At 48.3% G+C, this 119,726-nt stretch overlaps 1 protein-coding gene and 1 pseudogene across 3 annotated transcripts; both read left to right on the top strand.

Annotated features, from left to right (window-relative positions):
• The first annotated feature begins 42,474 nt into the window (after positions 1-42,474).
• On the top strand, positions 42,475-119,520 carry LOC141148139 (uncharacterized). 3 transcript variants are annotated; one of them, XM_073635323.1, is made up of 10 exons: positions 42,475-42,630; positions 87,211-89,173; positions 90,422-90,521; positions 97,439-97,516; positions 97,781-97,852; positions 98,338-98,479; positions 100,297-100,408; positions 104,299-104,414; positions 116,498-116,581; positions 119,241-119,520. In XM_073635323.1, exons 1-10 carry the CDS (start codon positions 42,552-42,554, stop codon positions 119,354-119,356), a joined length of 2,862 nt encoding a protein of 953 aa, XP_073491424.1. In that variant the 5' UTR covers positions 42,475-42,551; the 3' UTR covers positions 119,357-119,520. The 3 variants fall into 3 exon arrangements, with proteins under 3 accessions (XP_073491424.1, XP_073491425.1, XP_073491426.1); XM_073635324.1 differs by lacking the exon at positions 42,475-42,630 and adding an exon at positions 65,957-66,389 and having other exon boundaries at positions 119,241-119,519; XM_073635325.1 differs by lacking the exon at positions 42,475-42,630 and adding an exon at positions 66,783-67,015 and having other exon boundaries at positions 119,241-119,519.
• Positions 51,783-52,930, top strand: LOC141147472 (taste receptor type 2 member 9-like; annotated as a pseudogene).
• Positions 119,521-119,726: the final 206 nt, after the last annotated feature.

Genomic DNA, 119,726 nt, shown 5'->3' with positions numbered 1-119,726 from the left:
TTCTTCTTTTCTTCTCTTCTTCTCTTCTTCATTTTCTTCTCCGGGCCGCTCCGCAATCCATGCTGGCATGGAGGGAGGCTCCCGCTGTGTGACGGCGCTCCTCGTCTGACAGTTCTTAATAACGGGGGTCGGGGCCACCCGGTGACCCCGCCCCACTCTGACGCACGGTGACTTGACGGGACTTCCCTGTGACGTCACGGGGAATGCCACAGGGAAGTCCCGCCATGTCCCGTGCGTCAGAGGGGGACGGGGTCACCGAGTGGCCCCGCCCCCGTTATTTAAGAACTGTCAGACGAGGAGCGCCGTCACACAGCGGGAGCCTCCCTCCATGCCAGCATGGATTGCGGAGCGGCCCGAAGAAGAAAATGAAGAAGAGAAGAAGAGAAGAAAAGAAGAAGAGAAGAGCGGGAGCCTCCCCCCCATGCCATGGGTGCGGAGCGGCCTGAGGAGAAGAAGATAGAAGACGCCGCGGAGGAGATGCTGGACGAGAACGCCGGAGGAAGAACCAGAAGAGCCAGAAGAACCAGAAGATGAAGGAAGATAGAAGAAAGAAGAAGCATTTAAATAAAGGAATTGTCAAAAACTGTCTCTTGTCATTTTTAACATTTTTGACACTTTTTTCGTGAAATGGTAGGGGTACTTATGTACTCCCTTACCATTTCACACAGGGGGGGGGCCGGGATCTGGGGGTCACCTTGTTAAAGGGGGCTTCCAGATTCCGATAAGCCCCCCGCCCGCAGACCCCCACAACCACCGGCCAGGGTTGTGGGGATGAGGCCCTTGTCCTCATCAACATGGGGACAAGGTGTTTTGGGGGGCTACCCCAAAGCACCCTCCCAATGTTGAGGGCATGTGGCCTGGTATGGTTCAGGAGGGAGGGGGGGCCGCACTCTCATCCCCCCCTCTTTTCCTGCGGCCTGCCAGGTTGCGTGCTCAGATAAGGGTCTGGTATGGATTTTTGGGGGGACCCCACGCCGTTTTTTTTTTTTTTTTTTGGCGCGGGGTTCCCCTTAAAATCCATACCAGACCTGAAGGGTCTGGTATGGAATTTAGGGGGAACCCCACGTCTTTTTTTTTTTTAATTTTGGCCAGGGTTCCCCTTAATATTCATATCAGACCTGAAGGGCCTGGTATGGAATTTAGGGGGACTCCCACATCATTTTTTTTTTTAAATTTTGGTTCGGGGTTCCCCTTTGGGGAATTCCCATGCCGTTTTTATCAATGAACTTCTATGTGTATTGTCAGCAATGTAATAGCCGCGGTAGTTTTAAATGAGTTTTTTCCTTCAAAATGTCATTTTGCTGTCAGACTGTTCTAAACACAGGAAACATGCGCCCCTTTACAGGCATACTATAGACACCCCCCAGGTACGAAATTTAAAGGGATATTACACTTTTATTGATTGACTTTAAGCATTATTAAAATCACTGCTCCTGAAAAAACGGCCGTTTTTAAAACTTTTTTTTGCATTGATCCATGTCCCCTGGGGCAGGACCCAGGTCCCCAAACACTTTTTATGACAATAACTTGCATATTAGCCTTTAAAATTAGCACTTTTGATTTCTCCCATAGACTTTTAAAGGGTGTTCCGCGGCATTCGAATTTGCCGCGAACACCCCAAATTGTTCGCTGTTCGGCGAACTTGCGAACAGCCAATGTTCGAGTCGAACATGAGTTCGACTCGAACTCGAAGCTCATCCCTACTCACCGGACACACCGCCTACACACCGGTCACACAGCCTACTCACCGGACACACCGCCTACTCACCGGTCACACAGTCTACTCACCGGTCACATAGCCTACTCACCGGTCACATTGCCTAATCACTGGACACACCGCCTACTCACCGGTCACACAGCCTACTCACCGGTCACACATCCTACTCACCGGTCACACAGCCTACTCACCGGTCACACAGCCTACTCACCGGTCACACATCCTACTCACCGGTCACACAGCCTACTCACCGGACACACAGCCTACTCACCGGTCACACAGCCTACTCACCGGACACACCGCCTACTCACCGGTCACACAGCCTACTCACCGGACACAATGCCTACTCACCGGTCACACAGCCTACTCACCAGTCACATAGCCTACTCACCGGTCACACTGCCTACTCACTGGACACACCGCCTACTCACCGGTCACACAGCCTACTCACCGGACACACCGCCTACTCACCGGTCACACAGCCTACTCACCGGACACACAGCCTACTCACCGGTCACACATCCTACTCACCGGTCACACAGCCTACTCACCGGTCACACAGCCTACTCACCGGACACACCGCCTACTCACCGGTCACACAGCCTACTCATCGGTCACACCGCTTACTTACCGGTCACACAGCCTACTCACCGGTCACACAGCCTACTCACCGGACACACAGCCTACTCACCGGACACACCGCCTACTCACCGGTCACACAGCCTACTCACCGGACACACCGCCTACCCCCCGGTCACACAGCCTACTCACCGGTCACACAGCCTACTCACCGGTCACACAGCCTACTCACCGGTCACACAGCCTACTCACCGGACACACAGCCTACTCACTGGACACACCGCCTACTCACCGGTCACACAGCCTACTCACCAGACACACCGCCTACTCACCGGACACACCGCCTACTCAAAGCCAGCGATGGGGGGGGGTTTCTTCCAGCTGAGAGCTGGAAAAAAACAAAAGCAGCCCCACCAAAGTATGTCCTGCTGTTGTGGGAATAAATTGCTCTATCAGACCCAGAATACATATCGCCATTGATCGTTACAGTGGGATATATGTTATTTCGAATATAAAAGCTAGTATTTCTTCCCAATACCTTACAGTAGCTGGACAAGTCCAGAATATATGGGTAAAGTCTCCAGGGATCTCCCCGCATCGCCAACAACCAGGGGCAGAGTCCGAATTAATTTTATTTAATATATGGGGGGATGTAGTATGCCCTGTGGACTATCTTAAACTGAATGAGTCGGTCTCTCAAGGAGACAAGAGAATTGAAGGGAGAATCCCATATATCATCCCAGTCGTCCTCGTCAAGTTCGGGGATATCCTTAGATCATTTAAGTCTTAATTTCTCTAAATCAGGGAGAGAAGCAGTTGTTTCGTGAAAATACAATTTAGAGGCGGCATTCTTTGTACAGTCCAACCTAAGAAGCCTCTCTAGGGCAGATTGAACTAGTTGTGGAGGAGAGCCAGAGAACTGGCAACTGAAGGCATGGGAGAGTTGAAGGAAACGGAAAGAATACGACTGAGGAATATTAAAGTCGCAGATTAGTTCGGAAAAAGAAATCAAGGATTTATCCGAGATGATCTGTGTCACTGTTTTTATCTTGAAATTAGTCCACGCGTAGGGATCGGGCAGTGGATTGAAATGCTCCAGAGGGGGATTTAACCAGAGGGAAGCATTGGGTGATATTGCCTGTAGGTAATATCGTTCAATTTTGAGGCCCTCTCCCCATACACGTAGCATGGTAAGCATAGATGGTGTCAATGAATATGGAGCACAAGGGCCCCGAAAAATCTAAAATTTCAACGCCTTTAAGGATCCCAACACTGCTGCTTCTACCTGAGTAGCGCAATTTGAGGTATCTAAGTTAAGCCACCAGGCCGTAGTTACTAGCAGAGAGGCCAAGTAATATTTATGGAAATCTGGACATGACAGGCCACCTTGGGAGGTCGGGCGTACCAATGTCGCCCAGCTATACCTAGGAGGCTTTGATCTCCATATGAATGCTGAGAGAATACGATGCAGCCGCGCAAAGAAAGATTTAGGGATCCTCTGGGGAGAGTGTCGAAATAAATATGTGAATTTAGGTAATACATTCATTTTTATTAAATGTATGCGTCCTAACAATGAATGGGGTAATGACTCCCATGCCTTCAGCCGTTGTTGAGTCTCCTGGATCACAGGTGTTAGATTTAGGGATATATAGTCTAAAACCTGTCTGGAAACCACCACCCCTAGATATTTAAAATGCTCCACCCATCTTAGGGGGGTATCCGTATCGGCAGTGGCACGAGCCGCAGAGTCTATAGGAAATAGAAGTGACTTTTTCCAATTTACTTTAAGACCTGTGACTGAGGAGAAAGAATTGAGGACCTGTAGGGCCCCCTTAAGTGATGGTCCTGCGTCATTAAGAAAGAGGAGTAGATTGCCCGCATACAGGGCGACCCTTTCCTCCAGCCAGCCAACACGCAATCCCTTAACGTGAAGGGAAGTACGGAGAGCCTCCGTCAGCGGTTCCATCGCTATGGCGAAAAGGGCTGGAGAGAGAGAGGGCAGCCCTGTCGAGTACCCCTTGACAGAGAAAAAGACTGTGATAGGCTACCTCCCAACTTGATAGCTGAGGTGGGGTTTTGATAAAGTATCTGTATCCATTTAATAAAGGTCAGGGGGAACCCCATCCTTCTAAGGACCTCCCAAAGAAAAGGCCATTCGATAGTATCGAAGGCCTTTTCAATATCTAAGGAAGCCACCACCCTAGTACCTTCATTCAAATGCTTTGCATGTATATTGGCGAACAAACGTTTCAAATTTACATCGGTTGACCTGTTGGCCATGAAGCCAGTCAATATCTACAACAGATGGTAATAGTGGCTGTAGTCTGATGGTGAGTAGTTTAGTCAGAACTTTAAAATCTGTATTAAGTAGGGCAATTGGCCTATAGGAAGCGCACAAGGTAGGATCTTTTAGAGCTTTATGAATTAGTATAACATGGGCATGGCTCATAGACGTTGGGAGGGCTCCATCTGTCAGGCATTGAGAATAGAGTTGTGCTAGCTTGGGGGCTGAAAGTCGGAGGGCAACACAGAGGTATAAAGGGAGCTATAATATTGACGGAAGGCCTCTAGTATATCTGGTAATAGAGAAACTGATGCACCTGAGGCAGACACCACATTAGGGATCACTGTTGGAGGATAGTCAGACTGTGGCAATATCACCAGAAGACGACCATTACGGTCCCCCTGTTTGAAGAACATTTGTTTATTCCAATGTAGATCTAATCTGGTGATCTCTGTGAGATGGAGATGTAGCTTACGTTTTGCGGCATTCAGGAGGTCAAAATGAGTGTCAGTAGGGTGTGTAGTATAAATATCAGACTGACGTTGCACAGCTAGCTGTCGCATCGGCTGCCTGTTCCCTGCGAAGCCCAGCAATAGAAGAGATATATTGTCCCCTGGAGAAGGCCTTGAAGGCATCCCATATCATTGCAACAGAGGAGGGTCCCTCATTAAACTCCCAATATTCCGCCAATCGTGGTGAGATATTGGTCATCAGGTTTACATGAGAAAGCCAGTGGGTCCCCAAGCACCATAAAGCTGCGGGTTCTATAGGATGGGGAGCGAATCTTGAGAAGTAACGGCAAGTGGTCTGAGAGTCCGTTGGGTAGATATGATGCATCTAGTACATCAGACAACATAGTCGGATTAGCAAAGGCGAGGTCGATACGAGAAGAGGTTTTGTATGTGGAAGAAAAACAAGAGTAGTCTCTAGTCTCAGGATGTTTCCACCTCCAGACCTCGGTTACGCCCATTACCTGAGCCCAGGTAAGTAAATCTGTAGAGAATTGTTTCGGGGGAACAGGTCTGTCCAGGTCAGGGGCCATAATGGCATTAAAATCATCCATCAACAACAGCTTTGCCGGATAATAGGAGATTACTTTCTCCAAGATTGAGTATAGCGTGGACGAAGAAAAAGGAGGGGGGAATATACACCCCTACTACTATATATCACGTACCCCACACCGTAAATACTATTATTACATATTTGCCCTGAGGATCAGTATGGACCTGTTCCATTATACATGGCAGAGATTTACTGATTTATATCGATACTCCTCTCGCATATGTAGAATAAGAAGAGTGAGAGGCTTGCTGAATCCATGGCTTTTTTAGTGCCAAACACTTGCTACCCCTGAGATGCGTCTCTCTTGTAGAAGCACCATATGTGGAGAATGTCATTTGAGGTATCTAAAAAGTATCGCCCTCTTAAATTTAGAATGAATTCCCCGAACATTCCAGGATAATATCCTGAAAGCGGAAACATCCGCATCACGTGCTGTCATTATACATCGAATTATAAATGAGAGAAGGAGAAATAAAATACGAATTTAACTTAGGTTGTACATCCTAATGTATATCTCAGGAGCAGCACCGATCCAAGGAACCTATACCTAGTAGAAGCATAACCAATGTATGATCAATCATTCCAAAAAAAAAAAACCATATACACATACAACACCAATAAACAATACCCAAGATGACAGAAGGGTATCTATCCTGCCCTCATCTGGTGGCATCTTCCAAACTTTGGAGAGTAGCCAGATCGGGCTTTTCCCCAAAAAAAAAAATGGGAACCCTGAAAAATTGAGTTAGCATCAGTTTATTAATAACTGCTTGGTGCTTTAGTCCAACACCTAGGTAGGAGAAATCCGGTTAAAAAATCTGAGAAAAAAAAGGAAAAAAATCGAAAAACTAGCTCCGAGCATCAATTGATGCAGCTTCCCCAATATCTATAGGGTACAAAAGGTGGTTGCTTGTCGGCCCTAAAAAGGGTCTAGGGAGGGGAGGGAGGGAGAGAGGAAAAGGAGGGAGGGGAATTTTTTATTACCTATTGCCATTAATTTCAGCTAGTCCCCAAAAAAAAAAAGAAAAAAGTGGAGGGGGGCTTCTACACTGAGACCGACAACAAGCCGGCTTAGAATGCAATATAATATAATATAATAATAGTAGTAGAATTTGGTACAAATTTAATACAAAAAACCAGCAACATTACCCAAAAAAAAAAAAAAGAAAAAAGAGAAAAAAGTCTTAGGTGGGCCCATCCGCTCGCACGATTTTGCGGCCAAGCAGTCACAATATATTCCAAAAGTCCGGCAAACGGCGTTGTCTGGCAGGCTCTCCCAGATCGTACTAGGCAGTGGCTGCCGCAAGTGCACCCCGCGAACCCGGAGCCATCAGATGGAAGCAAATGAAAGGGATGAGAGGGATGAATCGGAAGATCTCACCGCACGGTCTAAGCTATAGCCAGCCAGCTCACTCACACCAGCAAGATAACAGCAACTGCAGACTGGACGTCCCCCCCCCCACCACCACCACGGCTCCTCGGATAGCTGTGGCACCGTCTCCGCTCCGCTGTCTCGGCTCGAGGTCAGCCCAGGACTCAGAACTGAGGACTCAGCAGACGAGAGAGGAAGGTAGATCAGTTGCTGGCAAAAAGTTGTGTTCGGGATACGCTCAGGATATTCTCAGCCTCCCTCCGGTCTCCTCTCCTCTCGAGCGCACCCGCTGCTACTCACCTCCGGACACGCCTCCCCCCCCCCCCCCGAATTAAATGGGTTTTCGTTAATTCGGATATTTCCAAATTAATGAATTGGTTTGGATTCATGAATTTATGGACTACTTTCACCATTCATGTATTTAATGTTATGGGTGCAGCTCTCTCCCAAGAAACAAACAATAGGTGACTCAATTAACAATGGAAATCCACACCTAGGAGCCACACAATGGGGAAATTATACAATTGGAGAAAGATACCTTAGTACAGCCCTCAAAAAATCCATTCGCCTGCTCGCATTTTGCGAGTGGATTTTGAGGGCTGGCGAGGAAGGGCTGCCTGGGAGCGGGGGGGGGGGGGCGAGCTGTCAGCCTGTGTGGAATGGGAGTCCTCCTCCTAGCGATCACGGAGGGGAAGAGAGAGAGAGAGAGAGAGACGTCCAGGTGTTCAGAGCGCAGCGCGGGGAACACAGCGATAACAGCTTTCATTTCAATAGCCGTGTTCCCCGCCGCTCGCTGTCAGATACAGCCCCTCCTCCTGGTCCCAGGACTTTGATAGACAGATCACCCGTCCAATCCCAGTGACCGGTGATCTGTCAATCAAAGTTCCCCGGCCAGGGGGCGGGGCTGTATATGACGCTGCGCGGCGGGAACACGGCAATTGAAATGAAAGCTGTTGTCGATGTGTTCCCCGTGCTGCGCTCTGATCACCTGGGCGGTTCTCCTGTTCCTCTCCTCCCCTGCACAGGTAGGCTGAATGGTGGACACAAGACTGTATTGGTGGGCACAAGACTGCATTGGTGGGCACAAGACTGCATGGTGGGCAAAAGGATGCATAGTGGACACAGGCTGAATGGTGGGCACACGGCTACATTGGTGGGCACAAGGTTGCATTGGTGGGCACAAGGCTGCATTGGTGGGCACTGGGCACAAGGCTGTATTGGTGGGCACAAGGCTGCATTGGTGGGCACAAGGCTGCATTGGTGGGCACAAGGCTGCATGGTGGACAGAAAGCTGCATTGGTTGGCACAAGGCTGCATGGTGGGCACTGGGCACAAGGCTGCATTGGCGGGCACAAAGCTGCATGGTGGACACACGCAGCCTGTATTGGTGGGCACGGATACAGTTGTTGGTAATATTTATTTTTATAACTTAATTCTGCATTATACATTTAAGTGTCATTTCATGAGATAATTTATGAGGGAGGGGCAGAATTAGGGGTGGGGCAGGCTGGGTGGGGTAACTGGTGGCGAGTAACCATTGAGGCCTGGCTAGTAGCTCAGGACTTGAAATTTTGAGCCCCGCCTTAGTAAACAGATTGTAGCAGGAGACCCTAGCATCAGGTTTTTGAGCTGATTATGTTAACTTCTCTGAGGCTCTGAGTCTAGTGGGGGGGGGGGTTGAAGCAGTCAATGCTGGTTTGGGCATAGAGGCCCCAAATCTGTATCCAGGTCCTAGGTTCCCAGAGTCCCAGAGTCTGTGTGTTTCGGGGGGACATGGACCCAAATCTGAAGCAAAACCACGCCAAAGGTCCCCCAGGCACACACCTCCCAAGAATAGAGAAACCTCAAAAGCCAGGGACCATAGTCAGTAGGCAAGAGGCTACCCTGCAATCCCCTCCAAAAGCCCCTGTCCTGGTTGGGTCTATCACAATGCCCTAACCTGGAAGATGACCAAACATGTTGGCCTTCTGCCATGCTAATAGTAACCTCTTTTTTTTTTCTTTATGGGAGAGGAAAAAAAAGGAGACACTAATCCAAAAGTTCTCAGACCCACCATTAATGGTGACTAGGCTCTTCTACGCCTACACATAGTAATAGTAAATAGTACCGACCTCCAGGTGGAGGAAAGTGGTTGCTACCAACTGCTCCATGAAAGATGCACTCAACGTGTATTCAACAAAATAATTACAGTTCCAGGTAAAATAATTAAACCACCGGGAAAAAAAATATATAGCCCCCACTCTGTGTGTTCAATTAATAAAATTCAGCTTCTCAGACTGTCCCCTTAATACCTTCCTGTGGTCTCATATTCAATTTATCTCACTATACAAACACAGGTAGCCATGAAATAGAATATGAAGGAGATTTGCATGTCTCGTCTCTTCATCTCTCTCTGTACTAGATCTGTGTAATCATTTATTTCATCCATTGACGCTGATCTGCACAGCCTGACAACCTAACCTCTCTGACAACCAATGCAGCAAGAATTTGGCTAGTAGCAGATATAATTAGACTTGTCTCCATTTTCTTCAACTTGGTGTCAGGACTGACTCTGAATTCCTACATAGTCGCTGTGTATTTCTGGGAATGGAGGAAGAAAAAAGGATTCAATGTGTCTGACAGAATTGTCCTCCTATTGGCCCTCTTTGGGATTATCTTCCAATGTTCTTGCATCGTTGAACCACTGAAATTATTTTTTGAGTCTCACTCATCACATGGCAGAGGGCCTACTATATATGGCTTAGTTTCTTGTCTCTTTTTGATGAATGGGAACCTCTGGAACACGGCTTGGCTTTCCATCTATTACTGCCTGAAACTGGTCAAGTTTTCCCACCGCATTTTCCTTCAGTTACAGAGAAGATTGTCCTCTTCTATCACACAGCTTCTCATAGTCTCCTTGGTGGGATTATTCTTCATAACTCTTCCACTTCATTGGACTTTACGCTTTCATCATGAAAACATGACATCTGGAATTCGTCATTACATTGAAATGGATGCCCGATATATGTTCCAGTCTACATGGTTTTTGGTTCTCTTCTCCCCTTCCTTCTGAGCTTCATCTGCATTGGGCTCAGTGTGAGGTCTCTCCTGAGTCATGTCCACCAGATCCGTCACAATTCATCTCAGTCCAGCTCATCTCCACAACTAGAGGGTCACCTCCGAGCAGTCAGGACCATGATCCTCCAGGTCTGCCTTTGCTTGGTTCAGTATCTGGCCGGCATAAACATGTTTCTGTTCTCCCCATACTTAGGATTGATTGAAAGACGTATTCTTTTCATAATCGTTATAAGCTACCCATCTGTTCAAGCTGTGGTCTCAATCCAGGGGAACCCAAAGTTAAGAAATAGACCCCGACCTGTGATACTTAAGTAAATAGTATATCTGTCTACCTGTAGATAGATCCTACATTCACTGCATGTCTCTTTTACTGATTGTCTTTATTATTGCTTTTCATCACACCTTAGCATATTCCCTTTGGAGAGAACTTCTTCTCCACTCCTCAACCTTCTGTTTTATATCAGAATATCTTCACCTTGATTACACATGAGGGGGAGGGGAATACCTGGGTCAGTTTTATTAACTTGAAATGATCATTTCCTTTACAAAAGAATGCAAAATCTTGATTTTTGACTATTATAAACCCACACCATGGTATCAGGCTAAACCAAAGACATGACAAATTTACAATATATTAGATACGTCAAAAGCCAACTCCAGCTAAACAGCCAAATATGGAATTGAATGTGATTGTCCCATCCCTCCCTGCCAATTTGGGTGGTACTATATGGAGGCGAGCCCCTTACCAGTTCCCTCCTCCCATGTTCCCTTGAGGAACACAGGTCCCATGCCCAGCAGGTTCTCCCATCACTAGTCAGGACATATTTTAGATCTTTAGTAGCATAGCATGTGGTTGACATATCATCCACTTCTGTATTCAATATATTACATAAATAAAATGAGCAGGAAATACTTTACTTTTTAGAGCAGAACCTGAGATTAAAATGCAATATTAGATACAAGGCCTTGATATCTCTTTCCATATTCCCCCTGTCCCTTAGTAAAGAGGACCTCCCTTGGACCCCAATGATCAGAACTGGTTGGGTTTATGGCAAACACTGACTGACGGAAAACCTCCCAACCCAGCCCAATATCCCTTCAGGTCATTTTATCTCTTCATCAATCATGATGTCTCCTGCTCAAACAGAGGGAGTTTGGGGGGGATATTATGGGAGCTCATTGAGTTTATTCTGGTTTAGGTTTCATATACAACCTACCTAAAGGACATTTTGTTTTATTGACTAACCAGATGATTGTGAATTTCTGGACAGACCCACGTTTGGACTGTCCAAAGATAAATGAGAAATATAAAGATCAGTGTATCTATCTCCCTGGATTTTATTGTCTGGGGATCAGGAAATGGATTCAAATGGAACCAAATTCCATCCAAGTTCCTCTGTTCCGAGGAAGACGGATTGAAGAGGAAAAGATTTCCCTCATCTCTACAACTCTTTGGGGTGTTGTGTCATATTCTGGTGATGTTTTTGCATAAAGTGTGCGGTTTTTATTATTACCATTATCTATGACAGTGGTCTCCAAACTGCGGCCCAGGGGCCAGATGTGGCCCTTTCCTTGCCTCTATCAATGGGACACCATTCCTTCCACTGACACCAATGGCGGGGTACTATTTCCTCCCCTGATATCAACGATTGGCACTATTATACCTCCTAATACATGGGGACTATTCCTCAGACTGACACCAACAACGGAGCACCATTCCTTCCACTGACACCAACAATGGAGCACCATTTCTCCCACTGACACCAACAATGGAGCACCATTCCTTCCACTGACACCAACAATGGAACACCATTCCCTCCACTGACACCAACAATGGAGCACCATTTCTCCCACTGACACCAACAATGGAGCACCATTCCTTCCACTGACACCAACAATGGAGCACCATTTCTCCCACTGACTCCAACAATAGAGCACCATTTCTCCCACTGACACCAACAATGGAGCACCATTCTTTCCACTGACACCAACAATGGAGCACCATTGCTTCCACTGACACCAACAATGGAGCACCATTTCTCCCACTGACACCAACAATGGAGCACCATTCCTTCCACTGACACCAACAATGGAGCACCATTCCTTCCACTGACACCAACAATGGAGCACCATTTCTCCCACTGACTCCAACAATAGAGCACCATTTCTCCCACTGACACCAACAATGGAGCACCATTCTTTCCACTGACACCAACAATGGAGCACCATTGCTTCCACTGACACCAACAATGGAGCACCATTTCTCCCACTGACACCAATAATGGAGCACCATTTCTCCCACTGACACCAACAATAGAGCACCATTCCTTCCACTGACACCAACAATGGAGCACCATTCCTTCCACTGACACCAACAATGGAGCACCATTCCTTCCACTGACACCAACAATAGAGCACCATTCCTTCCACTGACACCAACAATGGAGCACCATTCCTTCCACTGACACCAACAATGGAGCACCATTCCTTCCACTGACACCAACAATAGAGCACCATTTCTCCCACTGACAGCAACAAAGGAGCACCATTTCTCCCACTGACACCAACAATGGAGCACCATTCCTTCCACTGACACCAACAATAGAGCACCATTTCTCCCACTGACAGCAACAAAGGAGCACCATTCCTTCCACTGACAGCAACAAAGGAGCACCATTCCTTCCACTGACACCAACAATGGAGCACCATTCCCTCCACTGACACCAACAATGCAGCACCATTTCTCCCACTGATACCAACAATGGAGCACCATTTCTCCCACTGACACCAATGATGGGGCACTTTTCCTTCCCTTGATACCAACATTTGACACTATTCCACCCACTAAGACCAACAATGAAGCATTGGATACTCCCATTGACACCAAAGCATTGAATACTCCCAGTGGCCACATTCCGGCCCCCAAGAGAGTCTGGCCCTTTGTTTAGAAAGTTTGGAGACCCCTGATCTATGACGTGTGTATGCTGGGTGTGTTTTTTTCTTCTTCTTGCTTAATGTTGACTGTGTGCAGCTTTCCCTCTCCAAAATATTTATTGGGGTTGAATTACCAAATGCAAGTAGACTGAGCACTTTGCAAGTACAGTTGCATTCATTTGTTATGGATGTGGCTAGAGCTTCACTTTGTAAAAAAAAAAAATACCCAATCAGATGCAAGGAAAAAGAAAAAAAAAAGAAGAATTTTAGCTTGGACATGATTGGGTGTTGGAGATCAGCAGAGCTTCACTACATTCACTAAGCTGTAAGGAAAATGTGTGCCATGGCACTTGCAAGGTTCACAGGCTACTTGCCTTTCGCAAATCAACCCCATTGTGTGTTATTTCCCTTTATAAGCGACTATAATAAAAATAACGATGACCATGTAACATTTAGGTGTAGTTGTGTCTCTTTATCTGGTTTAACGTCAAAAACTTTGATTCTATTATGTCACATACAGTGAGCGTCCACAGCAGTCTGAGGTTGTGTGTTGAGGGCACGCTCTCCTAGAACACGAACGAGCTTTCACCAACAGTTATCGGTCACGGCTTCTGATCGTAACCAGCGGGAATTCAGCTAATCTTTCCTCTAGCGGCGCTCCTCCGTGCCTCCTAAACATTGAGTTGCCCCTCTTCTGCACTTTTCTCTGTTATCCTTTTTTGTGAACTGAAACCCAAAACTGAACGGAATATTCCAGATGAGACCTTACTAATGCTAAGGTGTGAGGTAAGTTCTTTCCTCTTGGGGTGACTATAGGTTACATGGACCTGCCGGTTTCCGATCGTTTTGGTCACAGTGAGTTCCAAACATGACTTGACGCAGCCAGGGTGCATTGCAGGGCCGGGACAAGGGGTGGGCAGGAGGGGCGGCTGCTCTGGGCACAATGGTTTATTGCAGGGATGGGGGGGGCGCTCTGTGCCAGTTTCTTCTGTTGCAAGGCTGACAGGAGTAGTGACAGCGACATCAATGTTAACCCTAAGGGAAGGGGGGGAGGGTGCAGTTTGGCACCTTTGCCCTGGGCGCTGGATGACCTTGTCCCGGCACTACTTAGATGGTTCCGTACAGCCAGGATATCCCATTCTAAATCTGCATGCAGCTTCATAAAGCATAACTCTCACCCCCTGTCACTAATACTTTGGATCTTGGAAAGATTACAAATATTCCTATGTACCCCTTACTCCTTCACATGAGAAAAGGCCGTATCCGAGAGCCCTTTATTGTTAAAAGGGACTTCCAGATTCCGGTAAGCCCCCCACCTGCAGACCCCCCCCCAGCCCCCAGGCCAGGGTTGTGGGGAAGAGGCCCTTGAAGACCAGGCCTTTTCTGGCACTTTTTGTTTACATGTAACAATCAGTATTTTTTGGTAGAAAATTTCGTAGAACCCCCAAACATTATATATTTTTTGAAGCAGAGGCCCTAGGGAACAACTTGGTTGGTGTTGTCATTTTTTATGTCAAGCGATATTTGCGTAGCGGTTTTTCAAACGCAATTTAAAAAAAATAAAATACACTTTTTTTTTAATTCTAATAAAAACACAATATATAACCACATTTTTTGGTAAAATATAAAAGATGATGCCGAGTAAATAGATAACAAAGGTGTCACGCTGTCAAATTGTTCACGCCTGTGCAATGGTGATACATGATGTAAATTTTACTATACTTTTAAGCCTTTACAGGTTACCACTTTAGATGTACAGAGGAGGTCTGGTGCTAAAATTGCTGCCCATGATCTGACGTTTGCAGTGATACCTCACATGTGTGGTAAGATCGATGTTTGCGTGCGCGCGGGACTGATGCGTGCGTTCGCCTTTGCGCATGAGCACGGGAGGACGGGGGCACTTTATTTTTTTTTTCATCAGTTTCATTGCTGTCATAAGGAATGTAAACATCACTTGTGGCAGCAATAGGCATGTGACAGGTTCTCTTTATGGAGAGATCTGGGGTCTATTAGATCCCTCCTCAGCCCTTAAAAGCATTTTCACAAAGACCAGGGAGGGGAGCAACTCCATATTAATGGCCATGAAGACAAGCAACTCCATATTAATGACCATGGAGACAAGCAACTCCATATTAATGACCATGGAAGGGAAGCAACTCCATATTAATGACCATGGAAGGGAAGCAACTCCATATTAATGACCATGGAAGGGAAGCAACTCCATATTAATGACCATGGAAGGGAAGCAACTCCATATTAACGGCCATGAAGACAAGCAACTCCATATTAATGACCATGGAAGGGAAGCAACTCCATATTAACGGCCATGAAGACAAGCAACTCCATATTAATGACCATGGAAGGGAAGCAACTCCATATTAATGGCCATGAAGACAAGCAACTCCATATTAATGACCGTGAAAAGGAAGCAACTCCATATTAAAGGGCCATGAAGACAAGCAACTCCATATTAATGACCATGGAAGGGAAGCAACTCCATATTAATGACAATGCAGGGGAGCAACTCCATATTAATGGCCAAGGAGGGGAGCAACTCCATATTAATGGCCATGGAAGGGAAGCAACTCCATATTATTGACCGTGGAAGACAAGCAACTCCCTATTAATGGCCATAAAGGGGAGCAACTCCATATTAATGGCCAAGGAGGGGAGCAACTCCATATTAATGGCCATGAAAGAGAATCAACTCCGTATTAATGGCCAAGGAGGGGAGCAACTCCGTATTAATGACCATGGAAGACAAGCAACTCCATATTATTGACCATGAAGACAAGCAACTCCATATTATTGACCATGAAGACAAGCAACTCCATATTATTGACCATGGAAGGGAAGCAACTCCATATTCATGACCATGGAGGGGAGCATCTCCATATTAATGACCATGGAGGGGAGCATCTCCATATTATTGACCATGGAAGGGAAGCAACTCCATATTAATGACCATGGAAGACAAGCAACTCCATATTAATGGCCAAGGAGGGGAGCAACTCCATATTAATGACCATGGAAGACAAGCAACTCCATATTATTGACCATGGAAGGGAAGCAACTCCATATTAATGGCCATGGAGGGGAGCATCTCCATATTATTGACCATGGAGGGGAGCAGCTCCTTATTAATGGCCATAGAGAGTAGGGATGGTCCCAATGTTCGAGTCGAACGTAAGTTCAACTTGAACATCGGTTGTTCGTCTGTTCGTAGAACAAATGAACATATGGGGCACTCGGAGCTTATATATATATATATATACACTGTATATGAGCTCCAATGATAACAGCTTTTAAATGAGGTGACAGCACGGAGTAATTCACAGTGCAACATCCTTGATTGTCCACTAGATGGCGCCCAATACCTTTCATTTGTGAAAAGAAAAAAAAACTATAACTGCAGGAAAGAGCTCCTCCGCTAAACGGTGCGTACACCACACTATTATTATATAGAAAAACTAAAAATTATAAAGTGAAGCGCTCTAATAAATGAATTAAAAATTCCACAATGCATCAATATATATATATATATATATATATATACATACACTATATTGTCAAAAGTATTGGGACGCCTGCCTTTACACACACATGAACTTTAATGACCCCCCAGTCTTAGTCCGGAGGGTTCAATGAGTTGGCTCCGCCCTTTGCAGCTATAACAGCTTCAACTCTTCTGGGAAGGCCGTCCACAAGGTTTAGGAGGGTGTCTATGGGAATGTTTGACCATTCTTCCAGAAGAGCATTTGTGAGGTCAGGCACTGATGTTGGACGAGAAGGCCTGGCTGTCAGTCTCCGCTCTTATTCGTCCCAAAGGTTTTCTATGGGGTTGAGGTCAGGATTCTGTGCAGGCCAGTCATGTTCCTCCACCACAAACTCACTCATCCATGTCTTTATGGACCTTGTTTTGTGTGCTGGTCCAAATCATTTGGTGGAGGGGGGATTATGGTAGGGGGAGGGGGGATTATGGTGTGGGGGTTGTTTTTCAGGGGTTGGGCTTGGCCCCTTAGTTCCAGTGAACGGAAATTCTAAGGCGTCAGCATACAAAGACATTTTGGACAATTTCATGCTCCCAACTTTGTGGGAGGAGTTTGGGGACGGCCCCTTCCTGTTCCAACATGACTGCCCACCAGTGCACAAAGCAAGGTCCATAAAGACATGGATGAGCGAGTTTGGGGTGGAGAAACTTACTTTTAATTGACGTCTGGGAAAAGCCCAATACCTTGTATTGTCCACTAGATGGAGCTGAATGTCTTTCCTTGTCCTATAGATCAGACCTGGGCAAACTGCGGCCCCAGGGTCATATCCGGCACTTTGGCTGTCCCTATCTGGCTCTCTAAGCCATTCAACTTCCTTACTGGGGAAGCTCAGAAGCTCAGAGGGTCTCGCTGATAGATGTCAGTGTGGAGAGCTGGAAGAACTGGAAGGAGAGAGCCTGAGGAGCTGATCGGTACAGCAGGGAGGCTTGGTTCTGGTAGGAGAGTGTTGCCTAGGAGACATCCCAATGCTCTCCTGCCACGCTGCTACCTGGCCAAGTTCCTTCTGTGTCAGGAAGGGAAGATTCACACTCGCAGCATGTGAACAGCCCCATCTGGCTGATATTTTACAGATTAGTGGGTGGTAACATTGCGGCTCACTTTTTTCTTTTTCTTTTTTACCACCCACAACTGCCTGTCTGAAATAGAGCTATTTCATGAGCAGGGGTACCCATCATTCCCAGCGCCAGGTGTTTGTTTTCCATATGTTTATGTACTTACGGACCTTCCTGTGTCCAAAATGAATACTGAGCAGAATTACGTTTGGCCCTCCACCATAGTACCAATTTCTCCTGTGGTCCCTTGGGAAAATTAATTGCCCACCCATGTTATAGATAGAACCCAATATAAATCCCCATGGAATATCTTCCATCGTCCACTAGATGGAGCCCAATACCTTTAACTGACTTTTAGATCAATCCCAATACCATCATTGTTCACTAGATGGAGCTCAATATCATTTATTGTCCACTAGATGGAGACCAGTACCATTCACTGCCCACTAGATGGAGACCAGTACCATTCACTGCCCACTAGATGGAGACCAATACCATTCATTGCCCACTAGATGGAGCTCAAAACCATTCATTTCCAACTAGATGGAGACCAATATCATTCATTGCCCACTAGATGGAGACCAGTACCATTCATTGCCCACCAGATGGAGACCAATACCTTTAACTGACTTTTAGATCAATCCCAATACCATCATTGTCCACTAGATGGAGCTCAATATCATTCATTGCCCACTAGATGGAGCTCAAAACCATTCATTTCCAACTAGATGGAGACCAATACCATTCATTGCCCACTAGATGGAACCCAATATCATTCATTGTCCACTAGATGGAGACCAGTACCATTTATTGCCCACTAGATGGAGACCAGTACCATTCATTGTCCACTAGATGGAGACCAATACCATTCATTGTCCACTAGATGGAGACCAATACCATTCATTGTCTACTAGATGGAGACCAGTACCTTTCATTGTCCACTAGATGGAGACCAATACCATTCATTGTCCACTAGATGGAGACCAATACCATTCATTGTCCACTAGATGGAGACCAATACCATTCATTGTCCACTAGATGGAGACCAATACCATTCATTGTCCACTAGATGGAGACCAATACCATTCATTGTCCACTAGATGGAGACCAATACCATTCATTGTCCACTAGATGGAGACCAGTACCATTTATTGCCCACTAGATGGAGACCAATACCATTCATTGTCCACTAGATGGAGACCAATACCATTCATTGTCCACTAGATGGAGACCAATACCATTCATTGTCTACTAGATGGAGACCAGTACCTTTCATTGTCCACTAGATGGAGACCAATACCATTCATTGTCCACTAGATGGAGACCAATACCATTCATTGTCCACTAGATGGAGACCAATACCATTCATTGTCCACTAGATGGAGACCAATACCTCTCATTTTCAATATGTAGCTTGTTTCCAGCAGAGTCACCCTACTGCACCGTGAAGAGAACTTCTAGAATTTCCTTTTCTTTTTCTATAAAAGTAAAAGGAGAAAAGATCAAGTTCTCCAATATGAGTGAGAATAAAACAAGATCAATATCCTGAAATATGGAGAAGATTGGGAATAAATTAGAAGCTGTAATTCTGTAAATGTCTCATAAGGAATCACCAGACCTCAGAGGCTCCTGCACTGGTGGACATGGATCATTAACCCAAGGCCCCTTTTCTCATAGATCAGTCTTGCTGCATAATGCAATGCACAATGAAGAAGTTGGTCAGTGGATGCAATAATAACCCCCAGCATTGGTGTCAGTGGATGCAATAATAGCCCCCAGCATTGGTGTCAGTGGATGCAATAATAGCCCCCAGCATTGGTGTCAGTGGATGCAATAATAACCCCCAGCATTGGTGTCAGTGGATGCAATAATAACCCCCAGCATTGGTGTCAGTGGATGCAATAATAGCCCCCAGCATTGGTGTCAGTGGATGCAATAATAGCCCCCAGCATTGGTGTCAGTGGATGCAATAATATCCCCCAGCATTGGTGTCAGTGGCAGTGAAATTTAACCCCCATAATCTGTACATTTTCACTCTGAAATACAACACCTCATCCTCCCGCTGGAGGGCGGCCTGTGTCAGGGTGACGTTATTGGGGATTTTATTGCAGATTATGGAGGAATTAGAGATGGAGACAAACAATCGTCTGACATCACCCAACACTTCAGGAACGACCTCACACAGCTATTACACATAATGCGATTGCTACAAGAGACCCCACCCGGCTCCACCCACAGCTACAAATCTTTATCCTCTATATTCCTATCATAAAGAAACGACCGATACTCTGCAGACTCCTCACTGATAACACCAGAAGAGCCGGGGGAACTGCTGAAACACTGCGTGGTGTTTGTGAGCGTTGCGTCAAATCCTTCCCCTTCTCTTCATCAAAAACCACACCCTTCAACCAGAGTCATCTGTACAACACCACATTATATGTCAGAGCTATATAAATGTATAATAATAATAATAATAGTGTGTGACTGTGGGGGGAGGGGACATTAGAGTGAACATTTTTTTTTATTAAAAATCTTAAAAACCTTAAAAAAACATATTTACATATATACAAAATAAATAAAAATATATATAAACAAAAATAGCTTACATCAGCATAGAAATAGAAAATGGCTTTTTTTTTTGCCAGAAAAAAACATAAAGAAAACTAAATATACCGACCAAGATACATTTTAATATTAATATTTTTTTTTAACTTGTCAGTTTTATTGAAATATAAAAGTTTACAAGTGGCAAAAAAATCATCCATATAACGCAGTAAGAGCAGAGGGCCCTATGAGAGAACAAAACGGGACAGGCGGTATCCTCAAAATGTAAGGTGGGCAAGTTGGGCAACTAGTACTATAGAGCCAGGGGTCGTCAACCCCCGGGCCGCGTCCCACTACCGGGATCGAGAAATGTCTCACTGCCTGTGACTAGCGCTGCAGAGTGTCAGCTTCCTGGCGGGCGGGGGAACATGGAGTTGCGAACACACCTGAGCTCATCCTTACTGAGGGATAGTTGAGTTAGTGTAAGTGTAGTGACCGTTTCACACACTGTATTTCTTTGCGGTTACTGCAAGTTTAACGCCATATAATTCTGTGCGTTACTGCAAGTTTAATGCCATATAAATCTGTGCGTTACTGCAAGATTAACGCCATATAGTTCTGTGCGTTACTGCAAGTTTAACGCCATCTAGTTCTGTGCGTTACTGCAAGATTAATGCCATATAGTTCTGTGCGTTACTGCAAGTTTAACTCCATATAGTTCTGTACATTACTGCAAGATTAACGCCATATAGTTCTGTGCGTTAGTGCAAGTTTAACTCCATATAGTTCTGTGCGTTACTGCAAGATTAACGCCATATAGTTCTGTGCGTTAGTGCAAGTTTAACTCCATATAGTTCTGTACGTTACTGCAAGATTAACGCCATATAGTTCTGTGCGTTAGTGCAAGTTTAACTCCATATAGTTCTGTGCGTTAGTGCAAGTTTAACTCCATATAGTTCTGTGCGTTAGTGCAAGTTTAACTCCATATAGTTCTGTGCGTTAGTGCAAGTTTAACTCCATATAGTTCTGTGCGTTAGTGCAAGTTTAACTCCATATAGTTCTGTGCGTTAGTGCAAGTTTAACTCCATATAGTTCTGTGCGTTAGTGCAAGTTTAACTCCATATAGTTCTGTGCGTTAGTGCAAGTTTAACTCCATATAGTTCTGTGCATTACTGCAAGTTTAACGCCGTATAGTTCTGTGCATTGCTGTAAGCTTAATGTCGTATATTTCATTGCATTACTGCAAGTTTAACGCCATATAGTTCTGTGCGTTAGTGCAAGTTTAACTCCATATAGTTCTGTGCGTTAGTGCAAGTTTAACTCCATATAGTTCTGTGCGTTAGTGCAAGTTTAACTCCATATAGTTCTGTGCGTTAGTGCAAGTTTAACTCCATATAGTTCTGTGCATTACTGCAAGTTTAATGCCATATAGTTCTGTGCGTTACTGCAAGTTTAACGCCGTATAGTTCTGTGCATTGCTGTAAGCTTAATGTCGTATATTTCATTGCGTTACTGCAAGTTTTAAGCCATATAGTTCTGTGCGTTAGTGCAAGTTTAACTCCATATAGTTCTGTGCGTTAGTGCAAGTTTAACGCCGTATAGTTCTGTGCATTGCTGTAAGCTTAACCCTTTCATGACTAAGCCTATTTTTGAAATTTGGTGTTTACAAGTTAAAATCCGTATTTTTTGCTAGAAAATTACTTAGAACCCCCAAACATTATATATATTTTTTTAGCAGAGAATCTAGAGAATAAAATGGCGATTGTTGCAATATTTTTTATCACACGGTATTTGTGCAGCGGTGTTTTAAACGCAAATTTTTGGAAAAGTGACACTTTCATGAATTTTAAAAAATCCAAACAGTAAAGTTACCCCAATTTTTTTCTATAATGTGAAAGATGATGTTACGCCGAGTAAATAGATACCAAACATGTCACCCTTTATAATTGCACGCACTCGTGGAATGGCGACGAACTACGGTACCTTTGAATTTCCATAGGCGACGCTTTAAAAATTTTTTACGGTTACCAGGTTTGAGCTACAGAGGAGGTCTAGGGCTAGAATTATTGCTCTCGCTCTGACGATCACGGCGATACCTCACATGTGTGGTTTGAACACCGTTTACATATGCTGGCGCGACTTCCATATGCGTTTTCTTCGCTGCGCGAGCTCGCGGGGACAGGGGCACTTTAAAAAATTTTTTTTTATTATTTATTTTATTTATTTTTGTACTTTATAAATTGTGTTTAAAATTTTTTTTTTTTACTTTTATTGCTGTCACAAGCAATGTAAACATCCCTTGTAACAGTAATAGGCGGTGACAGGTACTCTTTATGGAGGGATCGGGGGTCTAAAAGACCCCCGATCCCTCCTTTACACTTCAAAGTATTCAGATCGCTGAAAACGGCGATTCTGAATACTGTGTACTTTTTTAAATTCGGCACCATTGGCAGCCGAGTAAACGGGAAGTGACGTCATGACGTCGCTTCCGCGTTTACAACAAGAAGGCTGGAACGAAGCCACTCGCAGCTTCGTTCCAGCCCGCCCCCAGCCGCCGAAGGCAGCCGAACGGACACCGGGCCTCCCGATAGCACGGGAGGCCCGGTAACAGCGGCGGGAGGCGGCAGGAGGGGGGGGGTGTCCCCTCCCGCTCCTCCGGTATAACAGCCGAGCGGCTTTTAGCCACATCGGTTGTTATACACGGGTAGCCGATCGCCCGCTGTAAACAACGGTACCGGGATGATGCCTGCAGCTGCGGGCATCATCCCGGTATAACCCCGGAAAGCCGAGTACGTATATCTGCGTACGGTCGGCGGGAAGGGGTTAATGTTGTATATTTCATTGCGTTACTGCAAGTTTAACGCCATATTGTTCTGTGCGGTACTGCAGTATTATAGTGTATCCGTGGAGTGTGTTTGTGTCGTGAATACTCAAATTAAAGTGCACCAAACACCACTTTCTATTAATTAAAGTGTATCCACGTACACATTTACACATCTTTATTACATTTTGTTAATAAGCACCAGCCACTCCCCCATCATGTCTGGGAGGACAACAAGGAGAGGCAGACTTTCCCATGGCACTGTGAGGGGACCAGCAGTGTATGTGTCCACAGGCAAAGGTGGACGAGGTCAGTCCTCAGGCAGGGCATCATTTCCTCTGTTTAGTTATGTTGTCCATGCTATCCAGCCACAGCAAGCAGAGGAGGTGGTGGACTGGCTTACTAAACCTTCCTCATCCTCCTCATCCTCTGTCACCCAAGCAGAGATTAGTGCACAGTCCCCTGCAGCTGCCAGAGTGGCAAAACCTGCCATCTGTCCACAGCTATTCCTGCCATAGCCCCAACATCAGCCATTGAGGAGTCAGCTGAATTATTTGAACACAGCGTCAGCCACTTGCTCCTTGACGATGCCCAGCCATTACTGGATTCAGATGTTCGTTATGACTCTGAGGTTGAGGAAAGCAGGAACATGAGCCTACAGAGAGGGGAGAACACTGGTACGCAAATTGGCAGTCATGTTCCCCCAGCTGCAGCTTATTGCCAAGTTGGTTGCCAGTGGTAATGAGGATGGAGGAGATGATGATGATGATGAGGTCACTGACTCCCTTCTAACACTTGTATTGTGATGGGTAACCTGGACATCATCAGAAAGAAAGGGAAGTTGAGTCCCACCGATGTGATCTTTCTGGCTAAGGGAATTGTGAATATTCTCCTCCAGGGTGTGATGAGTCTACAGGGAATGATCTATGTCTTGTCTCCAGAACATTTGCCCGTTTGACCGTTCGCTGAATACCATACAATGCACTGAGCACTGCGCAGTGCATTCTGTCGTCTGATTGGGAAAAGCTTTGCCCAATCAGAGCGCAGTGTAATCTGGTTGTTAAAGGGCGGGGCTTAAAAAAAAGTGTCTGTCCCCCCTCCCACCCAATCTATACCAGACTCAAATGGCCTGGTTTTGATTTTAAGGGGAACCCTGTGCCAAAGTTAAAAAAAATGGCATGGGGTCCCCCCAAAATCCATACCAGACCCTTATCCGGGCATGCAGCCTGGCAGGTCAGGAAAGGGGGATGAGTGAGCGCCGATTCTCCCCCCCATGAACCATACCAGGTCACATGCCCTCAACATAGGGGGTGGTTTTGAGCATGTTGAAGGGTCTCTTGCCGACAACCCTGGGCTGTAGTTGGGGTCTGCGGGCAGGGGTCTTATTGGAATCTGGAAGCCCCCATGTGAATGGATAGAAGTACATTTTACCCCTATCCATTCACCAAAAAGAAGTGTACAAAAAAATAAAAACATGAGACAAGTTTTTGACAAATCCTTTATTAAAAAACAACAAAACAGTGTCCCTGATTGTAAACCCATCGTCATAAACTTGTCTCTTGTTTTTATTTGTTTTTTGTGCCCTATGTTGAGGGCATGTGGCCTGGTATGGTTCAGGAGGTGGGGGGGGGGGTGCTTGCTCATACCCCACCCTTTCCTGACCAGCAAGATAAGACCCAGATAAGGGTCTGGTATGGATTTTCGGGGGGGGGGGGGGGGACCCAACAAAGTTTTTTTTTTTAAACTTTGGTGTGGGGTTACCCCCCTTCAATGACCAGGCCATTTTTGGCGATACGGCACTGCGTCACTTTAACTGACAATTGCGCAGTCGTGCGACACTGTACCCAAACAAAATTTACGTCTTTTTTGTTTCCACAAATAGAGCTTTTTATTGGTGGTATTTGATCACCTCTGCGGTTTTTATTTTTTGTGCTATAAACAAAAAAATACAGAAAATGAATATATATATATATTTGTTACTTTTTGCTATAATAAATATAAAAAAAAAATAGATACAAAAAAGCACATTTCTTCTCTTCAGTTTAGGCTGATACGTATTCTTCTACATATTTTTGGTAAAAAAAAAATCGCAATAAGCGTTTATTGATTGGTTTGTGCAAAAGTTATAGCGTCTACAAAATAGGGGAAAAATGTATGGCATTTTTGTAATTTTTTTTTTGTTTTTACTAGTAATGGCGGCAATCTACGATTTTTAGCTGTACTGCGACATTGCGGCGGACACATCGGACACTTTTGACACATTTTTGGGACCAGTGACATTTATACAGCGATCAGAGCTATAAAAATGCACCAGATTACTGTATAAAGGTCACTGGCAGGGAAGGGGTTAACACTAGGGGGGCGATCAAGGGGTTAAATGTTTTTTTCCCTGTGTGTGTTTCTAACTGTAGGGGGGAGGGGACTGATTGGAGGAGGAGAGAGATCGCTGTTCCTGATCCCTAGGAACACACAATCTCTTTCTACTCCCCTGACAGAACGGGGATCTGTTTGTTTACATTGACAGATCCCTGTTCTGCCTCTCTGTGGAGCGATCGCAGGCCACGCGCACCAGTTCCCCCCCGCTGTGCAGCGCACGCGCCTGCTATACCTGTTTATAGGTGCTGATGTACAGCTACGGTGATTTGTGGGATTGTGCCGGCCTGCCGCGGTATAATGATGGCAGCTGGTAAGCAAGTGGATGAAATCCATACAAGACCCAAAAGACTTGAAAAACCTTTGAAATGAGCACTTTTTGTTTTTCCTGTTCGGCTCCCATAGACTTCAATGGGGTTCACTGTTCAGGTTAGAACTTTTCCCCCTGTTCGGGAGTTCTGCTACAGGGGTTCTGCTGTGAAAGTTCTGCTGCAGGGGTTGTGCTGTGGAAGTTCCGCTGCGGGGATTCTGCTGCGGGAGTTCTGCTGTGGGGATTCTGCTGCGGGAGTTCTGCTGTGGGAGTTCTGCTGCAGGGGTTCTGCTGTGGGGATTCTGCTGCGGGAGTTCTGCTGCGGGGATTCTGCTGTGGAAGTTCTGCTGCGGGGGTTCTGCTGCAGGAGTTCTGCTGTGGGAGTTCTGCTGTGGGAGTTCTGCTGCGGGGGTTCTGCTGTGGAAGTTCTGCTGCGGGAGTTCTGCTGCGGGGATTCTGCTGCGGGAGTTCTGCTGCGGGGATTCTGCTGTGGAAGTTCTGCTGCGGGAGTTCTGCTGCGGGGATTCTGCTGCGGGAGTTCTGCTGCGGGGATTCTGCTGTGGAAGTTCTGCTGCGGGGGTTCTGCTGCGAGAGTTCTGCTGCAGGGGTTCTGCTGTGGGAGTTCTGCTGTGGGAGTTCTGCTGCGGGGGTTCTGCTGTGGAAGTTCTGCTGCGGGAGTTCTGCTGAGGAGATTCTGCTGCGGGAGTTCTGCTGCGGGGATTCTGCTGTGGAAGTTCTGCTGCGGGGGTTCTGCTGCGGGAGTTCTGCTGTGGGAGTTCTGCTGCAGGGGTTCTGCTGCGGGAATTCTGCTGTGGGAGTTCTGCTGCGGGGGTTCTGCTGCGGGGGTTCTGCTGTGAAAGTTCTGCTGCGGGGGTTCTGCTGCGGGAGTTCTGCTGCGAGAGTTCTGCTGCGGGAGTTCTGCTGCGGGGATTCTGCTGTGGGAGTTCTGCTGCAGGGGTTCTGCTGTGGGAGTTCTGCTGCGGGGGTTCTGCTGCGGCGGTCCTGCTGTGAAAGTTCTGCTGCGGGGGTTCTGCTGCGGGAGTTCTGCTGCAGGGGTTCTGCTGCGGGGGTTCTGCTGCGGGAGTTCTGCTGCGGGGGTTCTGCTGTGGAAGTTCTGCTGTGGAAGTTCTGCTGCGGGAGTTCTGCTGTGGGAGTTCTGCTGTGGGAGTTCTGCTGTGGGAGTTCTGCTGTGGGAGTTCTGTTGCGGGGGTTCTGCTGCGGGGGTTCTGCTGCGGGGGTTCTGCTGCGGGAGTTCTGCTGCGGGGGTTCTGCTGTGGGAGTTCTGCTGTGGGTGTTCTGCTGCGGGAGTTCTGCTGTGGGGGTTCTGCTTCGGGAGTTCTGCTGCGGGAGTTCTGCTGCGGGGGTTCTGCTGCAGGAGTTCTGCTGCAGGGGTTCTGCTCCGGGGTTCTGCTGCGGAAGTTCTGCTGTGGAAGTTCTGCTGCGGGGGTTCTGCTGCGGGGGTTCTGCTGTGGGGGTTCTGCTGCAGGGGTTCTGCTGCGGGGGTTGTTCGACTCATGACTACTATAAAACATATCCAATAAAAAAAATGTAAATCTAATTTCTTCATAAACTTAGGCCAGTATGTATTCTGTTACACATTTTTGGTGAAAAAAAAACCCCAAGTGTAGATTGATTGGTTTGCGCAATAGTTATCGTGTCTAAAAACGATTTATGGAAGATTTATTTCTTTTTCACTTGTAATGATGGTGATCAGTGACTAATAGCAGGACTGCGATATTGCGGTGGACAAATCGGACACTAACTGACACTTTTTGGGAACCAGTGACACCAATACAGTGATCAGTGCTAAAAATACGCACTGTCACTGTACTAATGACACTGGCTGGGAAGGGGGTAACAGGGGCGATCAAAGGGTTAACTGTGTGCCTAGCCAGTGTTTTTGCGCATTGTATATGCTGCTTTTACTAGAAGAGATGGAATCAATTCCCCACAAATTCCATCCCTTCCCTCCTGTCAGAACAGGGATCTACCTTGTGGTGTTCAGGATGCCGGTTTTAGCTGGCTATCAGGTTACGCTGGTTCTGGTGACAATGATGGCACTGAGGTGGCAGTACTGGTTTTACTGGTTCTGCTGATACTGACACTGGTGTAACTAGCAATAACAATAGTGTTTAACTGGCTCTGTTGACACTGGCACTGGTGAGGTGGTGATCAGTGATACTGGCCCTGGTGTGGTGGTGATCAGGACACTGGCGCTGGTGTGGTGGTGATCCGGACACTGGTGTGGTGGTAATCAGGACACTGACCCTGGTGAGGTGGTGAACAGGACACTGGCGCTGGTGTGGTGGTGATCCGGACACTGGTGTGGTGGTAATCAGGACACTGACCCTGGTGTGGTGGTGATCAGGACACTGGCACTGGTGAGGTGGTGATCAGGACACTGGCACTGGTGAGGTGGTGATCAGGACACTGGCACTGGTAAGGTGGTGATCAATGATACTGGCCCTGGTGTGGTGGTGATCAGGACACTGGCGCTGGTGTGGTGGTGATCAGGACACTGGTGTGGTGGTGATCAGGACACTGGTGTGGTGGTGATCAGGACACTGACCCTGGTGTGGTGGTGATCAGGACACTGGTGTGGTGGTGATAAGGACACTGGCACTGGTGAGGTGGTGATCAGGACACTGGTGTCATGTGATCAGGACACTGGTGTGGTGGTGATCAATGATACTGGCCCTGGTGTGGTGGTGATCAGGACACTGGTGTGGTGGTGATCAATGATACTGGCCCTGGTGTGGTGGTGATCAGGACACTGGTGTGGTGGTGATCAGGACACTGGTGTGGTGGTGATCAGGACACTGGCGCTGGTGTGGTGGTGATCAGGACACTGGCGCTGGTGTGGTGGTGATCAGGACACTGGTGTGGTGGTGATCAGGACACTGGTGTGGTGGTGATCAGGACACTGGTGTGGTGGTGATCAGGACACTGGTGTGGTGGTGATCAGGACACTGGCGCTGGTGGTGATCAGGACACTGGCGCTGGTGTGGTGGTGATCAGGACACTGGCGCTGGTGTGGTGGTGATCAGGACACTGGTGTGGTGGTGATCAGGACACTGGTGTGGTGGTGATCAGGACACTGGCGCTGGTGTGGTGGTGATCAGGACACTGGCGCTGGTGTGGTGGTGATCAGGACACTGGCGCTGGTGTGGTGGTGATCAGGACACTGGCCCTGGTGTGGTGGTGATCAGGATATGACCTCACAGGATATGAATGTCAACACAGGAAATCCTTCCAACAGGATGAGTTTTTCACAAAATAATGGCTAGGGGAGTCTTATGGGCGTGTCTGGGAAGGGACAGTGTGTATGTTTTACCTGGAAGCCATGCAGCTTCCTTTGTTTAGTTGAAGAGCATGGCTTCCAGGTAAGAGTGCCTCTTACATCAGGTTCCCCAGCAGAGTGCCTCTTACATCAGGTGTGCCTCTTACATCAGGTGTCCCCAGCAGAGTGCCTCTTACATCAGGTGTGCCTCTTACATCAGGTTCCCCAGCAGAGTGCCTCTTACATCAGGTGTGCCTCTTACATCAGGTGTCCCCAGCAGAGTGCCTCTTACATCAGGTGTCCCCAGCAGAGTGCCTCTTACATCAGGTGTCCCCAGCGGAGTGCCTCTTACATCAGGTGTCCCCAGCAGAGTGCCTCTTACATCAGGTGTGCCTCTTACATCAGGTGTCCCCAGCAGAGTGCCTCTTACATCAGGTGTCCCCAGCAGAGTGCCTCTTATATCAGGTGTCCCCAGCGGAGTGCCTCTTACATCAGGTGTCCCCAGCAGAGTGCCTCTTACATCAGGTGTCCCCAGCAGAGTGCCTCTTACATCAGGTGTGCCTCTTACATCAGGTGTCCCCAGCAGAGTGCCTCTTACATCAGGTGTCCCCAGCAGAGTGCCTCTTACATCAGGTGTCCCCAGCGGAGTGCCTCTTACATTAGGTGTCCCCAGCAGAGTGCCTCTTACATCAGGTGTCCCCAGCAGAGTGCCTCTTACATCAGGTGTGCCTCTTACATCAGGTTCCCCAGCAGAGTGCCTCTTACATCAGGTGTGCCTCTTACATCAGGTGTCCCCAGCAGAGTGCCTCTTACATCAGGTGTCCCCAGCAGAGTGCCTCTTACATCAGGTGTGCCTCTTACATCAGGTGTCCCCAGCAGAGTGCCTCTTACATCAGGTGTCCCCAGCAGAGTGCCTCTTACATCAGGTGTCCCCAGCGGAGTGCCTCTTACATCAGGTGTCCCCAGCAGAGTGCCTCTTACATCAGGTGTCCCCAGCAGAGTGCCTCTTACATCAGGTGTGCCTCTTACATCAGGTGTCCCCAGCAGAGTGCCTCTTACATCAGGTGTCCCCAGCAGAGTGCCTCTTACATCAGGTGTCCCCAGCAGAGTGCCTCTTACATCAGGTGTCCCCAGCAGAGTGCCTCTTACATCAGGTGTGCCTCTTACATCAGGTGTCCCCAGCAGAGTGCCTCTTACATCAGGTGTCCCCAGCAGAGTGCCTCTTACATCAGGTGTCCCCAGGTGAGTGCCTCTTACATCAGGTGTCCCCAGCAGAGTGCCTCTTACATCAGGTGTGCCTCTTACATCAGGTGTCCCCAGCAGAGTGCCTCTTACATCAGGTGTCCCCAGCAGAGTGCCTCTTACATCAGGTGTCCCCAGCGGAGTGCCTCTTACATCAGGTGTCCCCAGCGGAGTGCCTCTTACATCAGGTGTCCCCAGCGGAGTGCCTCTTACATCAGGTGTCCCCAGCGGAGTGCCTCTTACATCAGGTGTCCCCAGTGGAGTGCCTCTTACATCAGGTGTCCCCAGTGGAGTGCCTCTTACATCAGGTGTCCCCAGCAGAGTGCCTCTTACATCAGTGCCCCCAGCGGAGTGCCTCTTACATCAGGTGTCCCCAGCAGAGTGCCTCTTACATCAGGTGTCCCCAGGTGAGTGCCTCTTACATCAGGTGTCCCCAGGTGAGTGCCTCTTACATCAGGTGTCCCCAGGTGAGTGCCTCTTACATCAGGTGTCCCCAGCAGAGTGCCTCTTACATCAGGTGTCCCCAGCAGAGTGCCTCTTACATCAGGTGTCCCCAGCAGAGTGCCTCTTACATCAGTGCCCCCAGTGGAGTGCCTCTTACATCAGGTGTCCTCAGCAGAGTGCCTCTTACATCAGGTGTCCCCAGGTGAGTGCCTCTTACATCAGGTGTCCCCAGGTGAGTGCCTCTTACATCAGGTGTCCCCAGCAGAGTGCCTCTTACATCAGGTGTCCCCAGCGGAGTGCCTCTTACATCAGGTGTCCCCAGCAGAGTGCCTCTTACAGCAGTGCCCCCAGTGGAGTGCCTCTGTCATAGTCCCTACCATGCCATGCAGACGACCAGGCATGGTTCCGCCCCAAGTGGCTCAAAGAGGTATTGAACCTATGACTGCCTGTTTAGTGCTCCTGTTATTGCGGCTTCCTTTGTTTAGTTGAAGAGCATGGCTTCCAGGCAAAACATACACACTGTCCCTGCCCAGACACGCCCATAAGACTCCCCTAGCTATTATTTTCTATAAACTCATCCTGTTGGAAGGATTTCCTGTGTTGACATTCATATCCTGTGAGGTCATATCCTGTGAGGTCATATCCTGTGGAGGAAGCGATTGGCTGTTGGGGCGACCGCTTCCTGTTTGTCATTGCTTTTGTTGTTTTTGAATAAAAGAGCCGGTGTGGTGCTCGTGGGGGGGGGGGGGGGGCGCAGTCGTGCTGAGATGAGGACGTCAGCTATAGTCATGTCTGTCCATGTTGGGGAAATGCGGGAGACATGGGTTAGGATCCCAGAGGCATTATACTGAAAAGGCGCGTATTAGCGCAGGTGAGATTGAATACGTATAGCAAAATCTCCATGTCAGATGGCGGGTCAGGACCTTATGGAGCAAACAGAACCTCCTTTACACCGGCAAGAGGGGGGGGGGGGAACGGATCCCAGTCCAGTACATCAAACTTTGTTGTCCTGAGACAAAGGGGTACGTTTTCTCTGTCCGATGCGTTAGGGAGGTTCTGCTTTGCAAAAGAACAAATTTTTAATCTTTTGGTATAATGCCGGTGTCTTGCCGAAAAAGTTCCCCCGGCGGATAAGGACCCCCCTGTACTGCGCATGCGCAGCGCTTGCCAAAAAAGTTCCCCCCGCAACGCTTGCGCAGTACGAAGCTTGCCGAAAAAGTTCCCCCGGCGGAGAGCCGCCGAAAATAGCCGAACATACACAGCTGAGAGTCAGCTTTACACCGCGCCTGAGCAATGAACACCACATTCTAACAGACGCCCCCGATGCTTCCATACAATGCCGCACGCTCCCGATGCTCGTGAAAACAGCCCTGCCCTTTTGTTTTTCAATATTCGACCTCTTCTGTAGCATCCGCCCCTTACCACGATACGACGGTAATACACCCGCCCCTTGCAGAGTAGCACGAGCATTGGGAGCGTGCGGCAGCGTCGGGCACAATGTCCTGCTCATTGCGCATGCGCCGTCTACAGCTGACTCACAGCTATTCAGCTTCGGAGATTTTCAGAGGTTCCCTTGTTGTTCGTACTGCGCAAGCGCTGCGCCTGCGCAGTACAGGGGGGTCATTATCCGCCAAGGGGAACTTTCTCGGCGGATTTTAATTGCATGTTTGTCATGTGTAAGTAACGACAGCTAAATACCAATTAGTTATATATATCTTATTAAAAGGAAGTCTTTAGGTAATAATGCAAATAGCTCAGCAACTGTATTGCATGAAATGGGGATCCCGTTTAGAAAAATCCAGTTAAAAGAAGGGTCATGGCTGTGAAATCCGGTTGAGAAAAATGTCCTCCTAAAAATTGTGTTGAAATAGCCAATAGACACATACATGGATTAAACTAGTCCCAGTGACCCACATTGAGTGGATCCATTTAGCTGAAGGAAGTCTATCCAATATAAATCAGGATCCTGTGTGTGTCAGATTTCTAATAGAGCAACAGACTTCCATTGAATCATAGATGGATAATATACCAGAGGAGCCCACATCCACAGAGCCTCGTGTAGGAGATATGGACAGATCCAAGTAATTCAGGGAAATTCCCTTTACATACCATTTCCAGATGTCCCGGGTAGATAGATCACCATGTGAAGGGCTGGTCAGTTTAAACACTCTCCACTGCAGAGCTTGAACCTTAGTAGATGATCTCCCTTCAACTGTGTAGTTTCTCCAGAATATACACCAGATTCCGGGTATCCTGGATAGGTAATCCTCAGTACGGGGGGGGTGATTCGATATAAGCAATCCCTGAGAACTTCACCTGATTCCGGGTATCCTGGATAGGTAATCCTCAGTGCGGGGGGGGGGGTGATTCGATATAAGCAATCCCTGAGAACTTCACCTGATTCCGGGTATCCTGGATAGGTAATCCTCAGTGCGGGGGGGGGGGGTGATTCGATATAAGCAATCCCTGAGAACTTCACCAGATTCCGGGTATCCTGGATATGTAATCCTCAGTGCGGGGGGGTGATTCGATATAAGCAATCCCTGAGAACTTCACCAGATTCCGGGTATCCTGGATATGTAATCCTCAGTACGGGGGGGGTGATTCGATATAAGCAATCCCTGAGAACTTCACCAGATTCCGGGTATCCTGGATATGTAATCCTCAGTGCGGGGGGGGGGTGATTCGATATAAGCAATCCCTGAGAACCTTACAATCAGGCTGACTGTCCTCCTGAGGCTGTTTGGAAACTCCAGTGTCCACAAACTGACATAAGGGTCACAATCCTTTGGAACTCAGACTGGGATTCCCCATGAAAGAAATCAGCGGTGTCACGTCTTAAGCAAAAAGAGCTGCGCTCTGTGTTGCCTCCATTCAGCGGTGCATGACATACAGCTGGGCGTCCTGGTGTCACTGCTTATGTCCATGCATTTTACAAACCCTTACGTTCGTTTCATCAGGACACTGGCCCTGGTGTGGTGGTGATCCGGACACTGGTGTGGAGTGTGGTGGTGATCAGGACACTGGTGTGGTGGTGATCAGGATATTTGGGGGGGGCCGTGGTGTACACGTGCAGATAATCTCCCATCCACAGTGGATGGCAGTATATTCAGTGGATGGAGTCAGTAGGGCAGTGGATGGTGTCAGTAGGGCAGTGGACGGTGTCAGTAGGGCAGTGGACGGTGTCAGTAGGGCAGTAGACGGTGTCAGTAGAGCTGTGGACGGTGTCAGTAGAGCAGTGGACGGTGTCAGTAGAGCAGTGGACGGTGTCAGTAGAGCAGTGGACGGTGTCAGTAGGGCAGTGGATGGTGTCAGTAGGGCAGTGAACGGTGTCAGTAGAGCAGTGGACGGTGTCAGTAGAGCAGTGGACGGTGTCAGTAGAGCAGTGGACGGTGTCAGTAGAGCAGTGGACGGTGTCAGTAGAGCAGTGGATGGTGTCAGTAGGGCAGAGGATGGTGTCAGTAGGGCAGTAGAGCAGTGGACGGTGTCAGTAGAGCAGTGGACGGTGTCAGTAGAGCAGTGGACGGTGTCAGTAGAGCAGTGAACGGTGTCAGTAGAGCAGTGGACGGTGTCAGTAGAGCAGAGGACGGTGTCAGTAGGGCAGTGGACGGTGTCAGTAGAGCAGTGGACGGTGTCAGTAGAGCAGTGGACGGTGTCAGTAGAGCAGAGGACGGTGTCAGTAGAGCAGTGGACGGTGTCAGTAGAGCAGTGGACGGTGTCAGTAGAGCAGTGGACGGTGTCAGTAGAGCAGAGGACGGTGTCAGTAGAGCGGTGGACGGTGTAAGTAGGGCAGTGGATGGTGTCAGTAGAGCAGTGGACGGTGTCAGTAGAGCAGTGGACGGTGTCAGTAGGGCAGAGGACGGTGTCAGTAGGGCAGTGGACGGTGTCAGTAGAGCAGTGGACTCTGTCAGTAGGGCAGTGGACGGTGTCAGTAGGGCAGTGGACGGTGTCAGTAGGGCAGTGGACGGTGTCAGTAGAGCAGTGGACTCTGTCAGTAGGGCAGTGGACGGTGTCAGTAGAGCAGTGGACGGTGTCAGTAGAGCAGTGGATGGTGTCAGTAGAGCAGAGGACGGTGTCAGTAGAGCAGTGGACGGTGTCAGTAGAGCAGTGGACGGTGTCAGTAGAGCAGTGGACGGTGTCAGTAGTGCAGTGGACGGTGTCAGTAGAGCAGTGGACTCTGTCAGTAGAGCAGTGGACGGTGTCAGTAGAGCAGTGGACGGTGTCAGTAGAGCAGTGGACGGTGTCAGTAGAGCAGTGGACGGTGTCAGTAGAGCAGTGGACGGTATCAGTAGAGCAGTGGACGGTGTCAGTAGAGCAGTGGACGGTGTCAGTAGAGCAGTGGACGGTGTCAGTAGAGCAGTGGACGGTGTCAGTAGAGCAGTGGACGGTGTCAGTAGAGCAGAGGACGGTGTCAGTAGAGCAGTGGACGGTGTCAGTAGGGCAGTGGACTCTGTCAGTAGGGCAGTGGACGGTGTCAGTAGGGCAGTGGACGGTGTCAGTAGATCAGTGGATGGTGTCAGTAGAGCAGTGGAGGGTGTCAGTAGAGCAGAGGACGGTGTCAGTAGAGAAGTGGACTCTGTCAGTAGGGCAGTGGACGGTGTCAGTAGGGCAGTGGACGGTGTCAGTAGAGCAGAGGACGGTGTCAGTAGAGCAGTGGACGGTGTCAGTAGGGCAGAGGACGGTGTCAGTAGAGCAGTGGACGGTGTCAGTAGGGCAGTGGATGGTGTCAGTAGAGCAGAGGACGGTGTCAGTAGAGCAGAGGACGGTGTCAGTAGAGCAGTGGACGGTGTCAGTAGGGCAGTGGACGGTGTCAGTAGAGCAGTGGATGGTGTCAGTAGAGCAGTGGACGGTGTCAGTAGGGCAGAGGACGGTGTCAGTAGGGCAGTGGACGGTGTCAGTAGAGCAGTGGATGGTGTCAGTAGAGCAGTGGACGGTGTCAGTAGAGCAGAGGACGGTGTCAGTAGGGCAGTGGACGGTGTCAGTAGAGCAGTGGATGGTGTCAGTAGAGCAGTGGACGGTGTCAGTAGAGCAGAGGACGGTGTCAGTAGAGCAGTGGATGGTGTCAGTAGGGCAGAGGATGGTGTCAGTAGGGCAGTAGAGCAGTGGACGGTGTCAGTAGAGCAGTGGACGGTGTCAGTAGAGCAGTGGACGGTGTCAGTAGAGCAGAGGACGGTGTCAGTAGGGCAGTGGACGGTGTCAGTAGAGCAGTGGATGGTGTCAGTAGGGCAGAGGATGGTGTCAGTAGAGCAGTGGACGGTGGACGGTGTAAGTAGGGCAGTGGATGGTGTCAGTAGAGCAGTGGACGGTGTCAATAGAGCAGTGGACGGTGTCAATAGAGCAGTGGACGGTGTCAGTAGGGCAGTGGACGGTGTCAGTAGAGCAGTGGACGGTGTCAGTAGGGCAGTGGACGGTGTCAGTTGATCAGTGGACGGTGTCAGTAGAGCAGAGGATGGTGTCAGTAGGGCAGTGAACAGTGTCAGTAGAGCAGTGGACGGTGTCAGTAGGGCAGTGGATGGTGTCAGTAGATCAGTGGACGGTGTCAGTAGAGCAGAGGACGGTGTCAGTAGGGCAGTGGACGGTGTCAGTAGAGCAGTGGACGGTGTCAGTAGAGCAGTGGACGGTGTCAGTAGAGCAGTGGACGGTGTCAGTAGAGCAGAGGACGGTGTCAGTAGAGCAGTGGACGGTGTCAGTAGAGCGGTGGACGGTGTAAGTAGGGCAGTGGATGGTGTCAGTAGAGCAGTGGACGGTGTCAGTAGAGCAGTGGACGGTGTCAGTAGGGCAGAGGACGGTGTCAGTAGGGCAGTGGACGGTGTCAGTAGAGCAGTGGACTCTGTCAGTAGGGCAGTGGACGGTGTCAGTAGGGCAGTGGACGGTGTCAGTAGGGCAGTGGACGGTGTCAGTAGAGCAGTGGACTCTGTCAGTAGGGCAGTGGACGGTGTCAGTAGAGCAGTGGACGGTGTCAGTAGAGCAGTGGATGGTGTCAGTAGAGCAGAGGACGGTGTCAGTAGAGCAGTGGACGGTGTCAGTAGAGCAGTGGACGGTGTCAGTAGAGCAGTGGATGGTGTCAGTAGAGCAGTGGACTCTGTCAGTAGGGCAGTGGACGGTGTCAGTAGGGCAGTGGACGGTGTCAGTAGATCAGTGGACGGTGTCAGTAGAGCAGTGGACGGTGTCAGTAGAGCAGTGGACTCTGTCAGTAGGGCAGTGGACGGTGTCAGTAGATCAGTGGATGGTGTCAGTAGAGCAGTGGACGGTGTCAGTAGGGCAGTGGACGGTGTCAGTAGAGCAGAGGACGGTGTCAGTAGAGCAGTGGACGGTGTCAGTAGAGCAGTGGACGGTGTCAGTAGGGCAGTGGACAGTGTCAGTAGAGCAGTGGACAGTGTCAGTAGAGCAGTGGACGGTGTCAGTAGGGCAGTGGACAGTGTCAGTAGAGCAGTGGACAGTGTCAGTAGAGCAGTGGACGGTGTCAGTAGGGCAGTGGACAGTGTCAGTAGAGCAGTGGACGGTGTCAGTAGAGCAGTGGACGGTGTCAGTAGAGCAGAGGACGGTGTCAGTAGAGCAGTGGATGGTGTCAGTAGAGCAGTGGATGGTGTCAGTAGAGCAGTGGACGGTGTCAGTAGAGTAGTGGATGATGTCAGTAGGGCAGTGGACGGTGTCAGTAGAGCAGAGGACGGTGTCAGTAGGGCAGTGGACGGTGTCAGTAGAGGAGAGGACGGTGTCAGTAGAGCAGTGGACGGTGTCAGTAGGGCAGTGGACGGTGTCAGTAGAGCAGTGGACGGTGTCAGTAGAGCAGTGGACGGTGTCAGTAGGGCAGAGGACGGTGTCAGTAGGGCAGTGGACGGTGTCAGTAGGGCAGTGGACGGTGTCAGTAGAGCAGAGGACGGTGTCAGTAGAGCAGTGGACTCTGTCAGTAGGGCAGTGGACAGTGTCAGTAGAGCAGTGGATGGTGTCAGTAGAGCAGTGGACGGTGTCAGTAGAGCAGAGGACGGTGTCAGTAGAGCAGAGGACGGTGTCAGTAGAGCAGTGGACGGTGTCAGTAGAGCAGTGGATGGTGTCAGTAGAGCAGTGGATGGTGTCAGTAGAGCAGTGGATGGTGTCAGTAGAGCAGTGGACGGTGTCAGTAGAGTAGAGGACGGTGTCAGTAGAGCAGTGGACGGTGTCAGTAGAGCAGAGGACGGTGTCAGTAGAGCAGTGGACGGTGTCAGTAGGGCAGTGGACGGTGTCAGTAGAGCAGTGGACGGTGTCAGTAGGGCAGTGGACGGTGTCAGTAGAGCAGTGGATGGTGTCAGTAGAGCAGTGGACGGTGTCAGTAGGGCAGTGGATGGTGTCAGTAGAGCAGTGGACGGTGTTAGTAGAGCAGAGGACGGTGTCAGTAGAGCAGTGGATGGTGTCAGTAGAGCAGAGGACGGTGTCAGTAGAGCAGAGGACGGTGTCAGTAGAGCAGTGGACGGTGTCAGTAGAGCAGTGGACGGTGTCAGTAGGGCAGTGGACGGTGTCAGTAGGGCAGTGGACGGTGTCAGTAGAGCAGAGGACGGTGTCAGTATAGCAGTGGACGGTGTCAGTAGGGCAGTGGACGGTGTCAGTAGGGCAGAGGACGGTGTCAGTAGGGCAGTGGACGGTGTCAGTAGAGGAGAGGACGGTGTCAGTAGAGCAGTGGACGGTGTCAGTAGAGCAGTGGATGGTGTCAGTAGAGCAGAGGACGGTGTCAGTAGAGCAGAGGACGGTGTCAGTAGGGCAGTGGACGGTGTCAGTAGAGGAGAGGACGGTGTCAGTAGAGCAGTGGACGGTGTCAGTAGAGCAGTGGATGGTGTCAGTAGAGCAGTGGACGGTGTCGGTAGAGCAGTGGACGGTGTCAGTAGAGCAGTGGACGGTGTCAGTAGAGCAGTGGACGGTGTCAGTAGAGCAGAGGACGGTGTCAGTAGAGCAGTGGACGGTGTCAGTATGTGAAGGAATGTGATGTAAATAATAATAATCTGAAAATGTCTATTTTCTTATGTGTATACATATTTTTCTCCTTACTCATTATATAAGTATACAGGTTTGCTCTGTTCCTATATTTTTCTCAAGATGGCGGGTACCCCCTACATCCCACACATCAGAAGAACGCGGAACTGAAGATAAAACCAAGGACAGCCAGACCTCGTTATGAAGATTCTCCATCTTCTTTTCTATCTTAACCAATGAGATGTACCTATTAGACTAACATAGCAATGACGTATTTGTGTGTATAAAACATTAGCACCGCCTTGAATAAATTAGAAGTGTAAGAAGTAACGGAGCTGAGCGTGTCTCAGAGTGTTTACTTTTATATGCATGCATATCCACACTTTCCAATTAGAGACAGCAGCAGATAACTTTGGGCTCGATTGGAGCTCTTAATCATTTCCTTAACAAGTAGAGCAGTGGACGGTGTCAGTAGAGCAGTGGATGGTGTCAGTAGGGCAGTGGACGGTGTCAGTAGAGCAGTGGACGGTGTCAGTAGGGCAGTGGACGGTGTCAGTAGAGCAGTGGACGGTGTCAGTAGAGCAGTGGACGGTGTCAGTAGAGCAGAGGACGGTGTCAGTAGAGCAGTGGATGGTGTCAGTAGAGCAGAGGACGGTGTCAGTAGGGCAGTGGACGGTGTCAGTAGGGCAGTGGACGGTGTCAGTAGAGCAGTAGACGGTGTCAGTAGAGCAGAGGACGGTGTCAGTAGAGCAGTGGATGGTGTCAGTAGAGCAGAGGACGGTGTCAGTAGAGCAGTGGACTCTGTCAGTAGGGCAGTGGACGGTGTCAGTAGGGCAGTGGACGGTGTCAGTAGATCAGTGGATGGTGTCAGTAGAGCAGTGGACGGTGTCAGTAGAGCAGAGGACGGTGTCAGTAGAGCAGAGGACGGTGTCAGTAGAGCAGTGGACGGTGTCAGTAGGGCAGTGGACGGTGTCAGTAGATCAGTGGATGGTGTCAGTAGAGCAGTGGACGGTGTCAGTAGAGCAGAGGATGGTGTCAGTAGAGCAGTGGACGGTGTCAGTAGAGCAGTGGACTCTGTCAGTAGGGCAGTGGACGGTGTCAGTAGAGCAGTGGACGGTGTCAGTAGAGCAGTGGACGGTGTCAGTAGAGCAGTGGACGGTGTCAGTAGGGCAGTGGACGGTGTCAGTAGGGCAGTGGACGGTGTCAGTAGAGCAGAGGACGGTGTCAGTAGAGCAGTGGATGGTGTCAGTAGAGCAGAGGACAGTGTCAGTAGAGCAGAGGACGGTGTCAGTAGAGCAGTGGACTCTGTCAGTAGGGCAGTGGACGGTGTCAGTAGGGCAGTGGACGGTGTCAGTAGGGCAGTGGACGGTGTCAGTAGAGCAGAGGACGGTGTCAGTAGAGCAGTGGATGGTGTCAGTAGAGCAGAGGACGGTGTCAGTAGAGCAGTGGACTCTGTCAGTAGGGCAGTGGACGGTGTCAGTAGGGCAGTGGACGGTGTCAGTAGGGCAGTGGACGGTGTCAGTAGAGCAGAGGACGGTGTCAGTAGAGCAGAGGACGGTGTCAGTAGAGCAGTGGACGGTGTCAGTAGAGCAGAGGACGGTGTCAGTAGAGCAGTGGACTCTGTCAGTAGGGCAGTGGACGGTGTCAGTAGGGCAGTGGACGGTGTCAGTAGATCAGTGGATGGTGTCAGTAGAGCAGTGGACGGTGTCAGTAGAGCAGAGGACGGTGTCAGTAGAGCAGAGGATGGTGTCAGTAGGGCAGTGGACGGTGTCAGTAGGGCAGTGGACGGTGTCAGTAGAGCAGAGGACGGTGTCAGTAGGGCAGAGGACGGTGTCAGTAGGGCAGTGGATGGTGTCAGTAGAGCAGTGGATGGTGTCAGTAGAGCAGTGGATGGTGTCAGTAGAGCAGTGGACGGTGTCAGTAGAGCAGTGGATGGTGTCAGTAGGGCAGAGGATGGTGTCAGTAGGGCAGTAGAGCAGTGGACGGTGTCAGTAGAGCAGTGGACGCTGTCAGTAGAGCAGTGGACGGTGTCAGTAGAGCAGAGGACGGTGTCAGTAGGGCAGTGGACGGTGTCAGTAGAGCAGTGGATGGTGTCAGTAGGGCAGAGGATGGTGTCAGTAGAGCAGTGGACGGTGGACGGTGTAAGTAGGGCAGAGGACGGTGTAAGTAGGGCAGAGGACGGTGTCAGTAGAGCAGTGGACGGTGTCAGTAGAGCAGTGGATGGTGTCAGTAGGGCAGAGGACGGTGTCAGTAGGGCAGTGGACGGTGTCAGTAGAGCAGTGGATGGTGTCAGCAGGGCAGAGGACGGTGTCAGTAGGGCAGTGGACGGTGTCAGTAGAGCAGAGGACGGTGTCAGTATGTGAAGGAATGTGATGTAAATAATAATAATCTGAAAATGTCTATTTTCTTATGTGTATACATATTTTTCTCCTTACTCATTATATAAGTATACAGATTTGCTCTGTTCCTATGTTTTTCTCAAAATGGCGGGTACCCCCTACATCCCACACATCAGAAGAACGCGGAACTGAAGATAAAACCAAGGACAGCCAGACCTCGTTATGAAGATTCTCCATCTTCTTTTCTATCTTAACCAATGAGATGTACCTATTAGACTAACATAGCAATGACGTATTTGTGTGTATAAAACATTAACACCGCCTTGAATAAATCAGAAGTGTAAGAAGTAATGGAGCTGAGCGTGTCTCAGAGTGTTTACTTTTATATGCATGCATATCCACACTTTCCAATTAGAGACAGCAGCAGATAACTTTGGGCTCGATTGGAGCTCTTAATCATTTCCTTAACAAGTAGAGCAGTGGACGGTGTCAGTAGAGCAGTGGACGGTGTCAGTAGGGCAGTGGACGGTGTCAGTAGAGCAGTGGACGGTGTCAGTAGGGCAGTGGACGGTGTCAGTAGAGCAGAGGACGGTGTCAATAAAGCAGTGGATGGTGTCAGTAGAGCAGAGGACGGTGTCAGTAGAGCAGAGGACGGTGTCAGTAGAGCAGTGGATGGTGTCAGTAGAGCAGAGGACGGTGTCAGTAGGGCAGTGGACGGTGTCAGTAGAGCAGTGGACGGTGTCAGTAGGGCAGTGAACGGTGTCAGTAGAGCAGTGGACGGTGTCGGTAGAGCAGTGGACGGTGTCAGTAGAGCAGTGGACGGTGTCAGTAGAGCAGTGGACGGTGTCAGTAGGGCAGTGGACGGTGTCAGTAGAGCAGTGGACGGTGTCAGTAGAGCAGTGGACGGTGTCAGTAGGGCAGTGGACGGTGTCAGTAGAGCAGAGGACGGAGTCAGTAGAGCAGAGGACGGTGTCAGTAGAGCGGTGGACGGTGTCAGTAGAGCGGTGGACGGTGTCAGTAGGGCAGTGGATGGTGTCAGTAGAGCAGTGGACGGTGTCAGTAGAGCAGAGGACGGAGTCAGTAGAGCAGAGGACGGTGTCAGTAGGGCAGTGGATGGTGTCAGTAGAGCAGTGGACGGTGTCAGTAGAGCAGAGGACGGTGTCAGTAGAGCAGTGGACGGTGTCAGTAGAGCAGTGGACGGAGTCAGTAGGGCAGTGGATGGTGTCAGTAGAGCAGAGGACGGTGTCAGTAGAGAAGAGGACGGTGTCAGTAGTTTATTTTTACTTATTTTATTTTTATTATTATTTTTTTACAATATTGTTTTAATTTTTTTATTTTTTAAGAGCCCCTTTGGGGGGCTTTGGTGAAATATCAGGGTCCAAACCCCTGATGTCTCACTTTTGAGACAGAAAAAGGGACCGAGGACAAAGATGCCCGAGTCCTTTTCTCTGCATGGGGAAATTGCATAGTTCAGGGTGATTAGGGTGTGTCTAGTCACACCCGGAACACTCCATGTGCACACCTATGCTTGATGAATTTGTACTTCCTACTAAAAGTGATGTATAAAAGGTGAGATGAAGACATTGTATCTCTGGTATCTCAGGTAAGAAAAGATTCTCCTGGAGCCATCACTGCTGGCTGCAACCACCATGTCTAAGACCCTCGTAATCTTGCTGATTTTATCCAGCACATTGGTGGTGACCTCCACAGCTGACCAAGGGCTGAAAGGTATGTAATCTGTACAATATTTAAAACAAGTAAACCTAAAACTCTTCTAATGCAGTGCTGCATTTTGTGACGTCTCCTAATAATTATAACTCTGTCCCTAAGATCCTAGGCCCAGGCTGTGTTCCTTGGATCCTAGGCCCAGGCCGTGTCCCTTGGATCCTAGGCTCAGGCCGTGTCCCTTGGATCCTAGGCCCAGGCTGTGTCCCTTGGATCCTAGGCCCAGGCTGTGTCCCTTGGATCCTAGGCTCAGGCTGTGTCCCTTGGATCCTAGGCCCAGGCTGTGTCTCTTGGATCCTAGGCCCAGGCTGTGTCTCTTAGATCCTAGGCCCAGGTTGTGTCCCTTGGATCCTAGGGCCAGGCTGTGTCTCTTTGATCCTAGGCCCAGGCTGTGTCCCCTTGGATCCTAGGCCCAGGATGTGTCCCTTGGATCCTAGGCCTAGGTTGTGTCCCTTGGATCCTAGGCCCAGGCTGTGTCCCTTGGATCCTAGGGCCAGGCTGTGTCTCTTTGATCCTAGGCCCAGGCTGTGTCCCCTTGGATCCTAGGCCCAGGATGTGTCCCTTGGATCCTAGGCCTAGGCTGTGTGCCTTGGATCCTAGGCCCAGGCTGTGTGCCTTGGATCCTAGGCCCAGGCTGTGTCCCGTGCATCCTAGGTCCAGGCTGTGTCCCTTGGATCCCAGGCCCAGGCTGTGTCCCTTGGATCCCAGGCCCAGGTTGTGTCCCTTGGATCCCAGGCCCAGGCTGTGTTTCTTGGATCCTAGGCCCAGGTTGTTTCCCTTGGATCCTAGGCCCAGGTTGTTTCCCTTGGATCCTAGGCCCAGGCTGTGTCCCTTGGATCCTAGGCCCAGGCTGTGTCCCTTGGATCCTAGGCCCAGGCTGTGTCCCTTGGATCCTAGGCCCAGGCTGTGTCTCTTGGATCCTAGGCCCAGGCTGTGTGCCTTGGATCCTAGGCTCAGGATGTGTCCCTTGGATCCTAGGCCCAGGCTGTGTCTCTTGGATCCTAGGCCCAGGCTGTGTCCCTTGGATCCTAGGCCCAGGTTGTTTCCCTTGGATCCTAGGCCCAGGCTGTGTCCCTTGGATCCTAAGCCCAGGCTGTTTCCCTTGGATCTTAGGCCTAGGCTGTTTCCCTTGGATCCTAGGCCCAGGCTTTGTCCCTTGGATCCTAGGCCCAGTCTTTGTCTCTTGGATCCTAGGCCCAGGCTCTGTCCCTTGGATCCTAGGCCCAGGCTGTGTCCCTTGGATCCTAGGCCCAGGCTGTGTCCCTTGGATCCTAGACCCAGGCTGTGTCCCTTGGATCCTAGGCCCAGGCTGTGTCCCTTGGATCCTAGGCCCAGGCTCTGTCTCTTGGATCCTAGGCCCAGGCTCTGTCCCTTGGATCCTAGGCCCAGGCTCTGTCCCTTGGATCCTAGGCCCAGGCTGTGTCCCTTGGATCCTAGACCCAGGCTGTGTCCCTTGGATCCTAGGCCCAGGCTGTGTCCCTTGGATCCTAGGCCCAGGCTCTGTCTCTTGGATCCTAGGCCCAGGCTCTGTCCCTTGGATCCTAGGCCCAGGCTCTGTCCCTTGGATCCTAGGCCCAGGCTCTGTCCCTTGGATCCTAGGCCCAGGCTGTGTCCCTTGGATCCTAGGCCCAGGTTGTGTCCCTTGGATCCTAGGCCCAGGCTGTGTCCCTTGGATCCTAGGCCCAGGCTGTGTCCCTTGGATCCTAGGCCCAGGCTGTGTCCCTTGGATCATAGGGCCAAACTGTTTCCCTTGGATCCTAGGCCCAGACTGTGTCTCTTGGATCCTAGGCCCAGGCTGTGTCTCTTGGATCCTAGGCCCAGGCTGTGTCCCTTGGATCATAGGGCCAAACTGTTTCCCTTGGATCCTAGGCCCAGACTGTGTCTCTTGGATCCTAGGCCCAGGCTGTGTCTCTTGGATCCTAGGCCCAGGCTGTTTCCCTTGGATCCTAGGCCCAGGCTGTGTCTCTTGGATCCTAGGCCCAGGCTGTGTCTCTTGGATCCTAGGCCCAGGCTGTTTCCCTTGGATCCTAGCCCAGGCTGTGTCCCTTAGATCCTAGGCCCAGGCTGTGTCTCTTGGATCCTAGGCCTAGGCTGTGTCTCTTGGATCCTAGGCCCAGGCTGTGTCCCTTGGATCCTAGGCCCAGGCTGTGTCTCTTTGATCCTAGGCCCAGGCTGTGTCCCTTGGATCCTAGGCCCAGGCTGTGCATGGGGCCTCAGCTTTTAACTAGGGATAAGTGCACTGGATTTGATTAGACTGTTAGCAAAGTTTCACCAAATTGGTATTTCTTTTTGGTCAAGAACAGTTCTAGGAGAGGTGAAAAAGCTTTCCTAAACCCTACATAGTTACATAGTAGGTAAGGCTGAAGACAATAGTCCATCCAGTTCAACCTGTGTAGGTGTACGCGTGTCAATGTCTACAATTATTTCCCATATGTTTCATTCTTTAAGATGCACATCCAAGAGGCTTTTTAAGATATCCATACTCCCACCACCAATTGTGGAAGGGAATTCCACATCCTCATCGCCCTGACAATGAAAACCCCCCTTCGCATTTTAAGGTTAAACTGCTTCTCCTCCAATCTCATTGTGTGGCCCCCGTGTCCTCTCACACTTCCTTAGACTGAATGGTTTTTTTCCTATGCTGGGATCCCCATTGAGATATTTGTAAATCGTTATCATATCTCCCCTCAAGCGTCTCTTCTCCAGCGAGAATAAATGTAGCGCTTGTAGTCGTTCCTCGTAATTGAGATCCTCCAGTCCTCTTATTAATTTAGTTGCCCTTCTCTGGACTCTCTCCATCTCCAGCCAATCCCTTCTGAGGACTGGTGACCAGAACTGGACGGAGTACTCCAGGTGTGGCCGACCAGAGTTTTATATAGTGATAGAATTTTATCTCTGGAGTATATCCCCTTTTTTTTATGCATGCCAATCTTCTCCTGGCTTTGGTAGCTGCAGCTTGACATCGCATGCTATTGCTCATTCTGTCATCTACTGGGACCCCCAGATCCTTCTCCATCCTTCATTCCCCCAGAGGTTCTCCCCCTAGTGCAGGGTTTCTCTTGGGTTCCTCTAGAGGTTGCTAGGGGTTCCCTGAGCAATGGTCAATTTCTGCCTCTCAGGTAAGTTCTCAAGGACACCATTGATCTTTTTAGTTATCTGTAAAGAGGTAATTCTTCCCAATAACTACAAGTGTAAGAAGCATTCTTCTCATGGACCATCACACTAATGAATGATGAGTTGTAGATTTTTCATTTTTAGCAGGGGTTCCCCAAGACCGGAAAATTATTTCCAGGGTTCCTCTGTGTTGAAAAGGTTGAGAAAGGCTGCCCTAGTGAGTAGTTTGTATTTATGTTTTTTGCCCCCAAATGCATTACTTTACATTTCTCCACATTAAACCTCATTTGCCATGTAGTTGCCCATCCCATTATTTTGTTTGGGTCTTTCTGTAAAATCTCCATTTCCTGATGTGGAGTTATTGCCCTGCTTATTTTTGTGCCGTCCGCAAACGCTGAGATTGAGCTGTTTATCCCGTCCTCTATATCATTTATGAATAAAATTAAACAGAATTAGTCCTAAGACAGAACCCTGGGGGACCCCACTTACCACACCGGACCAGTCTGAGTACACGTTATTTATCACCACCCTTTGGACACGCCCCTGTAACCCGTTTTTTTACACCTTATGGTCGACGCCTGCAGACCTCAGCTTGTATATGAAGCGCTTATGGGGGACTGTATCGAATGCCTTTGCAAAATCCAGGTACACCTAATCCACTGGCCTTCCCCTGTCTAGATGGCAGCTCACTTTCTCGTAGAATGCTAACAGGTTGGTTTGGCAAGAACGACCTTTCGTAAGCCCATTCTGATTACTATTAATGGTACTTTTTTCTTCAGTACATTTTTGGATATAGACCCTTATCATCCCTTCCAATAATTTACCCACTATTGATGTTAGGCTGACCGGCCTGTAGTTCCCAGGAATATGTCTTTGCCTTTTGAATATTGGTACCACATTGGCTTTTCTCCAATCAGCTGGTACCATTCCAGTGAAACAAAAATACGAAACACTGCGCTAACCACTGAAAGAAAGGAGCAGCTACATACAGTGTGACAAGCAACCTATGCAAAAGGGAAAAAAATGTAGCGCATACTAAACATATTGAAAAATTATGTTAATAATAACAAAATAAGTCCATGTGAATAAGTCCTTGAAACCTAATAAAATATAATCAAATTGAAGACCACCAAAACCATATATAAACACAATTAACAAAGTGATGGAGTGTTCACTGTGAATGAATACAAGCACGATCACTCAGGGACGGTGGGTATCCAAGGGCTGGCAAGGGTGAAGTGGATCGATGGGTAAGAACACCGTCACAAAGGTCTACATTAATAGATGAATGATAAATGGATACTCTTACCGGATCCGGTGGACTCCCTTGTCAGCGACATGGAGTCTTAAAGGAAATGTGCCCAGCAGGGCAGGTGGAGGAATATCCAGGCAGTTGAAAGCTTCCGACGTGGATTCCACAGGACCTCCAAGGATATTCAAGGTAGATCGTCACCACTGGAACTCAAGATGGAAATCCTGGAGGTAAGTGTACCCCATATGGCAAAGGCTGGACATTATCTTCCATCAAAGCAATATTACTTTGTTAATTGTGTTTATATATGGTTTTGGTGGTCTTCATCTTGATTATATTTTATAAGATTTCAAGGACTTATTCACATGGACTTATTTTGTTATTATTAACAGAATTTTTCAATATGTTTAGTATGCGCTACATTTTTTTCCCTTCTGGTACCATTCCAGTCAGTATGCTCTCCACCAAGATTAGGAACAATGGTCTGGTTATAGCCTGACTAAGTTCTCTGAGGACTCTCGGGTGTAAGGTCCTGGTGATTTATTTGTATTAAGTTTATCTGGTCTTTCCTTGACTCCGGCGTCTGTTAGCTACGAGGGTTGGCCCTGTGTTGTGTCACTAACAGTACAGTCGTGGTTGGTATACCCCTCCTTTTCAGTAAAAACTGAGGAGAAGAAGGCATTTAGTACAGTTGTCTTCTCTGTGTCATCTGTAACCATCCTCCCATCCTCGTCTTTTATGTGTGCAATGTGCTCTGATCTTACCTTTTTATTGTTAACCACTTCCCACCCGCGCTATAGCCGAATGACGGCTACAGCCTGGGCCTTAATTGCCGGGAGGGCGTCAATGGATGTCCTCCCGTGCACGAGCTGCTCTGCGGGGTGCGTGTGTAGCTTTCTGTGATTACCGAGTCAATGAGACTCGGCTGATCACTGATCGGTGTAAGGGGCCAATCCTGGCCCCTTACCACATGATCAGCTGTCAGCCAATGACAGCTGATCACATAATGTAAACAAAAGATCGGTAATCAGCTTTTTTTCTGCTCATGCTGATAGTGTGAGCAAAAAAAAAGTCAATCACCGGCTTCTGTCAAAGGGACAACGGTCCCGAACAGTGAGAGCCACCTCCGCCTCATCTGTGCCCACCAGTGCCACCTGCCAGTGCATATCAGTACCCACCAGTGCCACCTACTAGTGCCCACCAGTGCCATCTGCCAGTGCATATCAGTACCCACAAGTGCCACCTACTAGTGCCCACCAGTGCCACCTATCAATGCCCACCAGTGCTACCAATCAGTGTTCATCAGTGCCTCATCAGGCACTGATTGTCGCACTACACTCACACAGATTCTCAATGTGATTTAGGTCTGGACTGTGACTGGGCCATTCTAACACATGAATATGCTTTGATCTAAAACATTCCATTGTAGATCTGGCTGGATGTTTCGGGTCGTTGTCCTGCTGGAAGGTGAACCTCTGCCCCAGTCTCAAGTCTTTTGTAGACTAATAGGTTTTCTTCTAAGATTGTCCTGTATTTGTCTCCATCCATCTTCCCATCAACTCTGACCAGCTTCCCTGTCCCTGCTGAAGAAAACCATCCCCACCACATGATGCTGCCACTACCATGTTTCACGGTGGGGATGGTGTGTTCAGGGTGATGTGCAGTGTTAGTTTTCCCCACACATAGAGTTTTACTTTTAGGCCATAAAGATGAATTTTGGTCTCATCTGACCAGATCACCTCCTTCCACATGTTTGCTGTGTCCTCCACATGGCTTCTCACAAACTACAAACAGGACTTCTTATGACTTTCTTTCTCCAATGTCTTTCTTCTTGTCACTCTTCCATAAAGGGCAGATTTGTGGAGAACACGACTAATAGTTGTCCTGTGGACAGATTCTCCCACCTGAGCTGTGGATCTCTGCAGCTCCTCCAGAGTTACCATGGACCTCTTGGCTCTTCTCTGATGAATGCTCTCCTTGCCCGGCCGGTCAGTTTAGGTGGACGGCCATGTCTTGGTAGGTTTGCAGTTGTGCCATACTCTTTCCATTTTCTGATGATGGATTGAACAGAGCTCCGTGAGATGTTCAAAGCTTGGGAGATTTTTTTTATAACCTAACCCTGCTTTATACTTCTCCACAACTTTATCCCTGACCTGTCTGGTGTGTTTCTTGGCCTTCATGATGCTGTTTGTTCACTAAGGTTCTCTAACAAACCTCTGAGGGCATCACTGAACAGCTGTATTTATACTGAGATTAAATGACACACAGGTGGACTCTATTTACTAATTAGGTGACTTCTGAAGGCAATTGGTTCCACTAGATTTGAGTTATGGGCATCAGAGTAAAGGGGGCTGAATACAAATCCCCCCCACACTTTTCACATGTTAATTTGTATCTTTTATAATTTTCCTTCCACTTCACAGCCTACGCGTTTCGGACGTTAGTCCTTAGTCATGGCTAATGACTTAGCCATGACTAAGGACTAACGTCCGAAACACGTAGGTGGTTTTACAGCTCTGTACATGTATTAAATAAAGGAATACTATTTTGGATGTCATCCTGAGTGCCGACCATCCCTTTCCTTATTCTGGTACGTTGGAGGTGTCAGCAGCCTCAAGGTCTGCGCACCGGGCAGAGCTTTATGTGGGAAGCTTGCAGCACCTATACACTTGTTTTCCATAAAAAGAAAAGGCTTAATCTTCATGAAGAGGCATGTCCTGTCCCATTTTGTCTGGGGCCCATAGATGTTGATCAGGCTCAGATCCTGTCCCCCCCCATGGAGACGTCTAAGACCATGCATCTCCAAATTTCTACCGCAATAATCTGCTGACAGGTTACCATGCCGGAAAAAAGTATCACAACTCCAGTGTAAGGTTTGGCCGCAAGAGACCAGAAGAAGGGGCCGCGGCTCCACTCCTTCTTCGCCAGATGAATATCGGCCAAACTAGACAACAGGGTCTCGTGCAAAAACAAAACATCAGCATCAAACCTGCTTGTGCTTGGGTGCAGCATGGTGGGACGGCAGTAACTACACAGAGCCCAGATGCAAGAAACAGGAATTGTGTTGAAGGCAAAGTTCAGTGAAACAACAGCCCAACGAGAAGGCACCTGACTGGGAACACCCAACAGCAAAGTGGAGTGGAGCGGGTCTCAGATGTTCCATCAGCGTCTGTTTCAGAGGGCAGAATGGGGTTTGGCCAGTATGTGCCCAAATGGAAAGCTTCCGAGAAGTATGGCGTGTCGTTAGCCTGTCCCTACTCATCTGGAACCTTTACCTACCGCTATTCACTTTCCCTGTCAAGCAGGAGACCTGACCCTACACTGTCCACTCGTAAAATTGCATGCCAAATCAGGGAGCCAGGGTCTTAACCACTTACGGACCGCTGCACGCCGATTTACGTCCTAACTTTGAAGAGGAATATCGTTGTTATGGCAGCAGCTAGCTGCCATAACCCCCGGTATCCTCTTCTTCGGCCGGCGGTCCGCTTTCCAATAATGGTAGTCACTGTGGCGGATTCGCAGCGAGATCACTTTTATCGGCGGCGGGAGAGGGGCCCCCCCTCCCATCGCGCTCCGGTGCCCGGTGCCTGGAGACGGTGCAGAGGCGATCGGATGTTGTCCCTTGCTGGGTATGGAGACGAGTGAGGGGAAGATGGCCGCCACCCGTCGCCATACCATTGCAGGGGGGAAGCGACGTCAACACGTCACTTCCGCCCAAAGCTCTTAAAGGGACATTTTTTTCTTAATTTTTTTTTTTAATGACAATTTTTTTTATTGCATTTTTGTGTAAATATGAGATGTGAAGTCTTTTTGACCCCCCAGATATCATATTTAAGAGGACCTGTCATGGTTTTTTTTCTATTACAAGGGATGTTTACATTCCTTGTAATAGGAATAGAATAAAAGTGACACAATTTTTTTTAAAAAAAACAACAGTGTAAAAATAAAAAATAAAAGGTAAAATAAATAAGAAAAACGTGCCCCGTCCCGCCGAGCTCGCGTGCAGAAGCGAACGCATACGTGAGTAGTGCCCGCATATGAAAACGGTGTTCAAACCACACATGTGAGGTATCGCCGCGATCGGTAGAGCGAGAGCAATAATTCTAGCCCTAGACCTCCTCTGTAACTTAAAACATGCAACCTGTAGACTTTTTTAAACGTCGCCTTAGGAGATTTTTAAGTGTAAAAGTTTGTCGCCATTCCACGAGCGGGTGCAATTTTGAAGCGTGACACGTTGGGTATCCATTTACTCGGCGTAACATTATCTTTCACAGTATAAAAAAATTGGGCTAACTTTACTGTTGTTTTTATTTTTTAATTCAAAAAAGTGTTATTTTTCCAAAAAAGTGCGCTTGTAAGACGGCTGTGCAAATACGGTGTGACAGAAAAGTATTGCAACGGCCGCCATTTTATTCTCTAGGGTATTAGAAAAAAAAATGTATCATGTTTGGGGGTTCTAAGTCATTTTCTAGCAAAAAGAAAACTGTTTTTAACTTGTAAACAACAAATCTCAAAAGGAGGCTCGGTCCTTGAGTGGTTAAATATGTTAAATAATGTTTCTGATCTTGTAAATTTTCTCGGATTCAGTTTTGCCTTTTTTCAGGTTTTGTCCTACATTTCATCAACAACCAATATCTAGAATCAATTGCAATAATCGATGAGCATTTGCAGAGAGAGATGCCAATACCCCCCCCCCCCTCCATGTCCTGCGATGGAACAATATGAGTATTCCTTAGGCTCTCTATCCTATAGGCAGAAGATCAGATTTCCCGTTGCGTGAGATCTGGTAATGAACATCATGGAGATATTTGCATCCATTCAATCAGTTTTAATGAACGTTCCTCTACCTTTTTCCTCATTCAGCTCAGACACACGGTAGGACAGAGGATGGTGGCTTTTATCTGGGTGGTGGGGCTCATCTGTGCCATTGTTGAGTGTGCGTTGGGGGTCCTCCTAAACATCTACATTATAGGTGTGAATGCTGCTGACAGAAGAAGAGGTCGTCCACTGAGTCTGTGTGATAAGATTTTGGTTCTCATGGCCATCAACAACATCTGCCTGCAGAGCGACATGAACATCTGCACCTTCCTGTTCATCATCTTCCCTGGGATGCTCCAATCTCACAACGTCTACTCCCTTATCTCCGTCTTTCTGATCTTCCAGTTCTACTTCAGTTTTTGGATCACGGCGGCTCTGTGTGTCTACTACTGCCTGAGGATCGTCAGCTTCAAGCTCAGTTTCTTCATTTATCTAAAGACTAACATCACCAATGTTGTGACCAGATTCCTAATAGGGTCTGGAGTTGGGTCCTTTGCCATAAGCCTTGCAAGCATTTGGGAAATTAATTTGAAGCTCACCAGGAATGTCACCTCCAGTTCTTTTATCGTTGGCACCAACATTAATCTTTCTGCCATCACCGGGAATGTCACCTCTGGTCCTTGGATTGTTAACACCGACATGGAGTTGGCTGCCATAACCGGGAACATCACCTCCAGTCCTTGGATGATTGATGCTACCATCCAGCTGAGTAAGACCTATAAATTTCTGACCATTACCTTCGGCTGCTGTTTGCCATTTGTACTGGCTGTCCTCTCCATCATCCTCACTCTGACCTCTCTGTTGGTCCATTACCATAGTATGAAGTACAATCCTTCTGGTTTCAGCGTTCCCAGACTGGACGCTCACATGAGGGCGGCACGGATCATGGTCTATCTCATCGTATTCTACTCCATCTTCTACCTCTCCGAGGTCAGCCTCTTGGCGTCCTCCCTGACTGTTCAATCCACCTCTGACCTGGCGGCACTGTTCTTTGTTCTGATCTATCCCACCGCTCAGTCCACCATTGTGATCCTGGGCAACTCCAAACTTTGCCCAACGATTCTGAAAAGCAGCTGGTCTGGCAAGAAGGTCAAACTTCCCAGTGATGTTGTAACATAAATGTAAAAGTGGTATAGATTTACCAATACCTGGACATAGACGTAGAAGTAGCATTGTAGATAGAATTTATTTCAGTGGTGTTAAAGACACTATATTCTCCTAATTCAGTAGACAGATGGTCCCAAATTGGTATCTGAAATGAAAAGGGCCAACCTGTTGGCCAGGACTGACACTTAGGTGCCAATAAAATGTCCCCATCCTTGTAGATTTAGAGTTGTTACCTCACAAAGCCTCGAAGGAAAGTCCTAGTCAATTCATCTACAAGCCCAGTAGGGGACGAGGCCTGTGCACATGGAGGAAGGTCCCAAGTGTCTACCCACCATTTATTTGTCAAAGATTAGAGGAATCTGTTTTATCTCTCATAAAAAAATTAAAATATTAGTTGCAGAGAGATGAAAATAATTCCATCTGATCGTACACATTTCGGGGTACATGTACATAAAAATTGTATGTGTAGTGTGTAAAGAATCCAGGTGAAATCCCCAAAATAGTTATATGGCACCTGATCACGACAGCCAAGCAGTGATTGGTCTTGTTGTGATCAGACTGACGCACTTGTGTTGGAAATTTTATTTCTGACCCGACCATCAGAGCCATTCATGGCCTATTTAACTTCCTGTCCCTTCAGAACATAGAACCATCCTGTGGGCGTGGAAGGGAACACCTCCCAGGGCTGGTTGGCCAAGGGCTAAAGTCCAGCCCACATTCACATCTTTTGGGCTGGGAAGGGAACATCCCCCAGGGCTGATTGGCTAAGGGCTAAAGGCCCACCCACATTCATATCCTCCAGGCTGGGAAGGGAACACCTCCCAGGGCTGATTAGCTAAGGGCTAAAATCAAGCCCACATCTTTATCCTCTGGACTGGAAAGGGAACATCCCCAGGGCTGGTTGGCCAAGGGCTAAAATCCAGCCCACATCTCTATCCTCCAGGCTGGGAAGGGAACACCCCTCAGGGCTGATTTGTCAAGGACTAAAGTCCAGCCCACATCCATATCCTCCAGGCTGGGAAGGCAACACTCACCTGGGCTGATTTGCCAAGGGCTAAAGTCCAACCCATATCCATATCCTCTGGGCTGGGAAGGGAACCCCCCTCAGGGCTAATTTGTCAAGGACTAAAGTCCAGCCCACATCCATATCCTCTGGACTGGGAAGGGAACACCCACCTGGGCTAATTGGCCAAGGGCTAAAGTAAAGCCCACATTTCTATCCTGTGGACTGGAAAGGGAACATCCCCAGGGCTGGTTGGCCAAGGGCTAAAGCCCAGCCCATATCCATATCCTCCGGGCTGGGAAGGGAACACCCACCTGGGCTAATTGGTCAAGGGCTAAAGTTCAGCCCACATCCATATCCTCCAGGCTGGGAAGGGAACACCCACCTGGGCTAATTGGCCAAGGGCTAAAATCCAGCCTACATCTCTATCCTCCAGGCTGGGAAGGGAACACCCCTCAGGGCTGATTTGTCAAGGACTAAAGTCCAGCCCACATCCATATCCTCCGGGCTTTGAAGGCAACAACCACCTGGGCTGATTTGCCAAGAGCTAAAGTCCAGCCCACATCTATATCCTCTGGACTGGGAAGGGAACACCAATCTGGGCTAATTGACCAAGGGCTAAAGTAAAGCCCACATTTCTATCCTATGGACTGGAAAGGGAACATCCCCAGGACTGGTTGGCCAAGGGCTAAAGTCCAGCCCACATCCATATCCTCCGGTCTGGGAAGGGATCACCCACCTGGGCTAATTGGCCAGGGCTAAAGTCCAGCCCACATCTCTATCATCCAGGCTGGGAAGGAAACACCCTTCAGGGCTGATTTGTCAAGCACTAAAGTCCAGCCCACATCCATATCCTCCGGGCTGGGAAGGGAACACCCACCTGGGCTAATTGGCCAAGGATAAAGTCCAGCCCACATCCATATCTCCATAAATTGTGGAGCATGAAATATTGACAGTACGGTTCACATGGAGCTGGTCTAACATGCTTTTGTCACGGGATAAACACCGGTAAAGTTTTTTTCTGTTTTATTATCCCTTTTATTTTCATAGTGAATAGTCAACTCTGTGTTTGTCCTTTTTGTCTTTTTTGATTTTTTTGTAATTCTTTTTCTCTGTACATGTTTTTACGCACTGCTTAATTTTGGGGTATTAAATAATTAAGTGAATGGGTGTCTTCTGTGTACTGAGCTAGGAAACATATCCCCAGAGTGATTGTTGGATTGTAGTGTCTATGTGTTCAGTCTAAGTTTGTTGCTAATTTGTATCCAATTGCACTGTGTGTTGGCAGATTGCATGCAGACGGTGAACTAACAGATCTACCAGATGGAGATCTGTGTGTGTGTGTGGTGGCCTAGCAGACCAGTCAGAGGACAAATTGCAAGGCGGTGGCAAGCTACCCTTAGGTGTGTTTGGTGTACGGGTGTGAGGACAAAAAAAGGGAAGCAAACATCAAGAAAAAAAAGAGTGGGGTCCCCCCCCCCAAAAAAAGTCACACCAGACCCTTATCCAAGCAGTAAATCCATTTTAATATTAAATGATACATATACCCTCATTGGCCCCTTTATTATTTCCTCATTGATAGTAGCAGGTTGTACCCCCTTTATTAGGCCCACCTTGCTAGTAGTTGGTTGGACCCACTTTATTAGGTCCACCTCGCTAGTATCAGGTTGGACCCCCTTATTAGGTCCCCCTTGCTAGTAGAGGGTTGGACCCCCTTTATTAGGCCCCCCTTGCTAGTATCGGGTTGGACCCCCTTTATTAGGGGGAGGAAAGTGGAGGGGACAGTGATGAGGAAGGTGGTAGGAACAGTGGAGGGAACAGTGGTGAGGATGGTGGTGGGAACAGTGGAGAGGACAGTGGTGAGGACGGTGGTGAGGACTGTGGTGAGGACAGTGGTGGAGACTGTGGTGAGGACGGTGGTGGAGACTGTGGTGAGGACGGTGGTGGAGATGGGTGGGGCCAGCGGTGATGATGGTCGTGGGTACAGTGGAGAGGGTGGCGAGATAGGGGTGGAAATGGGTATGGACAGTGGGTGGGGCAGTGGTGAGGATGGGTGGGAATCTGTAGGAACACCGTACCCACCACTGTCCCCACCCTTTGTGAACCCCCTCCCCACCACCCCCCCTTCACTATCCCTTCCATTGTCCCCATCCATTCCCACCCCCCTTCCCCACCACCACCCACCCTTCTAAATAAACAAAGAAAATAAGGAGACACCCCCTCCCACACCATAACTGGGAAGCAGATCCGGTGCAAAGGTGTCTAAGGCTGTTCATTGGGGAGGGTTACCCCAACAAGGGCTTTTAATCCCTACCCCCATCCCCACCACTGTTCCCATTACATCCTTAATACTGTTCCACTCACTGTCCTTGCCGCTGTCCCCATCACTGTCCCATCCATTCCCACCCCATCCCTACCACTACCATATTCAATATCACCACCATTGCCTCCTTTACTGTCCCCATCAATTCCCACCCCCATCCCCACCACCACCCCTCGAATAGCCCCACCACTGTCCTCACCCATTCCTACCCCCATCCCCACCACCACCCCCTCCAATATCCCCACCACTGTACCCACCCATTTCAACCCCCACTGCCCCCTCCACTGCCACCACCACCGTGCTCACAACTGTCCCAACCTCTGTTTCCACCACTGTCCCACCCATTCCCACCACCATCCCCTTCAATATTCTTACCACTGTCCTCGCCCATCCCCACCACTGCCCTACCCCCATTGTCCCCACCCATTTCCATCCCCATCTCCACCATCGCCTCCTTTACTGTCCTCACCCGTCCCCACCACTAGGGATGAGCCGAACAACCCCCGGTTCGGTTCGCACCAGAACCTGCGAACGGACCGAAAATTCGCACGAACGTTAGAACCCCATTGACATCTATGGGACTCAAATGTTCGAAATCAAAAGTGCTCACTTTAAAGGCTAATTTGCATGGTATTGTCCTAAAAAGGGTTGGGGACCCGGGTCCTACCCCAGGGGACATGTATCAATGCAAAAAAAAACTTTTAAAAACGGCCGTTTTTTCGGGAGCAGTGATTTTAATGATGCTTAAAGTAAAAAAAAAAAAGTGAAATATTCCTTTAAATATCGTACCTGGGGGGTGTCTATAGTATGCCTGTAAAGTGACGCGTGTTTCCCGTGTTTAGAACAGTCCCTGCACCAAATGTCATTTTTAAAGGAAAAAATCTCATTTAAAACTGCTTGCGGGTTTAATGTCATGTCGGGTCCTGGCAATATGGATGAAAATCAGTGAGACAAACGGCATGGGTACCCCCCAGTCCATTACCAGGCCCTTTGGGTCTTGTATGGATATTAAGGGGAACCCCGCACCCAAATTAAAATAAGGAAAGGTGTGGGGCCACCAGGCCCTATATACTCTGAACAGCAGTATACAGGCGGTGCAAACAAGTCAGGGACTGTAGGTTTGTTGTTTTGCTGTCTGTCCTCCTCTTTAGAAGATTTCACCTCACTTTTTGTCCCAATGAAAAATGTTTTTTGAAAATTTGGGTTTTTTTGTGGAACAAGGATTGGAAAGCATCAGTGGAAAGGAGAAATGTTTTTCCCATATTAACTCTTACAGGAGAGAATTTCCCTTCCTAGGGGTAGATTTCATCTCACTTCCTGTTGTCTCCTTCCGTTTGCAAGTAGGAGTCGTTTGTAAGTTAGTTGTTTGAAAGTAGGGGCCTGCCCTATATACTCAGCAGAAATTTGGGCCTTAGGTGTTGCTGTGGCCACAACACTGTAAGCCCTCACAGGGCCCTGCTGTGAAATATTAGATCAAGAATTGTAATTACATGCCCCTGTTGAACAGGAGCTGAAAAATTAGGCCTTAGGCACTGGTGCTGGTGCCACAACACTGCAACCCCTCACAGACACTCTGGTTGGAATGCAGGAACGAGCCCTGCTGCAAAGTATTGCATCAAAAATTGTAATTACACGCCCCTGTTAAACAGGGGCAGAAAAATTGTGCCTTAGGCACTGGTGGTGGCGCCCAGAACCAAAAATGTTCTTACAAGCTATCAGCGTGATGATTGAGGAGGAAGAGGATAATTACTCAGGATAGTCACTCAGCATCAGCATAGGCAGTCTTTGAAGGGATCTGAGATTTCAAAAAAAATTATTCGGTTACATCAGCATCAGGTGCTTGGTAGCTGGTGGTGATCCAAGACTCATTCATTTTTATGAAGGTCAGTCGATCGACCGAGTCAGTGGACAGACGCACCCTGTGATCGGTTACCACGCCTCCAGCAGCACTGAATGTGCGTTCCGAAAGAATGCTGGATGCAGGACAGGCCAGTAGCTCAATTGCATACTGTGCAAGCTCTGGCCAGTGATCCATCCTCAAGACCCAGTAACCCAGAGGATTTTCGGTGGGAAAGGTGTCCAAGTCTGATCTTGCCCCTAGGTATTCCTGCACCATGTAAAACAGACGCTGGCGATGGTTGCTGGAACCGATCATACCTTGGGGCTGCGGACCAAAAAATTGTCTGAACGCATCGGTCAGACGGCCACCTTCTCCACCGCTCCTTCTTTGACTGACCGAAGCCTCAGCAACACGTTGTCCAGAAACAGGAGTTTGTAACCTCCCAGTCTCTGGGAACGCGTTGCACAGACCTTTCTGCAAGGCCTCCCGAAAATGTTTCATCCTCTGCTCCCTCTGCGATGGCAAGATAAGGTCCGCAACCTTACCCTTGTAACGTGGATCAAGGAGGGTTGCCAGCCAGTATTGGTCCTTCTCCTTGATACCACGAATACGAGGATCCTTACGCAGGCTTTGCAGGATCAGGGAGGCCATGCAGCGTAGGTTTGCTGAGGCATTCGGTCCGGAGTCCTCTGGGTCACTAAGGACGACATGGTCCGCAGCCACCTCCTCCCAGCCACATACAAGTCCATGTGTTTCTTGGGATTGATCCCTTAAAGACTGCTGCTGATGCTGAGTGCCAGGCTCCACCTCCATACTGACACAATCTTCCTCCTCCTCCTCCTCCTCGTCCTCTTCCTGTGTGATCGGCGGGCACGCAGGAACACTGTCTGGATAAAGGGGGCCTTGAGAGCTAAGGAAGTCCTCCTCTTCCTGCCTCTGTTCTGCCTCAAGTGCCCTGTCCATTATTCCACGCAGCATGTGCTCCAACAGGTGGACAAGGGGGACAGTGTCACTGATGCATGCACTGTCACAATCTTCCTCCTCCTCGTCCTCTTCCTCCTCAAATGGTGACAGGACAGTGCATGCATCCCTGATCATGGCCCACTGGCGTGGGGAAAAAAAACCAAGCTCCCCTGACCCTGTCCTGGTGCCATAGTCGCACAGGTACTCATTGATGGCCCTCTGCTGCGTGTGCAGCCGCTGCAGCATGGCCAACGTTGAGTTCCACCTGGTGGGCATGTCACAGATTAGGCGGTTCTTGGGCAGGTTAAACTCCTTTTGGAGGTCCGTCAGCCGAGCACTGGCATTATATGACCGGCGGAAATGCACACAGACTTTCCTGGCCTGCCTCAGGACATCCTGTAAGCCCTGGTACCTGCCCAAGAACCTCTGCACCACCAAGTTAAGGACGTGAGCCAAACAGGGCACATGGGCCATTTGTCCCTGTCGGAGGGCAGAGAGGAGGTTGGTGCCATTGTCGCAAACCACCATTCCTGCCTTAAGTTGGCGTGGCGTCAACCACCTCTGAACCTGCCCCTGCAGAGCTGACAGAACCTCTGCCCCAGTGTGGCTCCTGTCCCCCAAGCACACCAGCTCAAGCACCGCATGGCATCTTTTGGCCTGCGTACTTGCGTAGCCCCTTGAACGACTACGGAGCACCGCTGGTTCCGAGGAAAAGGCAATGGAGGAAGAAGAAGAGGAGGGGGTGGAGGAGAGAGGTCTGTCACAATCATTAGCATTTTAGAGGCGTGGTGGCGGAACAACCTCCAACACTACTGCACCTTGTCCTGCATCCTTCCCAGCTGCCAGCAGAGTCACCCAATGAGCCTTGAAACTTAGGTAACGTCCCTGTCCATGCCTGCTGGACCATGAGTCAGCGGTAATATGCACCTTACCGCTGACCGCCCTGTCCAGCGAGGCATGGACATTGCCTTCCACATGCTGGTAGAGAGCCGGAATCGCCTTCCGTGAGAAAAAGTGGCGTTTGGGTACCTGCCACTGAGGAACCGCACATTCCACAAACTCACGGAAGGGGGCAGAGTCTACCAACTGAAAAGGCAGCAGTTGAAGTGCTAGCAATTTTGCCAAGCTAGCATTCAACCGCTGGGCATGTGGATGGCTGGGAGCAAACTTCTTTCGGCGGTGCAGCAGCTGGGGCAGGGAAATTTGCCTGGTACAATCTGACGTCGGTGTACCAAAAGCAGATTGCCCACAAGTACTTGGCTGTGACACACCTAATTCTACACCTTCATTCCTCTCAGTGCAGGTCTCAGAGAGGACTGAAGGTCTAGTGGGGTTGGAAATCTCAGCTGATGAGGAGCAAGGAGAGGTCCTCTTTGTTCTTTGGTGTGGGTCTTTTAGATACGCTTGCCAACGAACTGCATGGCAGGTCAACATATGTCTGGTCAAGCATGTGGTACCCAAGCGGGAGATGTTTTGGCCACGTGAGATACGCTTGAGACATATGTTGCAAATAGCAGTGGTGCGATCTGATGCACTCGTCTCAAAAAAGGCCCACACCAAAGAACTTTTTGAATAACGCGCAGAGACTGCAGCGCCCTGCACATGTGGAGCTTTGGGGTGTGATGCAGTCAATGTGCTGCCCTTAGGCTGGCCCCTGGAGGGCATCCTGCCTCGTTGGTGATGTGCCGCCTCCTCCTCCTCCTCCTCCTCTCTCCTATCAGGCACCCACGTTGAGTCAGTGACCTCATCATCCCCTCCCTCCTCATCACTGGAGCAAACCTGGCAGTATGCTGCAGCAGGGGGAGCATGACTGCCAGATTGCTGTCCTTCTTGGGCACCCCCTCTGTCCGTGCTCATGTTACTGCCTTCATCGAGCTCAGTATCATCATCAGAGCCTTCCAAACGCTGGGCATCCTCCTGCAGCATGTACCCAACACTGTGGTCAAACAGTTCGAGGGACTCCTCAGGAGGACATGGTGGGGCTAGGGAAGGAGTCACTGATGACATTGAGCCGAGGGAAGAGGCCGCTGCTTTGCCAGACAAAGTACCCTGGGCATGGGTGAGAGAGGATGAGGAGGATGAGGACGGCTTGGTCATCCACTCAACCAAGTCTTCCGCATGTTGCGGCTCAACATGGCCAGCTGCCAAAAAAAAGGCCAAGCGTGTCCCATGGCCACGTGCTGATGAGGATGCACCGTCTCCACGACCAGCACTAGACACAGAGCCTGCTTGCCCTCTCTTATTGGCTTGTGACTGTCTGCCTCTCCTTCTTGGCCTTCCAGACATACTAATGGCCTGTAGCTGCACTAAGCTGGGATATATATATATATATGTACTGATACTGCAGCTAGCAAAATCAACTGCCTGCCTGTAGTATGAGAACACCACCAACCTTCTACAGGTAGCTTTAGCTGAACACTGTGAGCAGGACGCACCCCACTAACTTGTAGGTTTAGCTGAACACTGTGAGCAGGACGCACCCCACTAACTTGTAGTTTTAGCTGAACACTGTGAGCAGGACGCACTGCACTAACTGTAAATAGTCTAGCTGCCTGACTGTGGTACTAATAGGATCAAAAGAACACCAGTAATTTTCTTCAGGTAGCTGTATTTACTGTAACAAGACAAGCGTGCCTGTCAGTAAGAAGATAACAGGAACGGATCTAGCTGAACACTGTGAGCAGGACGCACCCCACTAACTTGTAGGTTTAGCTGAACACTGTGAGGTGGACGCACCCCACTAACTTGTAGGTTTAGCAGAACACTGTGAGCAGGACGCACTGCACTAAATGTAAATAGTCTAGAAGATAACAGGAACGGATCTAGCTAAACTGAATACAGTGTATATATATATATGCAACACCTGGGATGCATATATATACACAATACACTTTAAGTGCAGCTAACTGACTGACTGTCCTGCCTAATCTAGCTAACTCAAATGAAATGACACTGTCTCTCTCTCTCTCTATTTCTCAGCACACCGGAACACACTGCACAATGTGGGGCGTGTACTAAATCCCCTGAGCCATAATTGGCCAAAGCCTCCTTGGCTTTGGCCAATTACGGCTCTCTGTTAAGGCGGCGCTGTGATTGGCCAAGCATGCGGGTCATAGTGCATGCTTGGCCAATCATCAGCAAGCAATGCACTGCGATGCCGCAGTGAATTATGGGCCGTGACGCGCCACACGAATTTGGCGCGAACGGCCCATATCGTTCGCAATTCGGTGAACGACCGAACAGCCGATGTTCGAGTCGAACATGGGTTCGACTCGAACACGAAGCTCATCCCTACCCACCACTGTCCCCTCCAATATCCTTAACACTGTTCTCACCCATCCCCACTGTCCCCTCCTCTGTCCCACTCATTCCCACCACCACCCCCTCCAATATCCATAGCACCGTCCCACCCATTCCCACCACCACCCCCTCCAATATCCATAACACTGTCCCCACCCACCACCCATCACAACCACTGTCCCCTCCTCTGTCCCACCCATTCCCACCACTGTCCCCTCCAATATCCATAACACTGTCTTCATCCATTCCAACACCCACCACTGCATTGTCCCCATCCATTCGCACCCCCATCCCCACCACCCCCCCTCCATTGTACCTACCCACTGTTGTCCTCGCCACTGTGTAGACATAGCACTCTCTGTAAAAGTACGGGGTGATTAAAGAAGAACCCCGCCTCATTCCTTTTTCTATGGATCCAGCTAGAAGAGACATCGGATATTATGGAATACTTTGTATTATATCCCCATCCGCCACCCCCCCTTCAGTCTTGCACAGGTGTACCGACTCCTCCCCTTCAGTCTTGCACAGGTGTACCGGCTCCTCCCCTTCAGTCTTGCACAGGTGTACCAGCTCCTCCCCCTTCAGTCTTGCACTGGTGTACCGGCTCCTCCCCTTCAGTCTTGTACAGGTGTACCGGCTCCTCCCCCTTCAGTCTTGTACAGGTGTTCCGGCTCCTCCCCCTTCAGTCTTGCACAGGTGTACCGGCTCCTCCCCCTTCAGTCTTGTACAGGTGTACCGGCTCCTCCCCCTTCAGTCTTGTACAGGTGTTCCGGCTCCTCCTTCTTCAGTCTTGCACAGGTGTACCGGCTCCTCCCCCTTCAGTCTTGCACAGGTGTACCGGCTCCTCCCCTTCAGTCTTGCACAGGTATACCGGCTCTTCCCCCTTCAGTCTTGCACAGGTGTACCGTCTCCTCCCCTTCAGTCTTGCACAGGTGTATTGGCTCCTCCCCTTCAGTCTTGCACAGGTGTACCGGCTCTTCCCCCTTCAGTTTTGCACAGGTGTACCGACTCCTCCCCTTCAGTCTTGCACAGGTGTACCGACTCCTCCCCTTCAGTCTTGCACAGGTGTACCGGCTCCTCCCCTTCAGTCTTGCACAGGTGTACCGGCTCCTCCCCCTTCAGTCTTGCACAGGTGTACCGGCTCTTCCCCTTCAGTCTTGTACAGGTGTACTGGCTCCTCCCCCTTCAGTCTTGTACAGGTGTACCGGCTCCTCCCCCTTCAGTCTTGTACAGGTGTTCCGGCTCCTCCTTCTTCAGTCTTGCACAGGTGTATCGACTCCTCCCCTTCAGTCTTGCACAGGTGTACCGACTCCTCCCCTTCAGTCTTGCACAGGTGTACCGGCTCCTCCCCCTTCAGTCTTGCACTGGTGTACCGGCTCCTCCCCTTCAGTTTTGCACAGGTGTACCAGCTCTTCACCCTTCAGTCTTGCACAGGTGTACCGGCTCCTCCCCCTTCAGTCTTGCACAGGTGTACCAGCTCCTCCCCCTTCAGTCTTGCACTGGTGTACCGGCTCCTCCCCTTCAGTCTTGCACAGGTATACCGGCTCTTCCCCCTTCAGTCTTGCACAGGTGTACCGTCTCCTCCCCTTCAGTCTTGCACAGGTGTATTGGCTCCTCCCCTTCAGTCTTGCACAGGTGTATTGGCTCCTCCCCTTCAGTCTTGCACAGGTGTACCGGCTCTTCCCCCTTCAGTTTTGCACAGGTGTACCGACTCCTCCCCTTCAGTCTTGCACAGGTGTACCGGCTCCTCCCCTTCAGTCTTGCACAGGTGTACACGCTCCTCCCCCTTCAGTCTTGTACAGGTGTACTGGCTCCTCCCCTTCAGTCTTGTACAGGTGTACCGGCTCCTCCCCTTCAGTCTTGCACAGGTGTACAGGCTCCTCCCCCTTTAGTCTTGTACAGGTGTACTGGCTCCTCCCCTTCAGTCTTGGACAGGTGTACTGGCTCCTGGCTAGAGGACAGCTTGCATCATTTAGCCCTTTCCTCCCCAGCCTGACTTTCCCTGGCCCCGCCCCTTCCATTAATTGGATTTCAGTTCTTTCAATCACGGAGGCTCAGTATCACACGTGGGCGTTACCTATGCAAATACAGCCCTCCTAGGAACGCCCACTCCTTCAGACTGTCAAGGCATTTTGATATTTACATAACTCCTCCCAAGGGCCAGCCCACTGCTTGCATCAGGATTCTGGACTTAGGGCTCTTGAGAGGAGTACTGAGGCCGGGGGGGGCTGGGATGTTTCCAGGAAGCTGTGTACAGCCCCCTGCTGGCCCCTCCCACCAGCCATGACCTGCCTGCATTGCATAGAGAAGCACAGAGACTCGGTGATGACATCACTAGGACTAGTAAGGTAAGTAATGGAAAACATTTAGCATGTTGATGAGGGGGGAGGGGGGGCCAGGGAAAGAAAAATATAAGCAAATTAAACTTTTAGAATTTAGTGAAGGTCCGGCAAGGAGAGGTATCGGTATCCGGCGTCCGGACCATCCAACTCCCCTGCTACTGTCAGCGACATTCTGGGGTTTGAACTGATGTAAATGCAGCATAAAGAATGAGACCTCTGCAGCATCTCCAGGAGAAACCTGAACGGAGTGCAGGAGGCGGAGCCAGGGGGAGCGAGGACATCCAACCGAGGGGTTAAGTCTCCCCTGCACCCTGCAGACCCTAAAATACAGCTCTCCACCTGCCATAGCACTACAACTCCCAGCATGCCCAGGTACCTGGTGTAAGGTATAGGCTGATGGATCATTCTGGGATTTCTAGTCCCATGCATCTCACTGGCTCACGTGGCCCCCAACACACCCCCTGCGATGTACATATCCTATTGGCTGAGTCTGAAGGTGCTAGCAGTTATGAGGAAATATCAGGAGGGGGTGGTAAGCCTTCTCCCCTAGAGATACCTAATCTCTCGGTTTCCAAGGGGCCACACATCATGCACTAAGGGGCCACACCTGGCCCTTGGACCTCAGGTTGGGCACCAGGGGCTTAGAGGTGGCCACACATATCTATAAAGGTCTGTGCACAGGTGAGACTAATGAGGAAATCTGGCTACCAAGTAAGATATGGACCCAGAGCTGAAGCCTTCATCCCACCTAAAGCTCTACAGGGGTCCAGGACCCAGAACATGACTAAGGATTAGGATGGGAGCCCCTTGAAAGACCTACGTGCCACCTACACCACAAGGTTCCGGCAGACACAATCTACATTCAATAAAGGCCTCTCCTGGGTATTTTGCTCCTTGTACATTTCGTGATGATCTGGATTACCTTGACCTTGTTCCTTATTATAGAAAGGCTCTGATTACGGGTTATCCCTCTGTGAATTCTGGGGCCATTGTTGCCTTCGGTGGTAAGGATTAGCTCCTGAATGGTGTGTGACAAACACAGGTGTCACCGCTCCACAGTGTAATATTTGTCACACAAAGAGAAGGGATAATAGAACAAGTTTCTTTCAGGAAAACATGCCGAGGATTTAACCGTTTGGTGCTGAAATGATCATTTATTGAGCCGTGTAGATGGCTAGCGCAGTGACCTAATGAGTCTGAAGGTACTAGTAGATATGAGGAAATATCAGGAGACGGGGGGGGGTGGTAAGCCTTCTCCCCTGGAGATACCTAATCTCTCGGTTTCTAGGACCTTCCACCGAGCTCGGGGCTGTAAAGAAAGCTCTTCTATTGTGGTTATTGCTGTGCAGAGTTAGTGGTTGTTCTCATAAGGCAGATACTGAGAACAAGAAAGCAGAAGACGTAGTTGGGACATGAGGAGCTGAACTTCTCACAACCTTTCACTATCAGAAGAACACCCACAGTTTATAGACTTTAAAAGGGACCATCAGCCAAGACATTCCATACAGGGGACCTTCTCCAAGAGGGCCATTAGCCAAGTCCTTCCATACAGGGGACCTTCTCCAAGAGGACCATCAGCCAAGACCTTCCATACAGGGAACCTTCTCCAAGAGGACCATCAGCCAAGTCCTTCCATACAGGGGGCCTTCTCCTAGAGGGCACCATGCTTCTTCTCATCACCCTCGCCACTCTCCTTCTAGGTGAGTCCAGATTTCCAGATCACACGGAATAGAAAATGTAAAGCAGAAATGAAGGCATTCGGGACCTCAGTGATAGAAGGAATCTGGTCATTGATTAACGTAATGTTTGTGCTGCAGAGCAGAATGTCAGGCATGCTCACCTTCCCGGTGGGGGTCAGACACATTTTGAACTGTCCTTACTGCTTTGACTTGAAGTTAATTGTAAACTCTAAAGTGGTTGTAAAGGCTCAAGGTTCATTCTATGCATGAAGGTAAAAAACTTTCTGCATGCAGCGGCCCCCCAGCCCCCCTTTCCTGAACCCCATCTCGATCCAACAATGTGCATGAGAGCAGAAGCTCTCCCAGTTCTTTTCCACCTCATTGGCCTGAGACAGCAGCAGGAGCCATTGGCTATTGTTAATCACAGCCAATGAGCCCATGAGGAGAGAGAATTCGGGTGGGGCCGAGCCATGCTCCGTGTGTGAATGGACATGAAGAGCAGCGGCTCGGGAGCAGGCCTGCTCAGGTGCCCCCATAGCAAGCTGCTTGCATGGGGGCCCTCGGCAGGAGGGAGGTGCCAGGAGCCTGGTGGGGGACTTAAGAAGAGGATGACTGAGGTTGCTCTGTGCAAAACCATTATAGAGCAGGTACGTATATCATGTATGTAGATTTTTTTCTTAATACACCTTTATTATCACTTTAACCACTTGCTGACCACACTATAGTCTCTATTGACATCCTACCAGAAGCCCCCACCCCTGTGCACCCCTGGGATGAGCATCGGGCGTGCTCTGTGATTGCCGTTGTAGTGGATTAGTGGTTGTAGTGGTTGTAGTGGTTTAGTGGTTGTAGTGGTTGTAGTGGTTTAGTGGTTTTAGTGGTTGTAGTGGTTTAGTGGTTTTAGTGGTTGTAGTGGTTTAGTGGTTGTAGTGGTGTAGTGGTGTAGTGGTTTTAGTGGTGTAGTTGTGTAGTGGAGTAGTGGCATAGTGGCGTAGTGGTTTTAGTGGTGTAGTGGTTTTAGTGGTTGTAGTGGTGTATTGGTTGTAGTGGTTTAGTGGTTGTAGTGGTGTAGTGGTTTAGTGGTTGTAGTGGTGTAGTGGTTTTAGTGGTTGTAGTGGTGTAGTGGTTTAGTGGTGTAGTGGTTTTAGTTGTTTAGTGGTGTAGTGGTTGTATTGGTGTTGTGGCGTAGTGGTTGTAGTGGCGTAGTGGTTGTAGTGGTGTAGTGGCGTAGTGGTTGTAGTGGCATAGTGGTTGTAGTGGTGTAGTGGTTGTAGTGGTTGTAGTGGTGTAGTGGTTGTAGTGGTTTAGTGGTTGTAGTGGTGTAGTGGTTGTAGTGGTGTCGTGGCATAGTGGTTGTAGTGGTGTAGTGGTGTAGTGGTTGTAGTGGTGTAGTGGTGTAGTGGTTTTAGTGGTTGTAGTGGTTGTACTGGTGTAGTGGTTTAGTGGTTGTAGTGGTGTAGTGGTTGTAGTGGTGTAGTGGTTATAGTGGTGTAGTGGTTATAGTGGTGTAGTGGTTGTAGTGGCGTAGTGGTTGTAGTGGTTTAGTGGTTATAGTGGTTGTAGTGAAGTAGTGGTTTAGTGGTTGTAGTGGTGTAGTGGTTGTAGTGGTGTAGTGGTTTAGTGGTTGTAGTGGTGTAGTGGTGTAGTGGTTTAGTGGGTGTAGTGGTTTAGTGGTTGTAGTGGTTGTAGTGATGTAGTGGTTTAGTGGTGTAGTGGTTGTAGTGGTGTTGTGGCGTAGTGGTTGTAGTGGCGTAGTGGTTGTAGTGGTTGTAGTGGCATAGTGGTTGTAGTGGTGTAGTGGTTGTAGTGGTGTAGTGGTTTAGTGGTTGTAGTGGTTTAGTAGTTGTAGTGGTGTAGTGGTTGTAGTGGTGTAGTGGTTTAGTGGTTGTAGTGGTTTAGTGGTCGTAGTGGTGTAGTGGTTGTAATGGTGTAGTGGGTGTAGTGATGTAGTGGTTGTAGTGGTGTAGTGGCGTAGTGGTTGTAGTTGTGTGGTGGTGTAGTGGTTGTAGTGATGTAGTGGTGTAGTGGTTGTAGTGGGTGTAGTGGTTGTAGTGGTGTAGTGGTTTAGTGGTTTAGTGGTGTAGTGGTGTAGTGGTTGTAGTGGGTGTAGTGGTGTAGTGGTTGCAATGGTGTAGTGGTTGTAGTGGTGTAGTGGTGTAGTGGTTGTAGTGGTGTAGTGGTTGTAATGGTGTAGTGGGTGTAGTGATGTAGTGGTGTAGTGGTTGTAATGGTGTAGTGGCGTAATGGTTGTAGTTGTGTGGTGGTCTAGTGGTTGTAGTGGTTGTAGTGGTGTAGTGGTTGTAGTGGTTGTAGTGGTTGTAGTGGTGTAGTGGTTTAGTGGTTGTAGTGGTGTAGTGGTGTAGTGGTTGTAGTGGGTGTAGTGGGTGTAGTGGTTGTAATGGTGTAGTGGTTGTAGTGGTTGTAGTGGTGTAGTGGCGTAGTGGTTGTAGTTGTGTGGTGGTGTAGTGGTTGTAGTGGTGTAGTGGTTGTAGTATTTGTAGTGGTGTAGTGGTTGTAATGGTGTAGTGGTGTAGTGGCGTAGTGGTTGTAGTGGTGTGGTGGTGTAGTGGTTTTAGTGGTTGTAGTGGTGTAGTGGTTGTAGTTGTGTAGTGGTGTAGTGGTTTTAGTGGTTGTAGTGGTTGTAGTGGTGTAGTGGTTTAGTGGTTGTAGTGGTGTAGTGGTTTAGTGGTTATAGTGGTGTAGTGGTGTAGTGGTTGTAGTGGGTGTAGTGGGTGTAGTGGTTGTAATGGTGTAGTGGTTGTAGTGGTGTAGTGGCGTAGTGGTTGTAGTTGTGTGGTGGTGTAGTGGTTGTAGTGGTGTAGTGGTTGTAGTATTTGTAGTGGTGTAGTGGTTGTAGTGGTGTAGTGGTGTAGTGGCGTAGTGGTTGTAGTGGTGTGGTGGTGTAGTGGTTGTAGTGGTGTATTGGTTGTAGTGGTTGTAGTGGTGTAGTGGTGTAGTGGTTGTAGTGGTGTAGTGGTGTAGTGGTGTAGTGGTTGTAGTGGTTGTAGTGATGTAGTGGTGTAGTGGTTTTAGTGGTTGTAGTGGTTGTAGTGGTGTAGTGGTTGTAGTGGTGTAGTGGTGTAGTGGTTGTAGTGGTGTAGTGGTTGTAGTGGTTGTAGTGGTGTAGTGGTTTTAGTGGTTGTAGTGGTGTAGTGGTTGTAGTGGTTGTAGTGGTGTAGTGGTTTTAGTGGTTGTAGTGGTGTAGTGGTTGTAGTGGTGTAGTGGTTGTAGTGGTGTAGTGGTGTAGTGGTTGTAGTGGTGTAGTGGTGTAGTGGTTGTAGTGGTGTAGTGGTGTAGTGGTTGTAGTGGTTTTAGTGGTTGTAGTGGTGTAGTGGTTGTAGTGGTGTAGTGGTGTAGTGGTGTAGTGGTTTTAGTGGTTGTAGTGGTGTAGTGGTTGTAGTGGTGTAGTGGTTGTAGTGGTTGTAGTGGTGTAGTGGTGTAGTGGTGTAGTGGTTTTAGTGGTTGTAGTGGTGTAGTGGTGTAGTGGTTGTAGTGGTTGTAGTGGTGTAGTGGTGTAGTGGTTTTAGTGGTGTAGTGGTTGTGGTGGTGTAGTGGTGTAGTGGTTTTAGTGGTGTAGTGGTTGTGGTGGTGTAGTGGTGTAGTGGTGTAGTAGTGTAGTGGTTGTAGTGGTGTAGTGGTTTTAGTGGTTGTAGTGGTGTAGTGGTTGTAGTGGTGTAGTGGTTGTAGTGGTGTAGTGGTGTAGTGGTTGTAGTGGTGTAGTGGTTGTAGTGGTGTAGTGGTGTAGTGGTTGTAGTGGTTGTAGTGGTGTAGTGGTTGTAGTTGTGTAGTGGTGTAGTGGTTTTAGTGGTGTAGTGGTTGTGGTGGTGTAGTGGTGTAGTGGTTTTAGTGGTTGTAGTGGTTGTAGTGGTTGTAGTGGTTTTAGTGGTGTAGTGGTTGTGGTGGTGTAGTGGTGTAGTGGTGTAGTAGTGTAGTGGTTGTAGTGGTGTAGTGGTGTAGTGGTGTAGTGGCGTAGTGGTTGTAGTGGTTGTAGTGGTGTAGTGGTGTAGTGGTTGTAGTGAGAGTCAAACATTATGGTGATTCTCCGGCTTAGAGATGAGCTGCGGGTTCCTCTATTCCCGGGTCACCACACACCCTGCTGTGTAGATGTTGCATTTTGGAGGGACACAGCGGAGCCCATGCCCCCTCCACCACTCCAGTGTACCTCTGCCACCTCACTCCCACTGACAGAGTAGGGACCCGCCATGCACTAACGTGGACCTCATGTGTTCACTTATTGACACCTTCACTTCCATACCATGCAGCCAGGCACACAAGGTCTCCTTACAGCGGGGTCAGTCCCAGTTGCTATGGGAAACCGACCGTCAGGGAGGTAGCCAGATCATCGACCCCTCTTGTTACCGGTGGACCTGCCACCTACACCAGGAACCACACTTCACAACTGGCTGCAATGCACCTTGCACTAGTTTTGGTTACCAACTGCATTCCTCCTCTTACTAGTCCTTGCCGAGTTAACTTGTCATAGTGGCTTGCTTCGTACCCCACATGGGCTTTACTGACCCTTTTCTTTCATACACCAGAAACCATCATGCACCCCTTTAAATGACGTCAGACTGGGCTTTAAGATTGTTGATGCAGGCAGGCAGATTGTTGATTGTCCTTTTGCAGGCAGGGACCGCGGGTCCCAGTAGTGTAGCCAGAAAAAGGTTAAATTGCTTAAATGCTAGCTATCCTTGGTGGACTACCGATCCCAGCTAGTCTTCTTCAGGCCCTGCCAGCCCTCCTGGCTGCCCAAACTCCACTGTCCATGACATCACAGTCCTCACTGGCCCTGCATCCATCTCAGATGGTGTGCCAATCACCAACACCTGGAGTATCCATCCTGGAGACCTGCCTGGCAGTACCTTCCACTGTCCTCTCCTGGTCAAACCCCCCCCCTGTGGTTTGTACAAGGGTCCCTTCCACTCCCAAGCTCCAGCCCAAGATCCCACCCCCAACTGAGGGGCTCCCTCAAGGGATACGACAGCTAGTACTCCATCTCCCAGCTCTTCCACCCAAAGCTAGTCTGATACGGGGTATTTAAGGAGGCCTGCCCCCTGCCTATCCAGGTTGGGGATTGGCCAGAGCTCCCTAGAACACCCTAGACAGCTCCTCCTTTCTTGACCTTCACTCTTCTAGAATCCTCTAGGGAGGTAACCAAAATATGATGCTCTCCGTGAGTCACCAGCCTACTCTGAGCCACTCCCAGCCCACACAGATCGAAACAAACAGGCCTAGCTTCTTCCTAGACCTGCACTACAGAAATCCTAACTCTAGTACCTACCTAGGTAGAGGATGCTACGAATAAAACATTCACAAAGCGAATAGGTCCTTCCAAATACAAGTCCACAAAAATAAGTCCACCATACAAAAAAGGTTGGATACAGTCGTAGCACAGACCCCCCCGATGACTTGCCCCGGGTTCTCTGTCTGTTCACGGGATATAGAAGCAGCCAGGCGGACAACAGATCTGGCAGGTTCACAACTCGATGACCAGGCACTGGATGTCTTTTTGGGCTTTAATGCTGGTTGAACTTGGTTGGGGGTGCAGGGTGAGCTTTAGGATTCTCCAGATTTAGTGCACCAAAGGACATGACTATGGCATTAAATATGTCTTGTTATTAGACTTTCGAAATACGAATTGCTATGCTTCCAAATTGTATACGAAATACGAAATTTCATTGACGAATTTCGGATCCAAATTCCGTTACAAAGGAAACGTGACCGGTGTTTTGTTGACCAATCAGAGGTTGTCTTCTGCTGCTGAGTGGGGGTTGGGAAAATGACCTTTTTTAACATGGGAGTGGGGGAGGTCCTGGTAGTCGATGGGAGATTCAGACAAAATAAGAATGTTTGTTCATATCATTTTACTATCATAATGAGCACAGCACAGGGATGGTGGGAGCCCCTCATAATGAGCACAGGGATGGTGGGAGCCCCTCATAATGAGCACAGGGATGGTGGGAGCCCCTCATAATGAGCACAGGGATGGTGGGGCCCCTCATAATGAGCACAGGGATGGTGGGGCCCCTCATAATGAGCACAGCACAGGGATGGTGGGAGCCCCTCATAATGAGCACAGGGATGGTGGGGGCCCCTCATAATGAGCACAGCACAGGGATGATAGGAGCCCCTCATAATGAGCACAGGGATGGTGGGAGCCCCTCATAATGAGCACAGCACAGGGATGGTGGGGGCCCCTCATAATGAGCACAGCACAGGGATGGTGGGAGCCCCTCATAATGAGCACAGCACAGGGATGGTGGGAGCCCCTCATAATGAGCACAGGGATAATGGGAGCCCCTCATAATGAGCACAGCACAGGGATGGTGGGGGCCCCTCATAATGAGCACAGTACAGGGATGGTGGGAGCCCCTCATAATGAGCACAGCACAGGGATGGTGGGGGCCCCTCATAATGAGCACAGCACAGGGATGGTGGGAGCCCCTCATAATGAGCACAGCACAGGGATGGTGGGGGCCCCTCATAATGAGCACAGGGATGGTGGGGGCCCCTCATAATGAGCACAGCACAGGGATGGTGGGAGCCCCTCATAATGAGCACAGGGATGGTGGGAGCCCCTCATAATGAGCACAGGGATGGTGGGAGCCCCTCATAATGAGCACAGGGATGGTGGGGCCCCTCATAATGAGCACAGGGATGGTGGGAGCCCCTCATAATGAGCACAGGGATGGTGGGAGCCCCTCATAATGAGCACAGGGATGGTGGGGCCCCTCATAATGAGCACAGGGATGGTGGGAGCCCCTCATAATGAGCACAGGGATGGTGGGGCCCCTCATAATGAGCACAGGGATGATGGGAGCCCCTCATAATGAGCACAGGGATGGTGGGGCCCCTCATAATGAGCACAGGGATGGTGGGAGCCCCTCATAATGAGCACAGGGATGGTGGGGCCCCTCATAATGAGCACAGGGATGGTGGGAGCCCCTCATAATGAGCACAGGGATGGTGGGGCCCCTCATAATGAGCACAGGGATGATGGGAGCCCCTCATAATGAGCACAGGGATGGTGGGAGCCCCTCATAATGAGCACAGCACAGGGATGGGGGGAGCCCCTCATAATGAGCACAGGGATGGGGGGAGCCCCTCATAATGAGCACAGCACAGGGATGGTGGGAGCCCCTCATAATGAGCACAGCACAGGGATGGTGGGAGCCCCTCATAATGAGCACAGCACAGGGATGGGGGAGCCCCTCATAATGAGCACAGGGATGGTGGGGGCCCCTCATAATGAGCACAGGGATGGTGGGAGCCCCTCATAATGAGCACAGCACAGGGATGGGGGAGCCCCTCATAATGAGCACAGGGATGGTGGGGGCCCCTCATAATGAGCACAGCACAGGGATGATAGGAGCCCCTCATAATGAGCACAGGGATGGTGGGAGCCCCTCATAATGAGCACAGCACAGGGATGGTGGGAGCCCCTCATAATGAGCACAGCACAGGGATGGTGGGAGCCCCTCATAATGAGCACAGCACAGGGATGGTGGGAGCCCCTCATAATGAGCACAGGGATGGTGGGGGCCCCTCATAATGAGCACAGCACAGGGATAATGGGAGCCCCTCATAATGAGCACAGGGATGGTGGGAGCCCCTCATAATGAGCACAGGGATGGGGGGAGCCCCTCATAATGAGCACAGGGATGGGGGGAGCCCCTCATAATGAGCACAGGGATGGTGGGGACCCCTCATAATGAGCACAGCACAGGGATGATGGGAGCCCCTCATAATGAGCACAATGAGCCCGATGACTGCCATATTGAGAAAGGTATTTTTTGCTTTTTTAATTCATCATAATGAACGTTCATAATTGTTACGAAAAGTTAACAAACCTAACGAAAATTTGTATTTCGTACGAATCCAAATTGAATTTCGGACACGAATTACAAAATACGAATCAACGGCTAATAGGAAACGGAACGGAACGAAACGAAACAAATTTATTGAGGGCGCACATGTCTACTTGTTACTGCTATACCAAGAAACCCCCACCTTTTCCCGTAGTGACCACGACCACACAAAATTTGAAGTTAAATTGTCCATAGCAGCCTTTTTATTAAACAAATATAAATAACCAACAATTAGCATATCAATAACATAAAAACCAGACCAGACTGTTTATTAAAGAGGAAGGGCTGCAAGGTCCTCATAGACATAAAAACCCAGGACAGTACCTGCTTGTCACTTCACCGGCCTCTAACCACAAAAAAAAAAAACCACCAACTCGGAGACAACTAGACACATCCACCACTTGGGAGCCGTACCTCAGACGGGTCCCTACACCATACCCTTTGGTGCCCATATGAACCTAAAAAAAGACCTTGCACCCCACCACCCCCACATCTGGCTTAGAACGACCCCCCGAATCCCTAACCGGTACCAAACCACCATATTCATGGCGGGAGGGTGGGAAGTTGCTCCACTATCTTCTCCGACTGAAGCCCTCCCCTTCCTGTCTACTGCGTAATTACCCCTTTTCTCCACCCAGCTCAAACCCTGCCCCCTGCAGCCTGCTGACCTATCATGCATACCCTAAAAACCAGCACCCTAAACCATGAACAAGGCCATTTAACCCCTGTCATGCCAGCCCTGCGTCTATTGCGTTCTTCCTTTTACTGCGGGCCTCACTCTCTTCACTCTGTCTGCTCTCTACAAGGGTAAGATTTCCCTTTTGTCAGATGCTAGGGGAACAGACAATCCCGGGAATTCAAACTTCAGGAAGGCCTCAATTCAGCAGCACTGGAGCAGTTACTCAAGGGGTTAAGCAGCAGACAGTCACTAGGACCTCACATCCAGACCTATACTCACAATGTCCCCATATACTTGGGTGCCTCCTTCCAATATTGGCCAGATACTTCTCCGGTGAATTCCCAGGCCACATCCTCAGTGAATCCCCTTCATCTAGCTCCAGCAAATTCGTAGACATCCCCCCACCCCACTGCTCGCACTAAGCTGAGACCTCGACATATTACTGCTAAACTGCCCAGAAGGGCAACAGTCGGAAGGCGGTGAAGTCTACTTTCTCCACTGAAGGCGGTGAAGTCTACTTTCTCCACTGAAGGCGGTGAAGTCTACTTTCTCCACTGAAGGCGGTGAAGTCTACTTTCTCCACTGAAGGCGGTGAAGTCTACTTTCTCCACTGAAGGCAGTGAAGTCTACTTTCTCCACTGAAGGCGGTGCAGTCTACTTTCTCCACTGAAGGCGGGTGCAGTCTACTTTCTCCACTGAAGGCGGGTGCAGTCTACTTTCTCCACTGAAGGCGGTGAAGTCTACTTTCTCCACTGAAGGCGGTGCAGTCTACTTTCTCCACTGAAGGTGGGTGCAGTCTACTTTCTCCACTGAAGGCGGTGAAGTCTACTTTCTCCACTGAAGGCAGTGAAGTCTACTTTCTCCACTGAAGGCGGTGAAGTCTACTTTCTCCACTGAAGGCGGTGAAGTCTACTTTCTCCACTGAAGGTGGGTGCAGTCTAATTTCTCCACTGAAGGCGGTGCAGTCTACTTTCTCCACTGAAGGCAGGTGCAGTCTACTTTCTCCACTGAAGGCGGGTGCAGTCTACTTTCTCCACTGAAGGCGGGTGCAGTCTACTTTCTCCACTGAAGGCAGTGAAGTCTACTTTCTCCACTGAAGGCGGGTGCAGTCTACTTTCTCCACTGAAGGTGGGTGCAGTCTACTTTCTCCACTGAAGGCGGTGAAGTCTACTTTCTCCACTGAAGGTGGGTGCAGTCTACTTTCTCCACTGAAGGTGGCACTTATCTGCAGAGGCTATGTAGCTGGAGAGGAAGTCGAGAGTAACATAGTTGCTCTCTGGTTTCCTGGGTCACTGGGGAAGCTATCTGGTTGGATTCTGCTGTCCCATGTGACATTGGCCGTCATCTTGAGTCAGGCAGAGCTTATTTAAGGCCCTTGCTCCCAGGCTTGGTGCGCTTTTTTGCAAGTGGGTAGTGAAAGGTACCCCATCTGTTAGGAACAGTATTTAGCGGTAGGGAAAGTCTCCTGACGAGGAGGGAAAGTGTAGGGCTCGCAACTTCTTTGGCCAACTTCCTGCAGTCTGCTCTCTTAACAGACACTGTCAGTCAGGCTGAAACCTCAGGCTCTGTTCACGTTGATGGAAACCGTGAGTGTACCTGGTCGGGGAGTCCTCCCTCCGGGTTTGTTGTCAACTGTTGTTGCATTACTTCAAGACAAGTTCTCTATTTGCACCTGACTCTGTGAGTTATTGTCACTGCATCAAGCTGCACCCCACCTACATGCTGCACCCCACCTACATGCTGTACCCCACCTACATGCTGCACCCCACCTACATGCTATACCCCACCTACATGCTGCACCCCACCTACATGCCGCACCCCACCTACATGCTATACCCCACTTACATGCTGAACCCCACCTACATCCTGTACCACACCTACATGCTGAACCCCACCTACAGGCCCTTCAGGCTGGGATCCTCTCCTCCTGGACATGAACCCTGCTGTTCCAGACCCCAAACTATTTAAGCCCTCCCCTATTTAACCTGCTCTCTTCACGTTGTTGGAAACCGTGAGTGTACCTGGTCGGGGAGTCCTCCCACCGGGTTTGTTGTCAACTGTTGTTGCATTACTTCAAGACAAGTTCTCTATTTGCACCTGACTCTGTGAGTTATTGTCACTGCATCAAGCTGCACCCCACCTACATGCTGCACCCCACCTACATGCTGTACCCCAACTACATGCTGCACCCCACCTACATGCTGCACCCCACCTACATGCTGTACCCCACCTACATGCTGAACCCCACCTACATGCTGCACCACACCTACATGCTGTACCCCACCTACATGCTGAACCCCACCTACATGCTGCACCACACCTACATGCTGTACCCCACCTACATGCTGCACCCCACCTACATGCTGCACCCCACCTACATGCTGCACCACACCTACATGCTGCACCCCACCTACATGCTGAACCCCACCTACATGCTGCACCACACCTACATGCTGAACCCCACCTACATGTTGCACCCCACCTACATGCTGTACCCCACCTACATGTTGCACCCCACCTACAGGCCCTTCAGGCTGGGATCCTCTCCTCCTGGACATGAACCCTTGCTGCTCCAGGCCCCAAACTATTTAAGCCCCCCTCAGCCACCTACGGAGCATTCTTCCCCAGGGATTGGCTGAGATCACATAAATATTCAGGCCAATGGTCTGCCTCTTCCAGTCCGCTACGTTCTAGAATTCACTAGAAGGCAGAGGGGAGTGGTTGAGCCTGCAGCCAGTGGGACCCAGAGCCGCCAAAAGTAATCACACAGAGGAGCCAAATAAGACGAGATTTACCCGAGCCTTTTTTGTCTTATGTATGCAACTTAATGCTTTCTAAGTGTTGAAAGATTATAGTGTTTTATGTTATAGGATGTTTTATGCTGTAGGATATTGGACATTCTTAGGGTGCAACTCACTTCCATTGCATACCCTGGTTTAGGGTGTATGATTTACTCCCATTTTGTTAGTTTATATTATTTTATTTACATATTGCTTTTTCAAATATAGATATACCTGAGGTCACAATGATCTACGATCTTCCATGTACACCTGCTTTGTGATTGTTTTTTCAAAGTGCACCTTCAGTACTTTGTGGTATTGGACCAAACCTTATCCGATACCCTGTGATGTGACCCAAATTTCTCTTATAAATTAGAGAATGAAAAGAGGATGTGAATGTATACAATGTGTGTGTTTTTTTATTTATTTATTTTTTATTTTTTTTTTGGGGGGGGGTATTAAATGCTATCAAACAGCTATACTACTATCTACCTTTACTACAATAATTAGTAAACTTCAGTCAGAGCTGTAGAGTTTGTTTTTATCTACAGACACCCCTTATCTGTATAGGCAGTTTTTTAGTAAAGGTGAACTAACCCTTTAAGTAACAATTTACGTTGATCACTTTCACACTAAAAGGCTACAGTGAATATCTAAACATTCAAGCTAAGGATCCTCCACATTTTAAGTCTCTGTGTTCCTCCAGCTTCTGGTCCAGAATCTTCTCAGAATGATCCTTCTCAGCTTGTTGCTGGCCTGAAAGATGACGGCAGCCTCCATCGATGGAGATAATAATTGTAAATTCCAACAGACTATAAACAGTGGGGAATTTTGAAGAAAAATGTCCATCTGAGACATGCAGAAGAATGTGAAGAAAAGAAGTAAGAAGAAGATTGTCCTCAGTGCAGTGACATGAGCCTGAAGATTTGGACGTGTTGATCCAGAGTCGTTATTCCTCACCCTCCAGACGTGTCTGATCAGAAAGGAGGTAGTGAGGACCAGGCACAGAAGACTAAGGCAGAATGGTAGAAAGACACCTAGTGTGTTTGCAGGCACGGAATAGGAAAAAAAATCATAGAACACTATACTAGAGGCTTCTGTACTGTTATCAGAAGACTGGATAATTTCTGTATGCACAATAGAGAACCACGGGACACTCACAATGAACATCCCAAGTGCTGTCAGGAATAGAAGTTGACTCAGGAAATTGGACACAATTCTCTTTATCCAGATGAAGAACCCATAGCTGAGATTGGTGATGGTGTTACAGTAATGAGCCGAGAGCCAGAAGGTCAACCAGAAACTGTAATAGGCTAAGAAGTAAATTGATGTGTTTATAAATCCATGTACTTCTGTCACATAACAGACCTCCATACAGAAGACAAGGAGAATTCCCTGTAGACTCATCACACACTGGAGGAGAATATTCACAATCCCCTTAGCCAGAAAGATCACATCGGTGGGACTCAACTTCCCTTTCTTTCTGATGATGTCCAGGTAACCCATCACAATACAAGTGTTAGAAGGGATTGCCAAGCCGAGTCCCAAGAATGAAGAGACTAAAATAGATAAGGAGTACGGAGACAACATGTTGAGGTTTGGTGTGATCTCCGGACAGAGATGACGGGACACGTCCAGTGATAGCAGACAGAATGATATAATTAGAGTTGGAATTATGGAAATAGTCTTCAGAGATCCGTCTCATGATTGACTTTGCATAAATTTGATGAGTTTTATTTCAGTACCAATATCCAAAACAACAACTGTGTTGGCAATTTTTGAATATTTTCCATTCTACCGATGCATTTAACCACTTCAGGACTGGCAGCTGTTTGTCTCTTCTTGACTATTACAGTATTCATGTGTTAGAATGGCCCAGTCACAGTCCAGACCTGAATCCCATTGAGAATCTGTGGCAAGACTTGAAAATTGCTGTTCACAGACGTTCTCCATCCAATCTGACAGAGCTTGAGATATTTTACAAAGAAGAATGGGCAAAAATGTCCTCTCTAGATGTGCAAAGCTGGTAGAGACATCCCCAAAAAGACTTGTTGAGAAAGGGGGTTCTACAAAGTATTGACTCCGGGGGGCGCCATACAAATGTCCCTCCCCCACACTTTTCACATATTTACAGTGCCTTGCAAAAGTATTCACCCCCCTTGGCATGTTTTGTTGCCTCACATCCTGGAATTAACATGGATTGATTGAGGATTTGCATCATTTCATTTACAGAACACGCCCACAACTTTGAAGATGTGTTTTTTTTTATTGTGAAGCAAACAACAAATAGGACAAAATAACAGAAAAAATCAATGTGCATAACTATTCACCCCCCTAAAGTGAATACTTTGTAGAGACACCTTTTCCAGCTATCACAGCTCCAAGTCGCTTTGGATAAGTCTCTATGAGCTTCCCACATCTTACCACTGGGATTTTTGCCCATTCCTCTTTGCAAAACTGCTCCAGCTCCTTCAAGTTGGATGGTTTGTGCTTGTGAACAGCAATCTTTAAGTCTGACCCCAGATTTTCTATTGGATTGAGGTCTGGGCTTTGACTAGGCCATTCCAACACATTTCCATGTTTCCCCTTAAACCCCTCAAGTGTTGCTTTAGCAGTGTGTTTGGGGTCATTGTCCTGCTGGAAGGTGAACCTCCGTCCTAGCCTCAAATCACACACAGAGTGCTACAGGTTTTGCTCAAGAATATCCCTGTATTTATCACCATCCATCTTTCCCTCAACTCTGACCAGTTTCCCGACTGCTGAAAAACATCCCCACAGCATGATGCTGCCACCACCATGTTTCACAGTGGGGATGGTGTTCTTTGGGTGATGTGTTGGGTTTGCACCAGACATAGCGTTTTCTTTGAGGCCAAAAAGTTCAGTTTTAGTCTTATCAGACCAGAGCACCTTCCTCCATACATTTTGGGAGTCTCCCACATGCCTTTTCACAAACTCAAAACATGCCATTTTGTTTTTTACTGAAAGTAATGTCTTTCTTCTGGCCACTCTGCCATAAAGCCCAACTCTATGGAGCGCACGGCTTATTGTGTCCTATGTATAGATACTCCAGTCTCTGCTGTGGAGCTCTGCAGCTCCTCCAGGGTTACCTTAGGTCTCTGTGCTGCCTCTCTGATTAATGCCCTCCTTGCCCGGTCCGAGAGTTTTGGTGTGCGGCCGTCTCTTGGCAGGTTTGCTGTTGTGCCATGTTCTTTCCATTTGGTTATGATAGATTTGATGGGGCTCCTAGGGATCATCAAAGATTTGGAGATTTTTTTTATAACCTAACCCTGACTTGTACTTCTCAACAACATTGTCCCTTACTTGTTTGGAGAGTTCCTTGGTCTTCAGGGCAGTGTTTGGTTAGTGGTGCCTCTTGCTTAGGTGTTGCAGCCTCTGGGGCCTTTCACAAAGGTGTGTCTATGTAATGACAGATCATGTGACACTTAGATTACACACAGGTGGACATCATTTCACTAATTATGTGACTTCTGAAGGTAATTGGTGGCACCAGAGCTTTTTATGGGCTTCATAACAAAGGGGGTGAATACATACGCACATGACAATTATCAGTTTTTTATTTCTGAAAAATAGTTTTATGTATATATTTTTCTAATTTTACTTCCCCAACTTAGACTATTGTGTTCTGATCCATCACATATAATTCAGATTAAAAAAAAAACATTGAACTAAAGGTAGTAATGTAACAAAATAGGTAAAAAGCCAAGGGGGGTGAATACTTTTTCAAGGCACTGTACTTTCTGACACAAGACATAGATCATTCCCTGTAGACTCAGCACACACTGGAGGAGAATATTCACAATCCCCTTAGCCAGAAAGATCACATCGGTGGGACTCAACTTCCCTTTCTTTCTGATGATGTCCAGGTTACCCATCACAATACAAGTGTAAGAAGGGATTGCCAAGACGAGTCCCAAGACTGAAGAGACTAAAATAGATAAGGAGTACGGAGACAACATGTTGAGGTTTGGTGTGATCTCCGGACAGAGATGACGGGACACGTCCAGTGATAGCAGACAGAATGATATATTTAAAGTTGGAATTATGGAAAAAGCCTTCAGAGATCCGTCTCATGATTGACTTTGCATAAATGTGATGGATTTCATTTCAATGCCGACATCTAAAGCACGGAGCAACCCGTGTAATACAATCTCTGACTCATTATACCAAAGTACTTAAAGTGGTAGTAAACTCCAATTTAAAAAAAATAAATAAACAAAATTGGGACCCCGGGCAGTTTAAGTCGTAACGTGCTAGTATTTTTTTACATACTGTCAGCAGAGCGAGTGCAGGGTCACTATAATGATTTTGTACAGCTGTGGTGGTGACCATCTACAACGGTTGGCTGCTCAGATATCATTGTATGTGTCAGTGCCGCCAGCCATTGTCTCTGATCAATATCACCAGACCAATACAGCCAGTCATGGTGTCCCCAATCACTACCGCACCAGTCATGGTGTCCCCAATCACTACCCCACCAGTCACATTGTCACCATAAATAGTGCAGCCAGTCATGGTGTCTTCACCAGCCAAGTGTAAGCCAGCAGCCGTGTTCCTGATCACTACCACACCGGTGGCAATGTCACGGGACCAATGGAGCCAAAAACAAGGTTACTGATCACCACCACATCAGTATAGTGTCACCACAGCCAGTGCCGCCATCAACCGTTTCCCTGATGGCCGCCACCCTTTCACAGTGTTGCCTCCGCTTGCTGCCTGAACTGACCCTGGCCTGTTTCATGACCATGTTTTCCCCTGCTGCCTGGACCGATCCTATGCTGGTTTGCTGACCATGTCTATGCCGGCCGCCTCAACTGACCCATCTGCACACCCCATTGACTACCGTATATACTCAAGTATAAGCCGACCCGAATATAAGCCGAGGCACCTACTTTTACCACAAAAAAAATGGGAAAATTTATTGACCCGAGTATAAGCCGAGAGAGAGAATGCTGCAGCTACTGTAAGTGGAAAAGAGGGTCATCAATGTCCATCTGCAGCCTCATTGTGCCCATCTGCATTCCTCATACCTCAGCCTCATGCCTCAACCTTATGCCTCAAGCCTCATGCCTCATGCCTCAACCTCATGCCACAACCTCATGCCTCAACCTCACGCCTCAACCTCATGCCTCAAGCCTCAACCTCATGCCTCAAGCCTCAACCTCATGCCTCAACCTCATGCCACAAGCCTCAAGCCTCATGCCTCAAGCCTCATGCCTCAACCTCATGCCTCAACCTTATGCCTCAACCTCATGCCTCAAGCCTCATGCCTCATGCCTCAACCTCATGCCTCAACCTTATGCCTCAACCTCATGCCTCAAGCCTCATGCCTCAACCTCATGCCTCAACCTCATGCCTCAACCTCATGCCTCAACCTCATAGCTCAAGCCTCATGCCTCAACCTCAAGTACCTTGATCAGCGTTGTGCCAGCGTTATCTCCTGGCACTCTGCCCATCTGCAGTCTTATCCCCCGGCGCTGTGATACATTCAGTCAAATCGCCGCCTCCTCCTCATCCTCCTTGTCGTCCTCCGTGACCGACCACTGACTCGGTTTCCCAGCAGTGAGTCAGTGTTCAGCCTATCACAGATGGTGTTCTGACGAGAATCGTCCCCCCCATCGGATAGTGTCTGCCCTGTGCCGGGCAGGCGTGTCGCTTGCGCAGTACGGAGGACAAAGGAGACACCGAAAGTCTCTGAAGAAGAACAGCTGATGGTGAGGTATGTTGGGAGCGTGTGACAGAATGTAGTATTAAGTGCGCAGGCGCCATGCAGAGCTCACGAACAGGTGTTCACGTTCTGAGACTTTCGGCGTCTCCTATGTCCTCCGCGCTGTGCCTGCGCAGTACAGGGAGGGCGGACACTATCCGATGGAGGGGGACCTTTCTCGTCAGAACACCGCCCGCGATAGGCTGAACACTGACGGCGCTTGGTTACACTGCACGGCCGCCGATTAGACTGATTGTATCACAGCGCCGGGGGGATTAGGCTGCAGAGGAGGACTCCAGTATAACCCGAGGGGGGCATTTTCATCACCAAAAAAATGTGCTGTAAAAAACTGGGCTTATATTCGGGTATATACGGTACGTTCCTGAGAGAAGTCCGCGACACCTTGTAGACAACCGCACTTCCTTTCTTCAACCTCCCGTCCTTCCTGTCCAGTGTACACGACGTTCTTGGGGGGAAGCCACATATCAGTAGGCTAGACTTGTTCAATATATAGGAGCTGGGACTGCTATGACGCCACACCAAGCTACATTCACCGATCGCTTGTATAGAGGTGACCATTACAGGACATCGGATTTGTTTGGTTGGTTGATACAATTTCTGGTATATAATCAGTCCAGGCATTGAGAAGGTCTCACCCAGGTCCTATCACCATACTCAGGACAAGTAGCAGAATAGAATAATTAAAACTTTGCCGATTGTAAATAAATATAATAAATTGATAACTTTCATTTACCGCATTTTCATAAGATACACTTTTTTTTCCCCAAAAAAATATGGGGGAAAATGTCTCTGCGTCTTATGGAGCGAATACTGACCGGGCGCCGCCTTTCCTCGCACCCTTTCTAGTTGTTATTCCTCACTAAAAAAATAATTGCGGCGGGTTAACCCCTTCAATAACCTGCCCTGTTCTCCCCTGCGAGGTGATGCCGCTGATCGGCTCTCCTTGGCATGCACTCTGTCAGTGTGAGACGATGAGAGTCGATTACCGGCACTTCCTGTATTTACATGTGACCGGCCGTGATTGGACACAGCTGATCACATGGTTAAAGAGTCGCGGTAGCGGCTCTTTACAGAGATTGGGGATTGCGGCATGTCCTAGCAACACGGCACGGGCGCAATAGCTGCGCTGCATGCCCACACGGGCACGCAGGAGCAGCTGTTTGACATCCACCCATAACGAGAGCCACGCCATCCCTCTATCATTTGACGGTGAGCGGGCGACAAGTGGTTAAATAGTATAGTGCTTGTGCTGTCTAAACTTCTCTCTAAGCTGTAAAAAAAAACCCGGCTGATCCTGCCACTTCCTGTGTCCCCCTCTGTGTCCTGACCACAATAATCGTGGCTGCTGAGCCCTGACTACCGTGGTCAGTTTACGTGCCTCCGTCATGTGCTGCTCTCCTCTCTCCCCCTCCCTCTCTGCCTGTCAGCTCCTGTGTGTCTGTGTGAGCCGTCTCCGCCCCCCGACTCTATTAGTACCCAACTAAACTGTTTTATTCAGCCATACTGCACAGTGTTAGCATTTCTTTAAAACAAAGCCTCTAAATACCTTTTTCATGAATCTTCAGGCCGGTCAAGGGTCTCTAGCACATTTCACTTGGGGTTATGAAAGGCGTCATTGCAAGTTAACTGTATCACATATTTTTTGGATGGCGGACTTATTTTTGTGGACTTGTATTCGGGAGGACCTATTCTCTTTATGATTATTTTATGCACATGTAGGCAGGTTACCTACACTATGTTAGTTAGGCAGTTGGCTGGCCCAGGCTAGGGAAGGGGTTAACATCTTGCACCTCAGTTCCCAAAATATTTGGGCCCTGCCTATCTGCCCTGTGATATAAATATAGTGGGAGGGCTGGGTTCGGTGTGGTCAGCCCACTCTAGGAGATGCTGTGATCACCATGGAGGAACATTAAGGGGGCAGCTGCACCCAGCAGTCTGTGGGAAGACACTGGAAGTCCAGAGAACTGTCAAGTCTTGAGGGCACACCAGCAATGGACTACTGAATGAATGAATGAATGAATGAATGAATGAAAGAAAGATTTGTATAGCGCTGCAAATGCGAACTGAATCACCTCAAGGTGCTTGACCCGTGCTGTTAGTCCCGTTTCTTAGAAGAGATGGGTCTTGAGTTTTTTTCTGAAGGCCTGATGATTTTCTTCCATGCGGATGTTGGCAGGTAGAGCGTTCCATAGCCGTGGTCCTTGGACTGCGAATCTTCGTTCTCCCTTTGATTAGTAGCGGGACTTGGGAATGAGGAGGAGGTTTTGGTTAGTTGATCGAAGGCTGCGCTTAGGTATGTAGTGTTTTATTTTCTCGCATAGGTATTGTGGAGAGTTTCCTTGAGTGCATTTATGGGTGAGGCAGAGGGTCTTGAAAGGGATTTGATCCTTTATGGTTAGCCAATGTAGGGTCCTCAGGGATGGGGAGATGGATTCCCAGGGTTTTTTTCCTGTTACCAGTCTTGCTGCCCTGTTTTGAATGACTTGTAGGCGTGCAATCTGGTATTTAGGTAGTCCTATGTAGAGGGAGTTTGCGTAGTCGAGCCAGGAATTGAAGGTTGTTCCAACTACTGCTGCTTTGTCCTCTTCTGGAATGAAGGGGATGAGTCTACGTAGTAGGCGAAGGAGATGGTGAGATCCACTGACTACCGGTCCTATTTGTGCATCTATCGACATTTCTGAGTCCAAGATGACTCCGAGACTTTTGACTTTGGTGCTTGGGGAGATGGTCTGTCCAAGGATGGTGGGTGGTGTTCACGGGTTCTTAGTTTTTGTATTCCGGTTTGCGTGGAGGAGAAGAAGCTCTGTTTTGGATCTGTTAAGTTTGAGGGAGTTTGTGGTCATCCAGTCGTCAATCAATGTGAGGCATTTTTCTAGTCACTTGTAGTGGTCTGTTTGACCGGTGATGCGAAAGTAGAGTTGGGTGTCATCAGCGTATGAGTGGAAGCAGAGGTCCGATTTTCTAATGATTTGGAGAAGTGGACGGATGTAGATGTTGAAGAGCAGTGGTACTTTTGTTGAGTTACTCTAGGGTAGCCTAGTTCAGTTAGAGAAGGACATGTTTCACTGGAAATGTACTTTTTGGACTTTCTGGCAAATGTTCAAGTAAAGTTGCATCAACAATTTAAAGCCCAAAGTCTGAAGTCATTCAAAGGGGTGCATGATGGTTTCTGGCATATGAAAGAACAGAGTCAGCAAAGCCCATGCAAGGTATGAAGCAAGCCACTATGAAAGGTTAACTCCGCAAGGACTAGTTGGAGGAGGAATGCAGTTGCTATGGGTAACCAGAACCAGTGCAAGGTACACTGCAGCCAGTCGTGAAATGTGGTACTAGGTGTAGGTGGCAGGTCCTCCGGTAGCAGGGGGTGGTGATCTGGCTCCCTCCCTAATGGTCAGTTCTCCAAAGCAACTGGGACCGAACCCGCAGTACTGAGACCTCATGCTCCTGGCTACATGGTACGGGAGTGAAGGAGTTAACAAGTGAATGCATGAGGTCCGCTCTAGGGTACAATGGGATCCTATTCTGTCACTGGGAATGAGGTGGCAGAGGTACACTGGACTGTTGGAGAGGTCATGGGCTCCTCCTAAATGTAACATCCCCCAAGCAGGGTGTGTAGTGACATGGGAATTTTACATTGTTTTTAGGGTCATTACATTAGATTCCTCGGGCTCAGAACTTATTTATGTGAATTGTAACATTACTTTATGTTTTTTGGTACAATTGTTTTCTCTTGTTTCACCATTGAGAGTTGTATTCTCTTATCTTGCAGATTCATGTTGCCAAGGTGATATCACCGCCCAGATACAGATGACTAACGTGCAAGGTTCCGTAACAATAGACACAAACACATGGACCCTCCGAACAAATCTGTCCACTCGATGCGCGACTGTCAATATCTCCATCCATGAGTTTCCGGTGATCTATGGAGCATCTCAGGATCCTTGTGACATAGGCCACATTGGTCAGTCTAGCTTAGATCTCTCTCTTAAAGGAACAACACAGGTTGTAGTTGATCGAAACATGAGGTACGATGGACGCTCCCTATTTTTAAAGACCTGTGGTCTGCAAACATGTGTAAATCTGGACACCGGTGCCCACAGGGTTTGGAAAGCCGTTGTCCACTCTTTCATTCTAGGACAAGTCTACTTCCTGCAGCCTTCAACTCCGCAGCCAATCACAGTTGTGATGGAGTTAGGACTCCTGGAAGAGATGGCGGCACTCAATGCCTCTCTCTTCTTCTCGGACGCCTGCCAAGGAAATAATGTCCAGCTTTTAGGAAGTGCCCAGGTAAACCACCAGAAATTTGCTAAGAGTCGCCTTGAACTCAATACTGCTGAGGTGATGCCCTATCTTGTGATAAAATACCAGGAGAGATGGGCATGTGCAGAGTTGAAACTCATACAGACTAAGGAGGTTTCAGCACAATTTAGCATGAAAGGTGTCGAAGGATCCTTTAGCTTCAAACAAGAGTCGCCCTTCCACCCTACTCAACTTTCCATAAACCTGTGGAGGCTCCGGGGACTTGCTGGCCAGTACAGAATTCACTCTCTACCTGTCCGGGCTCGTCACCACTCAGATCAGAACTTGTGTGATGAAGGAAACACAGGGAGTCTCTGGAATCCTTTGTCAGTAAGTACAGCAAACAATAGAGGTGGCCACACTTCATGGCCCATTGGAGACTTGAGTGGGCGACACGGAACTCTGCAGGGTCGTGAGGCATTCAGCGCTGTTCTAACTGACTGGAATCTGCCACTTTTTGGCAACAACAGTGTTACCACCCGTTCTGTCCTTATTTTAAAAGCCAGTGGGGAACCGTGGGCCTGCAGCACCATCAATTTGGAAGGAGAAGTGGTTACAGCTCTTGCATCTTTCCGTAAGGGAGTAGTTGGCAAGATAATGTTCCAACAGGCTACCAGTGATCCCTACAATGACCTCACTGTGTACATTGAGCTCTCCCAAGCCTCAGACAGCATCAGCAAAAACCATAACTGGCACATCCATGAAATTCCACTTACAACAGAGTCTAAAGACTGTGCCAGTGCTGGAGGGCACTTCAACCCTTATAATGTATCGACTGGTGGGAACTACAGCCAAGAGTGCAAGCCAAGCAACCCCATGCGATGTGAGGCTGGAGATTATGCTGGGAGACTTGTCCCAATTACTCTTCTTGCCCCCTTTCCAGCTCGATATTTGTTTACCGACTCTTTAACTTCACTTACAGGACCAACGTCTATCATTGGGCGGTCTGTGGTCATACACGAATCTGAAGGGCGGTCTCCACGTGTGGCCTGTGCCAATATTCTTCTCCAGCCAATCTTCCAAGGTAGGACTGATCTTTGGTCTGGCTCTGGTAATGCCGGCGGAGAATTAGGGGCCTCTCAGGTATCTGAATTCACCCCGACAGTGATTGATGTTAATTTCAATGGACTGAGTGGCCTTGCTGGAGGTTTCCATATCCATCAGCTTCCAGTGACTGCAGGGTCAGACAACCCATGTTCAGATCAGAAAATTCGAGGACACTTCAACCCTTTCCTTGTAAATATGACCAGCTCTCCAGCAGTCGGTAATGGAACAGATGATGAATATGAGTTGGGAGATATCAGTGGAAGACATGGCTCTTTACTAAACCTGGACAACAAGATCGCAAAATTCAGAGACATGAACTTACCACTGTCTGGTCCTCACAGCGCGCTTGGCCGGTCTTTGGTCATCCACTATGTCAACGGGTCCAGGTGAGTGAAGTCAATGTTCATGATGAAAATACTTCACTGCTATGGGGAAATCTCCCCATTGTGGGAGGGGCAGAGACACAAACTACTGCAGAGAAATCTCCCCATTGTGGGAGGGGCAGAGACACAAACTACTGCAGAGAAATCTCCCCATTGTGGGAGGGGCAGAGACACAAACTACTGCAGAGAAATCTCCCCATTGTGGGAGGGGCAGAGACACAAACTACTGCAGGGAAATCTCCCCATTGTGGGAGGGGCAGAGGCACAAACTACTGCAGGAAATCTCCCCATTGTGGGAGGGGCAGAGACACAAACTACTGCAGGGAATCTCCCCATTGTGGGAGGGGCAGAGACACAAACTACTGCAGGGAAATCTCCCCATTGTGGGAGGGGCAGAGGCACAAACTACTGCAGGAAATCTCACCATTGTGGGAGGGGCAGAGACACAAACTACTGCAGGGAAATCTCCACATTGTGGGAGGGGCAGAGATACAAACTACTGCAGAGAAATCTCCACATTGTGGGAGGGGCAGAGATACAAACTACTGCAGAGAAATCTCACCATTGTGGGAGGGGCAGAGACACAAACTACTGTAGGAAATCTCCCCATTGTGGGAGGGGCAGAGACACAAACTACTGCAGGGAAATCTCCACATTGTGGGAGGGGCAGAGACACAAACTACTGCAGGAAATCTCACCATTGTGGGAGGGGCAGAGACACAAACTACTGCAGGGAAATCTCCCCATTGTGGGAGGAGAAGAGACACAAGCTACTGCAGGAAATCTCCCCATTGTGGGAGGGGCAGAGACACAAACTACTGCAGGAAATCTCCCCATTGTGGGAGGGGCAGAGACACAAACTACTGCAGGAAATCTCCCCATTGTGGGAGGGGCAGAGATACAAACTACTGCAGAGAATCTCCCAATTGTGGGAGGGGCAGAGACACAAACTACTGCAGGAAATCTCCCCATTGTGGGAGGGGCAGAGACACAAACTACTGCAGGGAAATCTCCACATTGTGGGAGGGGCAGAGACACAAACTACTAGAGGGAAAATCTCACCTACTAGGGAGAAATGGTTCCTTTAAGCTCCACCAAAAATTACATTTTCCATTTTGGGTGAACTGAGCCCCTCCTGTAAAGACCTGAGATCTTCACACGACATTCAGAAATGAAGTGATATTTTAACTTTTTTGACTTTTGTGCAGCCTTCCATTAGTGATAAATTTGTTGACTGCCATTCTTCCCCAGGATGCATTGTGCCACCTTTCAGCATCAACTGTCCTCAGATGGCGAATGGGTCCGAGTCTCGGCGGAGTTCTCTGGAGTCATCAGAGGAAGAATTTCCCTGGTAAGGAGACTGTGTGGTTTCTGTTTTGTATGCCAAATATATCGGGAACCCTAGAGAGGCACCCCAATAATGTATCTATAAAAAACATAAACTCTACGCACCTACACCCCAATGATTGAGACTTGAAGGACGAAGGAAGACAACTGTGTCACCCCTCCTCCCCCCTCCAGGGTTATACACAGAATCCCTAATTCTATAGAAGAACATTCATTCACCAATTAATGATTTATTCCACACATCTTTTGCCGTGCCGCACTTACCAATTCATCAGTCCCTGTCCCCAGGACACAGTTCACCCTGCCCACAGTCTTAGGTCCACGCAGTGACTAGGCTGTCCCACTCATACCCTGCCCACTCACTAGAGTGGTCCACTCAAATCCTTTAGATATACAGGGACAGCACCCCCCCCCCCAACAATAATAATGAAGGTCGTATTGAGTCACTGCGCATTCATAGGGTGTCACTGCAATTCGGGGACATCATTCAGGACACGGCATCATCAGAACTGAGGTCCAAGATGCCACGCTATGACATACAGGTAAATATTTTACAGTACGTATGAGTAATACATGGCATAGACAATGCTGTAGGAAAATATAGACACAAAAGATGAGCCTCTGTTGGCATTCTGTGGACACCGCTGTATTACGTACGTGGAAAGCTATGTCCATGGGAATGTTCTGTAGACAATGCTGTAGCGAAACTTTAATCACATGTGAGAATAGAGAGGTTGAGTGTGAAAATATGAGTCTATTGCAATTTTATTGTATATGAGCATTCCATTGACAACACTGTAGGAGAATAGTAGATACATGGAAAGCCCAGTCTATGTGAATGTTCTGTAGACAAGGCTGTAGGAGAATATCAGATACATGGAAAGCCCAGTCTAAGTGAATGTGCCATAGACAAGGCTGTAGGAGAATAGTAGATACATGGAAAGCCCAGTCTAAGTGAATGTTCTGTAGACAAGGCTGTAGGAGAATACTAGATGCATGGAAAGCCCAGTCTATGTGAATGTTCTGTAGACAAGGCTGTAGGAGAATAGTAGATACATGGAAAGCCCAGTCTAAGTGAATGCTCTGTAGACAAGTTGTAGAAGAATAGTAGAAACATGGAAAGCCCAGTCTAAGTAAATGTTCTGTAGACAAGGCTGTAGGAGAATAGCAGACACATGGAAAGCCCAGTCTAAGTGAATGTTCTGTAGACAACACTGTAGGAGAATAGAAGATACATGGAGAGCCCAGTCTATGTGAATGTTCTGTAGACAAGGCTGTAGGAGAATAGCAGATGCATGGAAATCTAAGTCTATGTGAATGTTCTGTAGACAAGGCTGTAGGAGAATAATAGATACATGGAAAGCCCAGTCTAAGTGAATGTTCTGTAGACAAGGCTAAAGGAGAATAGTAGATACATGGAAAGCCCTGTCTAAGTGAATGTTCTGTAGACAAGGCTGTAGGAGAATAGTAGATACATGGAAAGCCCAGTCTATGTGAATGTTCTGTAGACAAAGCTGTAGGAGAATAGTAGATACATGGAAATCTAAGTCTATGTGAATGTTCTGTAGACAAGGCTGTAGGAGAATAGAAGATACATGGAGAGCCCAGTCTAAGTGAATGTTCTGTAGACAAGGCTGTAGGAGAATAGTAGATTCATGGAAAGCCCAGTCTAAGTGAATGTTCTGTAGACAAGGCTGTAGGAGAATATCAGATACATGGAAAGCCCAGTCTAAGTGAATGTTCTGTAGACAAGGTTGTAGGAGAATAGTAGATATATGGAAAGCCCAGTCTAAGTGAATGTTCTGTAGACAAGGCTGTAGGAGAATACTAGATACATGGAAAGCCAAGTCTATGTCAATGTTCTGTAGACAAGGCTGTAGGAGAATACTAGATACATGGAAAGCCAAGTCTATGTCAATGTTCTGTAGACAAGGCTGTAGGAGAATAGTAGAAACATGGAAAGCCCAGTCTAAGTGAATGTTCTGTAGACAAGGCTGTAGGAGAATAGCAGATGCATGGAAATCTAAGTCTAAGTGAATGTTCTGTAGACAAGGCTATAGGAGAATAGTAGATACATGGAAAGCCCAGTCTATGTGAATGTTCTGTAGACAAGGCTGTAGGAGAATAGTAGATGCATGGAAAGCCCAGTCTATGTGAATGTTCTGTAGACAAGGCTGTAGGAGAATAGTAGATACATGGAAAGCCCAGTCTATGTGAATGTTCTGTAGACAAAGCTGTAGGAGAATAGTAGATACATGGAAATCTAAGTCTATGTGAATGTTCTGTAGACAAGGCTGTAGGAGAATAGAAGATACATGGAGAGCCCAGTCTAAGTGAATATTCTGTAGACAAGGCTGTAGGAGAATAGTAGATTCATGGAAAGCCCAGTCTAAGTGAATGTTCTGTAGACAAGGCTGTAGGAGAATAGCAGATGCATGGAAAGCCCAGTCTAAGTGAATGTTCTGTAGACAAGGCTGTAGGAGAATAGAAGATACATGGAGAGCCCAGTTTAAGTGAATGTTCTGTAGACAAGGCTGTAGGAGAATAGCAGATGCATGGAAAGCCCAGTCTATGTGAATGTTCTGTAGACAAGGCTGTAGGAGAATAGTAGATACATGGAAAGCCCAGTCTAAGTGAATGTTCTGTAGACAACACTGTAGGAGAATAGAAGATACATGGAGAGCCCAGTCTATGTGAATGTTCTGTAGACAAGGCTGTAGGAGAATAGTAGATACATGGAAAGCCCAGTCTAAGTGAATGTTCTGTAGACAAGGCTGTAAGAGAATAGCAGATGCATGGAAATCTAAGTCTAAGTGAATGTTCTGTAGACAAGGCTGTAGGAGAATAGTAGATACATGGAAAGCCCAGTCTATGTGAATGTTCTATAGACAAAGCTGTAGGAGAATAGTAGATACATGGAAATCTAAGTCTATGTGAATGTTCTGTAGACAAGGCTGTAGGAGAATAGAAGATACATGGAGAGCCCAGTCTAAGTGAATGTTCTGTAGACAAGGTTGTAGGAGAATAGTAGATTCATGGAAAGCCCAGTCTAAGTGAATGTTCTGTAGACAAGGCTGTAGGAGAATAGCAGATACATGGAAAGCCCAGTCTAAGTGAATGTTCTGTAGACAAGGCTGTAGGAGAATAGCAGATACATGGAAAGCCCAGTCTATGTGAACGTTCCATAAACAATGCTGTAGGAGAATAGTAGACACATGGAAAGCTCAGCCTATGTTAGTATTCCATAGACAATGCTGTAAGAGAATAGTAGTTACATGTCTAAGTGAATGTTCTGTAGACAACACTGTAGGAGAATAGAAGATACATGGAGAGCCCAGTCTATGTGAATGTTCTGTAGACAAGGCTGTAGGAGAATAGCAGATGCATGGAAATCTAAGTCTATGTGAATGTTCTGTAGACAAGGCTGTAGGAGAATAATAGATACATGGAAAGCCCAGTCTAAGTGAATGTTCTGTAGACAAGGCTAAAGGAGAATAGTAGATACATGGAAAGCCCTGTCTAAGTGAATGTTCTGTAGACAAGGCTGTAGGAGAATAGTAGATACATGGAAAGCCCAGTCTATGTGAATGTTCTGTAGACAAAGCTGTAGGAGAATAGTAGATACATGGAAATCTAAGTCTATGTGAATGTTCTGTAGACAAGGCTGTAGGAGAATAGAAGATACATGGAGAGCCCAGTCTAAGTGAATGTTCTGTAGACAAGGCTGTAGGAGAATAGTAGATTCATGGAAAGCCCAGTCTAAGTGAATGTTCTGTAGACAAGGCTGTAGGAGAATATCAGATACATGGAAAGCCCAGTCTAAGTGAATGTTCTGTAGACAAGGTTGTAGGAGAATAGTAGATATATGGAAAGCCCAGTCTAAGTGAATGTTCTGTAGACAAGGCTGTAGGAGAATACTAGATACATGGAAAGCCAAGTCTATGTCAATGTTCTGTAGACAAGGCTGTAGGAGAATACTAGATACATGGAAAGCCAAGTCTATGTCAATGTTCTGTAGACAAGGCTGTAGGAGAATAGTAGAAACATGGAAAGCCCAGTCTAAGTGAATGTTCTGTAGACAAGGCTGTAGGAGAATAGCAGACACATGGAAAGCCCAGTCTAAGTGAATGTTCTGTAGACAACACTGTAGGAGAATAGAAGATACATGGAGAGCCCAGTCTATGTGAATGTTCTGTAGACAAGGCTGTAGGAGAATAGCAGATGCATGGAAATCTAAGTCTAAGTGAATGTTCTGTAGACAAGGCTATAGGAGAATAGTAGATACATGGAAAGCCCAGTCTATGTGAATGTTCTGTAGACAAGGCTGTAGGAGAATAGTAGATGCATGGAAAGCCCAGTCTATGTGAATGTTCTGTAGACAAGGCTGTAGGAGAATAGTAGATACATGGAAAGCCCAGTCTATGTGAATGTTCTGTAGACAAAGCTGTAGGAGAATAGTAGATACATGGAAATCTAAGTCTATGTGAATGTTCTGTAGACAAGGCTGTAGGAGAATAGAAGATACATGGAGAGCCCAGTCTAAGTGAATATTCTGTAGACAAGGCTGTAGGAGAATAGTAGATTCATGGAAAGCCCAGTCTAAGTGAATGTTCTGTAGACAAGGCTGTAGGAGAATAGAAGATACATGGAGAGCCCAGTCTAAGTGAATATTCTGTAGACAAGGCTGTAGGAGAATAGTAGATTCATGGAAAGCCCAGTCTAAGTGAATGTTCTGTAGACAAGGCTGTAGGAGAATAGCAGATGCATGGAAATCTAAGTCTAAGTGAATGTTTTGTAGACAAGGCTGTAGGAGAATAGTAGATACATGGAAAGCCCAGTCTAAGTGAATGTTCTGTAGACAACACTGTAGGAGAATAGAAGATACATGGAGAGCCCAGTCTATGTGAATGTTCTGTAGACAAGGCTGTAGGAGAATAGCAGATGCATGGAAATCTAAGTCTAAGTGAATGTTCTGTAGACAAGGCTGTAGGAGAATAGTAGATACATGGAAATCTAAGTCTAAGTGAATGTTCTGTAGACAAGGCTGTAGGAGAATAGTAGATACATGGAAATCTAAGTCTAAGTGAATGTTCTGTAGACAAGGCTGTAGGAGAATAGAAGATACATGGAGAGCCCAGTCTAAGTGAATGTTCTGTAGACAAGGCTGTAGGAGAATAGTAGATTCATGGAAAGCCCAGTCTAAGTGAATGTTCTGTAGACAAGGCTGTAGGAGAATAGCAGATGCATGGAAAGCCCAGTCTAAGTGAATGTTCTGTAGACAAGGCTGTAGGAGAATAGAAGATACATGGAGAGCCCAGTTTAAGTGAATGTTCTGTAGACAAGGCTGTAGGAGAATAGCAGATGCATGGAAAGCCCAGTCTAAGTGAATGTTCTGTAGACAAGGTTGTAGGAGAATAGAAGATACATGGAGAGCCCAGTCTAAGTGAATATTCTGTAGACAAGGCTGTAGGAGAATAGTAGATTCATGGAAAGCCCAGTCTAAGTGAATGTTCTGTAGACAAGGCTGTAGGAGAATAGCAGATGCATGGAAAGCCCAGTCTAAGTGAATGTTCTGTAGACAAGGCTGTAGGAGAATAGAAGATACATGGAGAGCCCAGTTTAAGTGAATGTTCTGTAGACAAGGCTGTAGGAGAATAGCAGATGCATGGAAAGCCCAGTCTAAGTGAATGTTCTGTAGACAAGGCTGTAGGAGAATAGTAGATACATGGAAAGCCTAGTCTAAGTGAATGTTCTGTAGACAACACTGTAGGAGAATAGAAGATACATGGAGAGCCCAGTCTATGTGAATGTTCTGTAGACAAGGCTGTAGGAGAATAGTAGATACATGGAAAGCCCAGTCTAAGTGAATGTTCTGTAGACAAGGCTGTAAGAGAATAGCAGATGCATGGAAATCTAAGTCTAAGTGAATGTTCTGTAGACAAGGCTGTAGGAGAATAGTAGATACATGGAAAGCCCAGTCTATGTGAATGTTCTATAGACAAAGCTGTAGGAGAATAGTAGATACATGGAAATCTAAGTCTATGTGAATGTTCTGTAGACAAGGCTGTAGGAGAATAGAAGATACATGGAGAGCCCAGTCTAAGTGAATGTTCTGTAGACAAGGTTGTAGGAGAATAGTAGATTCATGGAAAGCCCAGTCTAAGTGAATGTTCTGTAGACAAGGCTGTAGGAGAATAGCAGATACATGGAAAGCCCAGTCTAAGTGAATGTTCTGTAGACAAGGCTGTAGGAGAATAGCAGATACATGGAAAGCCCAGTCTATGTGAACGTTCCATAAACAATGCTGTAGGAGAATAGTAGACACATGGAAAGCTCAGCCTATGTTAGTATTCCATAGACAATGCTGTAAGAGAATAGTAGTTACATGGAAAGCTCAGACGATGTGAACCTTCCATAGACAATGCTGTAGGAGAATAGTAGTTACATGGAAAGCTCAGACGATGTGAACCTTCCATAGACAATGCTGTAGGAGAATAGCAGATACATGGAAAGCCTAGTCTAAGTGAATGTTCTGTAGACAAGGCTGTATGAGAATAATAGATACATGGAAATCTAAGTCTAAGTGAATGTTTTGAAGGAACATTCACAAGGCTGTAGGAGAATAGTAGATACATGGAAAGGTCAGACGATGTGAACCTTCCATAGACAATGCTGTAGGAGAACAGAAGACACATGCGAAGCCTAGTCTGTGCATTCTGTAGACAATGCTGTGGATTAATTGTGAAGACGTGAGCATAGAGAATATTGGGTATTGAGTAACTATGGGTCAAAGTCAATGTGATTCTATGTGAGCATTCTATAGACAATGCTGTAGGGTTATTGTAGACACGCACAATGCTGGCTCTATGTGACCATTCTGTAGATAACAGTGAATTCTGAACTGTGTGTATTCTTTGACAGAGTCAGATTGTCTACCCGAATGGAGGATCCAGCGACACCACAATCTTGGTAGACCTGCAGCCAGCCTCCCCAGACAAGGTAAAAAGTATTCCGGCATACAGTAATCAGGTATAAATAATGATGCTGCTACTCTAGATTCCACAGATATTCTTACCAGCCCTGTTAGGTTTATAAATGAGAACATAGAACCAGAACTGTATACAGAGATTGTGCTGCCGCCCTTCCTTCTCCTGCCACCCTAGGCACTGGCCAATTGAGCCCTCTCGCTAAATCTGCCCTGGTGTGGAATACAGGCCCAGATCTGGTCCAGACTTCTCTATTGATGGTTTCTTTTCTTTGCAGAACCTCAGCTGGTCCATCCGCACGCAAGACAGCGGGGGAGAAACATACAATCCATATGAAATACCCAATCAGGTGAGAGAGACCTCGTGTGACCTCAAATGTCCATCAAACGCAACCCAAATGGTGCAATGCCAGGTAGTGGTAAGGGGTGGAGCACACAACCTCACCCTAACTTAATTGTCACCCCTCAGTTCTATCGTGCTTAAAAATTGAAGAAAGATCTTGTGATGAAGTCAGTAGTGAAAATCGGTGATTGATCTTTAGTATGAAGCCTCTCCCAGTCTATGTACACATAAAACTCTTAATGGTGTCATTACCAGGAGGAGTAAATTCCAGAAAAGGAAAGACGTATCCACTCTGAACTCACACTTGTGGATGGCTGGTGGCATATTGTAACCTTTGGTGATGGCCCTACCGTAAACTACCAGCGACTGCCATGGCAAAGCCAGGAGATGGTGTCACCCTCCCAGCCTCCATTGTGTGGGAGGGGCAGAGACACAGAGAGTAGGGTGGAGAAATGAGACATAGACTATCATTCCCTTTTCTCCTCTCTCCAGGGAGGGAACTGGTCGTGGTGTGGCCCCCAGGTGTCCCAGCACTGCAGAGTCGGAGATCTGGTGGGTAAACATGGACCGATATCTCCACGCAACCGGCTGATGTTCACAGATAGCAACTTACCTCTGGCCGGAGACTTCACAGGTATCATCCTCAGAGACGGTCTGATTGGTCTTATAATGCCCGCACTTGGTGCAATTTAGTCATTTGCTTTCTTTGTTTCAGTCACTGCATCCATTTTATGTGACGATTGTCGTACAGTGGGGGAAAATAATGATTTGCTCCCCCGCAGATTGTGTAAGAAATGAAGGTCTATAATTTTCATTATAGGTGTATTTTATATAATAGAGACAGAATATCAACCAAAAATTCAGAAAAATCACACAATACAAATGTTATAAATGAAGCTGCAGTTCAGTAAATAAAATAAATATTTGATCCCCAAGCAAAACACCTTGTTGGTGATCACAGAGGTCAGACGTTTCTTGTAGTTGGTGACCAGGTTTGCACACATCTCAGGAGGGATTTTGCTTCACTCTTCTTTACAGATCTTCTCTAAATCCATGAAGTTTCTTGGCTGTCGCTTGGCAACTTGAAGTTTCAGCTCCCTCCATACATTTTCTATAGGATTAAGGTCTGGAGACCGGCTAGGCCACTCAATAACTTTAATGTGGTTCTTCTTGAGCCACTCCTTTGTTGCCTTGGCAGTATGTTTTGGGTCATTGTCATGCTGGAAGACCCATCCATGACCCATCTTCAGTGTTCTGGCTGAGGGGAGAAGGTTCTCATCCAAGATTTTACAATATATGGCCCCGTCCATTGGGCCCTCAATGCGGCAAAGTCGGTCTGTACCTTTAGCAGAGCAATAGCCCCAAAGCATCATGTTTCCACCTCCGTGTGTGACTGTAGGGATGGTGTTGTTAGGGTCATAGTCAGAATTTTTCTTTCTCCAAACCTGGCAAGTTGAGTTAATGTCAAAGAACTTAATTTTGGTCTCATCTGACCACAGCACTTTCTCCCCAATCCTTCTCTGAATCATTTAGATGTTCATTGGCAGACCTCAGATGGACCTGTACATGTGTCTTCTTGAGGAGGGGGCTCACTGTTTTTGGAGGAAGAAAAACTCTGAATATGACCCTAAGAACACCATCCCTACAGTCGAGCACGGAGGTGGAAACATTGTGCTTTGGGGCTGTTTCTCTGCTAAAGGTACAGGCCAACTTTGCCTTTGGATGAGCACATACTTCCCTCAGGCCGAACACAGAAGATGGGTCATGGATGGGTCTTCCAGCATGACAATGATCCAAAACACACCGCCAAGGCAACAAAGGAGTGGCCCAAGAAGAAGCACATTAAGGTCATTCAGTGGCCTAGCCAGTCTCCAGACCTTAATCCTATAGAAAATGTATGGAGGGAGGTGAAACTTCGAGTTGCCAAGAAACCTTAAGGATTTGGAGAAGATCTGTAAAGAAGAGAGGACCAAAATCCCTCCTGAGATGTGAGCAAACCTGATCACCAACTACAAGAAACGTCTGACCTCTGTGATCGCCAACAAGGGTTTCTCCACCAACTACTAAGTCATGTTTTTCTTAAGGATCAAATACTTATTTTACTCACTGAACTTCAGCTCCATTTATAACATTTGTATTGTATGATTTTTCTGGTTTTTTTGGTTGATATTCTGTCTCTATCATATAAAATACACCTATGATAAAAATGATAGACCCTTCATTTCTATGTAAGTGGGAAAAACTTACACAATCTGCAGGGGAGACGATCGGTATTTTCCCCACTGTATGTATAGATTTTTTCATCAGATCTGTATATTTGTTCATCCTGTTTGTATGATGGTTATCCATCGAACATTTCTCAGATTCATACAAGAGTGAGCAGCCCATATACTGGCAGAAATGTATTATTCTTATACAGCACTGTGTAACCCGTTCCCCATGTTGTATCAGTTGTCAGCAGGACTTTGGCACTGAGCTGGGACTCCCTGGAACTGTCCTCGATGCTCCTCCCCGATGTCTCCATCACGTCCCTCAAATTCCAAAAAGTCACACCTTTCGATAGGTGAGTCTGGATGAACCATGAGTGTAACATGCTGTCATAGTGTAGTGCTACCTTCGCATGAGCCGCTGGTAATTTGGGGTTCTCTGCTCTCGTCTAGCCCTGTGTAAGGCCTCACCCTCGCTGACACCACCGGAATACCTTGTCTGTGAGCCCCCCCAGCAGACACACAAGAATTGTATACAAACAGTCTGTATTATGGTGAAGTTGGGGCCCTTTAAAACCGTTGGTGCGCAAGGTGATGGGTATAAGTCAACAGGTAGGGAATAGCAGCAGTATATTATGAATGTTGGGCTTAGTAAAAGAACAAACTCCTTGAAGTAATATGTACAAAGAAAGGGGCAAGCCCAGATGCAGCAGCTGGGGCAGGGAGAGGGGCTAGGACGTTATAAGGCAGTAGCAGTTAGATATGAATTTCAAGAACAAAGTCAGCACTCTGGAATACAGAACAGACTTTTTGGCTATATAGGGCTCTTGGTGATTTGTGAGGCAGCAGGAGTAATGGGTCTCTGATTATGAAATGCAACAAGTGAATGAAACTTAGTAATGGATCCGGGTCTGTAAATCCCTAGTTACAGCCCAGGGATAGTTATGGTTCGTATCCTCTTCCACATCTCCCACATCTGCCCCGACTTTTTCCCAGGCTTTTCCTTATATCTGACTCCTCCTGCTCTCCTGTGTCCATGGGCATTGTAGTTACGGCCCTATATCTGATTCATTCCTCCTGCTCTCAGGCGTCCATGGGCATTGTAGTTATGGCCCAGGGATGGTTATGGTTTGTATCCTCTTCCACATCTGCCCCGACTTTTTCCTGGGCTTTTCCTTATATCTGACCCCTAGCTCTCAGGTATCCATGGGCATTGTAGTTATGGCCCAGGAATGGTTATGGTTCAAATCCTCTTCCACATCTCCTACATCTGCTCTGACTTTTCCTGGGCTTTTCCTTATAGCTGACCCCTCCATCTCTCAGGCGTCCATAGGTATTGTAGTTACAGCCCAGGGATAGTTATGGTTCGTATCCTCTTCCACATCTCCCACATCTGCCCCGACTTTTTCCCAGGCTTTTCCTTATATCTGACTCCTCCTGCTCTCCTGTGTCCATGGGCATTGTAGTTACGGCCCAGGGATAGTTACGGTTCAAATCCTCTTCCACATCTCTCACATCTGCCCCGACTCTTTCCAGGGCTTTTCCCTATATCTGATTCATTCCTCCTGCTCTCAGGCGTCCATGGGCATTGTAGTTATGGCCCAGGGATGGTTATGGTTTGTATCCTCTTCCACATCTGCCCCGACTTTTTCCTGGGCTTTTCCTTATATCTGACCCCTAGCTCTCAGGCGTCCATGGGCATTGTAGTTATGGCCCAGGAATGGTTTTAGTTTGAATCTTCTTCCACATCTCCTACATCTGCTCCAACTCTTTCCTGGCTTTTCTTTATTTCTGACCCCTCCTGCTCTCAGGTGTCCATGGGTATTGTAGTTATAGCCCAGGGATAGTTATGGTTCGAATACTCTTCCACATCTGCCCCGACTTTTTCCCAGGCTTTTTCCTATATCTGACTCCTCCTCCTCTCAGGTGTCCATGGTCATTGTAGTTATAGCCCAGGGATGGTTATGGTTCAAATCCTCTTCCACATCTCCCACATCTGCCCCAACTTTTTCCGGGGGTTTTCCTTATATCTGACCCCCTCCTGCTCTCAGGTGTCGATGGGCATTGTAGTTACAGCCCAGGGATGGTTATGGTTCAACTCTTCTACATCTTCCAGACTGCTCCTGTGTAAAGCCAGCCATAATTAAATAGTGCATAGCTGACCATCTTGTAAACAAAAAAGAGATCTGCAACCAGTAACATTGCCCGGTGTTCCAATAGATTGGTTATTTGTATCTTCCTGAGACAGAGAGGTGAATGATATGGTACCCAACAAGGACATTCTCTTTAGAGGTCTCAGCCATTCCTCCTGAACCTGCAATAATCCATAAATGTTAATTGTCCCAGATTTGCTGGGACAGTCTCACATCTTGGACCTAATCCTGATAATTCCGTGTGCCGCACCGTGAACTGGGATCACAGTGAGACTTTTATTTAAAGAAGAAGTACAGGCTAAGCTTGTTTGTCTGTACTTCTCCTGTGGATAACAGGAGTACACTTCGTTCTGAACTTCTGTGACCTGTCACAAAGCTGGTCCAGGCTGGGGAAAGGCGTGGGTGAAGTATGGGCAGGCCCACTCCTCTAAGGCTATGGTCTGGGTTGGACCACTGGTCACTGGGCGTGCCTTAATCAGACTGTGATTGGGGTTACCTGTGTTCTGTGTTCCGGGACTGAAATGTTGGTAAGTATGGCAATCAACTGTCATGATGGTCCACAAATTTTCCCCAAGAGAAAAAAACAGGACAGTAGTTGGGAATTGTTGATGACAAACACATGGATATTACCTAAAAAAAACCCCACAGTAATAAGAGCAAGTCACTGCCCACTGTGACCAATCACATTCCTTTACCTGGGTTCATAGAGGATAGCAGATGACACCTGATTGGTCACTGTGCTCAACATCTCACCCCACATTTATTTCTCAAGTATTTTTTTTAAGAAATGGCCGCAAAAGTATTTGGCGACCAATCCAAAAGGCAGTGGGCAATTGGTCTTTCTGCGTGAAGATATCAGCTGGTTATCAACATGTGGGTGACCTCAAGTGGCCCCCAATGATTCAGGAACTATATAGAGAATACATAAGAGGGGTAAGCAGGTGTAGAAATGAAAAGTTCTGAGTGAGCCGCAGACACAAGGCCAATGTCACTGGGTAAGAGCCAGGCACCGGGGGTTTAATAAATGAAATTTCAGCAAAAATTTGAATATTTCGGAAAATGTTGGAATTGGAGAGACTTCATTATCACCACTAGAGAATATAAACATCTGGAAAGACCCGGGAAAGGAACCATAATTTCATAATTTGATAATATTAAGTCACGGTGCTGGAAGACCACCTTGAATAGTAGTTTTACACCCCAGATTTCCAGATATTTTGAATAGTGGAGTTTTTTGGGGCTCTGAAAAAAAAGAGTCATTTGGGAGGAAAATTGCTGGTGTTCCATGTATTTTGATTCATTTGGTTTTATGTAATTGTTATGAGCATTGTTCTGTTTCAAACACCACTTTATTCGTTGACATACCTCCCTTAGGCCTTGGTCCATCCAGCCAGTATGGTCAACTGCTGAATAAGCACTCTCCACAGACAGCTTAACTCTCCAAAAAGACATGGCAGTTTAATCCAATGTAGTTTTACATGGATGTGGATGTACAATATATGAATGGATCTCACCTGATTCGTCTTGCTCCATTCTGACTCTCCCTACTCTCTTACTCTCACCCATCAAATCAAAGAGACAATGATCTTCTAAGCCTTGTTCCCACCGTGAAGGCTGGTAACTAACTGAAGAAACATGGAGAAGAAGGGAGAGGGTCTATCTATAGACTAAACCAACTAACCCAAACACACAGGTCAACTGGATTGTACCACTTCAGGAATACAATAAAGAAATTGTAGTTACAGTGGGTTACCACTAGATGTCAGCACAAACAATTGTATACATTACATGATGGAATCCAATGCAATGGTGATGGATACAGGACAAGTGTTCCAAATCAAGAGTGTAGATTTCATACTGATAAAGTGGTAATTAAAAAAACAAAAAATATTATAATATTAAAGTGACCTTCAGAAGAAGGTCTTGTGACTGAACCCTGTTCTAGTCATGAACTGGTTAAGCTTTTATGAGGCTGGTCAAAGCCATGATTCAAAATTTCCAGAATCCCCCCAAAAGTTGAACAGTATCTCCAGGGTTCCTTTAGTGTGATTCTTGTCATTGCCTCAGACTGATTGTAAGACATTTCCTTTCAGGTCAGCCCTGCGGGGCGCGGTGTCCGCAGCTCTGGGCGTTCCTCTCTGGAAGGTGACAGTCTTACCTCAGACCACGGAAGAGGACTCTTGTCTACGGGTGCAATTTTTTGTCATCGGTAAACTCATTCATCCAGATTGTCTTGGTCAAACTAAAAAAACGAAATATTCAAAAATGTCTGTCCCTCCTGACGCTCTCTCTTCTGTCTCCCCTGACTCTCTATCTTGGCTCTTTTTTATGGCTCTCTCTTTATCTTACTGTATATCTCCTGGTCTCTCTCCTTACTCTCCTATCTGGATTCTCTCTCCTGGCTCTCTTTCTTTTGTCTCTCTCTCTTGGCTCTTTCTCCGATATCTTATGGATCCCTCTCGTATATCTCCTGGCTCTCTCCTTGCTCTCTCCCCAGTCTCTCCTGAATCTGTCTCCTGGCTCTCTCAGCCTTGACTATCTTTTTCTCTCTCTTGGCTTTCTCTCTTGACTCTCTTACCTGACTCTCTGTCTCCTTTCTTTCCTGGCTCTTTCTCCTGACTCTCTCTCCCCTCTCTTCTCTCTCACTCTCTCCTGTCTCTTCCTCTTGGCTCTCTCTCCACTCTCTCCTAGTTCTCCCCTCTTGATTTTCTCTCTCTTGGCTCCCTCTCCTGACTCTCCAGTCTATCCTTTGTCTCTCTCTCTCTCTCTCTCTCTCTCCTGATTCTCTCTCCAGGCTCTCTCTCCTGTCTCTTTCTCTCTCCAGGCCTCTCTCCTGGCTCTCTCTCCTAACTCTCTCCTCTGACTCTCTCCAAGCTCTTTCTCCTGTTTCTCTTCTGGCTCTCTCTCTTCTGATTCTCTCTCTCTCCTGGCTCTCTCCAGACTCTCTCCTGGCTCTCTCTCCTGACTCTCTTGGCTCTCTCTCGTGACGCTCTTGTCTCTCTCTCTCGTGACTTTTTCTCCAGGCTCTCTCTCTTGGCTCTCCCTTCTGTCTCTCTCTTGGCTTTCCTTCCTGACTCTCTCCTGGCTCTCTCTCCTGTCACTATCGCTCCTGACTCTCTCTCCAGGCTCTCTCTCCTGACTCTCCTGGTTCTCTCTCCTGGCTCTCACTCTCCTGACTCTCTCTCCTGGCTCTTTCTCCAGGCTCTCTCTCCTGACTCTCCTGGCTCTCTCCTGACTCTCTCCTGACTCTCTCTCTCTCTCTCCTGGCTCTCTCTTTTTCCCGTTTTTCTCTCTCCCATCTCTCTCTCTCTTGACTCTCCTGGCTCTCTTTTGTTTCTCTCTTCTGTTTCTCCTGACTCTCTCTCATGTCTCCTTGCTGTCTGTCCTTACTCTCTCTCCTTATCTCTCCTGTCTCTCCCGGGTGTCTCTCCTGGATCGCTCTCTTGGCTCTCTCCTGTCTCTCTCTCTCCTGACACTCTTCCTCCTGGCTCTCTCTCCTGGTTCTTTCTCTCCTGCCTCTCTCTCTCTGCTTTCTCTCCTGCCTCTCTCTCTCTGCTTTCTCTCCTGCCTCTCTCTCTCTACTTTCTCTCCTGGCTCTCTCTCTCTCCTGGCTTTCTCCAGGCTGTCTATCCTGGCTCTTTCCCCTGGCTCTATCTCTCAACTCTATCTGCAGGCTCTCTCTCTCTCTCTCTCGACTCTACTTGCTCTTTCCTGCATCTCTCTCCTGACTCTCTCTCTCTCTCTTGACTCTCTCTCTCCTGACTCTCTCTCTCCTGACTCTCTCTCTCTTGACACTCTCTCTCTCTCCTGACTCTCTCTCTTTCGACTCTCCTGGATCTCTCCTGACTCTCTCTCTAGGCTCTCTCTCCTGACTCTCCTAGCTCTCTCCTGCCTCTCTCTTGACTCTCCTGTCTCTCTCCTGACTCTCTCTCCTGAAACTCTCTCTCTCTCTCCTGGCTCTCTCATTACTCTCTCTTCAGACTCTCTCTCTGCTTACACTATCTCCTGAAACTCTCTCTCTTGGCTCAGGGTGTACACAGGTAATACTGGACACAGTCCATAGAAATGGAAATATTATGATCTCAGCAGACCCAATGAATGGACAATCATGAATCTTATTATCTCAGGTGGAGGTAAAGGGTATACCCTGAAAATACCAGGCACAACCCCTAGGGAAGGACCCATCCCTACCCTGTCCTTGAGGTATGCGGTGGATTGTTACTCGGATTGGCCACATATCTTTTTTTTTTTTAAGAATATAAAAAAAGATTGTCTTGTGTTCCCAGCATTTATCTCAGCAGGCATTCAGCTTAGAACTGCAAGGAGTTAAATTTCATGTAACAGAAGATCTTAACAAAGAGAAGTTCAGCAACTCCTTCACTTCAATTCCTATAAAGGGGAAGTAAACAAGTCTTTACATTGTGGTCTAAATTATTGGGTGTATTCTTGTTTTAGAAACCTTAATTCTCCTTATATGTGTAATTATATCTGCACATGCAGCATGTAAGCCATGATTACAAAAGAAGACCTTCAATGTCAGTCCAGTGGGGTCATAGATGAAGTTAAGGGGAACCAACACCCATCTCCCTAATTTAGACCCATATGCATAAACTGGGAGCTTCCAGGGCCACACATTCAGCCAGGGCCTCCAAGCTACACTGTCCACAGTACCATCCCTGAGAGGGAGACTAAGCCCCATCTCTCTGTGGACAAGGACCAGCCTTTCCCCTGGGGACTGACTTACACCTTCTCCCAGGAGGGTTCACATATTCTTCTCCTGCAGTCCAATCTTCTCTCACTTTTTTCCAGGGCCTAGAACCCTGGGGACATCATTCCCTCTTCTAGGTAGGATTCACTCATGCAGCCTCTTCATATCACACCCAATGCCTCGCCTTCCGGCATTTCCTTCACTGCATCTCCACAGATTCTTCATTAAATTATCTGGGGGTAATGGAGACCACTCATCTGCATGCTTAAGAATTTTACAGAAGAGACTTGTCATATATACTGTAGAACCACAGAAAATCTCCATTATAAGATCAGCTGCTCGTTTCAAGGTTACTCATAGCTGGTTAATGCTCTTTTTTGCTGTATAATAGTCCATTGAGCCAGAGTCCCTCACATTCTTCCCCAGTCCCTGGATCTCCCTAGAGGAACAACATCCTGTACTCCCTCTGGATAGGGGAACTCCATCCTGGGCTCTCATAGAAGGTCTAAGTCATCTCTTGCCATCAGTAAAGCAATGTTACTTGACTGCCTCTGTAGAATGACCTTCACACTTCAACAAAAGGTTCCCCTTTTGGTTCTTGGGGGATGCTTTCTACCAGTCATGTTATGGTGGGAAATAGGGTGATGTTTCCTATGGAACTTTCTCACATCATTACATATAGCTATATCTGTTCTTTGCTTACACAAGGCATCTGTTCCTGCTGATCCTGAAAAATTAACACAGTTTTCCAGACAACGTTCTTTCCCTGTTCCTAAGGCTAGGTGCTTGCTCAAGCTAAGTCACTTCAGCACAACTGACCAGCCATACCATCTCCCAGAATTCTTATACCACTCTCCCTGCACTTTTCAGAGGAGCATCCCTTCTCCACTTTACAGAGCTTCATCAGCGGATCTCCTAACATTTCTATACCACTTTACTACTCTTTCCAGAGAAGCACGCCTCTTCAAAGTTCCATCATTCTACCTCATTGTCCAGCAGAGAAGATGTTATCACTCTACCTACTCTTTCCAGAGAAGTGTGCCTCCTCCACTCTCCAGAGCTTCATCAGCAGATTCACTAGAAATTATATAGCACTTTACCATTCTTTTAAGAGGAGCGCACCTCCCCCACTCGCCAGAGCATATTCAGCAGATCTCCTAGCACTTCTATACCACTTTACCACTCTTTCCATCTAAATGCGCCTCCTCCACTCACCAGAGCTCCATCACTCTATCTCCCTTGTCCAACAGAGAAGACGTCTTCACTCTACCTGCTCTTTCCAGAGGAGCGTACCTCCTCCACTCGCCAGAGCTCCATCACTCTACCTCCCTTGTCTAGCAGTGAAGACGTCATTACTCTACCTGCTCTTTCCAGAGGAGCGTGCCTCCTCTACTCGCCAGAGCTCCATCACTCTACCTCCCTTGTCCAGCAGAGAAGACGTCTTCACTCTATCTGCTCTTTCCAGAGGAGTGTGCCTCCTCCACTCGCCAGAGCTCCATCGCTCTACCTCCCTAGTCTAGCAGTGAAGATGTCATCACTCTACCTGCTCTTTCCAGAGGAGTGTGCCTCCTCCACTCTCCAGAGCTCCATCACTCTACCTCCCTTGTCTAGCAGAGAAGACGTCATCACTCTACCTGCTCTTTCCAGAGGAGCGTGCCTCCTCCACTCACCAGAGCTCCATCACTCTACCTCCCTTGTCCAGCAGAGAAGACGTCTTCACTCTATCTGCTCTTTCCAGAGGAGTGTGCCTCCTCCACTCGCCAGAGCTCCATCGCTCTACCTCCCTAGTCTAGCAGTGAAGATGTCATCACTCTACCTGCTCTTTCCAGAGGAGTGTGCCTCCTCCACTCTCCAGAGCTCCATCACTCTACCTCCCTTGTCTAGCAGAGAAGACGTCATCACTCTACCTGCTCTTTCCAGAGGAGTGTGCCTCCTCCACTCTCCAGAGCTCCATCACTCTACCTTCCTAGTCTAGCAGTGAAGACGTCATCACTCTACCTGCTCTTTCCAGAGGAGCGTGCCTCCTCCACTCTCCAGAGCTCCATCACTCTACCTCCCTAGTCTAGCAGTGAAGACGTCATCACTCTACCTGCTCTTTCCAGAGGAGCGTGCCTCCTCCACTCTCCAGAGCTCCATCACTCTACCTCCCTAGTCTAGCAGTGAAGACGTCATCACTCTACCTGCTCTTTCCAGAGGAGTGTGCCTCCTCCACTCTCCAGAGCTCCATCACTCTACCTCCCTAGTCTAGCAGAGAAGACATCTTCACTCTACCTGCTCTTTCCAGAGGCGTGTGCCTCCTCCACTCTCCAGAGCTCCATCACTCTACCTTCCTAGTCTAGCAGTGAAGACGTCATCACTCTACCTGCTCTTTCCAGAGGAGTGTGCCTCCTCCACTCTCCAGAGCTCCATCACTCTACCTCCCTTGTCTAGCAGAGAAGACGTCATCACTCTACCTGCTCTTTCCAGAGGAGTGTGCCTCCTCCACTCTCCAGAGCTCCATCACTCTACCTTCCTAGTCTAGCAGTGAAGACGTCATCACTCTACCTGCTCTTTCCAGAGGAGCGTGCCTCCTCCACTCTCCAGAGCTCCATCACTCTACCTCCCTAGTCTAGCAGTGAAGACGTCATCACTCTACCTGCTCTTTCCAGAGGAGCGTGCCTCCTCCACTCTCCAGAGCTCCATCACTCTACCTCCCTAGTCTAGCAGAGAAGACATCTTCACTCTACCTGCTCTTTCCAGAGGCGTGTGCCTCCTCCACTCTCCAGAGCTCCATCACTCTAGCTCCCTAGTCTAGCAGTGAAGACGTCATCACTCTACCTGCTCTTTCCAGAGGAGCGTGCCTCCTCCACTCTCCAGAGCTTCATTAGTTAAGCATACTGTTAGCACTCTACCTGCTCATTGAAGAGGGGCACGATTATACCACTCTCCTCCAGACCTCTATCATTCTACCCCCTCTATCCAACAATATGCACTTCCATCGCTGCATTCTTCAAAGGAGCGCATCTATGCCACTCTCCAGGTTCCAATCAGTCTACTCCCCCTCTATCCAGCGATGAGCATCTCCATCGCTCTACCTTCTCTTTCCAGAAAAGCACATGAAAAGGTAAACCCCATGTATACTGTCCTATATTTAACCCACTACCTATTTTTCATCCCCATATTGTAGCCGCTTATTATTGCTACTACAAATAGTCTGACACCAAAGGTTGGCATAAAACTGGCCTTTTAACGGCCCCTTTATTAAAGTAAAATAATTAACAATATCAACAAAAAACAAAGCATAAACGTTTTGGTTGCCGATCCTTGGAGGCACTACGTATCCACTCTTTACCTTATATCTGCTTAAATCATTTTATGGTCCCTGTCGCATTGCACCAACTCGGGGACAAACCACCTTCAGCAGATACACCATACACTCACAGTTAACCACATAACTGGCATTCACCGGGGACCCATACCTCGGATGTGTCCCAATCCTTTAATTCCATCAGTTTACTTCTAAATGCCTCCAAAGACCCAACCGCACTTCCTAAGAGCAAAGGAAAAAAACACAAAAGGAAAAACAAAACACAGAAAACAAAAGTACCAACCACAGCAAACATATTACCCATTTGTCTGCACCTCTGACCTCTCCTCTGCACTGCCTCCCCCTCTCACCGCTCTGACCAATCCCCTCTGAGCCCAAGTTAACTGCAGGAATCTTTAACCCTCACTGACCCAGCTTACAGGGTCCCATTTCATGTAGCCCTGCGCTTATTTACTTCTTTACTTTTGCTGCGGGCTGTTCTCTTATAGCACTCTCGAGGCCTTTGTCATTTTACAACCTCTATCCAGTGAAGCACATCTCCAACACTCCATCTGCTCTTTCCAAAGTAGCCCACCCCTGCCACTCTGCAGACCTCCACCACTCTTCCTCCTCAGTCCAGTGGAGCATTCCTTCATCATTCTACCTGCTCTTTCCAGAGGTCCACACTTATAGCACTCTCCAAACCTCCATCACTCTACCTCCTCAGTCCAGTGGAGCATTCCTCCATCATTCTACCTGCTCTTTCCAGAGGTCCACACTTATAGCACTCTCCAAATCTCCATCACTCTACCTCCTCAGTCCAGTGGAGCATTCCTCCATCATTCTACCTGCTCTTTCCAGAGGTCCACACTTATAGCACTCTCCAAACCTCCATCACTCTACCTCCTCAGTCCAGTGGAGCATTCCTCCATCATTCTACCTGCTCTTTCCAGAGGTCCACACTTATAACACTATGCAGACCTCCATCACTCTACCTCCTCAGTCCAGTGGAGCATTCCTCCATCATTCTACCTGCTCTTTCCAGAGGTCCACACTTATAACACTCTGCAGACCTCCATCACTCTTCCTCCTCAGTCCAGTGGAGCATTCCTCCATCATTCTACCTGCTCTTTCCAGAGATCCACACTTACAGCACTCTCCAAACCTCCACCACCCTACCTCCTCAGTCCAGTGGAGCATTCCTCCATCATTCTACCAGCTCTTTCCAGAGGTCCACACTTACAGCACTCTCCAAACCTCCACCACCCTATCTCTTCAGTCCAGTGGAGCATTCCTCCATCATTCTATCTGCTCTTTCCAGCAGTCCACACCTATAACACTCTGCAGACCTCCATCACTCTACCTCCTCAGTCCAGTGGAGCATTCCTCCATCATTCTACCAGCTCTTTCCAGAGATCCACACTTATAGCACTCTCCAAACCTCCACCACCCTACCTCCTCAGTCCAGTGGAGCATTCCTCCATCATTCTATCTGCTCTTTCCAGAGATCCACACTTATAGCACTCTCCAAACCTCCACCACCCTACCTCCTCAGTCCAGTGGAGCATTCCTCCATCATTCTATCTGCTCTTTCCAGAGATCCACACTTATAGCACTCTCCAAACCTCCACCACTCTACCTCCTCAGTCCAGTGGAGCATTCCTCCATCATTCTACCAGCTCTTTCCAGAGGTCCACACTTATAGCACTCTGCAGACCTCCATCACTCTACCTCCTCAGTCCAGTGAAGCATTCCTTCATCATTCTACCTGCTCTTTCCAGAGGTCCACACTTATAGCACTCTCCAGACCTCCATCACTCTACCTCCTCAGTCCAGTGGAGCATTCCTCCATCATTCTATCAACTCTTTCCAGAGGTCCACACTTAGAGCACTCTGCAGACCTCCATCACTCTACCTCCTCAGTCCAGTGGAGCATTCCTCCATCATTCTATCTGCTCTTTCCAGAGGTCCACACTTATAGCACTCTCCAAATCTCCACCACTCTACCTCCTCAGTCCAGTGGAGCATTCCTCCATCATTCTACCAGCTCTTTCCAGAGGTCCACACTTATAGCACTCTGCAGACCTCCACCACTCTACCTCCTCAGTCCAGTGGAGCATTCCTCCATCATTCTACCAGCTCTTTCCAGAGGTCCACACTTATAACACTCTGCAGACCTCCACCGCTCTACCTCCTCAGTCCAGTGGAGCATTCCTCCATCATTCTACCTGCTCTTTCCAGAGATCCACACTTATAACACTCTGCAAACCTCCATCACTCTACCTTCTCAGTCCAGTGGAGCATTCCTCCATCATTCTACCTGCTCTTTCCAGAGATCCACACTTACAGCACTCTCCAAACCTCCACCACCCTACCTCCTCAGTCCAGTGGAGCATTCCTCCATCATTCTACCAGCTCTTTCCAGAGGTCCACACTTACAGCACTCTCCAAACCTCCACCACCCTATCTCTTCAGTCCAGTAGAGCATTCCTCCATCATTCTATCTGCTCTTTCCAGCAGTCCACACCTATAACACTCTGCAGACCTCCATCACTCTACCTCCTCAGTCCAGTGGAGCATTCCTCCATCATTCTATCAGCTCTTTCCAGCGATCCACACTTATAGCACTTTCCAAACCTCCACCACCCTACCTCCTCAGTCCAGTGGAGCATTCCTCCATCATTCTATCTGCTCTTTCCAGAGATCCACACTTATAGCACTCTCCAAACCTCCACCACTCTACCTCCTCAGTCCAGTGGAGCATTCCTCCATCATTCTACCAGCTCTTTCCAGAGGTCCACACTTATAGCACTCTGCAGACCTCCATCACTCCAACCTCCTCAGTCCAGTGGAGCATTCCTTCATCATTCTACCTGCTCTTTCCAGAGGTCCACACCTATAGCACTCTCCAGACCTCCATCACTCTACCTCCTCAGTCCAGAGGAGCATTCCTCCATCATTCTACCAGCTCTTTCCAGAGGTCCACACTTATAGCACTCTGCAGACCTCCATCACTTTACCTCCTCAGTCCAGTGGAGCATTCCTTCATCATTCTACCTGCTCTTTCCAGAGGTCCACACCTATAGCACTCTCCAGACCTCCATCACTCTACCTCCTCAGTCCAGAGGAGCATTCCTCCATCATTCTACCAGCTCTTTCCAGAGGTCCACACTTAGAGCACTCTGCAGACCTCCATCACTCCACCTCCTCAGTCCAGTGGAGCATTCCTTCATCATTCTACCTGCTCTTTCCAGAGGTCCACACTCATAGCACTCTCCAGACCTCCATCACTCTACCTCCTCAGTCCAGTGGAGCATTCCTCCATCATTCTACCAGCTCTTTCCAGAGGTCCACACTTATAGCACTCTGCAGACCTCCACCACTCTACCTCTTCAATCCAGTAGAGCATTCCTCCATCATTCTACCAGCTCTTTCCAGAGATCCACACTTATAGCACTCTCCAAATCTCCACCACTCTACCTCCTCAGTCCAGTGGAGCATTCCTCCATCATTCTACCAGCTCTTTCCAGAGATCCACACTTATAGCACTCTCCAAATCTCCATCACTCCACCTGCTTTTTAGGGAAGTACACTTACACCCAGACCCCCAGGGGTCATATAACCTCCCCCCTTCTCTCTCCATATCAGCCTGTCTGACAATTGTGGAATTTGTTTCTCTCATTTCAACATGTTTGATCACATTGATGTCTGTCTGGATTTACAAGTCTCATCTGGAGATTATCCTGACAATGAGAGATAATCGCCTCTCTTGATGAGTGGAGGGCGGCGGCCATCTTTATTTGCCGGTGACACAATGACATTCGTAATGCATTTAATCTGCAATGGGCAGAGTGCTGAGTGACAGCGTCAGGAAGTCACAATCCTCGGGGACATCAGTCCCTCTAACCTATACTTATCAATAGATGCTTAATGTATTATAAACTAAATTGTCAAAAGTATTGTGACACCTGCCTTTACACACACATGAACTTTAATGACATCCCAGTCTTAGTCCGTAGGGTTCAATATTGAGTTGGCCCCGCCCTTTGAGTTGGCAGGTGTCCCAATACTTTTGACAATATTGTATGAATTATTTTCCCATTACCTAAAATTCTGAGTTCTCTTGAAAACAATACAATTTGTAGAGAGGTTTCCTCATCCCCATGCTCCAGTAATTGCCTCACTTTGTTTCCCAGAAATGTAAGTAGAAGTTATTGCATCCAATATGACATCCCCAGCTATGTTACCCTCAGGGTCCCCTCTGGTTTCAATTGTGCCTGTTGTCACCTCTGGATTGTTCCCCCTCTGGTGTCCCCTATGCCTGATGTCCCTCTGCCTGTTGTCCCTTCTGTTGTCCCCTCTGGTATCCCTTCTGAATGTTATCTCTTCTGGTTGTCCCATCTGGGACCCCTCTGCCTTTTACCTCCTCTGGTGTCCCCTCTGCCTGTTATCTCTTCTGGTTGTCCCCTTTTCCTGTTGTGCCCTCTGCCCAGTGTCCCTACTGGTGTCCCCTCTTCCTATTATTTCCTCTGCTGTCCCCTCTGCCTGTTATCTCCTCTGGTGTCCCCTCTGCCTTTTATCTCCTCTGGTGTCCCTTCTGCCTGTTATCTCCTCTGGTGTCCCTTCTGCCTGTTATCTCCTCTGGTGTCCCCTCTGCCTTTTATCTCCTCTGGTGTCCCTTCTGCCTTTTATCTCCACTGGTGTCCCCTCTGCCTTTTATCTCCTCTGGTGTCCCTTCTGCCTTTTATCTCCACTGGTGTCCCCTCTGCCTGTTATCTCCTCTGGTGTCCCTTCTGCCTGTTATCTCCACTGGTGTCCCCTCTGCCTGTTATCTCCTCTGGTTGTCCCATCTGGGCCCCCTCTGCCTTTAATCTCCTCTGGTGTCCCTTCTGCCTTTTATCTCCTCTGGTGTCCCCTCTGCCTGTTATCTCCTCTGGTTGTCCCCTTTTCCTGTTGTCCCCTCTGCCCAGTGTCCCCACTGGTGTCCCCTCTTCCTATTATCTCCTCTGCTGTCCCCTCTGCCTGTTATCTCCTCTGGTTGTCCCCTCTTCCTGTTGTCCCCTCTGCCCGGTGTCCCCACTGGTGTCCCCTCTTCCTATTATCTCCTCTGCTGTCCCCTCTGCCTGTTATCTTTTCTGGTTGTCCCCTTTTCCTGTTGCCTACTCTGGTGTCCCCTCTGCCCGGTGTCCCCACTGGTGTCCCCTCTTCCTATTATCTTCTCTGATGTCCCTTCTGCCCGGTGTCCCCACTGGTGTCCCCTTTTCCTATTATCTTCTCTGGTGTCTCCTCTGCCTGGTGTCCCCTCTGGTGTCCACTCTTCCCATTATCTTCTCTGGTGTCCCCTCTGCCTGGTGTCCACTCTTCTCATTATCTTCTCTCGTGTTCCCTCTGCCTGGTGTCCCCTCTGGTGTCCCCTCTGCCTGGTGTCCCCTCTGGTGTTCACTCTTCCCATTATCTTCTCTGGTGTCCCCTCTGCCTGGTGTCCCCACTGGTGTCCACTCTTCCCATTATCTTCTCTGGTGTCCACTCTTCCCATTATCTTCTCTGGTGACACCTCTGCCTGGTGTCCACTCTTCCCATTATCTTCTCTGGTGTCCCCTCTTCATGTTGTCCCCTCTGCTTATTATGATCTCTGCTCTCCCCTCTTCCCATTATCTTCTCTGGTGTCCCCTATGCTTGTTGTCAGGTCTGGTGCCCCTCTGTCTCTTGTCTCCTCTGTTGTCCCCTCTAGTGTCCCCTCTGTCTGGTGTTCCCTCTTCCTGTAATCTTCTCTGGTGTCCCCAATTCATGTTTCACATCTCTGGTGTCTTCTCTACCTGTTGTCACCTCCGGTGCCTCCTGTGCCTGTTTCAGATCTCTGATGTCCCCTCTGTTGTCTTCTGTAACTGTCACTCGGGATAAGGATGGAAGACACAGGTGACATCTCTGATGAATCGTGCAACACCCATGGGGTGACATCTAAAGGGAGACTGCCTGTCCTGCTGCTTCAGAGAGTGGCCTGAATTAACCCCTAAATACGCCAGACAATGTAAGGAATTCTGGGAAATCAAATCAGACATGGAGAACATGAAGAAACAATACAGAAATGTCTTCTTATTTCATACTGCCATCGCCGAGTAATCAGCAGTGGAAAATCAGTGCAATTCTCCATGTTGGACAGAGTGCCGTCTGAGAGATAATAAATTGTCACTTTATCCAATCAGTGAACTGATTCAAGTCAGGGAGCTCTTTTTGTAGATGACCGTTCCTCTCTTTCCACCATGTTCACCGTCCACTTACCACCAATCTGTCTCCACAGGGTTTAATGACACCTCCAACCTGAATGCACTGCAAGCCCAGGAATCTCTGGGGCCGTTCTGTACTTCAACCCTCTGCTGTCCAGGTAATGCCTCACTCTATTATCCCTTCCCCATCTACACTCAAAAATACCCTCTTCTCACATCCAATAAGACCCTTCCATGCCTCCACCCCAACGTGACCCTTCCATGCCTCCACCCCAACATAAATCTTCCATACCTCCACCCCAACATGACCCTTCCTCACCTCAACCCCAACGTGACCCTTCCATACCTCCACCCCCAATGTGACCTTTCCATACCTCCACCCCCAACGTGACCCTTCCACACCTCCACCCAACGTGACCGTTCCATGCCTCCACCCCAACATAAATCTTCCATACCTCCACCCCAACATGACCCTTCCTCACCTCAACCCCGTGACCCTTCCATACCTCCACCCCCAATGTGACCTTTCCATACCTCCACCCCCAAGGTGACCTTTCCATACCTCCACCCCCAACATGACCCTTCCACACCTCCACCCAACATGACCCTTCCATGCCTCCACCCCAACATAAATCTTCTACACCTCCAACCCAACATGACCCCTCCATACCTCCATTCCAAAATAAATCTTCCATACCTCCACCCCAACATGACCCTTCCATACCTCCACCCTAACATGACCATTCCTCGCCTTCACCCCAAAATGACACTTCTATACCTCCACCATAACATGACCCTTCCATACCTGCACCCTAACATGACTATTCCTCACTTCCCGCCCCAACATGACCCTTCCATACCTCCACCCTAACATGACCCTTTTTCACCTCCACCCTAACATGACCCTTCCTCACCTCCACCCCAACAAGACCCTTCCATACCTCCACCCCAAAATAAATCTTCCATACCTCCAACCCAACATGACCCTTCCATACCTCCATTCCAACATAAATCTTCCATACCTCAACCCCAACATGACCCTTCCATACTTCCACCCCAACATGACCCTTCCATACCTCCACCCTAACATGACCCTTCCATACCTCTACCCTAACATGACCCTTCCATACCTCCACCCCAAAATGACCATTCCATACCTCTACCCTAACATGACCCTTCCATACCTACACCCCAACATGACCATTCTATACCTCCACCCCAACATGACCATTCCATACCTCCACCCCAACATGACCCTTCCATACCTCCACCCCAACATGACCATTGAATACCTCCACCTCAACATGACTCTTCCTCATCTTCACCCTAACATGACCTTTCCTCACTTCCACCCCGACATAACCCTTCCTCACCTCTACCCCAACATGACCCTTCCATACCTCCACCCTAACATGACCATTCCATACCTCCCACCCCAACATGACCCTTCCATACCTCCACTGTAACATGACCCTTCCATACCTCCACCCCAACATGACCCTTCCATACCTCCACCCCAACATGACCCTTCCATACCTCCACTCTAACATGACCCTTCCATACCTCCCACCCCAACATGACCCTTCCATACCTCCACCCCAACATGACCCTTCCATACCTCCACACCAACATGACCCTTCCATACCTCCACTCTAACATGACCCTTCCATACCTCAAACCCCAACATGACCCTTCCATACCTCCACTCTAACATGACCCTTCCATACCTCCACCCCAACATGACCCTTCCATACCTCCACTCTAACATGACCCTTCCATACCTGCACCCTAACATGACCCTTCCATACCTTCACCCCAAAATGACCCTTCCATACCTGCACCCCAACAGGACCCTTCCATACCTCCACCCCAACAAGACCCTTCCATACATCCAACCCAACATAAATCTTCCATACCTCCACCCCAACATGACCCTTCCATGCCTCCACCCTAACACGACCATTCCATACCTCCACCCCAACATGACCCTTTCATACCTCCACCCCAACATGACCCTTCCATACCTCCACCCCAACATGACCCTTCCATAACTCCACCCTACCATGACCCTTCCATACCTCCAACGTAACATGACCTTCCATACCTCCACCCCAACATGACCTTTCATTACCTCCACCCCAACATGAACCTTCCATAACTCCACCACAACATGACCCTTCCATGCCTCCACCCTAACATGACCATTCCATACCTCCACCCCAACATGACCCTTTCATACCTCCACCCCAAAATGACCCTTCCATACCTGCACCCTAACATGACCCTTCCATACCTCCACCCTAACATGACCATTCCATACCTCCACCCCAACATGACCCTTTCATACCTCCACCCCAAAATGACCCTTCCATACCTGCACCCTAACATGACCCTTCCATACCTCCACCCCAACATGACCCTTCCGTACCTCCACCCCAACATGACTCTTCCGTACCTCCACCCCAACATGACCCTTCCATACCTCCACCCCAACATGACTCTTCCATACCTCCACCCCAACATGACTCTTCCATACCTCTACCCAACATGACCCTTCATTACCTCCACCCCAAATTTACCCTTCCATACCTCCACCCCAACATGACCCTTCCATACCTCTACCCAACATGACCCTTCCATAACTCCACCCCAACATGACTCTTCCTCATCTTCACCCTGAAAAACCTCCTTCTAATCTCCATCCTAAAGCACCAACTTTTTGCCTTCAACCAAAAACAACATCTCCTTACTTGTACCCTGTGTTGCTCCACCTAACCCTCGAACTCCTCCCTCATGTATCATTGTTGTGTTTTTTAGGGTCGAAGAAGCCTTCTGGATCAAATGCCTCTGGGATCTCCACCTCTATCTTCCTGATAATTGCTTCCCTTGTCCTGTCTCAGCTCTTATTGGCCAATCGCACAGATGAGAAATAAGGGCGGTGGCAGGGGCGGGGCTGTGACCAGATCCATGTCTTCAACCTTTCTAGATGAAGTGCTGGTCACCTTTCATACTGAGACTTGTCTGTACAATCGGGGGGAGGAGGGGCCAATGCTCAGTCATGTGATCTGTGTAGCCTGTATAAAAGTTATGTCTAATAAAGGTTTTCATGTTATCACCAACAAGAAGCAGAAAGCTGTTTTTTTCTTCAAGGGACATTCGCCTTCCTGAGGGGATGAGATGGGGGCAACTGTCAATATAAAAGGAATTTAACCCCTTACTGGCTGCTCACGCCGGCCCTTTAAGAGTTTGTATGCTGGAGGCTTTCCAATCATGTGATCACTGTGATTGGCCTCCACAGTCATC

Source organism: Aquarana catesbeiana, linkage group LG06 (genome assembly GCF_042186555.1).
Source record: "Aquarana catesbeiana isolate 2022-GZ linkage group LG06, ASM4218655v1, whole genome shotgun sequence".
Lineage (NCBI taxonomy): Eukaryota > Metazoa > Chordata > Amphibia > Anura > Ranidae > Aquarana > Aquarana catesbeiana.
The sequence above is the reverse complement of the archived record's forward strand: the minus strand, read 5'-3'. Positions and strand labels throughout refer to the sequence as shown.

Bases quoted from the DNA above. Each gene is read 5' to 3' on its own strand.
- LOC141148139 (XM_073635323.1), top strand. From the start codon at position 42,552: ATGTCTAAGACCCTCGTAATCTTGCTGATTTTATCCAGCACATTGGTG. The intron at 97,853-98,337 runs GTGAGAGAGACC...TCCTCTCTCCAG, and splicing joins CATATGAAATACCCAATCAG to GGAGGGAACTGGTCGTGGTG. The intron at 100,409-104,298 runs GTGAGTCTGGAT...ATTTCCTTTCAG, and splicing joins AAAGTCACACCTTTCGATAG to GTCAGCCCTGCGGGGCGCGG.